The sequence below is a fragment of the Maylandia zebra genome, linkage group LG4, assembly GCF_041146795.1.
Source record: "Maylandia zebra isolate NMK-2024a linkage group LG4, Mzebra_GT3a, whole genome shotgun sequence".
NCBI lineage: Eukaryota > Metazoa > Chordata > Actinopteri > Cichliformes > Cichlidae > Maylandia > Maylandia zebra.
Genome location: NC_135170.1, coordinates 32128839 through 32272176, shown reverse-complemented (window position 1 = coordinate 32272176; position 143338 = coordinate 32128839). Strand labels below are relative to the sequence as shown.

General features: G+C 40.9%; 2 protein-coding genes and 1 long non-coding RNA gene across 3 annotated transcripts; 1 reads left to right on the top strand and 2 right to left on the bottom strand.

The window, feature by feature from the left end:
* Window positions 1-24198: 24198 nt before the first annotated feature.
* On the top strand, window positions 24199-66824 carry mybpc2a (myosin binding protein Ca). The gene is made up of 27 exons (XM_076883410.1): window positions 24199-24297; window positions 27890-27973; window positions 28105-28253; window positions 30103-30220; window positions 30460-30508; window positions 34505-34561; window positions 34665-34831; window positions 35041-35173; window positions 40800-40924; window positions 44648-44753; window positions 46552-46721; window positions 48263-48428; window positions 48962-49068; window positions 49170-49199; window positions 50531-50670; window positions 50913-51072; window positions 51831-51935; window positions 52101-52289; window positions 52429-52563; window positions 54317-54484; window positions 54811-54899; window positions 60623-60818; window positions 61953-62092; window positions 63484-63643; window positions 64892-65028; window positions 65944-66130; window positions 66429-66824. The coding sequence occupies exons 3-27, from the start codon at window positions 28164-28166 to the stop codon at window positions 66461-66463; spliced, it is 3159 nt and encodes a 1052-aa protein (XP_076739525.1). The 5' UTR covers window positions 24199-24297; window positions 27890-27973; window positions 28105-28163; the 3' UTR covers window positions 66464-66824.
* LOC106675513 (uncharacterized) lies at window positions 42066-42965 on the bottom strand. The gene is made up of 2 exons (XR_013098408.1): window positions 42833-42965; window positions 42066-42756 (listed from the first exon to the last, which is right to left on the bottom strand). It is a non-coding gene; the product is annotated as an uncharacterized LOC106675513 (long non-coding RNA).
* A 31765-nt stretch (window positions 66825-98589) lies between the features above and the next one.
* On the bottom strand, window positions 98590-142188 carry lrrc4ba (leucine rich repeat containing 4Ba). Its single transcript, XM_004552485.6, has 3 exons — window positions 142023-142188; window positions 110265-110802; window positions 98590-101510 (listed from the first exon to the last, which is right to left on the bottom strand). Exons 2-3 carry the CDS (start codon window positions 110508-110510, stop codon window positions 99564-99566), a joined length of 2193 nt encoding a protein of 730 aa, XP_004552542.1. The 5' UTR covers window positions 110511-110802; window positions 142023-142188; the 3' UTR covers window positions 98590-99563.
* Window positions 142189-143338: the final 1150 nt, after the last annotated feature.

The following is a 143338-nucleotide window of genomic DNA, read 5'->3' as shown; positions in this document are numbered from 1 at the left end:
CAAAATTAAAGTCTCAAAGAATACGTATTATTATGCAAGGTTAGGGCTGCCTGAGTAATTTCGAAAGCAAAAAAAATGAGCGCAGAAACCAAAGGAAAAAAGAGAACTGCATATGGATGAAGAAATGGAAAGTGAAAGGCTTATTAAATGCATAATTTAACACTGATGTTTGTAATTTGGTCTACAGTAAGAGCTTACTGTCCTTTTTCTGTCATTTAAATCCTGTCTTTTTTTGGTAAATATATTGATTACGTCATATGTCACACATGTGAAGAACAAATCCTAGTGTGAGCATACATAGTTCAGGAACTCATAAGGTGACCTCTCTCTATTCTGACCTTGCTCCGTAAATCCCTGCATGAAGCTTTCCTCTCTCACAAAGTACAGCTAGTTGACAGCTATGCCTACAAAAGAACAAATGGGATTGTCATTGCCTATAGGAACGCACGGCTGCCGCTGTTTTGCTCTCATTTTTGATTTCCTTCCCCCTCTCCCTTTCTTGTCAGCTGGGGACAGTGAAAAAATCACTGGGTGGAAGAGGGGGAGAAGAACCTTAGGGTAGGCTTTTCAGAAGAGCAACACCCTCCGCAGGGTTATTGATATATAGTTTAGACCCCTTTTCATGACACAGAAAAATACTGGAACACCTCTTACAATAATTTTTCAACACAACCTATGTTAATGGAACAACACAGCCCATTAGGAGTAGAAAGAATTGCCAAATACTCCTTATTTTGTAGCTAAGCAATGCTAAATGGGTATTCACTACAGCATAACATATATTTGTGGTAAACATGCATTATATAACAAGTTAATTCTACATGATCAGTCTGTTGTGCTACGGAATAAAGTGAGGCAAGTGCTGGCTAGTGAAAAAGATTAGAGTCACAGAAGCCTTAATTTTAAGACCGTTAGTGAAAGCAAGGCTGATACTTGCATTTGCAGTGATTTATACATGGTGACATAGTTCTCCCACAACCCTTCCATGTGCATACACGGAGAGCTGGAGGCAGGCAGAGCTGCAAGAAGACAGAAAAGAGCAGGCATCACTGAGAGACATGACACTGATTAAGTCTGATACGGGAGGAAGTGAGGAGACGGGTTGCAAAGGAGGTTGCAGATGTGCAGCGACTGTCAGCGAGCTAAAACTTCTTAAAAAGCATGCCCTATTTGTCAATTGGAAGTGTAGAGGGGTTTCCTTTGAGCCATCAGCTGATGTGGCCAGGGACTGAGATCGTCTGATCTTCTGGCACTGCAGCTGAGCTTGACTTTGTGGCCTTCCCAAGCTTAAGCTATGCTTAATTATAGATTTAGGGCATGGAAAAAAGGAAAAGATTCACTCTTCATTTTTTAAACCTCCTAACCCTCATTAAAGTGGCAAAACATATTATCCTCCCCTCTAATAACACAAAACATCTGTGGAGTTTTACCACTGCGGCATCCCTCAGTCAAATTGTCAGTCAGAGCTCATTAGCATCAGTAAGTTTATTAATGTTCTGCCTACAGGGCCTAATGAGTTAATCAGCTGGCAGGTTTTCCCATGGGTTGGAATTCTTTATGGCTCTGAACCACTTTTACCCCTCATGGTGTCTCAGTGCCTCCTCAGGGCTCTGCAGCTACCACTAAGGTTTCAAGTGACAACATCTCTGTCACTCTCTTCCTCCTTCCTTGTTCTGCTTGTTAAGGGGGGGCATGGCAGTGGTACAAAGTAAAAGTGTTGGGTGGGCATGAGGGGGATAAGGCGGTGGTAGTGGTGGTATGGGTGGGGGTGGCGGAGGTCATAAAAAGGGATGGAAGAGTTGGAAATGCAGGCAGAGCCACTGCCAAGCAGGGACGAAGACGCTTTCAGAGGAATCGCTGTAAACAGACACAGTCATGCCTGAGCCCCAGAACCCAGGTAAGCTGGTCCATCCTGTGAGATTAGAACAGAAAAAAACAGACGTGGAAGCTAGTGATTCTGTGCAAGGTGCAGATGTGTGGGAAGAGAAAAATCAAGGCACTTCTAACTAATTTTAACCCTTAGTGTTTATTCTTGATAAAATTATCTTTTCAATCACAATAAATCAGGAGTTTTATAATGTCGTTGGTAATGAATGACCTAATATAGACTACAATTTATTAGTGGGCATGCAAATTAAAGCTGTTTAATAATCTGTGGCATGAGTGTTAGGTTTATAGGTGCATGCCTTCATTTGGTATCACTGTGCTGCTTTCTCTTTCCCAAACAACTGTTCTGAGGTATAGTGCGAAACTGCAACTGAGTTCAATGAAAGCTAAACAAATATTTAAAAATACTTTCAGAGTTAAATGCACTTAGGGGTTTTTTTTTGCCTAAATGTTGGTAATCAAAAATAAAACAATCCAAAGTTATGGATAAAGAAAAATATATTCTCTTTAGCTGCTTGAACTTGTATTTTCTTATAGGAAAAGTGTTTTGTATACATGACGTTTAATTAAGCTGAAGAAAGCAAGACGGTAAAAGTTGGCAAACTTATAGTGACGTCTGATGTGAGTTTCATAGTTATAACTGATGAAAATGCACGTCATATGCAATTATCTTAAGTGACTATGTTTTATTACAGAGACAGAGTGCATGCGCTTTGTTTTTACACTAAATCCAGTGTCATATAATTATGCAAAACTCCATACATTTTATATACACTGAAGTTATTTAATTAAAAGAAAAACAGAGGCTGTAAATGGCAGTAAATGCCTTCTTTTATTACTGATAATAAGCCCTTTCATTGCACCATAAACTGGAAGTATGTGGTTCCAGCGGATAATCTTCCCATGCATGTGGCATAACATTTGGTAATCTCAGTGCTGAAACATCACCACAGCACTGTGATGTAGTGTATGCTGTAATGTTTCTATCAGTCACTGGGTCTGAAATATGCTCCGCCGCCTTTGTCAGCAACAACCTCAAACTGTAAATCATCTTGCAGCTCTAAGCGGGAGAAATGAGAGCATGCATGAGGGAAGGAGTGAAGGAGGGCACGAGGGAAGAAAGAGGTAACAGATAAAAGCGGAGAGATGAGGGGAATGATTTGTTAGAGGGACCTCTGTCAAGTCAGGTGTAACTACCTTGCCGTCGTATCTCTGCACCTCAGACACCTTATCTATCTGACCCTGATTGCCTCCCTCATTCTATTACACTGTCTCCTCTGCTGGCATCAATCTCCCCATTCGCCAATCTGCATGAAGTTCACCATATCACTGCTGTTATGTAAAAGTCAGAACTCCCATTTTCTCAGATATATAATTCCGATATCTGTTTTACTCATTGAGCTCTTTCAAAGTCATGTGGATCAGACCAAAAAAGGCGTTTTGCTGAAAGCGACATGCGTCTGCAAAAGTCCGTATTTAGAAATGCACGTCAGCGTTGATGCATCATAAAATGCATTTGATGCACTGAAATCTGTCCCCTTTAGTGTACCTTATACCCTTTCCCTTTTTATTCTTCCATCAAGCAGTAATTCCATCCCTGCATCCAATGTGTCTCCAGGCCAGCGTCCTGACATCACACATATTATGTTCCTAACACCACATTACAGCCGTCACCCAGTCTCCTCTTGTTCTTGTGTTTCCACCCATCCCAAATTATTGCCCCGCTCATGAACTTCCTCACACATCCTCAGCTTTGGAGCCCCTCTGCCCCTGTCGATCAGCTGGTTACAGCTCATGTGACTCATCCAGTGTTAAGGCTGTTGGGGCTTCAGAAGACTTGGTGATCGGGAAGAAGCACGCATCCCAATAAACAGCCACAAGAATAGTTCTCAAGTGTAAAAGCGATGGCTGTGGTCTTGTGGATCCACAAAAGGAAAGGCGCCTCTAGAGAGCGAGGGGAAACACACTTGGATGGACCTTAGCTGACCCATATAAGACACGTGGAAGGAGCCCAGTAGGATCACAGTTTTCATGTTAATCATGGATTGTTATGTCTCATGAACCAGTGGGAGCTTTGGAATGAGCCAGTCACAGAATAATTAGACCTTGCGCACCAGAGTTGATGGTAATAGTTGCAGGGTGCAGGGTGACAGTTCGCTGGCGCTGCTCCACTGCTGAGCACGCGTAGACATAACAACACAATTTTTAATTACCAGTAACGCTGCCAGAGGCCGCCATCTCTACCCAAACACTCCCTCCCCTGTTAGCATACAAAGGAGCGCGGTTCAGCTTAACAAAAAAGACTCTGAATCTGGCTTAGATTCAGATGAAGGGCAAACGTAGACTGATATCTGCATTCATCCACTGCATCAAGTTCTTGAATATCTTAAGTAGGAGTAACCATACTTTTTTTGAGTGAGCACATCGAACTGCTCGGCTCCTACTCCAGTTGTTTTAGCAGAACTTCTGCAGACTTGTCTGTTAGACAGTATGATGCTGCTCAGACAAATGAAAACAGCTATCACTACTGCGCATTTTCAACGGCTACTTATGAGTGCATGTAAATCGTCTGCTGATGCCAGCTTTTTTTAGTCTCATAGACTGGATATAACAGCTAAGAAGACCAACTGTCAGTTTGAGAACTTTTGTTTTGAAGAATGGTCTTTGCCATCCTGGTCTTTTGGAGCCAGCAGTAGCTAAAGTAAATTCTATTTTTGCATTTAATTCTTGCTAGTGTTTCAGTGAGTGCTTTGCAAAGACATAGATACTTGATAAGTTGAGCATTAGAATGCCACTAATAAAAACCTGCACATCAAGCCAAGTTTTTGTCAAATAATGAATTGAATTAAATTAAATACAGACCAAGAGGCAGAGACACTGCAAATGCTGTTGAGCTGTGCAGTTTAGTGACTGAAAACAGGTGAAAAGTAGCAGAAAGCTAGTGGCTAAAGACATCGATGTCAGCATCAACCTGTTCCAGTCAAAACAGCCATGCCACAATAACTTAATACATTTTAAACTAAAGATCTAGATGGAAATTTGCCTCTGAATTAGAGATCAAGATGTTTTTGTACCAACCTGTAAAAAATGTTTATTTCTGCTGTGAAGTTATGCATACAGAAATCAGGTGAGACAGACTCACTTTTGAGGCCAGCATCAAGTGGTCATGGAGCCACAGTTTCTGCAACTTCTGGCTTCATTTATCAGCCAGGAGGTTGCTGCTTAGTTATCCTGAGAGTGGGCTGGCTGTGTTTTTTTAGGGTCAATTCTTTATTTTTAGGATATCTCATGGGACCAGCCTAAAACCTGTTTGTTTCTGTGACTAAAGAGCGTAGATAGATGACAAAAAAACTCCAAAATCATTAATAAATTTTAGTTTGTTTCATTTTTTTCTTTTTATTTGAGTATCGAGCCACAGCACTGCTGCAGGCCTGTTCTCCATTGAGACTGTGTCACTTTTTTGAACCATTAAATTATTTTTCAGTTTTTATTTTGTTTTAAAGTTAAGAAATTTGATCTGATTTCAGAGAGAGGGAATGTCATTATTATGGTCACATGGCTCTGGCTGGGAGGACAGAAGCCCAAACTACCAGCTGTTCAAATCTTACATTAACAAGTAGTATCCACTCAGAAAAAAGGTGGCTTAAAGAGCAGGATAAAGGAAATAAAATGGCTTTTTTCACACAGGTGGATGAAGTGAGAGGCTACACCAAGGCCAGGTATAAGATAAATAAGCATCAATTTGAGCTCTGAATCATGCTACTCCAGCACAGTCCAAGAATAAAACTGCTTTCTCTAAAGGATGAATTAAGATGTGCAACTGAATTCTTTTGAGCTAAACAAGGATCTGTCTTAGTGATAGTTACAGCTGGACCAATCATGTATCTGTGTGTAAAACTGGTGCCAGAGCCTGTCTTCTTTTTTTCACAGTTGTTTAGCAGAAGGTTAAACTTCCTGTATTCCCATGTCTATTATGTCACATCTCCGCTCTTCAGCTCCCCGAACCACGCGTCTCACAACGGGTCGAGTGTAGCATTACTTCATACCAAGGCGATCATCAAGTTCCCACAGGTATGCGCCTGCTGCTTGATGGATTGCAGACAGATGCAGAGTCAAGCAACTGTGCCACGAGGTCCTACAAAAAGAGTGTGAAAAGTTAACTGATCCCCTGAAATATCATTAACAAAGCCTCTCAGAGCGCAGCCCAAGCAGTGTGATGCGCAGTGGATACACACCCAGAAATGTATCCCTTTTTCTAAAAGCTTCCTCTTTGATCAGAGAGAGGCCTTAGCCTATTTGGAGCACAGGCTGGTGTTGATTTGAGCTGCAAGACAAAAGGAAATAAATGGAAAGCTGAAGTGGATGACAGCTTAATATGGTATTTAAAGCTGCCTTTGTTTACAGATTCCTCATGTCTAAATTAGAATTGCATTTAGTAATTGTTTTCTTATGTTGAGAGCGCTTTGTTCACACAATGTCAATTCATTGAAATTGTCAGGAAAGTTTACAGCACTGCTATAAAATCTAATCTTCAGTTTCACACCCATTTTTCAAACCGATTACCAAATCCTTCCCTTTCTGCGCTCTTGTTCTTCCATAAATCTTCATCCTTTTGTGTGGCAAGGAGCGAAGAGAAAGCAGGGGGAAAGAGACATGACTGGTCCAATTCAAACAAGCCATAATTCTTATCATCATCATTAAAAGTCAGTATTATATACAACCATCCAGTCTCTTGTGTTCCCTCCACAAGCTTGTGCGTCTAATCCCTCGGTCCTTGGCCACGACAGGCTTAATGCAGGATCGTTGCAGAACGCGTACAAACGGAATAACACGGTAATGTCAGCACCGTCGGAGCTTTATCAACTTCTCTCAGTGGGAGAAACATTATTAGTGACCTTTTTCTTTATAGTAAAGTCTCTATAGAGCACAGAGCTTGCTTTTGAGATCAAGATGAAATACTGAAAAGAATGAGAAGAAAGTATATCATTTCATCCTTTCTGCTGTAATAAATCAACACATAAATCACACACAGGTTCTCTAAAGGGATGACAGCACAACAATCTTGGGACCAAATCTCTCATCAAAGCACAGATTGAGGAAGGTTTGCTGTTGTACACAGTGTAAGGCTACAACTAATACCACCGCTTTCCTCGATCCATTGATTAGCTGTCTAAGGTGATGCCTTCAAATTGCTTGTTTTGTCCCACTTGCACTCAGTTTACTGAAGAAGAACATTTGAGAGGCTAGTAGCAGCAAATGTTAAAGTTAATGCAGAGATTATTGCATATATTTTCAGATTGCTCAACCAAGCTTTGTTCAGATTGTAGATTTTATGTAAACTGTGACCTTTTTAAAAAAGGAGGGCAATAATGATTAAAATGGTTCAAACCTAGACACAGTCTGGAGGAGCATACGTTCAACCATTTTCTTCTAAATCTTCTTCAAAGCACCTTTCACATCTTTTAAAGGTTCATATGAAAAAAAAAATCCCTTAAAATATTAAATATAGTTTTTTTTCCCTCCAACAAGCTAAAACTAAGCAGCCGAAAACAAAAAGTAGGTCATCTAGATTTGCAAAGACCGCTCCTGTTTATTTCCTGGTTGTATCAGTGCAGTTAAAACTGCGAGTTCCTATTTACCAGGCAGATTAACTCCCTTCCCGAGGCTTTCATTTTACAGATGAGTGGACATTTGATCAATACAGATTTTTTGAGTTTCAAAGTAATATTTTTTTCTTATATTTGCAGTTATTTTGATCAACAGTTCAGAAAAAAAGAAGAAAAAGATCAATAAAATCTTCATAACTGCATGTTTTTTATTTTAAAACTGTGTCACAAATTGATTTCATGGAAAGCTGCTCTGTGATGTGCAGTTATTATTTTTGATTCTGACAATCACTCGAATTACGGGAACATCTGCTCTTTGATGTTTTACACCATCCATTACTACCTGCATGTCAAGCAACTATTTAATTGCTACTCGAGATTTATCCATTTACCTTCTCCTCCTACATGGAGAGACAGTCTATTCAGTACGTGATGCAGCTGTAAAGATCATCAAGACTGTCAAATTAACTTGGCAAATGATTGAGTGATCGGGAGGGCAGAGGCTTAAGCGTACCCAGATTCTGTTGACAGCTTCGCTCTCCATCCTCATCATAAAATGGTGAAACTACATCAGTCATGCTCTGCTCCCAGTGTGGATGCCAGCCAAGTGCCAATAATACCATTGATACTCATACACAGAGTCTGTTTATAAATAGACTGCTTTAATATTAATCTTCTTTTTATTTCTCCCCTGCTAATACACTGCATTTATATATATATATATATATATATATATATATATATATATATATATATATATATATATATATATATATATATATATATATATATATATATATATATATATATATGTGTGTGTGTGTGTGTGTGTGTGTGTGTGTGTGTATCTGAATATTGTGGAAAATACAAAAAATACAAAAATACTTTTGGTCACACCGTCATGCGATTTAAGGAAAGTGTAGCAACAGCAGCAGCTTGGCCACATGTGATTACTGCATATATTAATAAAAGAGTGAGTTGCTTTTATATTGGGATTAAGGTGCTTTACAGGCATTGAGGGATTCCCTGTTGAATAGCGTTCGAAAAATGCGTAAGAATTGGAGAGGATTGGACTTTCAGTTACTGAAAACATCACTCAGTAAGAAGCAGAGCTGCTCCCAGAGCAGAAGCAGCCTGACTGGTTGAGTTAAATCTGACTAATTCAAAAAGAACAGTCTCTGCTCCGAGGTTCATGATTTAATTACTTCCTGAATCACATTTATTTATTAAAACTGTTAAAAATGTATGGCTAAATTCCACTTTTTGAGGTCAACTTATAAAGAAATGTAAAGTGTTATGAAATGGGGGGTCCTGCACTTCTCTTTTTCCATCCATTGCCAAGTCAAACCCCACATACTCACATCTCTCTTTAAGGAAACGTAGCCCACTGGCGTTACATTGATTCAGTACACCCCTTGATTCAGTAGCTTGTAAAACCAACTTTAGCATCAATAACTTGAAAGAAGCATTTTCGGTATGACTTTATCGGTCTTTCATGTGGAGGAATTTTGGCCTATTCTTCTTTAAAACATTGCTTTAGTTCACAGAAGTTTGCAGGCTTTCATTTATGCACAGCTCTCTTAACGTTCCCCCACCTTAATGACTTTGTGTTTGACGAACGACTGCAAGGTGCCCAGGTCCTGTGGCTGCAAAACAAGCCTCCCACCGCTGTGCTTGACAGTTGGTATGAAGTGTTTGCACTGATATGCTGTGTTGGGGCTGTACATCTAAACTTTGCTCTCATCTGTCCAAAGCAGATTTTTCCAGAAGTATTCTGGTGTGTTCAGATGCAACTTTGCAAACTTAAGCTGTGCTATTATTGTCTTTTTCTTTTTCTTTTTTTTAGGGGAGAGGACATTTCTATTGGCTCCCCTTTTAAACGACCCATACTTGTTCAGACCTGTAATGTCTCAGGTGTAGCTCTTAGGCTTATTGAAGTTTCTCTGACGCTTGAATGGTCTTATTTTGGGGTCAGTTTGATGGGACATTCACTCCTAGGATGATTGTGGTAGCGTATTAACACACACTTCATGTGTCTCCAGACCAACAAAACACCAAAACGTCTCCTTCTGGAGGTGCTCACACTAGCTTCTAATCTGTTGATCATCTGTCTCTGACTAGCAGCACCTGGCTGCTGCTTACTCCTACTTACTTGCTTAATCGTGTGGAAGCAGTAAAGGCGTAATTAGTTTTTTTTTTTTTTTTTACAAGAAAGCATAAAGTCCTGAAAAAAAAGTCCTTTTTTCACTTGACTGTATTTGAGATGCACTGAGTTGCTCGGTCTTTATTTACATACATTTGAAGTCTATGCTGTTCAAATTAGGGGTTTCCAAATTGCCTTGATATGACTGGAAACACCAAAACAAATGTTTTAATGTTGTTGTTTCAGTGTGATATGAATGTAATCCATATTTTCAGAAAAGCAATCATTGGTTTGTTAAAATCTGACATCAGACAGGTTATATGAGAGGCATTTGTCCAGCCGAGAGTTTGCACAGTCAGAGTAGCAGAGCAATTGTCAAAAGTCTGTCACAGTACTGTGTAGTGGCATGCCCATTAAGCACACAATGCTAGTAAGTGGACTGACCTGTATCATTCAAAAGTTCCCTTGTGGACATGTACCAAAGTCCCATCACACCTTTTCCTCTGTTTACCTTAAGCTGTTGATTCTGTGTCTTTGTGGGAAGTAATCCTAATCAATAAGTTATCTTAGATAGAATTATTTTATTCAATATGAGCACAGACACACATATGAGACAGTTTTGATGTTGTGCAGCCCGTTAGGAGGCACAGATGTTATTTTTTTGCATGATTAAGATCTGCACTCTTTGGGGTTTTCTCTTCAGTCTGATTTTTTGAATCACCATCTGCTGACAAATGAACTTTTGGCATCTTAAAGAAATATTATATCCCATGAATGACACAAGTACTACAAATGTGTAACAGGAGAAAGATCCTGTTTTTATGTCCTGGTCTTCGTGCTATTTTGCCTCTGGAGCAAGTCTGACTCCAAAAAGTAAAAGCACAGCAACAGGAGCTTATAGTTTCACCTGACACACTCATCCAGACTGCAGGGCTATGACAGGGATGCTGTGCAGAATGGTGCCAGGATGCATTAACAAAGTATGAGAAGCAGGACTGTGTTACCACCAATTGGCATTATACTCAGCTGGAGAGGAGGCCACACTAGCCCCAGTTTCTGGTTAACATGTCCGCTGGTGCAATAGCTTACGGTTATAGACACGCTTAATGTATTCAGCGGTACTCCAACATGAAGCTTCAGCAGAAACAAAACCGTGTAATGGGTGCCTTTTTTGAGCTGCAGCAGCATCGGATATGTCAGTCACTGAGTTTAAAGGAGACAGCTGTTCAGTATCTAGCATCAAAACACACATTCTTATGAGGAATCTATGCCCTTTTTGGCTTTGTTCAGTGATGAGAAAGATTTCAAGATTCAAATGTTTGTCTTGGCCTGACTCCTTTGGCTTAACTGCCTGAATAAGCAGGAGGCGCACGCAGCAAAGGAAGGCAGGGAAATGTCAAGAGAGATTAACGAAGCACATTCCACAGAGGTTACCCTTCAAAAGCAAAATGGGAGGAGAGAGCGCGAGAGGCGGACGGAGCGAGGGAGAGAGAGTGCGCAAGAGCGAGAGAGACTGTCGAGGATCAGCGCAGAATTAATCTACTTATTGTTTTCAGATTTATGAAGAGAAACTAATATTTTTTAAGGCTAATTGCGATACGGCCCAGAAAACTTATAAGTTGCTGGTTCTTATTGTATTTTCTAATGCGTATGATTTGTAATGATTATAACATTACAGGGGAAATAGTAATATAAGTGATCTCTGGAATATAAATGTTTTTTAAACTGTCTCCAGTGCTGCGTGTTTCACTTGCGCTTCAGAGAACACAAGCACTAAGCCGAGTGTTTTCTTTAGTGCCGAGCAGATCAATACCTAAAGTTTGAACTCGACCATGACAAAGTCTTGTCTTGAGGTCAGTGTCAATAGGATTGATTAAACAAAAAAAGAAGCTCTAGCTTGCAGTAGCTTTATTCTGTATAAATGTATTCTGTATAAATGCTTTTCTGAGGCACGTGCAAGGGCCTCACCTCATTGGGTAAAAGAAGTGGCAGATTTATTATTTTTGTAATTATTTCATCTTGGTTTTACTTTGTGTAGGATCAAAAACACACACCTCCGTGGCTGAATAGGATCACTGCAGTCGAAATAAGATTGATATTTCCTTGTAGCAATTTATATTTGATGGCATGTCTCTGCTCTGGGGGAACTTCTCTGGCCTTAAATGGAAAGGTCGAGACAGGGAAAGCAGCAGCTAGATCCCCATACAGAACAGAGCAGGCATCAAAGACCACAAATATGACAAAGTTAGATACAACATGACAAAAAGAGATGAGCTAGAGTTGAACTCCAGAGCTGCTTGCAAGTATACAGCAGCCATGGGAAAGCCAATTGGATACACAAATGGGCATTGACTAATTCTTCTTGAATTGGGTCATTAGAGCATAGATTTGGTTTGCCAGCCCAAATGGTGCTGATTTGGATCAATCTCATTGTTCTTTCAGGGACTTGTACCTGCATGTAAAAAAAAGTAGAGCTAACAAAGTGATGCTGGGCTTTTATTTGCTGGCAAAAAATGTTATTACCTCTGGTTTAGGGAACTTGTTTTCAGGATGTAAAAATGCTGATGTCAGATTTTGCAGCCATCACAGACACATACACACAATGTCCTTTGGCATTGATGTCTTAGGCATTGGCCACAGCAACACTGCGTGACAAAAGAAAGATTTTTGAAGAACTACAGAGCCTGAGGAAGGAGGCTGGAGGGGTGGCGATGGAGTAAGTCACAAGTTACCTTTAGTTTGTGTGTTGCACCTTAATTTGGTTTGTTTTCTCTCACTCCGTTTCTTCTTTTTCACATGCTTTTTACTTTTGGCTAAGAGTTAAGCACCAGTACCGACTTGAATAGGTTTAGGAAAATATCGTGGTTTGGATTAAAACGCTCCCCTTCATCGCATTAGCTGTGAAAGCTGAAGAATGACGCTCAACCAGTTGTGCTCAAATGTGAGGCAAAAACGATTTTTCTCAGTGTTAATATGTCAGGACATGAAGGCAGCTGTGCCAAAGGACACATTGATCTTACCAAACAGCAATATTTGCAGGCTGGTTGAAGAAAATGTACAACAGCTAAATCTAATTTATAACTGGTTCAAAAACCAAATTAGAACATTAAACTGCTCTAAAGTGCACGAAGATGAGTAAAATATCTAAAGCATAACTTATATGGATTATTACGCACTATGTGGTGAAAGATTATATTCTAAGCACACGGAAAACTCAGGTATGCATACGTCTTTTAGTATCTGTGGTCAGATAGAAAACCCCCTACCCAGGCACTTAGCTTAAAAATCCCCCCTATGTCTTGACTTCAGTTTTATGACTTAATCAGTTTTTAGCCACAGTCATGAGGTGCTAAAATCCTCGAGACGTTAAAATGATATAAGTGATAAGCTTTTGGTCTATAATTATGGATGCACTGTGCATCAAGCGATGAGTGTATTTAAAGAAAGTATTGGCAGTGGCAGGGTCAGCGAAAACTGAGTAAATCCTCTTTCAACACGCATCTCACTTGGTATTTGTTAAATATAAACCATGTAGCCTATATCTCATCTCCTCCACCGAAGAACCCAATCCTTGAGCTGCTTGACCCCAGTTGGTCTGGCTCATTGTTCTTCTCTCTCCCAGTTCTAGTTTCTGCCTCTCTGCTCAGCCATTTACTTCAGAGGAGAGTGGAATCAGATTAAAGTAGGACAAAGAATTGGTGGGACCGAAAAGTGCTGAGAGTGACGATTTGCATTAAGTGAAAAGTAAGATGGAATGGAGACCGCAAGAGACATTATCCATTTAACAGATACCTGGAAGACAGGGAAGCAGACGGCTGTTGAGTGAAATTATCTAGGCCAGAGAGGACTGTCGATGAAGCGTGGATGGTAATGAGAGCGCAGATGGATCCTCGCAGACAGAGCCTTCATCAGCTGTGCATTACCTTCAGCATTAGCAGGGAGGGTTCAAGGGTTACAGTGATCCTGGTTGTGACTTTGCGGCTTGCTCACAGCTTTCTCAGAGCTGGACAGAGAGACCTGCAGTAGAGGAAGTGCTACAGGCGTGGGCTGAAGGAGAAACGGGTCACTTATGGATAATTAGAAAAGGATAAAATCGTTCTTTAAAAGCTGCACTAGGCAAGATTTTTTTTTAAAATAAAATATACCCATCTTATCAGCTTTGATCACAAAGTGGAGCTACAAAAGAGAACTACGTCACTAACCTTGACTAACTGAGATGCCGTAGATTTCCTCTTTCTGCACATTTCAAATATGAGTGTTTTGTGGGAAAGTAAAGCTTTTTTTAAGAGTACATTTCACATAAAATTTTGTTTCAGGGACAGATTGTAGGTGTGTCATAGGATTTACCTCTTGGACCTCTTGAACCTAATGAAAAACATCTAGATTATCACTGATATGCCTTGAATGTCCTGGATCTGAATGAGCCATGTTATATCACTTGAATTTGCAATAATGCTACAGAAATCTAGAGAATGTTCCTCCTGCTGAATTCTGCTCTTCCAGCCTATCACACCACTATTTACTCCCTTTACTCAACTGATATGGTCTGAAAAGTCTTGCCAATGGCCAGAGTTCTCCATTGTGGGCTAGATTTTCTAAGGCCTGAAAAAAAAAACATACTCAGAGGTTATTATAGATATTTGTGTCCAGTGATGCCAAAAATATGTTGCCTGGCTCAGCTTTAACGGGTAATCAAATAATGTTGCAGCTGGTAAATGTGGTGCCAATTTCAACTGAGTTACACAGTTATGGGTAGCTTAATCTGTAGGCCTAATAATATGTCATCTGAAAGGTCATTACAGCAAAGCCTTAAACACCAGAGCTTTCATGTGTTTCCCAGCTTGATTTTGGATGTCGTGTTCGCTATTCCCTGTTGTCAGCAGACCTGATTTCTTTTTGAGCTTGGCATCAGAAAAAAACCCCCAAAAAACAAAAATAAAATGAAATAAAAACAGTAAATGGATGCTGGGTAGTTTTGTAGAAAGTGAGCATCATCTCTTCCAGACTGGAAATGTTTTATTTGCTTGAGAGTTATTTTAAAAGGTATTTTTACATTCTATTTTTAGCTTCTGACATTCAAAGCCAGACTAAGTTCTTATATTTGTTTTTATTTGTATTGTTTTAATATAATTTTTTCTGTACAGCACTTTGGTCATCTGTTTTTCTTTTAAAGCTGCTCATAAATAAATTCACTTGACTCGGGGCATCAAATCATTTCCACAGTATGTTATAATGTTTCATATATAAAAACCCAGCAAAGTGAAAATTAGTTAACTTTCATAAAAATCTACTGGAGAGATAATATTTACCTGCTCAGGGTTGCATTTTATTATGATGTGTATGTAAATGGGTTTAGTTATCTTTCACTCCTTGAAACATGTCAAGAAATGTCAGATAACCATGAAAGACTCTGCTGAATTTCCCACTTTTTAATCATTATATAAAAAAGTATTTTGTCTTTTATTTTGACTTATGGCAGAAAAGAAAAGAAGATACAAGACAAGAAAAAAAAAGCTCTAAGGTGATTTAATGTTAGCTAATGCTCTATCTTGGTTTTCCAACACACTGAAGTAAGATGGTGTACATTGCAAACCTGCTCAGTATCAGCTCTTTGGCATCAGTGTGAGTATTTTATGCCTCAGGGGGTGTGCCAAAAATAATTCACTTACTTATCCAAAGGATTGCCGAGGTACGCACGCGAATTACTTGGCTCTCTGAATGAATAGATCGGCTTGTCGAGTGGGAGACCCGTCTGGTAGCGCGACAAGAAAGATATCCTACTGGCCTCTTAGCACTCAAAGCTTCTCATTTTCAACATATTAACAAATGAGCACAAATGCGGCCGGCCTCATAAACAGCAGAGAAGGAGTATTGTGTTGAAAGAAAGATTGTCTCGCCGCTGTTTGACATTTCACTTCTTGGAAACAGAAGCAATCTGTGTGTCTTTTACACTTCACGTGCTGTCTGTTTTTTCACGTTTATTGCCACTTGCAGCTGCCAGTGTAAAACGTCCCTTGTACATCTTTAAATATTTTCTCCGTGCTGCATTTTGGATGCTGGGTAATAATTTGCATTTTTTCACCCCTCTATCATCATCTGCATAAAATGTTTCACCTGGGATACACAGAAAAAATCTAAACCGCTTGCTGATACTACCCTCATGATGCAAACTACCTAAATGGGAAAAAAATAACCAATCCAGAGCAGTGAAAAGCTTATAAATTAGATGTGAAAGGGTGATCCTGATAATGTATAAAATCCCTGCGTAATCATGCAGAGAGGAGGTGGCAGTGACCTTGAAGGCTAAAAATTCTTTTGTGAAACCTAATTTACTGCACAATGAACGTTGCTGGGTGCAGTGGAGGAAACTGCGCAGAGACTGGTGAGTGTGTCACTATCTTGCTTGTTTGCGGTGAGACAGCACGCAGCTACAGGGTAAAGAGATCTTATACCGTACGTTTGTTTTAAAAAGCCTGTGCTGTTTTGTCATCGTATTTTCAAGTTATGATGTAAGGGGGGAAGAAAAGGTTGTCAGTTGGGATGCAAATTAGCAAATCTAATCTCCTCTCTAATGTGTCTCCAGTTTATCACGTGACCAAAATGTTTGTTTTATTCATCTGTTGTTTAGGACGCCTCCCATTAATGCCTGCAACTGCAGATTTAGCTTTAACCGCAGTGACAGTTCTAAGATGTCACACCACATATAACATTTCAAGACAGTCAAACCAGAGTCTCTGAGCGTCAATATCTTTCTCTCATATCTTGACACCAGTGAACCAAAACTCTCATTCACTCTCATATTGCTGTGCTGCTGCTCCGCTGACACTGAATGAAGCTCCGACTGAGATTTCATACGATGACAGCTGAAACTTTTACATCTAAGAAAGCTGTACAGAAAAAATAGAAAGCTATAGAACTGCTTTTAGTCAGGAAACGCTCTTTCACCATCAAACAATGTGAGGAAAATGTACTCACACTCGGCTTTCCTTCCTGGGTTTTATTAATGTGCAATTACAGGTGTACAATATAGTTTTTTATTACAATTCTATTCATCCAACTCAGGGTTGCATGGGGGCTGGAGAGGCAGGGTACAACCTGGACACACCATGCATGCTTACACTTACACCTACTGCTAGTTTGGAAACATCAATTCATCTAACACTCATGCCATTGGACTGCTGGAGAAAGGCAAAGTACCCACAGGGAACGCGATGAAAATGTGCAAACACCACACAGAAAGGCACCAGCTGGCCTGTGGAGTCAAACCCAGGACATTCTTACTGTGAGAAGGAAGTGTTAACCATGACACTATTGTAGAAAACTGTGGGAGAACTGTAGAAATTCTTTTTTGAAAGGCTTAGTAAGAGGTAGTTGCACATTTGAGACCCCAGACATGATCTTTGAGCAGGTACTGTGTGTTGTACCTTGCAATAAACTGCTATAAAAATTTGCTGTCTATTCATTTAGTTTTACATTTTCTATAGACTGTTGGGTTATGATTGCTTCAGTAACGCCTGCCTCGCGCTTTGCTACAATCAAAACCCTGTAAAACATATCAAAATGGAGCTACATCATTGCTCAGTCCTTTCTATCAAAAAGACAATAAAATAATCATAAAAATGCTTCACTCCGCTTCATTTTCTGTTGCAAATTTGGGGTCCACTTCATTCTTGTTAACGCTGCCTATGAAACTGGAAGTTTGCGACTGAGAGTTCCCCTTTATTGATTATTTCTTTTAAAATTCTCTGATGGCAATAGTTGCACAACTGCTGTGCAAGTTATGATGGAGTTACAACGAATATGCATAGATGGTAACGTGTCCTAATCGAGTAAACAGTGTAATAAATTGTTTACTGAGGTGATAATGGAAACAGTAAAAGAACAGCTGAACAGTGTAAAGATTATATTCAATGCAGATTTCTTGACAATAAAGAATGTTATTGTAGATTACAGTAGTCCGATTGTAAAATAACAGTTTACTGCTGGCAAATCAGCTGCTGGTATTTCACTATAATTTAACAGGGAAATTTCTCTCACTTTACTTTCATGTTATTCTGTGGGGTTTAAAACCATTTATGAACAGTCTTTCATATGAAATTTTCCTCTGAGAGGCTGTGATATTTCCTTCAGTAAAGTGAGACACCAGCGGGACTCCTGTGCATAGCGCACACTTTCTGAGTTCCAGCCGTCTTTGGCAAAACGGTTATATTATTAAGCACACATATCTGAAATCAGCACGGGGCTGTTTCCATGGTGATTTTGTGACATTTATTTAACGCCCCAGTTGTCTCTCAGGGTGAGAATTGTTTCTCAAAAACAAAACCTCCTCCCGTCTTCGGTTACATCATGTTGAGTCAAAGATTAAATCCTGCCAGCAAACACACTGACATCAAGGTAACATCCCTGAAAAACAGAGGACCAGACGAGCACCTAATAAAGCAAAATTCAGTGACCGACTTTCCCTCTGATTTCGAGGGGGAGAGAGGTGGGAAAGATGGTTCAGCAGGAGCCTAAAGAAAGTTTTAACTGCCTGCTGTGCCACAGATCCTCTCAAGGATTGAAGTGCTGAGAGAGGCATTAATAGATTGCTACATGAAAAACAAACCTTATCCAAAATAGAAGTGTTGCCTCCCCTTCAGTTTGCCACACATGGTATGCCAGCCTTGATCACAACCAGAGTGCCAAGGCTGAGCCTTGATATCTTAGACCCACTGTTAAGTAGGCTCATGGGACGCTCTGCCGTTCCAGTTGTGGCTTCTCGTTGGTCGTTCGGAGAGATGATAGCTGTCAAGATGATGTCCTTATTCATTTCCGTGGCTCAGCCCTTTAATAAACTTTGCCGTCTCAACTGTACCTCCCTGCCACAGTGAAACCTTCTTAACATTTAAACAGGGGCCCTAATGAGGGCGCAGACCTGCAGAATTATTTAAATGGATGGTTAAGATGCGAATGCTGCCAGAGCTGAATTATTACTGTGCTACTGTGTGCTTTAGTTTGTCTGGCAGACAGAAATTCATACCTAATCTGCCATCTCATTAAACACCCTAGAGCTTCTAAAGTAACCTAGATCTGCGATCCTGGAACTTTGATGTACTTATCCTATCAAAAGCATTTTTGTCTTGCGGCTGCCCCTTTCAGACTTTTTTAAAGCCCAATTATTCCTCATGATCGCTGACAAAATTGCTTATATTTATCTCAAGCTCACTGTTTCTGTAAACTGTGGCTCATTTGAATCATGCACTATTCCCTCGCTGAAATCCAATATTCTGTCTTTTGCCAGCGGCAAACCCTACAGAAACCAAGAAGAGGTTCACAAAGCAGGGTTGCCGTTTCCCTGTGCGGGTACATGTGAATGTGTGTTTATGTTGTTAAAATGAAACTGTTTATTTTAAAGTGTATTTCATGTGCAGTGTGGTGTATTTATGAAGGTGTCTGATCACTGCTAGTAAAAAAAAGAGTGTGTCCCTGCAGAGTGGTTCCCAAAACCTATCTGAAAGCATCTGTGTTGACGGTGTACAGCTGAATGTAAGAAACAGAATGATGTTTTGCATTTTAGATAAATATAGCGATAAACAAGCAGCCCTCGGTTATATTAGTTATTGTCTCGTGAGGATTCAGATTACAGGATGTGACTCTTTAAACATTTTACCGAGTCTCAGCTCTGAAAGACTATCCAAGCGCTGTGCTCCTAGTGTTGTATGATATGAAATAATGAGGACGTGCAAATTAATTTACATAATTGTTGTTTAATTGCAGCAGCCGAGGGTGTTAAGGATGCAGCAGCCCCTGCTGGTAAGAGCCTTCATGACATCTAAACTGGGCCCACTAGCTGTGCTCCAGATATCCAATTTATTTTTTGAGTAATGCATACAGTGGCCACCCACTCTAAGCAGAACATGCACTGGAAACAAATATTTAAAGAAATGCTTCTAATATAAATTTTTTTCTCTCATTTACAGATAACAAGGGTAAGAAACCGGCGTTCAGTGTTGGTTAGTCTCTGTGTCACGCAGACTGTCTGTAGATCATCCTCATCCTCATCTTTCTCATCCTTTTCATCATCGCTGTCAGCTTCATCGCCTTCATCCTCATCATCAAAATAATGTCTTTCCTTCCACTGATTCAGAGATGTCAGGAGAGGAGGAGGGTAAGGTTTAAAGATGAACCCGAACAAACACAGAAGCAGTGAACTTCTGTGGTGATGGGGTTGAGTGTGGAGATGCATGATCACACACTTACACACATGCACTTGAGCAGTTCAGAATTCCTCAGTAATCACTTGTTAAAATCTCGAGCAGTGAAGAAGGTGTTTAATTCACGGGTAAGTGTCACACCGTGTATACACGAGCCCGTCTATATGATATTTTTGGCTTTATTTAAATCTGTGATTACATGCAATGGATACAGATGAATATTTGCCTTTTAGCTACATTTATTTACTGGAGCAATATAGCATTCCTAAATTTAATCTTATTCGTGTAGGGAACAGCTGAGGACTTCAACCAATTTTAAATCAGTTAGAAAAAGATAAGCTGGCACCTTATCAGCACAATATTTATCCTGATATTAGTTTATTTATTTAATTAAAAAGTAGGTTTTGTGTCTGATTTTTTGTTTGCAGCTTCTACATGTGTATCTATGTTTAGCTGATATACAAAAAAGTGTTTGTGATTAGACAAAATCCAACATGGAAGACAAATCGCCCCTTTTGGTTTTTCCAGAGGGGACATATCCAGAGAGGAAAACATTAAATTTAGTATTAATTGCTGCAGGTAAATTGTAATACAATTAAAGGCATTGAAATTAAAATCTCTAGGTTGCCATGGCTACAGAAATTCTTGCCTATTTCCTCATGTTTTAAATAGCATCAGTACTACTACTACTGTACTACCAATGCCGATAATAAAGATATGAATAATTTAGAAAGTAAATGTGTTGGGCAGAGCCACTGCAGAAGTCTGAACTGATGCTATCTGTGCTGCTAAATAAAACTATGGCAGTGAGTAGGACTAAACAATTTACACTGGTGTCATGAAAATAGAAATGATTTTAATCAACTTCCACATTAACATCAGTTGTTAATCCAAATGTCAGATAACCTGTTGAGGTTTTACTGTTTTCGTGAAGATAAAGGTTCACTAAAATAACCACTATAAAATAGACATAATACATGTTTTACTAATGGTTAAGAATGTTAGAAAACAGAATGGAGATTCTCAACCTGTTAACCTCCATCTTTTATGTGGAAGGAAGCTTTTATATTTACATTTTAACATTTTCTTGTTCAATATGACTTTTAACTGGAATATTGAACCGTAAACTGTTTAAGTGTCAGTTAACAGTTAATTATTACATGTAATAATGAATTATTCTGAAAATCGGCAAAAGCTCATTTTCCTGTGAATTTTCCTTTTTCGAAACTACAAACTGAAATAGTTAATATTTATTTTTAATTCAGGAGTAGTAAACCTGGGATATACCCAGCACCTCTAGCGCTTTCTGAAATGCCCGATGATGGGTTCAAATCAATAATATAAATTATTATTACTAATTATTGTTGTTGTTATTGTTCTGGTTGTGTCATCACCCTTTAGTGTTTTCCAGCCTTCTCTATAATATAAGATGCTACTTTGTATTTGTGAGAAAGAAAACTGAGTTTTATTTTCTTTTTTTTGCTGATTTTTCCTCTTATTTCCATCAGGGACATCTGTAAGAAACATAATTATTTCTCTCTGCAAAAAAAATGTATGTTCAGCAATATATAGCTTTGTTCTGGGACCTCCCCACCCTTCTATGTGCATATGTAATCAGCTCAAACTGAGAGTTAGAGCAATTTCACTGGAAGTCGGGGGGCCTGGGAGGCACTTAACATATAGTAAACTATAATTAACTGTTGTTTACATATATAATATGTTCATAGATTGTGGCTGGTGTGTTACCTGTAAATAAAAGACATAGCCACTCATTGATTTATGAACTACTGTTATGAAACCTCAAGCCTCAATCAAAAGTGATGAGAGATGTGTGTGACTGAAAAACAAGGCTTTATCTGCCTTTTTGATAGAATTAAATATAATGTACAAAACAGGCACTGTGTTGTATTCACGAAGATGTGAAAGCAGCTTTAAGACCGTAAAGTTATCAGGAAAGGGTTTACTGAAGTCACAGAATACAAAGCTCTTCTCTTTTCAGACCCAGAAAGTATAAAAAGCAATCTTTTATACAGTCTATGTTTTTGATTCTGTTGCACGATGGTCTTTATTTATGTTTATGCGAATTTCCTTTAATTGCAGCTCATAAAAAGTCTTAAATAACAGGTTCCCAGAGAGTGAAGTACACTTTGTTGCACATTTATGTGAACAGTCTATTTGTGTAATATGTTCACCCTTTGAGTTCACCTCTCTGGATTGAATGTCAGTTCTTATTATGGGCCAACCGTAATAGAGGGCATGAGCAAGAAAGTTGGACACGTGGTTCTCTGCCCGTGTATGTGTGAGTGTGTGCAGTCAAGATGAATTATTACATAAACCTTCTGCAGCTCACCGGGAGTGATTAAATGTGTGTGCGCGCAGGTGCAATGATGAGGTAGAGCAGCGATTTCTACTCATACTCCAGCTCATTTATGCTTAGTCACAGTCTTTGAAGGGGTACATTGGCCAATATACAGTTAGAACCCAAATCAGACAATTCCAAGCAAACATGATTGAAAAAGCCAAAGCAACACTCAAAGCAAATGGCTGGCACAGCTTTAGTCTGTTCTTAACTCCATGACCTTTTGCTTAATATGCCATATGCCAGTGAACTTAGCTAATTTGTTTCTCAAATCCTTTCTGTTGTGCCCACCATGTTAGCGTTGGCTGCAGTTGGCAGAGCTAAAACGTTGGCTGTGATTTGAGAGTCCCGCTTTGGGGGAGAACATAAACACTGAGGGAGGCGTGATGTTTTGCAATCTAAAGGGAAACTCTACTGATCTGATCTCGCTCCAGGTGTAGGAACGTATGAATTTATATGTGAAAAAACAAAACAAATCTGATAAGCCTCTGTTGTTGGTTTTTTTTGTGTGTTTTTTTTCGCTATTCTAAAAAACATAAAACACAAAAGTGCTGCAGAAAGTTCACCAGACCTTGTGACTGTAAGCTTGATGTTATTTCTGTGATTTTAACAACATGTGCATAGTGCATGTTAACAACTTCACCCTTACATGTCATGTATGGAGATATTTTGCATTTCTGGGGGAATTAGACACCACAACTAAACTGGGAAACACAATTTTTACCATTCTGTGATTACAATGGACAACATGATTATAGCATCTAAAGAGTCTAAGATGCACAACGACAAACTAACACCCAGACCGACATCCAGTCCAGAGTACAATAGCAAAACAGAATCGAGAAGTCCTTCAGACAATCTAAGGTTACCAAAGTCAGAAATATGCTACCATCTTGGGTGGTAAAAGCCACCCAAGACAGCTGGCACCAACAGCTTGTATTTGTTTGTGAGAACTCACGTTTTTCCCCCCATTATTTTAGCATGGCAGAGAAGTTTAAATATGGCAGTACCCATCATCCAATGAGAAGACGCCAGTCAGTCTGTTGAGGTATTGCAAATTTAAATCATATTTTCTACTACTACAGGAAAAATTGCCTTTCCTTCTCGGCCCAGGGGCATCTGAAACAGCACCCCCAACTTTTCAAGTCAATTTTGTGTCCAGCCTGACTTGGGTCTCACAGATCCACCATAACAGAAACTTCCTAATTTATCTATCAAAAACCTCTTAGCCGTCCTTGGATTGCTGCCTTTTGTTTGTTTTTAACTTATATCTGTAATCTGGCACACTGTTTACATCTGGAAGTCTCAGTCGACATCTGTACAACATCTGGATCTTGCCACCAACAACCTACATGCCTCATGGCCTGCAACATCACAGCTTGAGTCAGCGCAGGGATTATTATGTTTTGGGGCCTGATAATTAAAATTTTCAGATTGTTTCCTTTTACACTATTATGTCACTTTCTGTGGCAGAAATGCAGCCGGCTGTAGACGGTAAGCACTGTCCTGCAGCTAAATAGCGTTATAGGTGTGCTGACATATGTGTGCGCTCATTTTGTCCTTACTCATCTGTAAAATTAAACACATTGATTTATCTCTACAATTATCACTGTAACTCACAGAGGCACGGGCAGTTTATGACGCCAAGCACTTTTCTGTCATGCTGTGTTTATTTACAGCATGCATTTGCATGGAAAGCTTACAGTACATTATATCTGCATTACCACTTATTTAGTCCTGTTTATTTACAAAACCTGTGCTTATTCTTCATTAACAGATTTAGGTAAGTGCTTTGCTTTGTTGTTATATCTGTGTGTTTGTGTGTTTGTCTGAAGATACTGTGGTTGTCTGAGTGAATAGGCTTATGCATTGTCTTTAATCCGATCTTTGTTGAAGCATTTTCATTCTTTATACACACACACACACACACACACACACACACACACACACACACACACACACACACACACACACACACACACACACACACACACACACACACACACACACAGCCCTCTGCAGTCTGATGAGACCTGTGCTGTGCTGTGAAGACTAATTTCCATGTACCAACTGTTTCTTTTCATTTAGCCAACAATGAGCCTAGGGATGGTAAGCAAAAGACTCGACACAATACATGCCAGCTTGCTTGTGCTTTCCGTGTTTGTGCTTGCTTTGTGTCAGTCACTTTTTGCGTTAGTGGACATGGGTATCAGATGAAAAACGCTTCCTCACTGAAGCCTGGGATTGCTCTGGTGTTGCTTAAAGCTTCAGTATTTTCACTCAGCAGACGGAGACATTATGAAGATGCAGTTTTGTTGCAGACATATAGCCGCGGTGATTTCTGGACATTGAACATAACAACGACACTAATCATGACGAGAATAACTTTATTTATGGAGTAAACAAAAGTGACAAAATGCCCCACAGCAGACAGATAAAGGAACCTAAATCAAAAGGAAGAAATCAATGCAAAGGCGCAGCTTAAAAGCAATTCAAGGCACGGCAAATTCAACTGATAGACTGTCAGATGAAACATGTTGATGGTAAAATGAGTAAATAAATACAAATATAGCAGATAACAAAAAAGCTTCTGACAATGTCTTGTGAAAAAAAGTCTTTCAAAAGGATTCAGAGAACAGTGGTTAGATTGCTTCCACCAAAGCATCCAAGCAAACGTCTGTTTTAAAAGTGAAATGATGAGATCTGATTGGTAAAAAGCGATATATCCCGCCTGTGTTTCTGCTGGATATATGCCATCTGTGTGTGTGACATGGCCTAATTATTACTAGTGCTGAAGAGTGTTACACTGCACTGATTACTGTTTACAGCCATAATGATTTTTCTGTTGTTCATGTCTTTACACAATGAGGTCCTCTAGTTTCATTATGTTTTCATACACTTAATAAGTAATAATAATAATATGTACTGTACAATTAGGATTATAGTAGTATACCATGTGTAGTACTTGACTTTATAGAACTAGAGAAATCCCGACTACTCTCTTATCTTTTCCTCCAAGTGTGAAATGTGGAAACCAAGTATCTGTTGATTCTTTAGTCAGTGTCAGTGCTCACCTGAAAATACACTACAAACTGCATGCTAGGCATTTCAGTAATTAAATTAACACAGTGAATGAAGTTTTCAATAACCAGTGAATTAAGTTGGTCAGAATATTCATTTTAATGGGTTTCACTAAATCATCTTTTATGATCTGACACAAAACTATTATTAAATGGAATCTAGTACTATATCTTTTTTACACTCTTTAATATATGTATATATTGTTACAATAACAATATTGTTACAATAATGCTTAGTTTAACACAAGTTTAACATGCACATTAGATATACCTAATGTGGGTATCTCAGACACATGGTGCTCACTATGTCAAAAGAAGCCCCACCCACCTGCCGTATATACCTCTAATTTATGAGGCCAATCAGAAATAAGATAGCTTAAGGGCATACAGTAAATGAACTGTGGGGAAAGACCAAGGCCCAGTATAAGACACTGGGAGGGAATAATTATTTCCTGCTGAATTTTTACATTTGCTCACTTCCAAAGAAATTAAAGTGAAATAAGTATTTTGATCCCCCCAAAAACATCACTTAGTACCTTGTCTTGTCTTGTCACAGGGTTTCATCTCAGGAGGGATTTGGACGTACTCCTCTTTACAGTAACTGCTTCCTTTAGGTTTCTTGACTGCCACTTGGAAACTAAAAACCTCAGCTCCCTCTGCAGATTTTCTAAAGGACTGTGGGCTGGAGAGCTAATGTGCTTTGTCTTTAGCCACTCCTTTGTTACCTTGGTTTTGGCTCACTGCCATGCTATAAAAACCATACATGATGCATTTTCAGTGTTCTGGGAGGAAAGAAAGTTTTCATCCAAAATTCATCCATCTAGTTGTCTTTTAGCCTTAGCAAAAACACCCCCCCAAAGCATAATGTTTCCACCTCTGTGCTTGACTATGGGGATGATGTTCTAATCGCGGCGCTTCCTCTCATACCTTCTCTGAATCATTTACTGTAAATGTTCACTGGCAAACTTAAGACAATTAATGTTAAAATAATATCCACGAATGCTAAGACCAAGGTTTTAACAGGAGAATGTTGCAGTTGTAGTTTATTAAACTCTATAGAAAAGATTAGGAAATTATGAGGGAATAAGAACCCCATACAATCCATATTATTTATACTGTGTAATCCTTTACAAACAGTTAAAAAAATCTATAAGTTGTATTTTAGAGTCTAAAAGTAATGCATGGTTAAATAGTGTTGCTTGGCATAATTTAAAACTCCCAGTGCCAAAGTACCACAGTGTCTAGAGTCAATTTCATTTAGAAGCCCCATCCCAAACACAGCCAGCATCCAGTGCAACAGCATAAGAGTGTAAACATTCAAAAGTGTCCCCTGGGCCCTATCCCAGAATCAGTTTTACCCACTTAGCATTCCAATGGAAACCTTTTAAATCACGCTGAACATCTGAACTTGGATCTGTCCTCAGGGGTACTTTTTGATTAAAAGATCAAATTAACTGAGCCCATAAAAGCAGAGAGAGGAAGAGGCGCCAACAGTATGGCTCTCTGAATTTATGGAAGCGCATGACCTTATCTGACTTGTGACCCTGGATCCATTCTCTCAGCAACTGGTCTCGTCCAATGGATGTCCAGTCAGGGTCCTACTCACTCTATCTGATTGGTGATTCGATGTACCTTTGGCTTATTGCTTGTGTATGAACCTTTTTTCTTGTTAAATCTGCAGGATGTCTGACTCAGACAGTTTATGTAGATTGTGTACTGTACCTCAGAACAGTTGAAGTGATTTTAGGACAGTTGTTGAAGAAATAACTCATTAACAGTTGTACTTTTCTTTAAAAAAAAAGAGAAAAAAATGTTAATTAGACTCTGAGAAAGAAATCTGTGTTCTTTTGAAGTGTGAGAGCACAATGATTTAATGTGTGAGTGTTCATCACTTGAAGTCAAGGTGATCACTGGGCCAATTAACACTTGTGTTTAATGGGACAACACAAATACTGTACAGACTGACGTGTTCCTCACTTTCTCTTTTTTCCCCTTCCGATGCAGAGTTGCCTCCTGATGGTAAAAGAAGTGAATATGTTAGCATTTCTATAAAGCATATCAACTGACAAGCAAACACCTTACAAAGGTTACATCAATTTACTTGCAAAAGAAACAAGCGAGTAGATAAAAGAGCAGCTCATTTTTTATTGCCATGATAAGACTGTACGGCTTCAGCTTATGTTCTGTCGGGGTGGCAGATGATTGCAGAGAGTCAATAGTAATATGATGTCTTCAGGGGTGATCTGAGGAGTTTCTATATTCCCTGTGGGCCAGCCTGCTCCTTGGTCGCTTGTCATTTGTCAGAGGGTCCCAAATGGCTTATGCAGTGTAACAACAAAGGCATAATGCAAACAAGCTGCCTTGTGGAAAGACTGTTGCTCAGTTTCAGCACTAAATAACCGTGCAAAGACAGAATTTAGTGGGTTGAGGCTTTGTGTCCTTGAACTAAATTTCAGAATTTTCCCAAATGACTTTCAAATAGGCACTTAGAAGATGATTTGGGGGTTTGCTTGGTCGCCTGGTTGCCTTTATTTATCTAAAATCTATATGCTGTGCCCAGATAACATTTTCTTGTTTAAATTCATACTTTAGTTACTCTCTTCATTCCACTCCCGTCACAGATCATCTTCCAGGGGAGGGTCCTCAGCTGTCTGAGCCGACCGGCCTGTTTGTGCTGAAGCCGGAGAGTGTTACAGCAACAAAAGGTCTGGCAAAAATCATTGGCCATAAAAACTGAGTTATATCTGAAATGAGAGGAATGGCCACTTAGTGCTAAATTCCAGTTGTTACACACACAGTTTAATTAATTACTGCATTTAATCTTCGTGCTTGGCAGGCAAGGACATCACGTTTGTGGCTAAAGTGGACTCCTCAAACCTGATAAAGAAACCGGTGATGAAATGGCTGAAGGGGAAGTGGCTTGACCTGGGTAGCAAAGCTGGAAAGCATCTTCAGTTTAAAGAGTCCTATGACAGAAACACCAAGGTACGCATTTATACTCTCTGTTTTAAATATAACTTTTGTGAATGTATTAATAAAGAGACAGTAATATCAACGGGACCATAGCCTCATGAATATTATAGCAAATCTTTCAGTTGATTGACTGACCACTTTATTGTAGACCAAAATATCTGAGTATGTTATGGTATTTCGTACAGCACTATGGACAGAAATATTGGGCTACATAAACGTTACACCATGAAAACTCATGGCATGAGACTTCCATCGCACAGTTTTGGTACTGATATTAATGCCAGAGGAGATTTGGAACTTGGCTATTATTGAGTCAGCAGAGCCGTGTTGACTATGTGACTCATCATTTGGTGACCCTGCTCAGTAACTTTACACAGTCTGCCATTTAATGGCTGAGTTGCTGTGGTTCCTAAATGCTTCCGCTTTGTAATAATACCACTTACAGCTCTCAGGGAATATGTAGGAGGGAAGAAATGTCTGGACCCAACTTCTTGCAATGGTTGCAGTTCAGTAAGCTATACAGAAGACGCATACTTTCACAAATGTTTATAATGACATACTGCATGGCTGTGTGTTTCATTTCATGCACAAGTGGGATTGAAAACATGTATATTAAAAAAATTAATACGAGGAGGTCGGGGAGAAAGGGGGGGAATAAAATGATAGACTACAAATAGAAATGCAGAATGTATCTCCAACTGCTGCACCTACCAACTATTCACTAAGTGGTTGTGAAACTGAAGAGTCAGATGCAAAATGGAAACAGAGAAGTCAAAGTTGCACTTTTTGAAACATGTTGGTTTCAGTGGTAAGGAGCAACTTTTACTTTGACAGTCAAAGGTTTCCTTTTACAGTATGTACTGCATTTTTGCAAAATTCACTATCACTCAGTGGTTAGTTTGCAGTCGTTTACAGAGCAGTCACTGTTCTGTGAAATCTGCTACAAACCAAAACAATCACAAGGAGATTTTTGGTGAAATTACAGCCAACAAACCTTCAGCAACCAGTTGGCAACAGGTTGGTGAATACATGTTTTTCCTTAGTGACCTGCAATGTAAGTTTCAGGCATAAAATGTGAAAGTGCTAATGGCTAAATATCAGTTTTTAAATATCCTGACTGCATGCAAGTCAGCCTGCTCATTGCTTTGTCTCAGATTCTTGGTGGTTTTTAAAAAAATGGGATAAAACTTTGTGTAAAACTGACGGTTTTAACGAAAGATCCAAACTTTGTAACTGAACTCAGCTCAGCTGTTTATACTGATCAACCAAGTGGTAGCAAATAGTAATGTGCTTCAATATTTATTCACTTTTTGAATCCTGTGAAATCACATTTATTCCACCACGGCACAAAAAGCTTCTCGTGTAAAACATATTGAATCTTTTGGATTATACTACTGCAAACAAAGGCACGAAGGCATGCCTGTGCAAAATCCTGCCAACATTAATAGCAAATTGCAGTAATGAACAACTGAAAATAAAACTTGCAATTAATAGATTTTATGCTTTCCAGATCACACCCACAAAGTTTTGTTTATTTCAGTCAATATTTGTAAAACTCACAAAAATCAACAGCATAAAAGCTGGTAGAAATAATCTGTTTACTTACCATTTAATGACATTTCTTCCCCGACATCTTTGTGTAGAAAACGGAGGACATGATGAACACGTAATCAAAGTCTAGTGAGTGACTAGCTAACCGAGCAACATTTCAAGGCATCAGTGTCACCCTGCTCGCTTTATCCATACTTCGAGCATGTGTTGGTCAGCACGTACGTGCGTGTACGTTTGAGCTTTTGCGTTTGGGTGTTCATTGAATTGTGTGTGTTCCTAGCATATCATCCCCCCTCTCTCTCTCTGTCAGATCTACACTTACGAGATGAGCATCATCAAAGTAGTGGATGGAGACGCAGGTGGCTACCGCTGCGAGGTCACCTCCAAAGACAAGTGCGACAGCTGCACATTCGAAGTCTCTGTGCAGGGTAGGTCTGGAGACAGACACTTAATCACATTATTGTCATCTTCCATTTGGCGTATCCACCATTACTATGTAACTAGCTTTGTCAGGCAATAACTCAGTGAGTGCGATATACATTAGGTCCTATCATTTAGTGGCCTAGTGAGGTCATCAGTCCATTATTCCTTTGCTGCTCAAGCCTGCTGAGTAATGAATTAACCTAGCTGAGCTCTCACCAGCCTTTCTCCTTCTGTCTGGTTTCAGCTGCACAAGAGGACCAGCAGGACAACATCTTGGAGGCATTTAAGCGATCGTGAGTGTCAGTGTCGGCGTGGGTCTACTCTACATGTCACCCATCACACTGTCTCGCATATGCTCCTCTGTAGATCGCTGCCTCTGGGCATCTGTCAGTCTCAACCAGCGTCTCTGCCCGTGTGCCTGTCTATCCCTCGGTTGTAGTCGACTTTGTACGAGTCACTCAGTCTGCCATCTATCTCTTTCTGTCACGTCTCAGTGCATCTGCTGCCTTGGTGTTTTGCTTCACCTGGACTCCCTCGTGGTTTAGGATCTTATGTATTTCGTCACATGTCTCAGTAACAGTCTCCGAAGGGAGTATTTCTTTTTGTGTGTATGTGTAACTGTTTCTCTCACTGTCTATTTCCGTCTCTGCTTCTGGCCTGTGTGAAGTTGGTCTATGCTAATGTATCCTGCGAATGTGTAGTCTTCTTTATTTTTTGAAAAATGAGATTTCAGCTGTTCTCAGCCTGTAAATTGTACATATGTACACGTGCCTTGTGCTGGTAAATCAGCTGACACCTTTGCACCGATACCTTGAGTCGCCCTTTTTTGTAATCTGTGATCAAAAATATAATTTCCCTCCCTCATTAGAGCATGAGTAAAAACGGGCAGGTAAGATGAAAAAGGCAACATGCAAAAAGACAGCATCATATTGTGGTTTAGACAGGATGTCGGTGCGTTTATTTGCAGAGTGCTGATAGGAGGGAACAAGAGGGTGAAGGAGAGAGAAGGTTAGTGAGATAAATGAAAAGTGAAAAGTTGGTTAAAACTCAAATATGTTGCTGGAAGAAAACAGCGTATGAGTGCGTTAAACAACTTGTTATGTGGAAGTCTTGCAGCTTAGCTTCTGTAAAATAAGAATAGAGGATCCTGTTTCCCATAGGAGGATCATTTGTGCTTCTCTCATTAACACAAGGTCTGCATGCATTAAGATACACAATCCTCTTCTCTTAATTTCTGGAGTTTTATTAACACCAGATTTTCGTGTCTGCCTGAATTAGCACAAGCTCCTCATTGTGTGCCCCAGGCATATCAGGCTATTTTCTTCTTTGTGTTGCGTCTTCACTGACTGGTCGGCCAGCTGAGAGGGCTTCAAAGGGAAACAGAAAATACACACTGTATGTTTACACAGCAGTGTTTCACCAGCATTTAAAAGCATTTCTAGGTAGAATTCTCATTATACCACTATGTTTATTCTTATCAGTGAAATGCGTACGGGCATATCTGCATTTGTTAGATAGTATGCCATGGCACTACTGCACAGAGATGAAGGTCAAAATAACAGATTCAGATGCACCACACATCTAAATTCAAAGAATTCCTCTGACACCGGATTTTATTTTGATTTATTTCTTAGTGGGCCGCGATAGGTGGTGATAACGAATCTCATTACTGCACGCTAAATCAAGGAAAAATAAAATACTGTTGTTACTAGCTGTGGAGGTCAAATACACATAATGTGTTTTTTTTAAATATACTGTGAATAAAAGATGGTTCTAGCGACCATCGCTCTGGTTTGTGGACTACAGTTTTAGAGCTTAGCGGTAGCACGTAGCCACGTTGGTTGTTACAGTGCATCTGTTATCTTTCTTTATTTTAGAACAAGTTTAAAACAAAATCTACTTATCAGAAAAACTGAGCAAGCATCGTCTCAGAATATATTTTAGTACAAATTAACCAAACAAGCTAATGGTCCATTTAAAACCAAACACACTAAATGCATAGAATAGCACCACTATATCTTTTTGACTATAAATTATGTCCTTTTTACAAAATGAGCTTCACCCTTTAATAGAAAATACTTAAACCAGCAATTGAGATGAACTAAACAGGAAAATGTTCACTGAACTACATCTGAATAGGTTCATTTTCTCATCGGTTTTTCTACATTACAAGTTATGAAACCAGAGAAGTTCCCTTCAGCTGCCATCAAAAAGGATGCATAATAATGACGCTTTGCTGTGGCTTCAGTCTTTTATCTTTTTTATACAGTCTATTAGTGTTTAGCACTGCTTTTTCATTCATAATATGAATTTATAGTGTGAATCACTGTTTGCCATACCACACAATAATATTATTATACATTAACAGGTATCATTAATCGTTCTTTGCACTCATTCCACATGCTCAAATACTGAAGCAGAGCTCTTCACCTCTGTTTTCATCTAAACTTTCAGTCTAGTTTTTCACATAACTTGACTTTTGTGCAGAGAGAAGCTCTCTGAAGTGCTCAAGCAGATTGAGATTCTGCATTTGCTGTGACCACAGCACCGCAGACATCGCTTTCACTCTCATCGTTTTTATCATTTGGTGGTCATGTGTGCCTGGTGATCGACGACAATACCACCCAGTGAGAATTTACCTCCATTAGGATGGCAAGGATAACACGGATGGATGTTATCCTTGGATGAACTGTTCATCCATAGGACGAGCATTATCACTCAGAATGGCTCTGAATTTACTGGCATTTATCTCTGAGGGGTTCAATGAGCCTCAACAATGCCAGGAAAACACACTCCACGCTGTAAAGGAGCTGCCAAAACCATTCACGGTGGAAAACAAGCAGCACTCGATCCTGTAGACATTTATTGGTGTGTGCCACACACAGTGCTTGTCACCTTGTTGAGCACGAGACAGCGACTGATTATGCCACAGCACATGACATATTCACCATCACTTTATACTTGCAAATGTGCATCTGAAGGGTAATAAAGGGTTTTATGCATGGTTACAGATGCTTAATTCCCCCTACTTGTATCAACAAAATATTTTGCATGTGACTGTCGCTTTTTGAGTATCTTCTTCCTTTCACTATGCTTATGTCTCATTCTTACATAAAGTTCCTTTAATCACATCATGACCAAAGATAATCTGATTACTTTTGTCAAGTAACGAGTAAAGTACTGACATTAGCGTCCACTGTACACTCTGTGTGGGAAGAAAACTTCTTTCTACAGGGAAAAATTAAATGTGGCTCCTAGCACGCTGCCACAGGAATGTGAAATTCACAGAGAAACCCCCGGATCCGCCCACTGACATGACCTGCTAAACAGATGAAAATAGACTTACTACACACCGAACGCGATAGAAGCGACCAAATAGTCAGGTTTACATGTAAAGTCATCATACATAGAATAAGGGAGCCAAGAGCTACACGGAGTTCTGTACAATCTGCCTTCCTTTTGCAACCAGAGATGTTGCCCCCTGCTGGCCATGTGAAAGAATGCAGATTTAACAGACTGGTTTCACTTTACATTTCCGATTTCCTCCGGAGGCTTTGCATTTAGTCAAGCTGCTTCTGTAAATAACAATTTTAATGACATGTCTGACTGATTCACTCCACTGTCTTGTGGTACAAATTGGTACTACACAAAGTACAGCCTAGTCATACTATAAAGATTGTGCTTTTAAAAAACACTTAGGTGGGTTGCACAATTATAGCTCTTTTTTCCATGGTCAAATTGTATTGATAGCTAAATAACTTTTTAAAATGTGGAATTTTGAAACACAGAATTTGCAATAAGTAATGTTAATGTTGGTTCAAATCTGCTGGACATCTGTGATATGTCACATGGTCCTCTGTTTGTGGCTTTTGTGTACTTCAGAGACCTAACAGATCAAGAGTCTTATATAAACAGACTTTTATTTTATTACATGCTGCTTGTCTGTTATGATTCTTCTGTCAGTCAAGTTTAGGGCATGATCAGAGCTTATGATTCACTCTATGTTCTCACTGCCCCCATTTTCTTTTTTGCATCATTCTGAATGCAGGATGGTAAAAGGGTAAGTGTTAACCACAGGCACAAATTTGTTAGAAGTTTACTGTTCGACCATCTTCAGTATTATTGCGTATTAGAATTTCCTATGTGTAATATGGAATAAAAAAGGGTATATTATTGAATGTAAATACATTATTAATGTCTTTTTGCCACCTAATTTACAAATAAAGTAAAAAGCACAGGATAAAAAGAAATAAATAATAATCCCAGAATTGAATTTCTTTTAATTCCAGTGGAGATGCAGATGAGGATGCTGGAGAGCTAGACTTCAGTGCACTGCTCAAGAAAAGGCAAGATAATTTACATTTTCAGAGAAGCATCTTCCATCTATATGTGTCTTAAACTTGGTTTGCACTCATTAACTCATTCACAATCAATCTTAAACACCACCAGGCAGAAGAAGGAGAGGAAGGAGGAACCAGAAGTGGATGTATGGGAAATCCTAAAGAAAGCTAAGCCCTGCGACTATGAGAAGATTGCCTTTCAATACGGCATCACAGACCTGAGGGGTATGCTGACGAGGCTGAAGAAGATGAAGGCTGAGTCCAAAAAGAGTGATGGTACGGGACGGAGTTATGAGGCAAAAGCAGAGTTTGTGCTTTGAATGAGATAACAGGCAGCAGGCTGTAAATACCAGCAGCATATAAAGGCCAGCGTTTTAAGGAGGAGCAGTTTTGCTACTGGGACGACAGGTGGAATATGTGTTAGCATATGCCTGCTGTTGGTTGGCACAGGTATTATTTGGCCCTTAGAGTCTTTGTCTTTACAGCTTTCCTGAAGAAGCTGGATCCAGCATACACAGTGGACAAGGGCGAGAAGATCCATCTCACAGTGGAAGTGGCTGACCCCAACGTTCCAGTCAAATGGTTCAAAAATGGACAGGAAATCAAACCATCAGCTAAGTGAGCAACTATCCTGCATTTGTGCCAGTTTTTGTATTTAGATTCACATTTCTGTCATCTATGATTATGTGAAGAAGAAAGTTTTCATAGGAGTCTATGTAATGAAAAACTAAGTACACCCTTTCTGCAGCATATCAGGACAAACTCTTCATATCAACTGTCAACATGGTGATGATTTGGGCTTGTTTTGCAGCCACAGGACCTGACCACCTTTTAGTTTTTGAGTCAACAATGAAGTTTTCCGTATACCAAAGCATTTCAGAATCGAGTGTGAAGCCATCTGTCTGACAGCTAAAGCTGGGTCATTCAGCAGGACAAGGACTGCACCAAACTGAAGCAACACTGTAAAGAACAGTGGACCAAAATAATGATGTGAGAGGAAGATGAAGTGATATAGAACATGCATACTTCAGGTTTTTGCTGTTTAATACATGTCTACAAGCTAATTATGGGGTGTACTTAGTTTTTACGGACTACACAGAGTCCTGTGAAAACACATAACTGTGGCAACTGTAAGTCTAACTCTAACTCACATCTAACTCAGAAAAGTGCTGTGTGCAATTCAACACCATGTCTTAGGATAGACCTGTTATCATTCTGTCTTCATCCTACAGGTCTTGTGTTGTATCTGATGTAGCTCCTTGTTCTCTTGACGCTGGTTTCACTAATATGGCTGAGCATCTAGAATGACTTACTGCTCCCGTAGCAGGATAACTGGTTTTAGGGCAATCCACCATTTTGGTGATGACTTTCCCAAGAAGACAAACTTTTGACAGTATGACGCCAGTTAAGGTCAGCCCCATGCACATAAACAAACTCGTGGGCAGATGAATATGCTAGTGATTAGATCAGCTGGCAGGATGTCCCAGATTTGTCAGAGTTCTCATTTCCCTGCATCTCAACAGAGGTTAAGAGTGCAAAGTTTGCATTGCAGCCACAATAGTCACTTTAAGGGGAGATACAACATCTATAAATAAAACATAATTGTCCTTTAAATAGTTTAGCTTAGCTTGATTGCTCTCATTATGTCACTAACATTATAGCAATAACAACTTGATCAACTGGAGCAACTGCAAGAGTTGCAGAGTACATTTCAAGCAGTTCAGCAAGCACATCCTTCCTCAAGCAAAGCACGGTGCAGGGAGTGTAAACGGTTAATTCAAAATCCTTTAGCTCTGACTGGGATGTCTGACAGAATACATATGTTACTTTTTGAGCCTCTTTAGCCTGCTGAGCTTTATCCAGTGTCTGCGTCGCTCTCCTCTGTGCTCTTTTCCCTCCTTCTTCAAAGGCTACTTGTGGTCTTTCATTGAAGAGGCTACAGCTGTTTCAAGTGCTATGTTTTCAATAGCTCCACCATCTGCTATTTCATGAATCTTCATGCTGTTATTGGAAAGTAAGGCGGCCCTCTTCCTGTTATGATTAAGACAGTTACATCGGGAGAAGCGACTTTTATTTTGGCCTGAGCAGAGTCTCCCTGGAGGTCTCTCCAGGCTGTGGGCTGTGACCATTCAGCTCTAACAAATCAAATGTTTTAGGTTAGTGACTAAAAGCCATTGGGATCAGGGTATTACAGCCCTGCTCTTTTTTGTTGTTGCTTTATTTCACTCCTACTACTGCTGTGGATAAAGCATAAAACCAAAACCAATCCAAAAACTCTTTTGACATAATACATATAAAAAGAGATTATCTTATTATGGTCAGCTGAGATTCACTATTTTACCGCTCAGTGTTACACCATAGAAAATAAATTTAATTTTGTTTTGTGTTTTCCTTCACTGATAGCAGCTTAAAACATTGTTTATTAGGTAAAGTGATTTTTCTTGAAGGCTGAGTTGTCTTTTTGTTTCATTTAATTTACCAAAGCCTCAGAGATGAGGAAAAAATGCCATACTGATTAAATTTAGTCTATCTGCACTTCTTTAATTTACTCTTCTATTAAAAAATACCATAATTTAAGATTGCAGGATGCTGTACATGACATAATGATACCTTCAAGAACTAATGTCGTGGAATAACAGACATTTACTGAAAGTTGGTTCGCAGGTGTTGGGGAAAAAAGTATGAAAAGACGTCTGTAGCTACAGAGGGAGTGTTGTGAAGTATGGATAAATAACACATCACCCATATGGAAAAGATATATATAAATCTTATAAAGTTTGTATCTGTCTTGTGTGAAACTTGTATGAAAAGCATACAAGAGTGAAAACAGATAAAAGATTCCTTGAAAAATTATATAAATGAAACTTGTATGTTTTGGATACTTCCTAAAACAATATATGAAAGTATTGAGAAAGTGGCCACTTTCATGAGTAAATCATATAAGCCTTATATGATTCATTATATGAAGCAAGCCAAATCTGATGCGAGTCTTTTATAAGTTTTTTCTGTTTCTTTTCCATATGGGCAATGAAAGACCACCCGTGATGCTAGTTGAGTCAGCTGGAGCTGCAGAGTTAAACAGAGTTAGGTGCATTGTGGGTAACATGGGCATAGGAAGTTCTGCAAACAGACTGTATTTTAAAGATGGCTGTACCTACAATTATGTGGCTTGTTAGATTGTATACTTGCAATTTAAAGTTTCATCTGTCATCAGTTGAGGACAATATCTGGACAGTGCATCGGTGCAAAGTGCATCTATTGTATGTATGCATGCATTGTACAGTCGTATATACCTGCTAGTTATTAGAATAACATACAAATACTAGAATTTTACTCAAAATAACTAAAACACAGACTTCTTGGGCTGTAGAATTAATTACACTATAAGTCATGCTAGTTGTCTGATGTTTTCTTTAAAAAATGGTCCTCTTAACCAGCATTGAGTGGTCCAATTCAGATGACCCCATATGTGTAGGATTTTGCAGTAACAAAAAGAAAGAACTGTCTTTTAAGAGAAGAAAGCCTCAGATTGGGACAACCACCTGCTTTGACTGTTTGGATGAAGGGAAAGAGAAGAGAGCATAAAGAGATTATGCTAAAACATTCATTATGGGAGAGAGAAGGCAAATGCTCGAGCCTACAGCGCCATAACTGAATGATAGTTCAGAGTCACCTGATCCAGCCCTAACTATAAGCTTTATCAAAAAAGGAAGTTTTAAACTCAATCCTAAAGGATTTATGTTTCCCAAATCAAAATGGAGAGCTAGCTCCACAGGAGAGGTGCCTGATAGCTGAAGGCTCCGCCTCCCATTATATGAGACAGTATTGGTGTCCACCTATGAGTCAAAGTGGACTCTTCCCTAATAACGAAAACTTCAAGTGTTTAAGAGTTTAATTGAGCGAGTCATACAAAATCACCCCCTGAAATAGCCATACAGATGCAAATATTTTATTTTATTTTGTTATTTGATTTAATTTATTTTATTATCATAAGCATATTAGTTTGATTCCTGAAATCGGGTTATTCAAAAGGGAGTCTGTGGAGAATGACTGAGCAGCAAGGGCTGAAAAATTAAATCACAGCAAAACTGCTACAAGCTGCAATTCCACTTGAGGTTGGCTTTAAAAACCAGTGTTAAAATGCCAAACTCAACACCAATAAAAACCACCCTCACAGCTCGGTAAATAAACAATTGTTGGCATTATGGAAAGTTTGTCCCTTTATAACAATACTACGGTAGTGAACTTTCATCTTCTTAGATACTGGTAAGCTTTAAGGTTTAGGAGCATTTGATCGAGGGTAGCTGTTTTATAGCTATCATCTATCATCTGAAAATTCAGTTCACTCCATGTTTAAGCGGTTGGTTCCTTCTGGAGGAGGTGTATTGAGGTTATGAGACAAATTGTGGTGTGGTACAGATCATCCAAGCCATTTGAGCTCAAGTTTGGATGAGTGACTAACTTATAAAAGCTTGCTAACATTAGTATTAGCTGAGTTAGCACTCATATATTAATCTGCCATAGCCAGTGTATGCTGTAGAGACTAAAATTATTCTAAATACGAGGCTGTAACCATGGTTATTTTTGCTGTGAAGTAAGGTATTATAGCTTTGGATTCTATGAGGATTTACTCAAGTTTTTGGCATGGTCACATTTGCTTTAGTTTTTAGGTTGCGTGGTTGCCTGTTAGTTTTGCCAATGAGTGCAACAGCATTAGAAGGTACAAAAAGAAGCAATGGGGAGTTTATTACAACCTTTACTACTGATTATAATAATCACATTATACGCTGCTCAAAAAACAAGCAGAGGGGCTTATTAATCAGTTTCAGCTACTTTGGCAATAATGAAATTAACAACAGTTGTAGTAGAGGGGCAACAATGAGACAACCCTCAAAACAGGCAATGTTTTACATGTGGAGGCCACTGACATTTTTTCCTCACTGTTTTTTCACTATTTTTGCATTTGACTAGGGTCAGTGTCACTGCTAGTGGTAGTACTATTCCTCGGCATGACAAGTTTGGTGGTGGATCAGTGATGGTGTAGGGAGGCATATCCATGGAGGATCCTGGAGGATGAAGGACTTTATACCACTGACTGCCCCCCTCACAAAACACCCCTGGGACATTGTGTTTTAATCCATCAGACAACACCAGGTTGCGCCTCAGACTGTCCAGGAGCTCGGTGATGCCCTGGTCCAGATTTGGGAGGAGATCCCCCAGGACACCATCTGTTGTCTCATTAGGAGCATTCCCCAACATTGTCAGGCATGCATACAAGCAAGGGGGGGCATACAGACTACTGAGTTACATTTGGTATTGCTTCATAAAAGTCTGATGGGATATTGTCGTCACCTTGCCGAGTGGCGGGCTGGCGGTGCAGACATGCAAGCTTGTGAATGCGAGAATTCAAGAATGAAGTGACGTAGTGGTTTGAAATGAATAATGCAGTTGTAGCTACTAAAAATCTCAGATGAGTTTGGGTCTCAGTGACCTCCACCTCAAGGTCAAGGTCAGAGGTCAGGTTTTCTGAAACTGCTGTGAGGGGTAGAAATCGCAGCCGACAGTATTTTTCACTTTGATTTTTGGGGTACTTTTCAATTCAGCCCTCTGCCGTGTGATCATTTTTATTTCCATCAAATGATGTGGCATCATTTTATTCCTAACGCGTCACTGAGTGTTCCTAAGTGTTCCTTTATTTGTCTCGAGCAGTATACGAGAATAATAAAGAAATCCAGGGACCATGACATGTTTACATCAATGAAATCAAAATGTAATACATTTTAATCCTGAACACTCTGTTTCTAACATTTCTGCTTAACTGTTAGCCTTACAATAAGTACTTATTCAGTATTCAAATTACACCTACTGTTAATGGACCTTGAGTGGTCTGATGATGTGAATGCTTGCAGCTTGTAACCATGGGAATCTTTCTCATCACTGCCTCATCACTGCGTGTGATGACACTGTGGCATTACTGTAGCTCTCTGATGTTTGGCACCATATTTTCACAGCAAGCTCAACGCATGTGTGTGGGAGCATATATTAAATGTGTGCATTCTTTGTCTCGATCTGTAACTTTGAGTCACTCTGTTGTCTTTAGGCCCCGTTCGCCTGACTGTGGTTGGATTTGCTGAAAGCACTTAATCATTATTCTCTCTCGCTCTCTCTCCCTTTCTTTGTCTCTCACTTCATTTCTTCTTTATCCGACTCGTATAATCTTCCCCCGCCATCCCTCTGCGTCCAGGTATGTGTTTGAGAGCGTGGGCAACAAGCGGACACTCACTATCAATAAGTGCAACCTGTCGGATGACGCAGCATACGAGTGCGTGGTCGGGGAGGAGAAGTGCTTCACGGAGCTTTTTGTCAAAGGTATATGAGTCACTGTCTTTGGAGGAATCCTTTCAGGAGGGAGCGGTTTTTCTGCTTGGTTTAGCAAATGCTGTCATTTGAGTGTTGAGAGGCCTGACAGCTCTGTTCCCTTCATGTCATCTGTGTATTTCAATGCTTTTATGCCACGCAGTAACATGCTGTTGTCTGCTCACTCATTTTTAATGGGTACGTGGCGAGTGAAATTTTCATGCTTTGTTTATTGTCATGTATCATTGTCGCCGTGCTGTTTGTATTAATGTGCTGACATATTTATCCGAGTTTGACTGATATGTGTGTTTTTGAAGGACAATTTGAATACGGATCAATGGTAATAGTAAAATTGCTAGGCAGATTTGGTGTATGATAGCTCTGTATTCAGGGTTTTTGAAAGAAGCACTTGTATTTTGCGTATTCTTGTAACACATGTCATTTTCGGTATTAATTGGGCCTATTTGATCGACTAAATGCATGCCACTTTACTGTACATTTTAATGGATGTAACTCAGTCTACTGCTTTTATATTAATCCCATACTTTACTCTCTTACATCATCAGAACCATAAAAATAAGCTCTGTAACCACTCCCAGGCAGCTACAATGTGTCTATGTGTCTTGATCGAAAATGACTCATAAAGGTGTGCTCAGACAGGAAGCATTTTCAGCTCCAGCAAACCAGGTCAAAATCTGACTGTAGAGGTGATTTCTGTAAGCTGGCTAGCAGACATCAGTTTGAGATGTGCTCAGAAACCCATTTTTTTCTGTTGATTTGCTTTAGTTTCATATATTTTTCCTCTGAGCTCTTTATGAAATAACACTAGATTCTTAAAGCGAAATCTCATGCTTATTTCCATCTTCAAATTCATATTCTGAATACTATACTACACTACAATATACAATTTTAAAGTAGATTTGCTTGGCCTTTATAGTACCATTATTGTAAAGATGCATCAATTTAGATTGTCTTGGACGATTCCAATTTCCAGTTTTTCCAATATTTTTCTTTTCTCTCTTTCCTTCTAAGAACATGTAGCGCCTCTACTCAGGACCAGTACACTCTCACTTCAAATAGAGACCCTAGACATCTTACTAGGTTCAGGAGGAGGTTTTGTTTTGGGGACTCACAAAAGGAGTTGGCTTGGAAGTGAATAACTGGGACCTTTATTGCCTCAGTACCATTTATATACATATACAACACAATAACCCAAATTGCACACTAATAGTGCATTTTAAAGGTGAATACATGTAAAACAAAACAAAATAAAGACATTTAAATGGAAGATTTATACTGAACAGTATCAGAGCTCTTGGGAATGAATGAAACAGATTAAAGTGTTCCTGTTGTGAAGTTTGAATTGTCCAGTCTGAATTGTCCTTTAAAGTCGTTGAAAACCCAAACAGGTGTACTGTAGGGGAATTGTCAGTGTGCAAACCCTATTAAACTTGAAATATGCTCATATCTATTAAGACATAACCATTCTAATATAAACAGAGCTATTGCTTCTACTTGAATACCTCCCCGATCGGAATATGGCTTCAGCGGGGTGGGGTGGCTAACAGCTATTAGCAGCTAGCATCGCATCTAGCATCGACATCGTTTAGCTCAAAGCATTCAACACTTATAACACACTGTAAAGAACAACAGGAGAAGTAAAACAACACGCCAGATTCTCATAGCTCCCGATTGGTTTTTGTTCAAAGGTTTCTGAGCTGAATCAGCTAGTGAAATACATTATCTAACTTAACAGGTAGCTAACGAAAGCACGTGACTCACCGGGATTTTCAGACACAAATAACTTGACAGACGTTATTCCCTTTGTGGTCAGAGTTCGGGGCCTAATAAAAGAGTACCTTATTAGCATTTATACGTAAAACAATCTGGTCTCATTAACCGGGTTGCAGTATTGCACACCAAGATACTTTTTCCATGCGCTCCGACACGTACTTGACCGCCATCAGAGGGAAAATCTCACAGGAAGAGAGAGGTAATACTTCCTGCGCACTAGACGCAAGGTCATCAGAACACAAGACTGCATCACAGCGCCCCCTTGTGACAATAACAGGCTATAGCCTTAGATTACAAAAAGGGATTTTGAAGCCCTGTATTTCACATGGGTTACAAACAGAATATACAAGCAAAAATAAACTTTTCAGATATCACCCAATCAAAGAAAAGTAGCCAATCAGGGACCAGCTGGAACAGTTTAGATAAAACAAGTTATTAGATTAAGTTAATAAATATCTTTTAGTTTATATTTTATTTATCCCATATTTGTTTGTTATAGCATAATAATGATAATAAATAATAATAACACAGGCTTACATAAATACATAGACTAACAAAATGATAATATATAAATGGTAAATGGTAAATGGTCTGTATTTATATAGTGCTTTACTAGTCCCTAAGGACCCCAAAGCGCTTTACATATCCAGTCATCCACCCATTCACACACTGGTGATGGCAAGCTACAATGTAGCCACAGCCACCCTGGGGCGCACTGACAGAGGCAAGGCTGCCGGACACTGGCGCCACCGGGCCCTCTGACCACCACCAGTAGGCAACGGGTGAAGGGATACGAGATAAACAGACATAAAAAAACAGTTGGAAATGAAGCTTGTGATTATTTATTAAACACTAAACAGATTATGTAACTGAAAAAACCCTTAAAGCTAGATTAAATATTGTTTTTCTTGTCCTAACTGAAACCTGTATAGCTCACTCACTCAGTTGCCTTTTCAGCTACTTCATTGAAGGGACAAATTCATGATAAACTATTGATTACATGACTTTGTATCTACATCTACATTTCTATTGCATTCAGTGTCTCACTTTTAGAGTTTCTGGGAGCCTCCAAACATGTCACGGTGATTCCATATCAGAATACAAATCACATATTGCTTTTTCCAGACTTGAAGGTACGGCCGCTATTACAAACCTACTGGGCTATTTCAGTGTCATACTCTTCTAGCTGTGTCTGTGTATTCCAGAGAGAATATATTCCTCAGCTTTTATGTGGACAACATCAAATTCATTTCACAAAACTTTTGTGATGCCAGTCAGATTTTTACATATTTCTGTGGTGTTGTGAGTGTAGTTCAGAGAGTTTGCGGGCACACCAGCTAAGGGGAGAAAGAATTGAAACGTCCGGAGGGGGACTGGAGGCCGACTGTGACAAATAGCTGAGGCTAGTAGAGCATCAAGCATCACACCATGTGGTTACACAATGTGACTCCCACCACCTCAGGAGACTTGAGGTGCCTTCCACCTCCACAAGATGGGTGTGTTTGGTGGCTTTGGATAAGAAATTCAGGAATATACTATGCTGTTATTCAAATACGAAGGAGCGTTTACATGTTTTGTGTGCTATCCTATTTTTCTGCTAACAGGTACTAAAGTAGGGTATCGACCATTCAAAAAGAAGAAAATAATGCTAAAAAACCTGACCTACAGGTACATGTATACTGTATTATGACATAATTAATATCTTTTAATGATAGATTCTTATTGCTGTTAATATCGTAGAAAAGCATTAGTCACTCTCCTCAAGTCCTGCTTCCTTGCAGATGTGTTTATTCGCCACACTTATTTTACTCTCCATTCGTATTTGTGTACTCCGGTGATTTAGATATGTCCAGTTTCCCGTTGGTGATTTACATAAAATAGCGTATCTCTTTAATGACTCACTTCCCATCTGTTGTTTGACTCAAAGCTATTTGTTTTCAGAACCTCCAGTCACCATCACCAAGCTGCTGGATGATGTTCATACAGTGGTGGGTGAGAGGGTGGAGTTTGAAGTGGAAGTGTCTGAGGAAGGCGCTAACGTCATATGGTGAGCTAATTTACCCTTCGGTTCATTTTGAGTTTGAAATTCATCAATGTGCTACTCAGCTAATAAAACTCTCTGTATAACGGAATAAACAGTCCAATGAGACAATACGTTTCAGGCCTCATAAAGCAATGCTGACGCAGCTCAATTTTTTTAATTTTTACAAGCTAACATAAAAGATACTGGCTAATAGTGTGTAACTGAGGTTTCTGCATAAGGACACTCCAACAGAGTCATGGCAAAAGGACAGATGTCAGTTCCTAAGGCTTTACATTTTAAAATTAAATACTGTAAATACAGCGAGATATGAACAACAGCACATGACATATTACAACATATTATGATCTATTTCTTAAAAACTAAAATGCAAAATCCAAAATGCATTGTGTGAAAAGCAAAGTACCCAGTGATTCAATTCCTCTTAGGGCGAATGTTTGCAGCAGTAACTTGAAGTAGCTGTTTTCTATACGACTTTATCAGGCTTTCACATCACAGAGTTTTGGCTCACTTTTCAATGTTACTTGAGCTCATTGAGGTTCATTGAGGTTATTGACGGCACAGCGTTTCAATCAGGTTTTCTGTCTTCTGTCCTGTCTTAGTTTTTCAAGTATTGTTTCTGCAGGTCTGCTTAAGTTTGATTAAATAAATGATGACAAAGTGTAATATGTCATGTTTTGCTGTTGTACTGAGGTTGTATTTATATAGTTATATCATTTATATAGTTTATTTATTTATATAGCACATTTAATTACAACAGGAATGTTGACCAAAGTGCTGTACAAGAATACAAAATACCTATTAAAATATCTTATAATATTGATAGCAAACATCAAATATGAATTGTCAAATAACTCTCATATTGTATTAAAAGCCAGTAAATACAAATGTGTTTTAAGATAAGATTTAAAAAGATTGGCAGTACGAGCCAGTCTGATGTGTATTTATCTAATTTTACAACCTACTAAGTAATAGGTGGACTTTATTTCTACTGTGACTATACTTTGGCTAACTGCCCTCAGCAAATAAGACAGTATTTACCAAAAGCAATGGTGGAGATTTATCTGTTTTGTCACTTCAGTACTGTAATGGTTTATTATTCCAAGATGGTGTGATGAAAAGCTTTAAAATAAAGATTTATCGGTGCAAAAGGTGTAATGAATAACAAACCCCCCCCAAAACCAAAACCATTATTAGTAAGCATCTATCAATAAGCTCAACCAAATTGTTATATGAAACATTGCTATTAGCTAAACATTTTGCAATTGACTCTAATATCATTGTCTAATAATCTTCTCCACAAAAGAAGAATCTTTGTGGCTTTTATTTTATTTTATTTTAAGTTTCTTTGTTGTACAAAGCCAGACAGTTTCTAGGCAAAATCTACAAAGATGTCTTTTGGGTTTTTGTTTTTTTGTTGAAATAATACACAGCAATCAAAGCTGTCTGAGCAATTAGGGGAAGCCTAGATGGGCTGTTAACTGGGACACTGTCTTCCTTGCTTCCTTCTTGTCTGCACTTTTTTGGACGTGGTTATTCCACTCAGAGATTTTTAGAGAGCCAAACTAAAAGATATGAGTATGAATGCATGCATTTTTTTTCTTTGCTATACACAGCTTTTTTTGGTACAGATATTGTACACAAAAAATCCTCACCTACTGCACAACTTTTTCCCAAAGCCTTTTGACTCCTGAAGGATCTCACTATCTACAACACTGCCAACATCTCAAGTATCAGTCCCTTTTCTCGCGTTCCTGTGCTAAAGTATTTCAGATGTATATATGTGTGTGTGTTTTCTTCACAGGATGAAAGATGGAGTGGAGTTGAATAGAGACACTGCAGGTTCAAAGTACAGGTTAAAGAAAGATGGGAAGAGACATATTTTGATCATAAATGAAGCCACTAAAGAGGATATTGGAACGTACTACGTCTATACCAACGGTGGGGAGTCAAAGGCAGAGCTGGAGGTTGAAGGTATTTGTCCTCCAGTCCACCAGTGCTTGAAAACTTGCTATCCAGGCTAACCGGGCTTATTGACAACAAACGGGGATCATGAAAAGCAAATAACAACATGATCATATATTATTGGAGCAATTAAAAATTAAACATTACATAATTATTAATTAAAATAAAAATTAATAATTAAAATATTAATGTTCTTAAATTGCAAAGGCCATGAAATCTGTGGTGCTGTTTAAAGTTTACAGACATGTATTTCCAGTATGACTCCTCAGTTAGAAACAAACTTCAGCACATGTTGATGTTTTCCGTCCTGACAAGCATGAAAAGCAACAAATTAGTCATTACTCATGTCATCATTAATTTTATTTCATTAATCTCTTGTATCAGTTGTATCACACTATTCGTCATACTAATTTGGTTTTACACCTCCAAAATTGATATCAGGCTTCAGATATCAGGCACTTACACGCTGTGAGTCAAACGAGTCCCATAAATTGATTATAGTGTGAAAAAATCTGTGTCCTTCCCCCTCAGATGAAGGATAGAAATACAGAGAAAAAATAGTATAGTTATAGTAACTGCGAATTAGGTAGCTGATATAAACAAAGTACTACAGTCAAAGTGGCTAAAACCAGCATGGCTAAAGCCTATGAGGTAACGAAGGAATGCTGGATAATAGTTTTCCTCTCAGAGGCAACACTCCCCGTTTGTTGTCAGTGTTGCCTGTGTCACCGTCCAGTAATGTGACTACTGCTCAGATCTACTGTGAAGAAAGAGATGAGCGTGAAAGCAAAGGTGTTGATTTACCAGCTGATCTACATTCCTACCGTTCACTTGTGGCTGCAAGCAAATTGCAGATATAAGAAAATTAGTTTCTTCTGTACTGATTCTGGGATCTTCTAGGTCATCCAGAACTCAGAACTGCTACTCCATAGTGGTGGTTAGGGAATCTGAGTAGGATGGGTTCTTTCAGATAAAAGATGACCAGAAAAGCGGGTTTGGGGTGTCTCTGAAATGGTTTACAAAATGTATGTATGGATTAGTTGTACTAAAACGAATGCATAAAAGGGGGAAAATGGCTAAAGACACGTTTTTGCGATCATGTTTATTGCTGCGGTGCAAGAGGCAGCCTAACATAGGAGTCTGTGGAGACTGACTCAGTTTTAGCCTCAAGTGCTCATTCACAGAACTGCAGTTTTGACGTTTGTGCAATGGTTTCATTTGGGTGTGGAGGTCGCTGTTAGTTTGTAGCAATGCCAGCATAGGTATATAGTAGAGTTTTTTTCTTTTAAAGAAAAAAAGGGGGAGGAAGCGATTCCTCCAAATCCAACGTTACTTTATAAATACTTGGTAATAATTAGGTTTCTAATGGGTAGTTAATGTAACTCAACACTAAAGATTGGAAATGGGAACACACAAATAAAATCCAGGAAGTTGTAATACTCAAGCGCAAAACTGTAACATTGTATTTGCACTAATTTTGCATGGATACACTTAATTAATTAGGCTTTTTTTTTAATTAATTAAACTTTTGATTGATCTTTGTGGTGCAGATAAGGAGCTGGAGGTTCTACAGAGCATAGCCGACCTGACAGTGAAGGCATCTGAGCAAGCTGTATTCAAGTGTGAGGTGTCTGATGAAAACGTGACCGGAAAATGGTTCAAGGATGGTATCGAAGTCGAGGCCAGCGATCGCATCAAAATTTCACACATTGGAAGGTATCGCTATCAGACTCCAGTGGGTTGATGTTCTGTTGTGATAAAACTGTTGTTTCCAGCTTGGCTACCTATCATGTACAGCTGCACGCATTATGACAACAGCAAACACACACACCCAGGCTCACAAAATCATATAGCTATGACAATAAACAGTTTGCTACATGGCTTGGAAAACTATTACCAGAGGGCTTTCTTAGTTGTTTGACCCATTTTTTGGGGATAGGCTGCAATCTGTAAAGCTCTAACCTCTAAACACATAGACACGCTCCCTCAAACACTCACACATGGTCACACACAAACAACAAACAGACCCCAAGGGTCTGGGTTTTCTCTCAGTAAGCCCTCCATCAGAGCTGCCTATGGAAGGAGATATGCCAAGGTGACAGCGGTCACACAAGGTGAAAGCCATTTAGTAGCTTTCTCACTCTGCGATATTGTCTCTTGAAGTATGTTGCTAGGGCAACTGTCCTTTGCATAAATGCGGGTCATAACAACTGCTGTCTCCTTGGTAACATCTGGCGACATGTCCCCAGGATCCACAAGCTGACGATCAATGATGTGAAGGCTTCAGACGCTGGAGATTATACCTTTGTCCCTGATGGCTACGCACTTTCTCTCTCAGCAAAACTGAACTTCCTGGGTGAGAGCGACGTAAAAATCAAAATACCAAGCGGTTCTTCTGAATTCAACCTATAAGTTGCAAATTTGAATCTTCCTGATCTGTTTCATTTTTCCCCACAGAGATAAAAATTGAATATGTTCCACGACAAGGTAGGTGCTTTTTTAAAAGACAAAATTCATACTTTATACTGTCGTGTATGACATTATTGAGCTAATCAGCTGTTGAGAAAATATAGCAAATATCATATAAGATGCCACTGAGTGACCCTCTGAACAGGGAAATGGTTAAAATGTCCTTGTGCCCTTTTAAAAAAATCAAATAGTTGATCATTTATTGTTAGTGTAACACTCTTATTGATTGATGCCTAACCGTACGTTATAGTTAGTGGGACAGATTCTGTCTATGTCAGGTTTTCATCTATCCCAGAAGCACATCAAGGATTTCATTTCAGTTTTTTAGCGCAGACATTATTATATGCTTTGGTAATACAAATAGACTGGGTGACAGTTATCTGGGCTATCTCTAATCTTCATATGTGCAGGTTTTGTTTGGAGCTTAGCTCTGGTTGCTGCACTTATAATGTCCCTGAGCCATAAGAGGATTGGAGGGACTGAAAACCTATCACTGAACTTAACTGTATTTACAGTTTTTCCTACTGATAAGGGAACTCTGCTATTGTTACTCATACTATGCCAAATAATAAAGTAATAGGTAAACAAAAACAATTAAAACACAGAAGCATTTTACTATAGCAACTTATGTTTTTTTATAATGGGTCCATGAGGTGGAGCATTTTCTGTAATTTTAGACATAGTGACAGATGTCTTATTGGCAGATTTGCTTACATTTCTTAATCATAAAACTGAACAATACTGGTGAAATTGCACTTCCTTTTTTATTTAACCACACTCAGACTGATGCTTAGGTATGTCTGTAGTGCACTTTGTTCCACCTGCAACAACACCCTAGAGTTTACAGACGTACCCTGGAGTTCATTTATACATCCCTGCAGAAAGGTGTGAAGTTAAATCACAACAAACTGCTTTTTAGCTGCTGTTAAGTTGCTCTTTGCTCTCTGTTTTGTTCTCAAAATTGTGTGATCTTTTCATAAAATGCAACACAAAAGGCTCTTCTATGAAACAATTTAAAAATATATAATGAACTGAAGAATGTGAAAGTTGAAAATGCTCACAGCTCTGGAAAGCCATCGAGTAGACAAAAGCTCCAACTTGCTTGTTTGGCTTTAGGCAGTATAGTATGATGCTGCTCCAAATGTAAAACCCCCAAATCCCTCTAGTGGTTTTTTTTTTTGCCAGAGTCCAAAAAGACCATATATAGAATAAAAAAACAGTAAATTTAGTCTTTGTGCCACCTTTGAGACACCTTGAATCTCAAATATAAAAAACAAAAAAAGAACCAACATCATTGTTCTAAACTAAATGGTCTCTTTCTTCCTGTCTTCATCTGGTCACAATGAAAGATCCTCCCAAGATCTTCCTGGACACCGGTAGCTCCGGCGGCAAGAACAACATTACGGTGGTGGCTGGAAACAAACTTCGCCTGGACGTTCAGTTCACAGGAGAGCCGGCCCCCACTGTGTGCTGGATGAAAGGAGACCAAGTGAGAAAGAAATGGCTCTTATCCTTCACCTCGCATCACAAACGCGTCAGATATTTTATATGTTCTGCGTCAATCAGAGTACCTCGCCGTTAGTCATTAAACAGCACAAAAGAAGAATGAAACAACACTAGAGTGGGACGGTTGAATCACCTGTCTTTGTGGTGGCTGTCGTCATGCGACACAGTCCTCTTCAGCAATCTCCTTTTGTTCTGTCTCTCACTCTGTGCTGCCCTGTGTGGTAGGTGTTGTCCGAGGCTGAGGGACGGGTCCACGTGGAGTCAGAGCAGAATGTGTGCAGCTTTGTAATAGAGGGGGCGGAGAAAGCGGACGAGGGCCAATACTCCATCACGGTGGCTAACCCTGTCGGCGAGGACAAGGCGGATCTCTTTGTTAGAGTTGTGGGTCAGTGGCTGTTTCTTACTTTTGCCTTTTTCTTTCCTTGATCCCTTTCTATTACTTCTGTCTGACTGAGGGCAATAGTTCCTCAGAGTTTGAGACTGGGTCATGGTAAAAAAAAAAAAGGAAATCCATAATTTTCAATAGTGGTGCCATCTTTTAAAAACTCACATCATCTGAATTTTAGGTCCAGTGTCTTTGCAGCTTCTACCCAGAACAATTAACATATTAAAAAAAAACATATGTTTTTAGACTTTCACCTCAGATATTGTTTTTCATTAAAATACATACTGTAAGGAATTTGTCTGTCTCTTAATAGAACTAAGAATGACCAAGACATAATTTATATAATAAATAATAATTATCTAGTCTCTAGTCCAAGATGGATTTTAGGGTAAGCAATGAATAGAGAGCAGTGGATGAAATTACTTAAATAAGGGACATAGAAACATTTGATTAATAGTTTTTAAGAGTCATAAAACACACAGAATAGCTTGCTCTAACATGATTTGTAATCACCACTGATGTAATTTATTCTACAAAGTGGCAGTGTCTATATAGAGGTAATAAAAAATGTAACGTTTTTCATTTGTGATCAGTGAAACATATGATGGCTTTACCAGTGCATTTGGTGTTGACTCCCTAAATCACATCTGCATGTTGTCTTACGTACTGTACTACATCAAAAACCTCAAACGCTCCCATTTCTCTCTGTGTTTCATCTCTCCATGCTTTCAATTTCTAACTGTAACCTGCCTCTCCAGATGTGCCAAAATCTCCTGAGAACGTCAAGTGCGCATCAGTTGGCGAGGACTCTGCCATCATCACATGGGACCCTCCCGCCTTTGACGGTGGAGTTGCCGTTAAAGGTACCCCTGAAACATGCAGCGTGTAATATTCACATCTGATGTCTTCCTCCCAGGAGAAAAGAGGAGTTTAAATTCCATTTTGTTTATTACATTGCAATATTTTTTTCTAACTGACTTGGAGCTGTTTTTAACGACTTCACCGTATGTTGATCCTGCTTCCTCGAGGGTACCTGATGGAGAGGAAGAAGATAGGCTCGCCCAGATGGACGAAGCTCAACTTTGATGTTTACGAGTCCACCACATACGAGGCTAAGAAGATGATTGAAGGTGTACTCTACGAGATGAGGGTGTTTGCAGTCAACGACATTGGCATCTCTCAGCCCAGTGCAAGCTCAAAGCCCTTCATGCCCATTGGTGCGTTGCCATTTGTCATTAGCAGAATGGTTAATTAACAGAGGCTTTTCACACAATGCTCATTTTGAAGCAGCTTAACCTACCTTCCCATCCCATTATACCCCGTATTAATGTATTAATTAGCTCTTGTCTCTCTCAGCCCCCACCAGTGAGCCCACTCGTCTCACAGTAGATGATGTGACAGATTCTACCTGTGCACTCAAGTGGCGTCCTCCAGAGAAAATCGGAGCAGGTGGCATCGATGGCTACATCATTGAATACTGCAAAGAAGGAAGTAAGAATAACCAAAATGGATATCACTTTATACTAAGGATTTATTTTGGATTTGTAAGCTATAACTAACGACATTAGATAAATGTCAGAACTTTACAAATTGGGGATATTAACAGTAAATTGTGGGCTAATATATATTTATGCACCTTTGAGTTAGCTAGCAAGAGGAATTCATACTTACACCTGCTATTCTGAGTGTATGATTGTTTTCCGGCTCTCAATCAAGGCTGCATGAAATGCTCTACACGTGTGAAACACTTGTCACGCTCAGTGGTTGCCATCTTGGGTATGCAGCAGAAAGGAAGGGGCCACTAAACAATTTTAAGCAAGTTAGATAATCATTACAATATAAATGCTAACAGTGATATTTGCATCTGTTGTGTTTTGTGTATATACATGAATTATGTATAGCCAGAGGCATGACAGGCAGAAGATAGTGGGATGATCACAGTCAAACATTAGAAATGTTATTTCCTGAAACTGAAAAGTTTAACATGTTGGATTTAACACAACATTACCCTGTTGAAATTCATTTCCTTTACAAGTCAACTCATAATGTACTACATGGCACTGGGATTTTGCTGTAGAAACACAAACAGAGAGAAATGGAGGCTACAAGCCTGACTACTTGCTGCTTTTGTTACCTGTCTGCTGAGCTTTATCGTCACTCTTGGCTAGCTTTATGTTAGCATGCTGTTTGAGTAGATGCCTGCAAAGAGCCAAAGTTTTGGAGTATAATATAATTGTTTATGTCCTGGAATTTCTTTCCGATGGAAAAAAAAAATCCATATCACTGCTCCTCAAAAGCTCTAAACCGCTCCAGCATTTTTCTGTTGTCATGCACGAAAAAAAATCAGCTGAACGCAGCACAAGTGTAGGAAGAAGTCTAAGGAGCTTGGAAAGAAAAGCGTTGGGACTTCTTTAAGTTGCTTGAAGACGTTTCACCTCTCATCTTAGAAGCTTCTTCAGTTCGCACTGCATTACTGAAAAATGTAATGTGATTACAGTAACACTGAACACTGGAATTTAGACACATTAGAAATCAGTCGTGCAAATGAGATTCTTCAAATCCTGGCAACCCAAAAATTATTCATACAAAGAGAACGATTGATCATTTGCTAAACCTCTCTGCCTAAAAGTTATTTATTATAGGAACTGTAATGGTCATGATTATTCCTTCGGTTAAAGTAATAAATGAGTGATATGACAAATCCTTCTTAAAACAAACAAACAAAAAAACATGACCAAAGGCAAAAGAAATCATGTGTTTGGTGTAATGTGAGAGGTACTTATAGATGCTCCCTTATTTCCCAAAGCATTGCCACAGCACACACATCCGCATGTTTGATTTGGCTCAGATTTTGCACCAGATGCCCTTCCTAATGCAACCTTCTCATTTATCCAGGCTGTAGGAGTACACTAGCTTGTGACCCCCTGAGAAAAGGCCACCTGAGGCTGGATTAATGTGCGCTATAGAAAACTGTCCAACTTTCTGCCTACTGTAATAGCAATCATCATTCAGCTATTTACAAACTGTATGTGAGTTTTTAAGATTAGTAGGTATAAGAAAAAAGTTTGAGTGAAGACGTATTTGCCAATGTGCCTGTGTGTGTGTTTTAGTGTTATTTGTATATCTGCCTGTTCACTGGTAAGCAATATTTATACGTGATTAATTTCTCAGCATTAATCTCAAAGTTACACACTAATCCTGGTTTTCTGATCTGTTTCTTCACTATTCCTACTATTGCTTTTAGGTGACCAGTGGGTGCGGGTTAATGAGGAACCGGTGGGAAATATCCATTACAGGGTGAAGGGACTCCCAGTGGGGGAGAAAATGCTATTCAGAGTGATCGCAGTCAACATTGCCGGCCACAGTCCTCCTGCCGTTCTCTCCCAAGCCGTCACTATCCGAGAGATTGTGGGTCAGAAACAAGCTTTAATCAAACACAGCATTTAATGAACACATTTGTTTAACAGCAAATATTTAGTGTATTCAGGGATAGAGATCATGTTCAGCAACCATTTAGGATAAATCAGAGGGGAAAAAAATAATTTAGCTACTATAAATTTACTGCAAATATCGGAGATTTTTAACCAATAAGAGTCATTCATTTCTACTGTAACCACGCAAAGGAACATACAGAAAACCTAAAAGCTCTACATGTTTTACATTTTACATATCTATACACCCCCACATCACCCACTCTTTCACAAAGTTAACTTTTGCTTCTCTGTGTCCACCAACCAGAAAATCCAAAGATACGCCTGCCTCGGCGTCTGAGAACCAAATTCATCACACAAGTGGGCGAGAAGGTGAACTTGGTCATCCCCTTCCAGGTGAGTCTGGTTTTAGAGTTTTAGCTTTTACACTTCATTTGCAATATCGGGAAAAAAAGAGTGGACAATACAAGGTGCTCTTATGTGGTTTTTGTTTGTTTGTTTATTGTTTAACTGCATAAAATGCAAATGAACAAGGTGCAGTCACAGGCAGTAAACAACTGTAAACAGAACACCAGTCTCACTCCTCATGCAAACGGCACATATTTCCTCTTCAAAATACAAAAACAAACAAAAAACAGAAATGAGATGTAAACAATCCTAGCAAATATTAAGAAATATACAAATGTTAGAACAGTGGTTCTCTAAATGTGGAGTGGGTTCTCTGGGTGGTTCCAGCATTTTGAGTTTTTGGAAATATGAATTTTTTTGTATGTTTTTATTTCTGTTTATTATTTAGGTTTTGATTCTAGTTCTAGTTTGTTTTTATGGTCCCCTCAGTGCTTCCTCTGTCTCATTCTGCGTCTTCTCCCATCTGTTACCTTCACTCATGTCTCTGTGTTTTCTTTGTTGCAATTATTGTTACTCATTTGGAATTTTTTCGTCTCTTTGGTTTTACATTTAGTTTTACTAAGAACCTTCTGTCTCATTGTATAGATTTGGTTCAGTTGTGTCTTGTTACCCTCCTGTTTCCACTTTCCCCTCTTGTGTAGAAGTAGTCGTGTCCTTCGCCTCAGTCTTTGTTTATCTTCCCTTGTGCGCTCTTTGTTCTTTCCCTTAAAGTTTATGGATTCGTTTAAGTTTTATGTTGCAATTTGCTGTGCTTTTGGATTTCTTTGTTAAATACATAAATATAAATAAAAGGTTTGCTTTTGCTACCTTCTGCCTGCTTATTGGAGTCCTACATTTGGCATGTGCTCAGAGTCCCCAAAGGTGAGGGACAGATGACCATGAAAAAATATGGAGTGAAAGCAAATACGGCTTGTTTTCTCATAAAGTTTAATGATTGATTTTTGGTTTTGAATCAGAGTAAGTGCGGGGATATATGAGTAGACAGTGAGGGTTGAGGAGAATGAGATTATGTTAAAGGAATAACAGCCAAAATACAGCTCTTATGTCTCGAGGCTAAAATTCTGGTTTTGAGGTATTTTTTGAGTTCATTTAATAGAAAAACAGGATATTGTACTCATAAATATACATTAATTAATGTGATGTATGATTATGCCTTTCAACAAATTGATGCAATCTAATAAACTTGTATATAATAAACTTAAATAATCCATTAAAAATACATAGGAGCAGGCACTGCTTTGTGAAAGCTATCACGTTGCCCTGCCATCTTGACTATAGCACCCGAGATGGACACTGCTGTTCTGCTTAATTGTGTTTTATATGTGTGGCTTGAGACCAGCTGCATATGTGGTACATCAAAGGCGGTGGAGAAGAGAACTCATAGGTGTTCTTTTGCTGTCAGGGCAACTTTTATTCACGCCAGACTCAAGATATGAAGGATCGTACCTACAGTATGTTTTATCACATAAGACGGGGTTCTCATCACCAAAGATGCAAAACGTGAAGGAAAGAGACAACACAATCAGCATCTGGTTAAAATATCATGCTTTTTCTCTTTACCTCAAACCTCATCTCCCAAACTGAAGTCAGGGTTTGTGCAAAACCATCTTATTTATTCCAAATATGTTTGCAATTACTTATTGTCATTAAATGTGACCCTCGAACGGCTGATAATGACCTGTCTAATCAACAACAACAGTTTGTTAAAATAAGCTAACATCATGCAAGTGTTCTAGAATTCACTTTCCCTCTTATAATCAGTCTTAGTCCCCACTAAGTCCAGCAATTGTAGATCCACTTTAAAGAAATTTTTACTAACACACTAACAGTAGCTAACAGTGGCAAAAAACAGCAGCACTTACCAAAAGAAAAGTTCAGGATTTCCTCAACAACTCTCCCCAGTATCGCTGTCATCACACAGAAGTGAGCTTCACTTCTGGAGGAGTTTTAAAGCCTCCAGAATAAATAGACACGGACACACATAGACAGCTGAGGTAAACAGCTTACTGTTTTTACCCCTCAAACACTAACATTTTTTGAGGGGTAAAAACTCTACTGAAGCCTAGTGGTGATATTTTATACACTTTAACTTTGAACAAAGTGTCAGTACCCCATGTCTAATATTTAATTAAAGGAGAGTAAAGGCAGAATATCCACATGACACCTAAAAATATTTTTTATCTAGCTTTGGTAAAGTGGTCAGAGAGTGGATTAAAGAAATGTTTTGCACCCATTGTAAATCAGGCTTTCACATCACACATACCTCCACTCGACTGCCTATGGAATATTTATAGAATCTAAAAATACAGAAGGAGTCAAAATCAGTCATGAGCTTTGAAATATGAGCTGTGAGCAAAACCGTGAGGTTGGACAGAAAACATAATGACTAACTGTTGAAAATGATTTAAAAAGACATACATTCAAATCTTTACTAATTGCTATTCTAAATTTATTTCCACTAGAAAATGCAATTTCACCTAAAGATGGCAGAAAAACATGATTAGCTAGTCAAGCAATCCCCAGCCAAAGGTTATTGGTTCACATTTCTGGTGTTTGGGGCCATCTGTAAATACCACATTACCTTAACTTTAAACTTGCTATTTTTAGTTATCTTTAACAAATGGCTATATCATGCACCGGGGCATCTAAAAATCTAAAAATGGGGTAACATTTGTATCAAAGCCTACCCAAGCTCAATCCCACTGCACATTGTAGATATTTTAAGTGAATCCTTGAGTGGTCATTTGAAGAAAAAACAGCCAAGCCCTTATTTCCCCATGGCTGCTACTTGAAAACATATCGTCCTCTTCTGGAATCTAATGTGCTAATGTTGGTAGTAACAGGGGAACAAGAGTTCTAAAGGCACAGGGAGCGTTACAGCTTTTGACAGCAACTTGCAAATTATGGCAGTGGTAAAAAAGAATCTAACCATAAGCTGTAAAGGGTAAACCATTGTTCTAAATAAAAATAGACAAGAAGAAAGCGAGCCATAGCTCGGTCTCCTTTTGAAGAAGCAGATGAAAAGCCTTCTCTGAGACAGAGAACATGGCTACATAGTGTTCTCCTGGGAAAAAAGAGCACCGACTGTTCTGTCATCTCATCCACGAGCTGGACTGAGTGTGTTCCCGCGGCTGTTTTTACACTGATGTAATATCAGGCCATAACTAAAGTTATCGGTGACATGTTTAATAAAATATTTTATGTGCAAAAGTTTAAATTTTTTTTAAAAAATATTCTATAAGATCAATTTATTGTTAATCAAAAGATCAATTTACTAGTAAGGACATTATTAGTGAGTAATCAAGTCAGTTGTTTCATTTTCAACAGATTAACCAAAGCATTAGTTTAGGTGGGCCCCCAGATCGAGGTCAGATGAAATAATGGCATATCAGCTGAAGACTCAGCTACTGAGTTAGTTATTCTGATACGCTGCCAGTCAAACGCTTGGACACCTTCTCATTTAATGTTTTTTTTTCTTTTACTATTTTTTACATTGTAGGTATAAAAAGAAAACATCAAATGTATGAAGCAAGATATATGGAATTATGCACCAAAGAAAAAATTGATAAATAACTCTAAATATGTTTTATATTTTAGATTCCTGAAAGTAGCCCCCCTTTGCTTTGTTGACAGCGCTGCAAACCCTTGGCCTTCTCTCAGTGACCTTCATGATGCAGTCACCTGAAATGGTTTTCACTTCACAGATGGGCTTTGTCAGGGTTTATTTGTGGAATTTGTTGTTTTCTTAATGGGGTTGAGATCATCAGTTGTGTTGTGCATAAGTCAGGTTGGTACACAGCTGACAGCTCTATTTGACAAGTGCTAGAATTCATATTATGGCAAGAACCAATCAGCTAAGTAAAGAGAAATGACAGTCCATCGTTACTTTAAGAACTGAAGGTCAGTCTGTCTGGGAAATTTGACTCTGAATGTGTCCCCAAGTGCAGTCACAGAAACCATCAGGAGCTACGACGAAACTGGCGTACATGAGGACAACCCCAAGAAAGGAAGACCAAAAGTCACCTCTGCTGCTGAGGATAAATTCATCCGAGTCATCAGCCTCAGAAATCGCAAGTTAACAGCACCTCAGTTTACAGACCAGATAAATGCTACACAGAGTTCCAGTAGCAGACACATCTCTACGTCAACTGTTCAGTGGAGACTGTGAATCAGGCCTTTATGGTCAAATAGCTGCTAAGAAACACTACTAAGGAAAAGCAACAACCCAAAGAGATTTGTTTGGACCAAGAAACACAAGGAATTGCCATTAGACCAGTGGAAATCTGTGCTGGGAGGAGGTGTGATGGTGTGGGGGTGCTTTGCTGGTGACATGGTTGGGGAATTATTCAAAATTGAAGCCACACTGAACCAGCGTGGTTACCACAGCATCCTGCAGCGACATGCCATCCCATCCGGTTTGCGTTTCGTTGGACCATCATTTATTTTTCAGCAGAACTATGACTCCAAACACACCTCCAGGCTGTGTAAGGGCTATTTGACCAAGAAGGAGAGTGATGGAGTGCTGCGCCAGATGGCCTGGACTCCTTGGTCACCTAAACCCAGTCGAGATGGTTTGGGATGAGATATCAGATGTACGGCAGGAGCAAAGAGCAGGTTCAAATCAGGATCAGAATATTTATATTACAGAGATGCTGAGCACTTGTTGGCCCTTTTGCCTTCACTCTGCAGTCCATCTGATATTGTTGCGATTCTTTGCCAACAAATCTTTATTCAGATTTACTTCAGTGGCATATCTCTATCTTTGGGCAGGCTGTGTATCTCTGTATCTGCAAGCTGCTTTGTAACCCACCTCTACCCCAGCTACCCACATAGCAAGCAGGTCTGGCCCGGATCTGGTATCAAGCCGGTACTGCTGGCTGACTTCTGGCATGGTAAAACATATGACATCAAGATATGGGCCAGGCCTGGCATAGATGGCACTATGTGATGGCATGCCATATCTGGCTCAATTGTGGTTTGGTTTGGGAGGTGAAGCAGTTCACCTATTGATCACAAGGTTAGTGGTTCGATCCCTGCCTCTTCCAGTCTGTATGTCAAGTGTGAATATGTATAAATGTAGTTCGGAAGCACTCAGTTTAGAGAAAGTGAGTGTGGTGTGTTTGAGTAATCTGACAGAGTAGACAAGTGCTATATAAGAATCAGTCCATTCACTGTCTGAACAGAGTTTTGTCATGTTACTTTGCACTATTATGCACATTGTTATTACATGGCTTGATTAAGGTACACATTAGGCTGACATCTGGGGCCAGAGCTGAAACTGTTCTGGGCCAGCACAGGGCCAGCAAAAGGCCACTTGTGGACACATTGCTGGCCATGCGTGGGCCACATCTGGCAAACCTGATCTAGGCCACCAAAGGGCCGTCATTCTTTGCGGTATGTGGGCCATGTGTAAGCACATTGTGTGGGCCAGATCTGGGCCATACCAATTTTGCTATGTGGGTACCATCAGGTTTGTTGACAGTGATGATTCCTCTGTTCTGTGCTGAAGTCTTCCTGCTTCTTTTGCTGCCTCAGTATTTTAAAATAAATGCTTAGCGGGGCAGAATGGTCTCATGGGACAATAGAGACATACTGTCTGACATGATGGAAATTATGATCTTCTTTTGCTATAAGGGTTGTGCCCGATTTTTGGAAAGACTGTATTCCTTGAAATATTTGGAATCATTTCCTTTCCTTTCCTTTAATTACAGGGAAAGCCTCGTCCTGTTGTGACCTGGTATAAAGATGGTGTTCCCATGGAGGACCGCACAGTGGGAACTCGTACCAGTGAAGTTGACACCATCCTCTTTATTCGCTCTGCCGAGAGGGTCCACTCTGGAAAGTACACACTGTCTGTTCAGATTGAAAACATGTCAGACAGCGCTGACATACACATCCAGGTTGTAGGTCAGTCCCTTCACCATGGCAACACCTTCTAAGCTTCACCTAAAGAATGTAAACTCGCACCTCATGTTCTCTCATTAAGATTAGAACATAGCACGTAATTCACAAAGTGCATGATTAATAACCTTTTTGAAATGGGATGAATCTTCGAGCTTGAATCTGTGACATGTCAAGAGTCTTTTTTTGTCAAATTTGATGATAATTCCTTATTTCATACTCTGAAGGATCTGTGACTCAAAGTAGCAAATCATCAAAGTGCTCAGTCCTCTCTCTCACTCTGTTATAATCCTGGCTCCTGCCTCTGTGGCCGCCAGCTCATTCACCAGCTTACTGCTCGTCTCCGCGGGTCAGGGTTCTGGGTGGATTATTTGGTGGGGCTCTGCTGAGATTATTTGCTTATAGACTTGGATTAGGTTTGGATTTTGAGGGCTATTCTGTCACTTCCTCTGCTGAGAAGGTTGAGCTAATAATGAGAGGCTCTGATCCCCCCCCTCCTCAGTTGATCTGTCACTGTACTCGTTTAGCAGGAGACAGTACAGGAGGGATTAAAGGGGAAAAACAGAAGCAGTGCTCACAGTTTGTACTGTACTCCAAAAGAAAAGAGTGTTCACAGCAAGATTAATGAGACACACACTACTATGTTGCACTGTTTTCTTTACTGCACTGTGTTTGGTGAAGGCCACAGAGAAGGATCAGTGATAAATACACTGCATTTCTCTGCTTTGTTATCGAGGCATACTTCTTCTTTGTTACGTCTATGCTAACAGTTTTTCTAGTAATGTATGCAGCTATCACCGCCTTCCCTTGATCCTATTGTCTTTTGCTCTGCTAATCTGTCAATCTTTCTAATCTGTCTAATCTGTCAAATCTCTACGGCTGCAAGTGTTGATTTCTTTGTCTCACTGGGACTTCCCTGCTCCATATCTGTTTGTACATTTCTCCCTCTCTCAGCCTCTAAAAGCCTTGCCAACATCTATGTCTAGGCAAAGAAGAGAGTTATCTCAGCCAGCTATGCATGTGTGGAACATTTTTTCACCACCCTTGAGCTGTGCAGTTTAATGAACCTGTCTTGTTCATAGTTTCACACAAAATCCTCCACCTGTATCTCGACTCTGCCACTTCTCACAATCCCACCAGAAAAGCCTGGTCCTCCCATCGCCGTGCATGTCACAGATATCTGGGGCTTCAATGCTGCGCTGGAGTGGAAGCCGCCTAAAGATGACGGCAACTGTGAGATTATTGGCTACACCATTCAGAAAGCTGACAAGAAGACTAAGGTATGCATGACAGAGTGTACAGGTGGTACTGAGAGGGTTTGTCAAGCAAGGTAATTCGCTAATAATAGTGCTGGAGGCATGCAACTCCGGAGCAACAGTGTCTTTTAAATTATGCATCCAAGTACAAGTTGAACCAAATTCTTCTGTGTTTTGTTTTTAATGTCACTGGGATTAGATTTAATTGTTTTTGCCTGACATTTTCTATATTGTGGTTTGCTAAATGTTAAACAGCCAGGCACGCTCCATGAAGATCAGTCCTGCTTTGGGATCTTTTGCTGACATTAGCTGCTGCAGAATAAATTTGGAACGATCACACTGTGTCTGATCATCAGAAAAGAAACAGAATGTAAAAAACCCCCAAAAAATGCAAGCTTAAACTTTCTGTAACTACAGAAACAAAAACTGAACCTGATTTGTCCCATTTTGCCCATCAGGGTCGCCTCCTTGTGCACCTATGGATCACTTCCAGAGCTCACTTTTCAGCTTCTATGTTGAACTAACCCAAGTTTCATGTTAAAAAAAAGCATCAATTTAATGTTTATATATATATATATATATATATATATATAAAATTATTCTGCTCATTGTTGTTACTCTCCCCCCTACAATTTTATGAACAATTTCTTGAAAGCAGTAAACCTCTAAAAGCCCACTTTACACTACAGTCATGGTAAAAAAGAAATCAACTGTCAGTTCTAAGTTTTTCAATCAGTTTGTCAATCAGCACATAATAAAGATCCTTGGAAGGTGTTAAAATTGGGTAAAATTACATATGAAATATTACACCCTGCCATTATTTATTTAATAAAAACTAAGTCAAAATGCAGAAGCAGTGTGCAAAAAAAGTAAGTACACCCTTACTGTGTCAACAGGAAATATAAGGGAAAGCGAAAGACAAGTGCATATAATCAAATGCATTTAATTAACTGATAGTTGATAAGTGAGAGCACTCCTGTAAAAGCTAGTCTGGAGCGTTCAGGTGTGTAGATACATTGCCAAGATGCAAAGACATCAGCTATCATGTTAAAGAAACAATATTTGCTGCCCATCAATCTGGGAAGGTGTTTTGAGGCTTTGAAGTCCATTATTCCAAGTGAGAAAGATTTTTCACAAGTGAAAAACATGTCATCTCCACACGGCATTCCCACTCTGGCTTCCTAGAAAATTTACTCCAAAGTCAGAATGTGCAATGCTCAGCGAATGTGCAAAAAACCCAACGTCGTACGTCGTACGCAAAGCCGTCGTACGCTACCATGGTCGTTATGTTGAATGAATCGACAGGAAGGCGGCCTAGAAGAACATAGATGTTGGGCACTGGAGATTCTTCAGCATATAGAGCTCCACCTCAGCTATAAGCCTCTTTGAACCTCTCCTTCTCTCTCATACATCAGGAGTGGTTCACGGTCTATGAGCACAACCGCAGGCCCAGCTGCACTGTGTCTGACCTGGTCATGGGGAACGAGTATTCCTTTCGAGTGTTCAGCGAAAACATCTGTGGCCTCAGCGATGAGCCTGGCATCAGCAAGAACACCGCTGTCATTACCAAAACAGGTAATGAAATCCCCGCAGAGCTCTGCTCTCTGTAACATGATAGTATTGCTTTTGATGCTGAGCAACATCTAACGCATGCTGAGCGGTAGACCACATTGTATTCAATTGAAAGATAAAGTGAGCATTGTGGTTTGTAAAGGGTACAGTAGTGAAAAACAGAAGCTACACTAAATAAAACGCAGCTTTGTATTATTTTCGCTGTAGAACACAGTAACAACATTAGAACTACCTATAATTAATTATCGGCTGTGATTAATTGCTTGAACATGGTTTAAAACTAAATTAATTCACACTGATTACGCTTAACAGAAATATTCTTTGACAGAGTGTTAAATACCATTTAATATTGGCCGCATATTATGAAAGCAACCAGGCTGGGAAATTAACACCTGCCACCAGCCAAATGCTGCTACTGTTTTTGTGTTGTTGCATTTGCTTACTCTCCCAGAAGACTTGGCAGCCCACCAGCCAATCTCTTTTGTGTTCCAAGCATCAGTCTGGCCTATAAAATTTGGAGGGTTGTTGATCGCGGTGCCCACCTGACCTGAGCATAAAACAAAAAGTCAGCTTCCTGCCTCGATAACTCAAAAGCCAGTTGAGAACAGTTGCTTGTGTGAGAGGATGCGGCGTGGATATTACAGACAAAACATTCCCAAAATAGTGGACAGTGACAACTGAAGGTTAATAATTATGCATTTCAGTCTATGTGTTACACATTTCCTGGACAGAATCGACTTTTACAGCGTGGTACAAACTAGCTTGGCGTCTTTTAAACTGAGGCATGCCCCACCGAAATGAAAACATCTTTCATCCACTACACTATGTAAGCCTTTTCAGCTACATGGCCTTCATCTGTATTTTCATCATATTCTTCAGAAAATTCTCAGAATTATTTGAATTTCCTCTTAACCCATCAATGGGTAAATTTGTTGAATATCCATTATTGATACAAGGAAGCAAATTCGGTATTATTTCAGTCTCACATTCATCATAGAAAGAGCTGGAAAGCACAGGACAAAAACCTTTGGGGAGTCAGCGTTAGCTTTTATGCTCCAGTCTGCTGGAGGACGTGTTGAAATCTTTAATCTTAAACTTGAAGCTTACCTCTTTACCCTGCCTTTTGATTTATTTATGGATATATGTACTTTATTTTCATATATGTTGACTTTGATTATGTTTCATTATATCTGTGTTGGCATCAAGCAGTGTGAGTGTATGTGTGTCTCAACGTCTTCACCCCATGTCCAGGTTTGCTCTACAACACTTCACCCTACAAAGAGATAGACGTGAGCAGCTGTCCTAAATTCACAGCTCCCCTGGTGGACAGAAGTGTCATTGCAGGATACAGTGCCGCCATCTCCTGTGCCGTTCGTGGCAACCCCAAGGTATCTGAACTTTACTTTTTACAGGTGTGTGTCAGTGATGTCGTTTTTTGGGCATTTGATTGGAGTTCATTTACAACCCAAGGTATTTATCCTTCTGCTCTTAATTATTTGTCTTTTTATATTTTTAAGATATAAAATAATTTTTAAAAATCGGTTTAAAAATTGGTCTGTAAAACCAAGCAACAAGGTATTTAGACTGTTAGGTATTTAGACACCAATCAGTATGTGGATTTTGATGGTAGTTTGTGTGCGGCTCACAGATTCAAACATATCTAGAAAACCTAAAGATAAAATATAGAGAAGTGTGCTTCCTAGTTTATGCATGACGAGTAAAATAAATGTGAAATAAAGTGAGTACAATGTGTCCTAGTGTGGTTGTGTTAAGACAAAAAAAAAAAGTCATGGCTGTCAATAAAGCAGTGCTGAATGCACAAAAGGTAACCCCCAGCTGTTTGTTGCAAATGACTATACTACACACTACAGCACCATCGTGTGTGGACTTTACCTGGATTGGCCTGTGATAGCTGCACTGCAAGGGTTTGCCACAGATTTCCTGCTTTGTGTTTTTTTTACAGGTTTTGAGTGTCAAGCAGTGAGTGTGTGAACAGTCAGAAAGGATTTTGATGCCTTTGCTGCAGGAATGTATTTTTATGTAGGAAGCTAGAACAAGAGGTGGAGCAGCTAGATCTTTTAGCGCATGTACTTTTTTTAATCACACAAAATCGGCAAAGATTTGTCAAGGCGAAACGTTGACCTAATTTCACCTCCTACCCTCCTCCCTCTGCTCTCTCCTACCCTCCTGACGTCCCTCGCTGTGTTATCCCCCCCCCACGCGTACACTCACACACCCTTCTCCTCTCCTTTCCTGCATCCCACCAATTTTGCTTGCTCCTCCAACATCCTACTGTGCCTTAGCCAAAGATCATTTGGATGAAGAACAGAATGATCATCGGTGAAGACCCCAAGTTTCTGATGCAAAACAACCAGGGAGTGTTGACTCTGAATATCCGCAAGCCAAGCCTGTTTGATGGGGGCAGATACTCCTGCAGGGCCATCAATGACCTCGGGGAAGACGAGGTGGAGTGCACTCTGGAGGTTCGAGGTATGTCGATGTAGTTTTCACTTCCCACAACAATGTAGTTTCAAAGCTAAAGCATGACCTGAAGTCAGGGCAAGTCTCTCCCTGGCAGGCTTCAATAAAGCTCACCATGACAAATCTCCATCCCCTCAACCCCTTTTGCCTGAGCTGTTGTTCAGGCGAAAGCAGAATTCCTTTTCCTGTGCTAAATATAAATCACCTTATTGTATTTGTCAGAGAAAGTTTCAGAGCCACAGATGACTTTAAACAGGATGATCTGCTGGCCCCTCGTGCTGATTTAAATTTCTCTTTTTCTCCACAGTTTTACAAGAGAAAGGGGAGGAGGCGAAGAAATAAGCGGCACTGCGAAACAGCAGAGGATACAGTTGAACAGGAATAGTAATGGATTATGTATAACGGGATAGTCATGAATAAATATGATTAAAATAGATCACTTGTGAGGCTCTAAAGCCACCCCGTGCACCCCCCACCCCCCTAAACGCATATGCTTGCCTTTCACCGCTGCTATGATGAATGCCATATCAGTAATATGCCATAAATTCTTTCAGCACGCTGCCACCTTGTCACTCCCTGACTGAGAGAACCCACAGTGTAGAGTAGTAGAGCTGCCCTGCTGTGACCACACACACAGATGGATCCTTCTTATCTGTGAAGTGGACCTGTCACTGAACACACTTATAAAACAGCCTTTCATCCATTACGGCTCCCTGTGTTGTCTGTTTTGTGTCCTGGACGTTTTTATAGGTTGGTATGAATTTATGATTGGGATGCAGCTGCAGCACTGAAAGCACCGCAGTGTGACTGACCGGCTGTACGCACGCCCCTGTTTCCTCGCTGTGGTGTGTGAGCAGGGGCCTGTAATGGTTCAATGGAGGGATCAATATTCAGTCAGGCATAGCCGACATCATGGCGTAACCAGGATTAAAGAGGTTCTCATACACAGATATAGCCCTGCTGCTCCACCACACGCACACACAAAGTACCAGTGTTGACTCACAATGCACTCTCTTGCAGTATTTACCCATTCCCTCATGCTCTCATACTACATTCCTCATGGCATGACCTATACTGGTGGGCGTTTACAGAAACATGGTTTACACTCATGCACATGCGAACACAAACATACACACTCCAAATCAGGGTCTCATTAGCATCACACACTAGAGACTAATTAATGCACCCATCAACACTGCCCTAATTAGCTCTCCCACGTCATTACTGAGCAAACGAATTACCGCTAATTTACACACCCGCAAAACAAACACAGCACCGTCTCTGCTGGGAGAGTCCGCGGCGGCTCGCCTCGCACACCAAATTAAAGCCTCACCGATGTGCTGCAACTCCAACCCAAGTGTGCCTGCCCTCCCTCACACGCACACACACCCTAACTTCACCTGACTGAAGGAAAAGCTCAAGTTGGAGAGTGAAAGTGTGAGGTGTGACATTTGTGAACTAGGGCAAATACATCACCCTCCCTTGGAGATGTGAAGGTACTTTTTACTCTCGAGACCTGCCCCACCGCTGAGTACATCAGGTCCCGGTCTCTTGTCTCTCCAGCAGAGGGGGTAAGAGCACAGTGACAAAGAACACAACTGACCACCATTAGGGTCTGTGCTGTAATTGTGAGTGGCAGGTTATTAAGCATCATTACATTACTGATGCACCGCTTATCGAAATGCCAAACCTGGCTCCCAAACTGTGCCAATCTTCCCGTAACTCTTGGCACTCATCCTGAAACACTTCCAAGTACAAGAAATTGAATTTCCTCCTTTACATCGCAGCATAAAGATGAGTTGAAATAGGATGAGGCCATATGTGGCCAGATAAAGCGGGGAAATCCTCCAGATACCTGAAAGTAGGCCATGATTGGTTACACAGTAGACCTGCAGTGCGGTACAAAGCTTATATTTTGAACCCTGTCGAGCAGTAAATGACTCTGCGAGTATGTGTGTGTGGATTATGTGTGGTGTTGATATAATCGTATTGTCAGTTAACCCGAGACACAGCGTGGTGTGTTACTCTGCTGATTGACACATTAAAGCGGCACTGAAGATACACCGCGTGCTACTTTGCATGGAAGTTTTGGGAAAAACAGATTCTTTGGGAAAAAAAACAGCATGTAACCTCGATACTCCACCTGAATCTTACCCTGTCTCAAAAGTGATGTTCTGTTGCTAAGCAATCAAACTAATTGTATCTACTGGCATCATCCACAAGCCGTAGGAAACGTTAAAAACATTAGAAGGTGCTGGTTTACAATGCCACGATCAGTGTTTATGTGTGTGTGCGCGTGTGCGCCTCTTGTCTTCTCACACAGTTCGGGAAGCTTTAAGTTGTAAGCAAGAACAAAAAAAATTATAGAGCATTTTGTTTCCCCTCATTCCCTGTGACACACCTTAAGGCTCTTTAAGTTTGCGATGTCTGGATGAATAATTAATGAGGAAGCATGGCAGCTCAGGAGTAAAGCACCAGCTTCTTCATGCACACTGTATCTGCTCTGCTGTCTTTCCAATATTAGAACAGGCCTGCCTCAGACGACGACTAAACAAAGAAAAGTGACAAGACAAGTCTTACCACCAGGCAAAGGGAAAGGGTGGGAGAATCAGTAGGGTGCAAGCACTGTTGTGTCTGTGTGCGCGGGATGTGTGAGTGCTCGAGAAAGACAAGCGATACCAGAGAGACAGAAACAGACCTCCTGAAACAGTAGAATGGAGGGAACTATAATTATGCAAGTAATTATACATGAAATCACAGACTTGGATTGAGAGAGGGAGAGAGAAAGAGCACTGGAGGGAAAAAGCCTTGCAGTGAGTCTCATCCGTGTAATTGCAGTATAGGAACTAAATGAAACAGAAGGGGAACACACACATTACATTGGACCATCCACCTGTTTTCTCTCAACGTCACACCAGGTCCAGCCAGCTACTTTTAATCTACATCCAGGCTATTGCACAGTAATTCTGTACATTTCACCACATGGACTTTATGTCTTCATCTTCTGGTTACTGTAGTGTGCTTTATTGAAGATCACTGTGACTTATACCCTGTGTCATTCTGTTCATTGATTAAAGAGCCCGAACCCTCCCGCAGCTCATGATCCAAATAATGAGCACACTGTATCTGCAGGGGGGTGGGGGGCATAAAGTAGAGAGCTGCCCTCACATTTCACAATAATGACAACTTCATGACTGCATGCGGCTGACAGAAACAGCTCTGTTTCTGCTAACGGTGGCACAGCGCTGTCATACCTCTGCAAAGGAAGATTCCCATTTTTAGAGCTCAGGTGAGCGCTTAGAGTTTGCAACGTTGGCATTTTGCCAGCCGGATCAACTTCAGGTTCGACTCGCTTATGCACTAAAAAGCAAACAAACGTAAAGCTTGGAAATGTTTGCATACACAAGTTATACATGAGTAAATGAGAGATACAGCTTTCTGGGCTGAAAAGTGAAGCCAGTTCAGAAGCTATAGACTGTATATAAAAGATGGGTAGCGGTTAAAGATGTTAACTTCATTATGGTCTCTTATAGGCATGGACACAGACAACTGGAGACTCAGTGTCCATAGTTTGCACACTGTGTTGTAAATTATCCACAAAAAACAAGCAGACATTGGGATGTTTGCACTGACCCGCGTGCATGCCATCTGATGATGAAGTTCACGCCACTCAAACGTGAGGAGATCCTAGCAGACTCATAGATGTTGAAAGCATAATAAGTTCTTTAAACTAAGCATTTTTGCCTTTAGTGTCTTTGCCTGTGGAAAATGGACTGTCACATTACGAAAGGGTTTACTGCGGTCACAGAGACAAAGCTTCCATACAACCAGGAAGATTTCTGAAACTGCAGATTTAGCCCCCTGCTGGCTATTAGAAAGAGCCACTTCATTTCTCAAACTTTTCTGGGGCTATATCTATCTTTTATACACAGTCTATGGCAGAAAGTCTTTTGCACTTTAAACCTGCTGTCTTTTTAATGCAGAGCAGGGACTTCTCTGGTTGAATGGGTAATTCAAATTGGATAGAAGTCTATGTCTCTATAATATTACAATTTTGTGAAATCCTCTGGCATGCCTCATTCCTCAAAAGGTGCCATTTGGTAGCTGCATGCCTCACCAGGTTATGACATAAGAGCCATGGGAATCTAACTCCTGCAGTTTCTTTCTAATCCTAACCAAGTAGTTTTTATTGCCAAAACCTAAGTAGTGGGTGAAAGTGAGTGAAAATAAAATAAATTGGAAAAAGGGAAACCAAATGCTAAACAGAAAGGTATAAATGACATGAACTGATATAACTCTCATGTGGTCTTTGCATATCTGCAAAACATTATTTTTCTGAGAATAGGCAGCCTTTGCATCAAGACACCAGTGCCCAAAGACACCTTATGTGCAATGTGGAAAGGAAGAGGCATGTGATAAACTGTTATTATTTAATGCAGAATCACAACAGCAGCTGCCTGAAGGAGCTTTCCATTGTAAGGTAAAGACCTTATAATAACAGAAAATCCCAACCCCCTTAGAGCAAGGAGGTGGCAAAAGTGGGAAGGAAAAACTCCCTTTTAACAGGAAGAAATCTCCAGCAGAAAAAAGGAGCAGCCATCTTTAAATAGCTTACACTTATGACATAGTGTTTAAAAACCAACATCACTATTTGAACCACTATGTCCATCTTTTATATACAGTCTATGGCTCCATGCAGCCAACAGAAACAGGTACGCCCTCTTATCACAAGGTTGCTGTGGTATTGTTAGCGTCTTTAAATAGTTTATACTATTAGAAATGTGCCTTTGTGTTTTGGTTCAGTATAGGCTGATGAAACAGCAGAAACAGAGTTTTTCGTTAGCCCCTATGATGTACTCTGTACTGTGTAATTAATTAAATATTGTAATTTTAAACGGAACTTTCAATAGTTTAATGCAGGGGTCGGCAACATGCGGCTCCCCGTGGTTTGGGAAAATAAATTAGAAGTATTTAGCTAAAGTGTATTTTATTTATGTTAGTTCTTTTTTAACTTGTTGTTCTAAATTGGAAGATTATTGTGATATTGAAATATAAAAATACAATTATATTCTTTCATTTTTTCATCGCTCAAAACAAGCGTCACACTCGCAGAAGCCGGTGTACCCGCCGAAACGCCGTGCATTTATCGAGACTTTCAACCCCAGGTGGGCCAATTATGGATCTTCGGATTCACATTATGTCAGCAGCTATTCTCCACCGTGAACCATGTTAAAAACTAAAACCGCTCACGCCTCACAGATGACAGCTTACAGTCCTGTGTAAAGATGAAAGTGACTTCGTACAGCTCCGATTTGCAGACGCTGTACGCAGAGGTTCGGGAGCAGAAGTCCCACTGTAAACATACCACGGCAGACCCGACGATGTTTGCATGAATGCGCTTTTCAGCATCTCTTTATTGACCACTTTTCACACACGGTTGCTGTACGCATACAGGCGGCTGTAGCTTTTCAGCTCACAGCCCGACACACACCAACAACAGCATAGACGGCACAGACGTTAAGGCGGCGAGGCGTGATTGCGGGTGCCGCTCAGGTGCGTCCGCCTCTCCTGCAGCGACACTGCAGACCACGCCCCGCCACACACATTAACCAGGTAAAATACATATTTAGGCAGAATTATGCAAATATCTATTTTTCATTTTTTTCAGCAGCATAGTGCTTTTTTTTCAATTATTTTTTAAAAGTCAGGTCAAGGCTCCAAAAGCCCAAAGGCGATATAAGGGTGGCGGCTCACAACAGTTTTTGTTTGCTACATGGATCATTTTAGTTCAGCTGGGTGTCTTTCCTTATGTTATATTTCTTTAAGAGCTCAAAATGTGTTAATTACATAAATAAAATGTAATTTTCTCTGTAGCACTTCATGGATTGCATAAGAAACACACCTTAGTTGGTCACACAAAGCATAAAAGTAAAAAACAATATATACAGAGTTATCTGCATTTTAGATGTCAAAAAGTATTTGCGGCTCCCAGTGTTTTCTTTTGCATGGAAACCGGCTCCAAATGGCTCTTTGGGTGTTAAAGTTTGCTGACCCCTGGTTTAATGTAACAGAGTTTGGCAATATACTTCATTTTAAAACATCATACCCCCTCCCGTTTTTCCTACACTACATGGTCCAGGGGACACAAACTAGCCCTGACACACATTTCCTCAACCACAACTCATCCTCCAACTCTTCCTGGTGTTCTTTCAGCAATCTCGGGTCCAAAGGGATGTCTATATAATCCCTGCATTGTGCTCTGCGTCTCCTCCTTAATGCCCAGAAAACCTCCATACACAGCGAGGGCTCCGGATGAGATGCCAAAACCACAGTTGGTGTCTTTGAAAAAAAAAAGAAAAAAAAGAAGCAGATGGCCTTCTGGATACAGAAGTCCTTATCCAGTTCGAATACGGTTGAGCCCAGACTGTCATAAAGAAGGCTAATAGTTCAGGTCAGCCGTAGTAATAATCTTATTACTTTAAAGTTAATGAACACAAATTAAGAGTAGACTTTATATCTACAGCTTTAGCTTCTGGCTTAGTTGACTCTCTTCTTAACCCTGGCTAATATCTAATTCTGCATCTTATGTACGCTCACTAATCAGCAAAACCATGAGAGCGCCTTTACTTGCACAAATCTACTCCCAGCCAGAAGGAAGCTGGCCATCTTAGATGCAGCGATACATCTTAAAGAAATGGCTTTAAAGATTTTAAGTCTGCTTTAAAAAATAATTCACATGCCTGTGTATAAGCTGAAAGGGTTGTTGAGATTTAAATATTTCACCTTTGGTGTACTGGCCTTCTCAGCACCAATTTCAGACTGAGTGGAATTGAAAATGATTTGAGGATTCACAAGTCTTAGTTATAAAAAATCAGGCAGACAACTTTCCAAAAAAGAGTCTTTAACCAGAAAACAGTATCCACAGCAACACAGAATTACCTCTAAATTTAAAATATTGTAGCTTTGAAATAGCACTGCCTGACTTTTAGCTTCTGCTGCTATGGTTGTATATAATCTTTACCTTTGGAAGCACCTTTGGCCTGGAAGAAGACTGCTGTAGACCATTGCTCAAAATAAAAAACAAAAGAAGGGCTAACAAATACCCTGAGATAAGCCAACTAAAAATTCAAATTGTAACAAAGCTTTTTGTGTCCAACACCTACTGCTAATAGGCCTGACTATTCCTATCAAAGTTTTACCTCCTGATTTGTCATTGAGCTTCTTATTCCTCATGTACGGTTCCCAGTACAGTCCTAACATGCTGCTCTGTCTTCAGCGGTACACTGATTGCTCTCACTGTAATGGACATGTCTGCTGAATTATAAATTGTGTGCAGAATTCATTAATATCATAGAATAGAGTAGGTTAAAGGGTTTAGGATTTAAATGCTTGAATGTTAGGTTGAAATGTGGCTGTTACAATATGTGCTTAGGTGATAAATACAGTCAGCGAAAGGTTCTCGTAAATAAAAGTGTGTGGGTACACACATACATGTTTATGTGTGTAGGTGTTTAATATGTTGCCACACACAGGTGAATCACATGCTGTGCACGTAAATCCACCTGCATAGTGTGAGAAAAATAACAGTCTGCAAAATCGTGGAAACATATGCAGACAAAGATCGGTCAAAAAGCTTAAAACGGTACAGACTGCATCGTGGAGTGAAGAAAAATATTTCAGGTGGTTGACATTTCCCTTTCTTTTCTTTTTTGGAGCAAACCTAGGAAAGCCTTCAGCCCAGTATGGGTTGGCAGCTCTGAGACGCGATGGTGGATCTCTAACAGTAGCTGCTGTCAGTCATGCACAGGCTTTAGGTCTGATCATAGATCTGCATGGTCATGCAACAGACAAGACGTCTGAGGCCATTTGAAATGGCAGAGGCACCCAGGGGTGCAAACGCTGCTCCACCGTAATGTCTACACTACACAAGACATGCTCGATATTATTTATTTATTTTTGACATGTATCATAGTTGAGTCTTTGTGGTCTGCATTCGATGCACTGATGTAAGGTAACTGCTCACAGACTAGTAATCCTGGTGCTTTTCCAGAATCAGTTTTAGTACCTTACCAGTGTTGGCACTGAGAGAGTAAAAAATGCGCTAGTTAGCAAGTGAGCAGAATGCCAAGTCTTTCTTTAATCACTAAATTAGTTGTAATAGTTTGCTTAAAGTGATAGCTAAATTGTTGTAAGTGTTGTAAGCAATAACCGGCTGAAATAGATGGCTATAAGTAATGCTTAAATGGGGTAAAATGCCCAGCTTCCTCCACTGTAAGTGGAAAAAGTATGACAGGCCAAACTTACATTGACAGTTCAATGTAGAAAATTATTGTAATTATAACGGTCCCATTTTGAAAGCTCAAGTTAAGTTTTTTTGAGCCAGAAGTGACCATACAAGGAAGACAGTGTGCTGTGCTAAGTTCTAGCTTTCTTAGATAGATGTATCTATAGACTGTATGTGTTATGTTCTGCCATATTTATAGTTTTTCTTGTACTTTTGTTTCTCATATGCTTCTCTATCTGTGTTCCTGTGTTTGTTTTAGTTTCGTTTTTTTGCTTTTTTTTGCTTTTTTTTTGTGTCATTTCCTTGTTGATTTCACCTGTGTTCAGTTGTTTTCACCTGTGCCCAGTCAGTCTTGTGTATGTATGTAGTCTTGTTTCTAACTATGTTGTTTAATCAGTCTGTTTGTCAGCTTGTGGTCTCCTTGTGATAATGTCTGATGTTCTCGTGCTCCTCACACCTGCTTCTTCTGGATTTCTTTGCTTGAATTGTTGTTACTGGGTTTGGTTTGCTTTCATTAAAGTTATTGGTTTTTTTTATTTGTAAAGTTCATTTTGACATGGGAGTCAATGCTGATTGGCTTACTTCAGGTGTCAGCCTCGAGTGGCCATTCAAGGAACTGCAGCTTTTGACACTTCCTCATTTTGTCAGCTCTGGGTTTTATTGCTTTGTATTAACATTTATAACCACAGTCACAGCTCAGTCACACTAGAGGAAAAATAGGATGGCAAGTTCAGAAACTTACTGCTAGTACATGGCGACTAGCTGGTCACGCCTTCAGCCCCACGGTGACCACGTTTGACGAGCATGGGTTGCATGCTGGGAAGTAACCTGTCTCCAAACAATTGTGGTCTGACTCAGAGGTGGGAAGCAACGAAGTATAAATACTTCATTACAGTACTTAAGTAGGATTTTCAGGTATCTGTGTTTTACTTGAATAGTTATTGATTTTACGTTTCAGAGCCTATACTTTTTCACTTTTACTTGAGTAAAGCAGTTGAATCAGTACTTCAGTTTTTACTGGAGTATTTTATTTTATTTTATATTGCAATCAGTCTGTAACAGTCTGTGCTGATAAGCACAATTTATCTCCGATGCATCTTTTTGCTGTAAGGGACATGACTCAACTGTTTGCCGACTGGTTATTTTTCCTTTATAAAAGAAAGTTTGTAGAGCATCAGTCAAATTTTGCAGTGAAATCAGCTTCCCACAGAAACTACATCACTCAGGGAATTTCTGCTTAAATCTATGAGGTTCTAGCTGCACTCTGAATATAAACTGTTAACATGAAGTTCTGTGTATGTAGATAGCAACAGATTTGGAATTGTCCCCAATTATCACAGTTAATTGCCATATTATCACAAACAATTTTAATTGCCAACTTGACCCCACTCAGCTGCAGACTAGCAGACTGATGGCAGATCGTCTCTGTCTTATTGGCATGTTATTGCTGTCTTGATATACCAAAGTTCCTTCGAAGACGACTGGAAGTGGTTGCAGACTTGCTCTCCATCTTTGAAGCAACCGTTTCAAAGGCATGAAGGTATGAAGCATAATTAACAAATGCCACATAATTCCCTATGCAGGACACACACATTTAAAGAAAAATTTAATTTTTCAAGGCAAATCGAGCACTTTTTTAACATTCTGAAAAAAACAGCAGTGTTGTTTCTGCCAGCCGATCTAAACAACGCTGGGTGTTTCGCTTCTGTTGTCTCTCATAACTCACAGCTTCCCACTTAAAAGAAGTTCCAAGATCCGACCACATGCAGTCCACGAAGCAGCATGAAAGCGTCACGGGGAGGCCTGCAGCCGTTATGAAGAGAGCGAAGGGTGGTGGTCCTCCTTATTAGCTGCTTGATATTCACATTGTTAGGGTGCGCCTGTTATTTTGCCCGCCCCCCCTCGAACGGGTTCATTTAGTTCTCTCTGTGTGCATTTGATCATAATGTCCTCACCTCTGCTGGCTCCTCATCATTAACTCCCAGGAATCCTGCAACAGTGGAAGTTTGTCTCTTCAGACTGTCACCGACCAGATTGGACTATTACAGTGCCACCACACACACGCACACGCATGCACAAACACACACAACCAGAAATGAGAGCGTGCGAGAGAGCAACAACACACACTCACCCAGTGAAGAAGAAACTGCAGTACTGCTTACTAATCTCTGCACTTTGGGAGTTTTTTTCTCATAGGCTCTTCTGCAAAGGAAAACCCTCGCTGTTGAATTAGATTTGCTTACTCGTCCTCACCCATCTTCAAAGGACTCAGATAACTGAATATACCTTTTATTCATTTCATGGCACTGTAATTGTTTTTTTTAACCACTGAGCAAATCCTGAGCAGGTCTTTGGGGAATAGATTTGTGTATATGACTGTTCTTTCATCTGCATTGTGTTTAGTAATAGTATTATTATTTTAGGGTATTGTTTTTTTTCCTCTTTTTTTAAACATTGCACTATTTATTATAGTTTTCTGCTGCTACGAGCTTTCTTTTCTTTGCTCCCTCAATGATTTTGAGGACAGCCTTGTGCTTTAGGTGAAAAGGACTCATCTGCTATCACAGGGTGAAGAAAAAAGAAAATGCCTTCAGGTCTTTTCATTAAAACAATTACGCTAATTTTACTTTACTTGTTAAAGAAAAAAAAAGGAAATGCTTTATTTTAAGAAATCCAGGGCTGGTAAAAAAAAAAAACTGCAAGCAATGGGAAAGTGCGCACAAGCTGAAACATGGAAGAGGGATACAAGACAGGATGAGCACAAGACTGAGACTGTCATGATTAAAGCGGGATAATAATTAATGCGTGTTATGTTTTATGGCTTTCTCTGATGAAAACAATAAGAGCAGCTCAACATTAAAAGATGAAGACATGTCTCCCCACTCATCTGCACATCTTCCCTCATCATTAAGGTTGGGAATTATTTTATCTGCGCAGTTTTCATGTTGAGAGTGATGTTATTAGTTTCTTTGTGCTTGTATGACCACAGCCTTACAATTAGATCCTTCAGATAAAAATCAAAGCCCACTGATGCATCAGAGCTGTGGTACGATATAAATTATTACCAACCGACCTAAAATAGGACAGATTAAATTTCACAGTTATGGCACTTTTTCCTCCCTCGTTCCTTTTTGGCACATGACAGAAGTCACACAAAAGCGTTGTTGGTTGCATTTGTGTATAAATGTTTTCTTCACATCTTCTCGTCTCACTCAGCACTGTCACATCCAAAGCCCCAGTGTTAAAGAACTGACTCTGAGATGTACCTGAAAAAGTAAAAATAAACAACTTTTAATAGCTCTTAGATGATAAGTCAGATGCTGCTCGCTGTAGTCATGGGGTCCAGTCAAGCTGTGCTTTTGGTAAATAAAGGCAAACTTTAACATTTTTGGATCAAAGCGGCACAATGACACTCGAGACCGTGATTTTTGAAGCTTTGTGGTGTCTATAGTCTCGGCTCTTCTCTCATGTGAGAAATCTTTTAGACTAAAACAGGACATTGTTCAGTGTAAGTTTAATTAAAGTCTTTTTAGTATTCACTTCTTTTACCTTGCACCAAATTTAGCCTTTACTTTTCCTCCATGAAGACGACCTATTATGACCTCCCCTGCAACTTTAAGGACTAGTTATAAAACCGACAATAAATATGTGGTTCAATGATAATTAGAATAGGCTCTGTGTTTTTCCAAAGGTGGCCCTAGTAAACTGTATAGGCAGAGATCACCCTCACTAACCTCTGATGCACACACAGTCATATTGTTCTGGAAGCAGGGCTGAAACATGACAGTAACTGCTCCGTTTCGGGGGTAGACATTAAAAGGGACACTTTTAAAAGGCCATGAATGGCTAATCATTTAGCCTAGAAACAATGTCCATGGATGTCTGGTGCAGAGTGACACATACCCAGCGGTGGGAAGGCGTTTCAGCTAAGGCTTTAGTCACCCAGAGACTGGTCGACGACCCTCAGGGAACCACTGGGAAAAATATGAATTCCCTGACTGTCAGTCGAGTTCCTGGATCATAAGCAAAGAAAGTGCTGCACTAAAAGCCTCTTTGGCACAGGTGTCGAACTCCAGGCCTCGAGGGCCGGTGTCCTGCAGGTTTTAGATGTGTCCTTGATCCAACACAGCTGATTTAAATGGCTAAATTACCTCCTCAAAATGTCTTGAAGTTCTCCAGAGGCCTGGTAATGAACTGATCACTTGATTCAGGTGTGTTGACCCCGGGTGAGATCTAAAACCTGCAGGACACCGGCCCTTGAGGCCTGGAGTTCGACACCCCTGCTCTATGGGATTGCTTTGGTTGTGAGCCAATTGCCACAGTCACCCAGTGATTGCATGACTGGAAAAACATACTCTTTACTCTTAACCCCTGACTGTACTCATTTCTGTTTAGTTTTTTTTTTAAGTTTTTTTTTTTTAAAAAGAAGTTGATGTTCCCTTAGAGTAACATTATTTATTATCGTATTAATATAACACAAGGTTCCTTTAGCATTGCACAGAAATAGCTGGCTTCACTTTTTATATTTTTTACTTTTACACTGAAAAAGTACAGCCTAACTCAGCTTTTCAGTTTTTATTAGAGTATTTTTTTTTAAACCAAAGCATCTGTACTTCCACTTCTACCAACAAAACCTCGTGATCCAGCGTGTTTGCATGTAAACAGTTTGTGTACATCTCAAAACTATTGGCAACAGAAGAGGAAGTGCTGAATATTCACTGGCTACTCTGGAAGGTTTAAATATTTGCTGATATCCCTAGAAATCAACTTATGAGCTGAGGAAGTCCCAGAATGCAGTTAAGTGAATATCACTGGAATAATGTATTTAGCTTCAAATTACACATTTACAAGTTTAAAGGGCAGTTTTGAGGAAAAAAATGCCCCCCTGAATATGATTATAGTATTCAGCTGAGAATGATTGCTGTACACGTAAATGAAAACCTCTGGGACATTGATATTCAGTGATTATTTTTCTTTCTTTAGTCAAGTCAAGGAAAACAGATGTTGGCCAAAGTGCTGTGCAGCTGTGCAGGAAAAACAGCTAAAAACAAAACATGGCACTTAAATGAATAGTCAGCATAAAAAGTACAGTAATTCAATGCTGAAAAGCTCCTGCCATTAAACATATTTCCTACAATTGTGCATTTACACGTGTCTCTTATTTGAATCAAGAGTGATAAACTCGTTTTAGCTCCTGACCACAATTTCATCTAAATAACCCCAAAAGCCCAGTGTATGTGTATATTTTTACACAGCTCAAAATGTTATCTTTCTTTTAAGCAAATTATAAACACAACCTCAAACATGCTATTGTACTCAACAATTCATGTACAAAAACAGCTGATTTACAGCAGGAGCGCTCTTAGGAAAAATATGTATTTTTTTAGAGAGTGTGCTTTTTTGCAAGTCAGTCTGCAATCATTACACGTGTGTTACTATTTACATATCAAGTGGATCTTTAAGAGCATGAAGGCTTCACATAGAGATGATTTTAGAACCAAACACATCATTGAGATTTAGACGTAATTTCTCCTGGGTCACAGGCCACATTTTTGGTGCTTCCCTTTGGTGTATCACACGTAATATATTCTTTGTTATATTTATAGCTATACATAAATATATATATTGTATTATGTCACTTCTAAATACTTAAAAAAAGGTTTTCCTATTTGTTGTACTTTAAAATTGGTGTTGATAGGAAAAACCTTTCAGTGCTTCTTTGATTTAGGCTCTGGCTTTACCCACTGCTGCTTTAAAATCAAACTAAAATTTAAATTTTCAGTCCATGCTTGGCTGAATGTTTGTGGAGTCTGTCACAGAAGCTTGCGGCAGTGCCAGGGCCAGTCAGGAGTGGGCTGATTCTGTGACTGGACTCCAGTCAACTCAGTCTTACTCCAGTTCACATCATCAGGCTGTATCCCAGAGGAGGAGTCAGAAGTTTGACAGACAGCCATGCTGCTAAACACTTGAGAGGACAAGCTCAAGGTAAGTAGCGAAGGAGGCGGAGAAGAGGCTTAGGCAATAGGCACACATACATAATCATGTTAGGGGAGTGCATGGGGGACAGGATACACTAATGCACAGACACACAAACATCCATGCATTGGAGACACTCTGCTTAGCCACACAGCCAAAAGCTGAAGTCTGAAATCCATGCATGAAGTACACTTTGACACAAGAAGGGCCTGCTGCTACTATATATATATATATATATATATATATATATATATATATATATATATATATGTATGCATATATAGGACCTGTAAATTTCCGCAGGTATAGTGTAGTGAAGAGAAAAGAGAGTAAAGATAGCATGAGGGAGAGAAAAGGCATAGCAAGGGGATGAGTGCAGCAGTTTTGAAAGCGTTTGGCTCCGTTCAAATAGTTGCCATGGTTTCGAGATGTTTCCATGGAAATGCTAGCTGCCAATAAAATGAATTTGAGGAGGATCCTTGCAGCAGGTTGGCAGGAAGGTGAGAACGATGTGGGAGAAGGGGACGACAGGAGAGGCAGCAGAGTGGGGGTGGAAGAAAGGAGAGGAACGGGAACACAGAGGCCACTTCGCCAGCTTTTCTAATGCGACAGTAACATGCATGGGTGGACAACCGGGAAGAATTTGGGGTAAACAAGGTGATGGAAACATGCTGCGCAATGAAAAGTGAATGGCAGTGAGACTATTTCAGGCTGGATGGGTTGTCATAGTAACCATAGCCTCACAAAGCAGAGTGCAGGTAAATACCCAGTAGTCTGGCTGGTCACTGATTAACATGTGTGCAACTGCAAGAGTGTGTTTGTGTGTGTCTGTGTGTTTCAGTGTGTGTTGGAGATATAGACAGTAAATAAAAGATGGTCTTAAAAAGTCTTAAACATGCATTCTTTCAAATGTCCAGCAGGTGGCACCTCCTGTGGATGCAAAAGAAGATCTAATTGTATAAATGTCAGTAACAAAAAGAACATATTTTTCACCTGATCAAGGACCTCATGGTTTCACTCACTTGTTTTAGTTTTTTATACAACTGATTTTGCAAATTATGATCCACTTTAGTGATAAAAACTTGGGGAAAAAAAAGTTTGGAACAGTTTTAATTTACAAAATTTGGTATATATAAGATGTACATAGGCTCTGGGTCTAAGAAACACGTAAGAATCCAAAATGTTCAGCAGGGGGAAACTCCAAAAAAAGGTCAGATTGTACAGAGGACTATGGGAAAAAAGCTCACTTTAACTGTAAGCTCAGTAAATAATCATTTACTTTCATTGTAAATGGAAAAGTATTGGTACTTAAATACTCATATAGTGCTTTTCTACTCTAATTGAGCACTCATCCACCCAATCACACACATTGATATAAGCACTTTTTTCTGTACCTAAGCAGCTTGTATAACCTTTGCAGACACACTTTTACACACTTCAGTGTGTTTGCCCAAAGGTCCTTCAACATGCAGTCTGGAGAACCAGAGGAGCAAACTAACCTTCCAATTCCATGTAGCATTTGAGATGCATGAAAACTTGCTGTCTTTATGTTATCTGTTGATTTTGCTTGTCTTGGTATTGTAAGGTCGACTTTAACATTAAGTCAGACATAATGACAGGGAGAAACAAAAAGTTGTAAGGAGGAGAGAAGAGACAAATTGAAATAGCATAAAGCCGAATGAGATAAGCTAGATGCACCAGGAAGAAGGATGGAGATGCTGCACATGCCCCCGAGTCAGAGCAGCAGGTAGGCAACCTCAAAGCGTGAAAGTTGGGAATGACTGCATATCTGTCCTATGAACGAATAAAAGTGCTGAGGTGTGTGGGAGATGAGAGGTCTTTTAAGCCTGAGCTGGAGTTCAGTGGGGGTCGGGGGCTAAGAAATCACCTTGTCTCGAGTATGAGCAACGCGATGAGACTGGTCATCATGATGAGCCACCTTTCATATCTCATTTTCACTCTAAAAATGTCAAGTTGGAGGCACCCAAAATGCTGGAGTTGAGGAAAAAACACAACTTCCTAAATTGTTCGGTGGCTTCAGAGTGGCTCCCTCTGTCTTTTCTATGAAGTGATTAAAAAATATGATTTGGAACAGAGCACATGCAGGAGAAGGTGTGCTTTTGTGTTAGTGTACACAAACTCTCTGAAAACACTTTTCTCTAACTTCCTTCTTGGAATCAACAGAGTGAGCTGAATGCTTTTGCAGGGTGCCGACTCTGACGCACATTTGTATATGTGTGTACACGAGTGTGTAAGAGCACCGTGTTTCATACTTTGGCTGCTCCTTCAAGGGCTAAACAAGCTTTAAATGTGCGTTCAGCCACTGATCTTCTGCCCACCCCCCTTCCTTTCCTTTCTTCCATCCTTCTCTTCCTCCTCACACCCTGAGTCTCCTCCTTCACTCTCTTTTACTCTCTTTCTCTGAAGGACAGCGGTATTCCCACATTTCTTGGTCGCCATGGCAACGCTGCAGCAAGGAAGAAAGAGAGGCCGCAAGAGGAAGGGGGGTGGGTTGTGGTGGTGGTGGGGGGGGACTCAGGGAGTTGGGGGGGTTTGGATGAGAAGGTGGTAAGGGGGATGAGGCTAGAGATGTGTGAACAATGTGAATGTTACCCCAGTGATCATCAATTGCCCCCCCCCCCCAACAAAAAACAAACAAACAAACAAAAATAGCAAAAACAAAAATGCACTCCTCCCTCTCATCCTCTATTTTTTGTAACGCTATCCTTCCATACTGTCCCCAGGGTTTTAAAACTCAACCTCCACATAGCGCTGTCATTGTTATCATTATTATTATTGGGTCATTTAGCAGGCAACGTTGGTATCCACGGCAACCCGGAGAAGTGGCACTGGTTCCTTGGTGAATACCAATATAGACAAGCATCCATCAATATCCCAGTGACTCATTATCAGTCTAATGGTGAGGCCACTGCTATCACACCAGACTATAAATAATGTTGTCTCATTAGGCACCACTGCCTCCGCCACCAGTCCATACAGAAACAGGTCCGGTGGAGGAGCAGAGGTGGCGTGCCCCTGCATGGTCAACAATCCTTACGCTGCAGACATGTGTGCTTTTGCGGTTGCGTTAAGCTGCAGGATGCTGGTAAAGTACAGCGAGTTAGCGCGCAGCTGTGGCGAAGGCAGCCAAGGCGAGGGGGCAGGCAGGCAGCTGCAGCACACTGAGGGGGTTGACTCAATAAGCCAGGTAGTGGAGTAAATAAGGCTTGTGCACTCCGTTATGTAGGTGTGCACGACTGCAGGCTCTGCCCCCGTGTCTGCTGTCTGTATCCCTGTCTGTTGTTCACACTCTCTGGCCAACGCGCACACACACAGACACACACAGGCAATCCTGCAGGACCGCAGTGGCTGCTGCCCGTCAGTACTCCTCTGTGGCTAATCGATGGATTGAAGACACTGATGAGACCGGGAGAGAAAGCGCGAGAGAGAGACATTCACCTCAGCCGTTGCCTTCTTGCCTCAAATCATTACCAAACTACTTGAATCGCTTAGCGCTGCAGCAAAAGGATGGAAGGGAGTGGTGACAGAAGTGCCCGCATGCTCCAGCTAAGGTTGCACACCGCACAGTACATGGATTGTTAAAACGTACAACAAGTGCACACTCACGTCTCATTGTGCACCATTAAGCCAGTCAGTTCACCTTGGGGAAACAAACACGGCACCTTTATGTAACCAGGAGGCTCAGAGCGAAGAGGAAGAGCAAGTTGAGGCTGGGGGTGGGAGGGGTGAGGCGAGGCTGACTCTTCTCTCTACAAGAGACTGCTGTTTGCATGTCAATCATCTCCAATGTGTAAGAAACCTGAGAGGACTGTTAATTCTGCAGGTTTGCACGACAAGTCATTGCGTGTTGATTGCCTGTCTGCTGGGTGGTAATGCATTCATAATTGCATCATGTTTGTTTGTACAGATTGTCTTCCGGTTGTTCTGCTCTAGTCTGGAATGCTGAATATTGGAGATAATTATCTGCAATATAAGCCTGCACTCCGGCCAGCTGAAACACTCTCGTCTCTTTTGTTGGAATCCTGTTGGATGTCAGGATTGGAGGAGCTCTATGGAAACTGATGTGTGGACAAGAGCCCACTGTTGGGGCCCAGACTGGAACTCTGATAGTGTCTATCGCAAATCAATATGCTGCAGACGCTGCACACCACAGACCAGACTCCACCACCTCCTTAAAAGCTGTTTTTAATGCACACTCAGTCACACATGTTGGCTGGTGGATTGGTGTTACGTTGACGCTTCCACCGGTGTCTGACAGAACATATGCTTGCTCTCGGGAAAAAAAATAGACATCTCTTCATGGATAACTGTGCATGAAATATTATCCCTTGGCAAATCCTTGTTATAAATTACATCTTGTGTTGTTTGCGGGATTTTTTTGACCTTCTCCTGGGATGACATATTCTCTGCTCTGTCTAACTGCAATCTGCTTTTGTCATACCTGCTCTTAAAGTGTGTAGGCTTTTCATTATCTTACGCTAGGTTTAACAGTCCATTTAGGATGTGTCACAGTAAGATGGAAAATGGTATCGCCTGGGTGCTGCCTTTCAAGAATGGAAATAAATAGCCTCATTTTCAGGTTAACCAGCATTTACAACCTCACAGAGCCACCCTGAAACTGAGACTTCAGTTTGTGTACGAATCAGATGAGTCTGGCAAATAAAAAGACCAGATAAATCTGCAAATTATTTCAAGGTCACCTGTTCCCTTCTTCCTTATTTTCTGCAATATGTGCAATGTTACCATGGTGGGGAGTCATAGTAAACAAAGACAAAGGCACAAGTAATTCCCGTTACCCAAATGGTCAGGCTCAGGCACCAGACTGCTCTAAATGCTGGATTTCTGTACAGGCATTTTTAAAACAATTTGGGTATGTCTGGTCAGACATGGTCATCAATAAGCACAGCAGCCACACCCACCTACTCTTCAAACTTTCTGTTTGCATGGTTCAGCCAATCAGGATGTTTTGAACAGCTGATATATGTAAGGGTTGCAAAAAAATATATATATTTTGAAATATGAGTCAAGCAAAGTTACCCTTTGAGGTCTGTCATCACATATGATAACTCTAACCCTAATCCTACAACACACTTTGGGAAAGAAGCAATTATTCAAATCAACTTTATTTATAAAGCGCCAAATTACAACATTCACTTCAAGGCGAATATAAGGTAAAGACCCTATGAGAATACAGAGAACAAGAAACTTCTGGCCGAACCAGGCTTAGGGATGGGGGGCTATCTGCTGCCACTGACTGGGTGTGAGGGGGAGGAACACAGGACAAAGACACGCTGTGGAAGAGAGCCAAAGTTTAATATAGTAACATTAAGATTAAAGATTGATGTGTAAACACATAGTGAGTGAAACACTCTATAACACTATATGTACTATATTTTTTAACAAAAAGGAAAGTTTCCAGCCTCATTTTAAAAGTAGATGCTCTGTCTCCTGAATAAGCACCAAATATTTTAAATCCCCACTGATAGCAAATGGTGCTTTGGTATATCAGTCTAAAGCAAATATCTGCATAGTGCAACATAGTCAATGTATGCATGGTTATTTTGTTGGCTTCAGTCCTTTTTTGTGGTATAAAACTTGTATGCATCAAATTGTCGATAAAATCATCATAACTGTAGGGTCCATGAGTTGAAACAGAGATTCAGTGAGCCTGCATCTTGCTGTCATCTTAAATCGGTCATGTGATTTGGACATGCCGGCACATCCATGGACTCCAGAGGGTTAGAGTCCAAGGATAAAAATATGAAGTTGGAAATGAGCATACAGCTACACATTAAAGTTGTAGAAATCATGATGACAGTTAGCAGAACTAGATGTATTCATTACCTATCTCAGCTCCATTGGAGCAGTTGAGCATGCTACTACCATGGATCTGTTAAAGCCAAATTAATATCTGTATGTTACAGACTAAGTGTCTTGGACGCTTGTGACGACAATGCTAAAATGCTAGCTAGCTTGGTTAGCTAACGTTCAAAAACAGACACTTCCTCATTTGTAAGAAACGTAAAAAAATATAAAACACTATTTAATACTACAACTCTATCCTTCAGCAAGAAGGTTCTGAGAATTAATTTGTGGGCCAGCTGGGACCCTTCTGTGGGTTCTTTAGTACTCTGGCCTCCTCACAGTCAAAACACGTGCTTGTTAAGTTAATTGGTGCTTCTAAATTGGCCTTAGGTGTGAATGTGAGTACGAATGGTTGTCTCTTGTCTCTCTGTGTTAGCTCTGATGGACAGGTGAACTGTCCAGGATGTTTTCTGCCTCTTGTCCAGTGACAGCTGGGATAGGTTCCAGCCGGGAGACCCAGATTTCAATTAGCAGTTAAGAAAATGGATGGATAGCCTTCTTGAGAAGACCTTTGGTGCACAGCTGTTATTTGTGAGAGAACCTTGATTTTCATTTTGACAAAGTAGCAATAAATAAAGTTCAAAATGAATAAGCATTATGTTCACCGAGGCTCAAAAAAGGGCTAATTTTGAGGTCCCAGTGAATGTCAATAATGGGATTGAGATTAACAGTGAATTACCACTTCCAGTGACGTAAAATCTCTATTCGAATGCCTGCCAGGTTGCTGAATCCACCCACGGGCACCCACGTGTCTGATAATCTGATAAACATTAATTTTTACACAACAAACACAGTTTGTGTCACCATTAATCATGTCTGCATGTTACAGCGGGTACATAGCACACTGCACATATGTCACACCGAGATGCGGCGCCTCGATACAGTATGCAGGATGTGTCATAGGTTGCACGTGTCATCCTGTCTTCATTCTCTCTCCCTCCATCTCTCTCCCGCTCTCTCGAAACCTGCTTTCTAATCAATAACTCATCTCTCGATGTCGATTCCCCTCTACCCCCACAGGAAAACAAATGTCCTTCCACAGGACAAACAAAGAGAGGGGAGGATGATGGTGGCAGGGGGTGAGGAGGGATGGCAGTGAAGTAAAGAGGTAAGTAGATAATTGAGAAAATACTGTAAACCCAGTGAAATGGCAAAAAAGCCTGTTGCAGTGAAGAGGAGGGGAAAGGTGGAGAGGACATGGGAGGGAAAGATGGGGAGTAGAGTTACAGAGGGAGGTGGAGGGAGAAGGATTAAACGGGCAGCCATGGGATGGATGATTAGCCCCTGTCTCCAAGGTTACACTTTACAACTGTATCACTGCAGAGCGGGACAGTGGTGATGTGAAGGAAGAGCGAGTGTGGGGCAGTGGAAGGGTGACACGGACCGTTCATCACACCAGAATGAATTAAAGAAGACAGAGACACCTCTTTCTGGCTGTGACCTTCACATCCAGAACTAACTCCAGCCTTGACCTCCAGACGAAGCTCACCTCCCAGAGTAACCATGCAGACGACGCCAACGTAGCATAAGCACCAGAGCAGAAAGAGAGACAAATGGCAGTGAGGAGCAGAGTGACATCCGACGGGCCCCAGAAGGGAAGAGGCAGGAGGGAGAAATCACTTAGATTCCAGCCAACTGCAAGAATTGGCCTTTAAAAAGGGAAGGAGAGACAACCCCCCCCCCCCCCCCCCCCCAAAAAAAAAACCCCAAAAACTCATTTGGTCCTCCCTTTTCCTTTTTTTCTCCGCCTCTTTCTCAAATCACTATTCCAATCCCCCCGTCACTTTGTTCCCCACTGCCTTTAATCACAACTATTTTAACATAAGTAAAGCTGAGAGAGAAATAGACTCTTGTGATTGAGTTGCATGCTTTTGCCTCAGTGTTTTGTCACATATAAATTGCCCTGGATTTCATGCAGTTCTAATCTTATACATACTGCTGCTCTACCCTTGAGTCATGTAGATACTCGTGTCGGTGAGGTGAAAATGAGAATTGTTAGGTGGTTTTGCATAATCTATTCAGTGCGGTCGTGGACTGCACTCTTGATAGCATGTATGCAAAAGGAGGTGGCGTTGTATCAGCATTTTGAAGTTCCACCACATGACTCCACTGGAAAGAGCTAGCATTCGCCTTACTGATATCCTTCCACCATGAACTTAAACTAATCCATCCATGCAGAGGACGTGTCACTTTTTTTTTTCATATGGTAATACAAGTTACATGATGTTCATGCAATTCAAACCTGTTTTATTTAACACTGATTGTGCACAGACTTCATGCAAAAGAGGACAGTGCTTGTTTGCATTCCCCCCCTTCATGCACACACCCACACAAAGGCTGGAGGAGTAATACATAATGTGTAACTGGATTACAATAATCTGATTACAGAATTTACAGAATTTTGGAGGGGGGGAAAGGAAAAGCTAAGATTACATGCTAGATTACAGCTTTGAAAAAAGAATAAATACGTCCTGGTTTACATGTCAAAGCTGCTTGAAAGAAAATGGAAAAGTTCATGTATTAGATTTGAACAATTGGAGTAATCTGAAACAAGTAAAGCCAGATTGCAGTACCTACATATAAAACACCTTGGCGAACAAATTCACACAGTGCTGAATATTTTTAGTATTTCTACACTGTTGCTTTGAGGTAAAGTTATATTTCTCTTTATTTTCATGTACGTCATAAGCCCACGTCAACAGTGCCAGAAGGGGGAGACAAAAGTTGTGCACTGCAGATATAAAGGCAAACAAAGTAAGAATGATACATTGGGTCTTGAATGCTTCTAAAAAATAAATGAGGCATTTTAGGCCAATTTATTAGACTTGATTTTTCCACAAGGGAAACACCAAGTCAAGTTTTCACACTGGATGCTGTCTTGCATGTTCGAATGATACAATATTTAAAGGTTTTCCCTTCAAAGCTGTGTTAACGGATTTACTTTACTGACTCTAAGGAATGTTGGTCTTTTGATTTTGCTGGTCAGTGCACCACTTTGATTCCAAAAACGATTTGATGGCTTGTTGCGAAGTTTTTTTATAAGGTTCTATGGTCCCAGTGATGGATAGGAATATGTTTTTTTATCCCTTGGCAACACCATGAAGTGCACATCGTAGTGCACATCGTAGTTTAAGGTAAAATGTCTTAAACAAAAAGTGCCAGCATAACATTTCATTTTTGCAGCTATGCTATGCAGGCAGTCTTCAATGCACGTGCAAATTTTAGTTTAAATTTGGCGAACGCTAACCACAACTGTGCACTTTGCCTGCACGTTGCTTGCTGCAAACCACTGAAAATAATGAGTGTCAGATCAGAGCGCAGGCAGGTGCTAGATCCTGTCCGAAAGCACCTTAACAGATCTGCTACCTTGGCTCAAAATTATCATGTTTTTTTAAATATACATGTTGCTGTGCAAGCACGATTTTAGCACTGCAACTTGCAAGACCCAAGACCCATCAAGTCTTTGATCTATTAGCCATCTCCAGCAGAGAATCATTGATTATGTTTCATTCCTGATTACATTATTGAACACGTTTTAAACCTGGACATTTAGAGAACTGTTCAATGCCCCAGCTAGAACACTGAACATTCTTTTTGAGGAAAGAGACATATATGCATGTTATCTGTTTTCTCGGATTAATTGTGCTCAGATCTCGACAGATTTGTGGCAATATTTAGTGAAAAATATCTTTTCAGAACTTTCATCCATAGTTTTTCTCAAATAATTATCTGGTCCAGGGCTGCAAAGCTGTTTTAGTCATAGGACAAGAGGCAGTATGCCCGTCTGTCACATACAATCACATCTTCACCCAGTTTAAAATCACTAATTAAACTAACATCAGTGTCGTGGGGCGATCGTGGCTCAAGGGTGTTCGTCTTGTAATCGGAAGGTTGCCGGTTCGAGCCCTGGCTCGGACAGTCTCGGTCATTGTGTCCTTGGGCAAGACACTTCACCTACCGCCTACTGGTGATGGCCAGAGGGGCCGTTGGCGCGATATGGCAGGCTCGCCTCTGTCAGTCTGCCCCAGGGCAGCTGTAGCTACAATTGTAGCTGCCATCACCAGTGTGTGAATATGAGAGTGAATGAATAGTGGTATTGTAAAGCGCTTTGAGGGGTCCCAAAAAGCGCTATATAAATGCAATCCATTATTATTATTATTATTATTCTTGGAACGCAGCTGGAGTATCTAGAGAGAACCCACGCAGGAGGGACATATGCAAACTCAGAGTACTTTGGAGTTTTGAGTCCCCAGTTTGGACCTTCTTGCGGTGCTTCATCATTGCACCACTGTGGATGGATGGATAGCACCAGACCTTGGTGCTTTTCTTGTCCACTGTCAGGCAGATAGCCACAAGAATTATGATATTAAAATTGTTTATGATAGACTTTATTTCACAAACATGACAGGAGAATCAGTATCACAGTAAAGCGGATTAAACCTAACACACCCCTACACCCATAATCTGCACCCATACACGCAAACGCACATATAAACGCACACAAATATTGTAAGCCAATAATTGTAACCCTGAGTCAGTACTATTCAGAAGCTGACCTCTTGGCAATCCCCCAGCCAGCACGAGCTAAGTGTTCACCGCAGGCTAAACAACATCCCACAGAACAACACACGCAGACATGCACCCACGTGAACACAAAGACACACAGGCATACAAGCAGACGTAGGGCGCAGGCGTAGGTCAGCAGCTCGGGTCACAATACACACCCTGCAGCCAGCCGGTCCACAGCCTCAGTGTCAAATCAGGTTTAACACAGTGACACAATCTCTTGGAAACACACTGCTGCAGCACGCTGAGGGGAAAAAAATGATGCTGACTGAAGGAAAATAACAGCGACATGGAAGAACACACACATTAAGAATTCACATGAATTCATTCACACATATGCGAGGCAAAATAACCTGCGGAAACAACATTTGTTACTCTAATGATGTGGCACACATGGTCTTCCACTTTTTTTTTTCTGTCTCACTGATTTTCATTAATAGACCTACAGTCATAAATAAGCAACACGATCTCACATTGCAATTTGTGAAAAAACGTTATTTTTATTTCATAAATTTCTCAGTATGGCACATGAACAGAGATCGAATGTTCTGAAAAAGATTTGGCACGGAACCTTGAAGCAGAACAAATCCACCGTTCTCCACACACACCATCTCTCTCTCACACACACACACGCACGCGCACACACCCCTGTGACATGTTCCTTCAGTGTTAATATGCACATCTGTGGTTATAACAGGTTAAAACACAGTCTTAAAAACAATCACAAGAACAACCATAGTCAATATTGCAGAAGAAAAGCTGAAGAGAAACAAAGAAGCAGATGGAGGCCATGTTTAATTGAACAGAGGGAAGGAAATATCAGAAGCCTTGGTTTGTTGTGGGTTTGTTTTCCATTTTCCTGAGAGAGGATCGGAGTGGTGCAGGGGGCTAACCTGGAGCACGACTGCACGTGTACTTGTTTATGTATGGGAGGATTAAGGGGTTAATGCAGAATCACAACATCTAGCTGCAGGGGGGGTGGAAAATGGCAGTAGGAGAAGGTGGGTGGGGTGAAACACCAAATATGAGGTAGATAGAGAAGAGCGGAGGAGGAGAACAGAAGGGTTAAGGGGATGAGAAGCATGAGGGGAAGAAAGGGGGATAATGTAAGACGTACTCCTGTGAGCAAGCAAGCATACGAGTGTGTGTGTGTGTGTGACTCAGAGGGAGAGAGAGGGGGGAGAGGCTGTGACTGAGGCTTTAGCTACATTTCTTAAGGAGAGGGTGAGAAAAGGCAGAGAAGCAGGAGAAGTCAGCCATGCTCCTCCTCTGCCTCCCTTGGGTCGGGGACAGAAAGGAGTCATTTCCCCTCTGGCGCTGGGTGACATATAAGCACCACAGCGGCCCTTCCTCCTTCATGTCTTTATCTCTGCCGCACACAATTACACAAACACGGATACCGTGCGCACTCGAGTGCACACAAGCACGCACGCAGCCCACTCGGACGTATGCATAAATATGCATACTTATGCCACTCATGCGGCTATTACACAAGCGCACACTGAGCTGGAGCCTTACACTGGTGCACACGCATGCAAACACACTCGCACATGTAGAGTAAAAAAACTGTACAGATATGGAGTGACAGGATGTCTCTCATTGTCAGCTTTCATTCCTCCTGTCATCCTCGTCCCTTTGCAGTCTATCTCTCCTTTCGCTTTCTCTATTTCTGTCTACTCTGTCCTCCCTCGTCACTCTGTTTCCTTTGGGCTCAGAGGGTGGGGAAGCCAGAGGCGACAGAAGCTGTTGCGTGGTAAGCAGGCTCTAGCGAATGTGGCACTGGCATGACGGGATGCACAGAAAACGCCGCAGCTTGAGCACAATCGAGGCCACTGCGGTGCCCGTCGAACGTCGCTCGTAGCCGTTCTCGAGCATCAGGGTTAAAAATATAATAATAATAATAATAATAATAATAATAATATAACTTGAAAGGTTGGTGTCACATAGACTGCGAGCAGAAATGAGAGCAGACATGAAATGAGGGTACTAAGGGCCAGACCGGATAAATAAATCAGCACCAATGAGAGAAGCAGCATGCCTCACTGGCTGACATGAGGGGGTGGAGACAAAAAAGGGTAAAGAAAAATCAATATCTCCAGTAAAAGTTTATTTCATATTGATGACTGTTTACAACTGCTTCATCTTTTTCTAAACTTGAGAGGATGAACCAGGTCTGATTCAAAGCTCAGCTGGGGAAGCCTTAACTGGGTCAGTGCTGATTTCTACTCTAGTTTCACCTCTCCGAGACCAGACACCGTCTGACTTGACACTGAGTTGACATCCAGTGAGGGTTTGACCTCATGTCCTCTGGGGGCTCTGTTGCCTCAGTAGACAGATAAGCGGTTAGACAACTCCATTATCAAACCACCAGCCTACATACATATGGCTGTCGCTATCTCCTCCCTGCCCCCCATAAGGTGCTCCAACCAGACCTGAATTTACACTTCAAAGCGTTGAAATGTACTCCGTGGCCCCTGCCCAGCTTCAAACAAACATCACACACACACACACCAGAGTGCGAATATGATGCCGAGCCAAGGCTCCCAGAAACAGTAAATCTGGAAGCTAGACTGCTGTGGATAGCAGGGAATATGCGTTTGGAAACTTAACTGTAAGCATGTCCGCTGAGAGGAGCACAGCTGCTAGGTCAGCACATCCTTTAATAGTTACGAGCTTGTTCAGGCCACAACACAAGTCCCCGAGTCGGCGCTCATCACAAAACAGGAGGGGAGTTTTCCACAGCGCTCGAGGGCATGAAGTCTCTCCAGAAGTTTCCAAATCCCAACACGAGCCACAACATCCCAGATTGTTCTCAAAACACAAATCTGCATTTGAAAGTGCAATATGGTCGCTGTCAGATGAAAACCTTCCACAGCCCCAAATGTCAGCTTTTCAGGATCTAAGAAAGAACGGGCCTCTTTTGTGGAGTTCTGAAAAGGTTTCACTTCCAAAACGGCCTGTAGCGTCTAAGAACAAATACTAAAATATAATCACTCCACTGATGTTCAAAACTGCAGTTGGAAGGTTTTCACACGACAACACTGATATTCTCCTTTATGAAGCATTCATGAGAAGCTCTGTGTTAAGCAGTGCTCCAGCTTTATGATTCCCATTAATCGGTACTTTACAATTACATGGGCTGTGAGCGTGTCCCATTTTGCTATTCACAGCAACTCTGTGGATTTTTCTCAGTTTTCCTCTGAGCTGCAGCTCAGCGGCCCTCTGACCCACAGCTGAGTGACACAGAGGAGATAGTCATCCGGGATGAAACACCACTCATCACTCTCACGTCACGGCCCACACACTCTGACAGCCCTCTCTGACTCCACACAGCTCAAAGCTCACAAGACGGCCAAAATGGACATCTTGCACCCGGCGCCATTGTTTCCAAGGCAACAAGGAAATAAGCCATGCGCTAATGTCCCAGTCGCTCTCAAATTACGGACACCTTCACAGGATGTAAAACACACACGTGTGGACTGAAGCATGATGGCAGCAGTTCAGAGGTTTGCATTAACCTTCGCTGCACTCAGCTGCAAATTGTTTAAGAAAGCTGCACCTCAATCAATAAATCACTCCTTCAGTCAGTGTCAAGAGGGCATGCGTGCCCTGGTGTGTGTGTGTGTGTGTGTGTGCACGTGGTTCTTAAATGTATAAGTACCCAAGTGCACGGTCAGGTTTGAAAAGTGGCTGCAGAGCAGGGTTTTCACAGTGATGACACAGAAAAAATGTCTTTGCACATCTCATCTCAAGCTCTGGCAGGAAAAAGAGCATCGCAGTGACAAAAAAAGTTCCTCAGTTCTCTCATAATGTGACTGAACACAGTGACCCGGGCATCTGAAAACTGGTGCCATCAAATCGGCCTTAGACCAGTGTGACGGCAATAAAGCCAGCATAGCGAGACAGGGCTGCTGCTGTTGGGATGGTGGAGTGGAACGGTGTGGGGGGGCTGGCTCGGTGACACAGTGGCACACAAAACACTGCTGCACTTATTAGAATCGCAGCACTCATCATGTGAGGAGACAAGCTGCAACATTTGGCTCCCGTGGACCGTCTTGATGACCGTGTGAAAAATAATAGCTATAACGATGCATATAAATTACAACCCGTTTGATGCTTCTGGCCTCTGCAATGTGGAGAAAATTAGCACTGGTGACTGCACATGCATCATTGACACCCTGTGTATCAATAATGCATTGAGTTCGGCTGTCACTTCTCTGCTATTTTTAAAGGGGGGGGGGGGGGGGGGGTGATAAAAAGAAATGAGGCAGCGTGGTGCTCACACGGGGCTTGTAGTGCTGAGGTTAACATGTGTGCGGGGCTGCCCTCGGGGACAGGCCCTGTTTTCAAACAGTGCTGGTCGCAACAAGCGGCAGATTGAACCAGTGTCCTCCCATCTGCAACTACGCAAACCTCACCCACCGCAAGCGAGCTGCCCAAAAATCACTTCATGTGCAGCATTACTGTTATGACTAGTCACATCACCGTCAAGGTGATTAACCACAAAACAGCCACTGAAAATGCACATTAAAAATCACTTAAGCTTCGCCAACAGGCGTTTCCCTGAGCCAGGGCGAAACAATAAAAATAAATGGCACAATCCAAAACGCTAACCTTCATTAGCTGGCTAAAAGTGTGAGGTAAACATAAATTGCTGCTCATCTTGACCCTTGACCCCGAACTTGACAGGGAGCTAAAAAGACGATGAGGATTTGGTGAAAGAGGAGGTCGCCTCGATCGAGAGGACGTTTCATCACTCTTAGTATGCAGAGAAAGAGAGACAGAGAAGGGGGGGCTGCTTACGCAAAAAATAAATAAAAAAATGTATTTTTACTTTAAGTGTCAGTGAGAGGATCACAAAAGTTGCCTGAAGCAGAGGGAGACAGACAGAGCTGGTTTAAACTGGGGATTTAAAATGGAGGTCTGACCGCCCCTCCTCCCTCTTCCCCTCTTTACACAACCGAGCTAGCAAAAGCCCACCTGAGCACGCACGCACCTGTGCAGGAGCGCACACACCGAGCAGCGCTGCATCAACAATGGTGTAACATCTCTTGCCATAAACAGCGTACCGCTTCAAATGTCCTGATTTCCTTGCCTTACACAACAGTACAACGGGCATTTTATAATCCAGAGCTGCACATGCACTAAACGCACTCAAGCTTGGACTCACACGCGCACATATTCTGGTGATTTTCACCTATTCCCCGAATGGGTGAATGAGCGGGTCCCTTCCTGCACAGTAAACACAGCATTTCCATTAGATTGTTGGGAGTGTGTTCAGTGCTCTGTGACTCAGACACTGCAGCACTGTGACTGTGTGTCTCCAGCTCAACCGCTGCTCTCTCTCTAACACCGAGCCTCAATAACATGGCCTCTGGTTTGTGCCACTTCACAGGAGCTATAGGGGCTACACAGCGCTTTCCAAAGTGGCGAGCTACCACAGGCGATAGGCAGGGCACGCAGTATTTGAAGAATTAGGGGGGAAATAGCTTTTGTAACAGTCCTTGCTTTCAGCCACAAACCTGGCGCGCGCACACACACACCACACTCTTACCCACCAGCATGCCCACATGATAATTTCACTGTTATTTGCACACACAGAGGCAGATGAATATGTAAATAACTTGTGAGCAGAATATGGATCCCTTGTGCTTGGGAAGGAATATGTTAATGAGAGATGCAGGGTATGAGTGTTAATCACAAGTGCTGGGTGCATAAATGTGTGGTGGCCTATGCAAATTAAACACATAGGGGAGAGTGGCATGTAAATCGTATGATTCACTAAGAGAAAGTCAGCGGCGTGAGAAGTATAGTTGCTGGTGTAAACAAATCAAACACATTAACGAGGAACATTACCGGGGTGAATTACTTGGCATGGAAAAAAAGAAGAGGAGTTCTATACCCTCTGCTCTCGTCTGTTTAGCATTCGAAACCCAAATCAAGACGCTGTGATAAGGGCTGTCGCAGCAGCAACAGTTGCCAGGGAAACCTGATGGCAAGATGCTGAGGGTTGGAGGGTGGAGGGAGTTTTATGTGAGGACATGGGCACAATGCTCAGGTTGATTTGCTACCACTGAAGGAACACTGGCCGGCTCGTCGAGATATGGCACCTCAAAAGGAACGAGACGGACAGGAGAGGGGGAGGGCGACCGGCTGCCTTACGAGGAGCCGATGCTGACGGCGTTTGGCGCATTAGTCTGAGGGTGTAGTCATGGCAACGAGGTGTTGACATAGCGCAATCGCACTCTGAGCACTGTGATGGTGATGACATTCACGAAAAGTACAGAGCGAGTGTGATTGAGCTTGTAAACCGGAGCAGGGCCTTTCCTGTCCCCCTGTGCAGAAAATAAAAGGACCCAGTGCTGACCATTTCACATTCGCTATGTCTCATCTCAAGAAGAGCCAAAGGGACACAAACAGTGATACTACAAATAAAGTTGATTGTAACATAAAGGAGAAAAAAAATATATAGCCACCAAATTTCACAGACTTCCACTGCCATTTTATGTGCCAGTTTTTTTTTTAATTTTAAAAGTGACCTCTGCTAACAGAACATCTCTCATAATTATAACCAGTGTAATTAGCTAATTATAATAACAATAACAATATTACAATAAAGATAACACTTGATTTAAAAATAAAACAAAAAAAATCAAACTAGATAAAAACCCAAAATGAAAAACACTTATCATAATAGTTTTGTTTCCTTTTTTTTTTAAAAGAGATCTATAAGGTTCTATATTTTTTTTCATTTAATTGTACTTTTTCTTTAGAAAAAAAGTTCCCCCCATCTCTGTTTCCTGTACTGCACGTCACTTCCTTCCTCTTCACTGAACGAGCATCGCTTACCTTTAGAAATGCTTGGCAATGCCTGTCGTCCATTTAGTAGTTCCCTGCTGCCATGAAATCCACGCACACACGATAACACTGAGATACAGTTGCGAGATAATCCTCTGCAAAGATGCAGTCTTCGTCAAAGGTTCGTGTCCTGTCTTTAACGTGTGACAAACATGAGGGTTCCTGACTGCTTGAGACAGTTGGAGGAGTTGGTGAGAACTGGACTGAGGAAGCCATTTAGAGGGGGCCAAGTTATTTCCTGCTGATGCATGTGGAGTAGTGGCACGCCGTCCCGCTGCTGTTCATTAGCCGAAGTCCAACAGGATCAGTCATAAACAACTTCAGCGTCATATACAAATGAAAAAAAGTACTTTTCAGTTATTTGTAGGCACAAGTAGTAATAATAATAGTCGCATGAATGCTAATAATGATAACATAATCCCTTGGATAAATCTCAAATGATCGGCTGAAATCAAATCTGGAGACGTCTGTAGAGCATGCTAAATCAGCATGTGCAACATTTTGTGTCATTTCATGTGCTAATCATTAAACGTTCATTATGACAAATAAAGCTAAACCTTGTTATCATTATTACCGTTCCGATTATTATTATTAACACTCCCGCTAGGCTGTAGCTGTACCAAACGATGGAGAGCTGTTGTCGTATTTCGTATTTTCGCAGTAGAGCATAAACACGTCCCTTCTCCGGTGACCCTGTTTATGTGAATGCGACAGGAGAGGGGAAAACACGCTCTGTGGCTACAAAAAAGTCAAGACCAAAATAAATTCACTCAAACATTTTGTCTGTTTTGCTTTTTTTTGTTGTTTTTTTTTCCCCCACTCTCCCACGTGTCCTTATGCGGCACAGTCAGTGGCCATTTTGTTCCAAGTTGAGGGAAGTAGTAAGGGGGAGGGGGGGGGGGGGGGGAGGGCAGTGGGGTGGGGGGCACTAAAACAACTGTGTGTGTTTTTCTTTTTAATATATTCTTCAGACGTCGTAGTTTTTAGTCAGAAGCTTGATAAAGATTCTTTATAATTTACTTCTTTGAATGAAAATATATTTACGGTATATATAATATGTACTTTAGTCCTTTTTTTTAATACATCGCTCTTTGTCCTTCATGCCACGGGGTTTCTCTCCTCCCATGATAGCCCACTCTGTTGCTTTCTTCCCTCAAAGAAGACAGTAGCCAGTAAAGTGTGAAAGGGAAAAAAGTGAGAAAGTGAGAGAGAAGTGAAACCACTCGGAAAAAACAATTGCTGTTGTTTTCTCTCCCTGCAAAGTACTAGTCTGTGTTCTGAACAGTATCGCTGCTCTGCTCTGTATTTTAGTGCTTCCTGGAAACCTGGGACAGCACTGCTCACCCAAATCATTGTTTGTTATTCGGAGTCTCTGCCAAACACTAATCTGAAAACATGTTCAGTAGCCAATATTATGTCTCCCTCTAAATATATACACTGAGTGTGTCTGGAAATATACGAAGCTATCTGTAAAAAACATACAGGCTGTTGTTCATAGCTGTCCACTGGGTGAAAAGAGTTGGCTTGATCTTGGACTTTGGCAAAGACTATAGCGGGTTGCGCACATGATTGTGATTTTTGTGGTGATCGTTCCATGTGTTGGTGTCTGACTTAGTGTAAAATTATGTTCAGATGCTATTTGTGGGACTGATCAGATGCAGTACTGTCTCCTTCAGTCTTCCTATCTGCTTCTACCTGCCAAGATTGACAATACAAAGCAGCAACTACGAGAAATTTCATCTTTTTTTTCTGAAACCCGTCCACGAGGACGGTATAGGCTACAGTCAGTTCAAATATTCGCGTACTTTCTATATCACTGTCACTATCCAGCATCCCTTTCCTCTTACCTCATACTTCTACCCTCACTTTCACTCAGATTTGAGTCTCTTGCACATTTTCCTTGGAGCCACTCTTAAAAAGTAGTGGCTCGTTCTGGCCTTTCCCCATCAGGCCTTTCAGAGAATTGTGGAGACCCAGTTGAGGAAGGGGCACTGGGGAGGGCAGAGTGCCACCTGTCGGTGTTCCCCCACCAGTGGAGGTTGGAATCTGGGAACAGGATATGTTCTGTGACTGAGAGCATGGTGAGGGGTTGTTATTGTTGTTGAGGCCCACAGATCCTGTGCCCAGGCCCAGGCCCATCATGTTGTTGTTGAAGTGATGAGTTTTGTAGTAGTGGTTGAGGTGCTCCGATCGAGCCAGGTTGGGCAAGTTGACTATCTCTGGGTGGTGCAGCCTGAGGCTCTGGGTACCTCCAATTCCACTGCTTCCGCTCTGTGTCACGGTGGCTCCGCCTGAGATGCCGCTGCCCCGACCACTGGCCCCAGCGCCGAGCTCATCCTCCACATTGATGATCTCGATGGCACGTGCAGGGCCGTGATGTTTGTGCAGCTGGTGCTGCTTCCTAAGCTTGTAGAACACCACCAGCATCACGGCTGCCATGAAGGTTATGGCTACGAAGCAGCCAATGATGATCTTGGTGGTCTTCATCACATCATCCATTAAGGTAGCGTCTGTGATGGGCTCAGTGAAGGTGGGTCGAGTGGCGCGGGGAGAGGAGGAGGACCAGCTGATAGGCAGAGAGGAGTCTGTGGTAGCAACACCGTCTGGCCACAAATCAGAGGGAGTGGGGCCAGGTGGAACACGGATGAAGGTCTCATTGATGGCAACCAACGCATAATCATTACCTCCAACAGTATCCACAGTTTCCACAGTAACTGTTGTAAAATAGGTGTAATTGACACTAACATCAGCAGCAGTAACGTTGAGGACAGCGGTTGCAGTGGTATTTCCAGCAGCGTTAGTCACCATGCAGGTGTACTGGCCCGTGTCTCGCAGGGTTACATTGGTGAAGTTGAGCGTGCCATCGTGCAGGACCGATATCCGCACGCGGTAGGAGCCGTGGGTCATGAGAGTGCCATTAGGGGTGATCCAGTTGACGGATGTTGTGGATGTGCTCGTTCGACACTTCAGCTCGGCAGCCATACCCTCGGTGACATTGAGGTCTGTAGGTGGCTCCACAATGACGGGCGCATAGCAGGTGAAGTGGCTTTGGTCAAGCTCTCCAATGTATTTGCCTTTTAAGAATGGTGGAGCATGGCAACGAGCGCAGCAGGTGGTGTTGCTCGGCACCGTCTCTTTTAACCACCAACTAAGCCAAAGCACATCGCAGTTGCACACCCAGGGGTTGTGGTTAAGGTGTACCCTCTCTAGCTGGTGAAGGGGTGTGAAGAGATCGTGGGGCAAGGAGTGGAGGGAATTATGGGATAAGTTGAGCTCTTCCAGGTTTTTCAGGTCATCAAAGGCATTGCGCTCAATGACGGAAACCTGTGAGTGCATTAGCCACAGCTTGCGAAGAGAGACCAAGCCTTGGAAGGAGCCGGGACGGATGATCTCCAGCCTATTTCCTGACAGCTCCAGCTCTTCCAAGCGCACAAGAGCTGTTAGTTTGGGAATGTCTTTCAGCCCACACATGCCCAAGTTTAGGTACCGCAGATTGATGAGGCCAACAAAAGCTGCGTCTGAGATGAAATCCAACTTCTTGAGCTCACCCAGGTCCAGGCGACGTAGCGAGGGCACACGGTGGAAGGCATAGCCTGGCAGAGTCTCGATGGGGTTGTTGCGCAGCCACAGCTCCCGCAGCTTGCTGAGGTACTCAAAGGCATGTGATGGCACCAGCGTGAGGCGGTTGTCAAAAAGCTCCAGCGTGTTGAGGTTGGGCAGGCCATTGAATGCTCCAACTTCAATCTGACGTATCTGATTCTTGGACAGCTGGAGGATTTCAAGGTGCCTCAAGTGCTTGAATGTGTCCGACTTGATAACCTGGAAGGACAAGTAATGATAAAGTTACTGCAAAACATGTAGGATTATTAATGGAGCTTACTGAAAGAAAGGTATCGGAACAAAATGAAAAAAAGGAAGCTGTGTTTTACAGCAGCTATTTAAAACAAACTCGATTACACCTTTCATAATAACAAACCAAATACACTTATAAAATGTTAATTTGGCTGTCATGCATTAGTTCTCAATGAGAATGAAGATCAATAACAGCTTCCCTAAATGTTTAATTTGCTTTTTTATTTATTAAAGAATACCAAATGATATAAAACCTTTAGCAGACATGCAGCACTAATACTGACATTGTTTATTGTTTGTTTTTTTCCTTTTAGGGACAATGCACATTAATCAAGATTACTGTAATGTGTCAGTGTTTTCATTTTACAACTATTAAATTAATCTTTTAAAATATTTTAACTTATACAGAGAAGATTTTAAATGATTGTCAAACAATACCAAACAGCCATTTAACCAAAAAATGTCTCATTATATTACACATGACAATGGCAGAAAGGACACAGTGAGACAAAATAGAAAAAAACAAAACCAAAACAAAACACAAGCACGCAGCAACTAAGTGTGATAGCAGCTCTGGTTTCTTCTCTTGTGGTTATTTTAAGGTCTAAGATTACTTGCAGACTGTTATGCTCATTCCCACCTGCACATTTTTATCCTTGGCTTTTGTCAGAATGCACTGATAGTTAAAAGTTAAAAGTTCATTTTAGCGCTCTCCCTTTAAGCTAAATCTCTTCCGATTTGCTTGTTCTCAAAAACAGGTGGGCTGGACCTCTGTTCCCATGGTCAGAGGGATGAGTCCGAGATGGCTGTATTACACATCGGAAGTGACTGGTTTATATAGTTGCATTAATACATTTAAAGTTGGATGTCTAGGCTTGTTCCTGCAAATATGATACACAGAGAATCAGGTGAGCAGTGAATAAACCTCTCCCCCTGAGCCTACAGGTAGAATCAGAGAAGGTGGAGGGGTTAAAAGAGCCTGCAGCAATGCAGGGGAGCAATGGCACTGACAAGTCAGAGGGAGAGATGCAGAATTTTTCAGATTAAATAGACAGATAAATTCCCGTGACAGATTGGTGATCTGTCCCCCATTGTAGCTTGAATAGTCTCTGGTCACCCCACGATCCTGAATTGGATAAGCTGAAAAGGATGGATGGATGGATGGCAAAACTGGAACAATGTGTTTGATTTCACAAGAGGAAAGTGAGTGGTTGATGGTAAGTATGTATCCATCAGTGATATCCACTCTCAGTGACATCATGCAGAGCCTAGAGTAGAAAAAAACTGCCTGAGCCTGAACATTGAGAGCAGCTTGAATCCTGATCTTTGGGGTCACGGGAATTACTTATTACTTAGTACTTATTTTGACCTCATTACTTGAAATTTTTCTCCGTATAACATGAGGATCCACCAACAGTATGTGACAGTATATATTTTCCAGACAACAATAAAAAGCGTAATCGGCCCCTTTGCTGGATGTTCCAAAAAAGGAGAAAATCCTATTGCGACGGCTGAGTGGCCAAAGAATATTTTCTTCCCTGAAAGACAAATGTCTTCTTTAATTCTGCATTCTGTTATTCTTATGTGTTAATCTGTTTCCAACATGTAATTAAATTATGTTAATCTGTTCTTAGCAAATAATCTTTGGAATTTGGAGATGGTCTAGTTTTTGTAATGTTACAAATCAGTGCGAAAACAAACACACAAAGCAAAGCAAAACAAAAAGAAAAAACATTGCTAATGAATGACTTACGGGCTAAATGTATGTTTAAGTAAAGAAGCCATACATTTAAATAAAAATGTATTTTTCTCCTAATACTGATAACTGCTGACCCTCAGTGATTCCTGCTGCTGTCTGCATTTGAGAATGACTCCCTCTGACTATGGAGATAAACATGATCAAATTAAGGGTTTCCCTGGCCTCCACGTTAGACTTTCTCTTAAAACAATATGCATTTGAGTAGTGGAGTTACACTGAGTGCTCTGATTTACAATCAGAGGTTGTAAATAGCAGGGATACAATAAAGCTTAAGTCAACAACTTTGGCTAACACCCACTGAGAATACAAATCTTTAGGACAATTCTGGACTGAAAAGATGGTGGATGTCCCACCCACGTCCTCAAAAACTCAATCAACAGCCAACACCAACGAACATATGAGCCAAATGTGTTCACATACTAGAGGTTCATGATAGGGCAAGCTGTGAGGCTGCACCTGCTGTCTTTGTAAAGGCGTCATTGTGAAGCCATAATTCAGTAGACTCACCCAAAGTATGTGACAATGAGTGAATCTGCACAAGAGGTAGTTTATTGAAACTAAAGCAACAAACATCAAATGTACTTCATGCCCAGCGAACCAGCTTTTAAAGCCTGAAATGCCCAGATGAGCTGCATTACCTGACGACCCTCCCATGTCAGACTATTGTCAGTAAAAGGAGGCAGGGACTCCCATGGAGATAGTTGGAGGTATATCACATTGCATGGAGGCAGTATAAGCTTTTAAAGCTTTATCCTGGGCAAAAATATCAGACTTTTTAAGCTTCAAAAGATCTGATTTAACTAGTGACTCTATATTAGCCAAGAAATTTCTCTCCCTATTCACCAACAATTTAAGGAAGATACTGAGGCGTTCCAAAACCAGCTGAGAGACATAATCTCCCCAGCTTGCCATGGGTTTCCCCCAGGATCTTCTCCCACTAGGAAATGCCCCCAAACTCTCAACTAGGAAGCATCCAGGAGCTTAGACTGCTGCCCGCAGGACCCGGACCTGGTTGAGCTGTAGAAAAGATGGATTGATGGAACGGTGGATGGATGGATTCTGCACATGTAGTTTCACAATTGCTCTGTTTCCCATTCATTTAGAAAATAATTGCCAATTGGACGGCTATGGAATTGCAAGACTTGCTTCTAAAAGGACTGTTTTTGCCATTTAAGTTGGGGTCAAATACACCCAGTGACCAAAATAAAGTTTTAGGAATTTGATCAGTAGCCCACATTATGACTACAGCACAGCTCAACTTGTACTGATGAAAAATGGCAAAAAAAAAATGGTCACTTTTAATTAGTAGTTTCATGCTTCATTCGACAATATATCACATGACAAAAAGCAGTTAAACTCTTGACTTTTCATTAAATCTGAAAGCACTGTGGTAAATTTACTGTAAACCCAACCCTGTCTTAACCCTGACCATATTTCAGCGCTTGCTGCAGACACAAAAGTGCTTTTCACACCGTTGTTACCGTGAGACTCAGGGGGCTTGCTACTGACACATTATAATCCCTTGCTAATAAGCTGATTATCAGTGTTGGACTACAGTATTCGCATAAAGTGTCACGACAAACCACAAAGGAACTATGAAATTAAATTAATACATTTTTACTAAATTTGGTGTGACAAACAAAAAGAGATGATTTTGTCTGCAGGAAGACATGAATCTGAACTCTATGGGTGCCACGGGCCCTGGACAGAGCACAGTAGCATTGGTGTGGTCCAACTGGAGCTCATTTGGCGTGAAGTCAAAGACACACAGTTTAGTGAGCGCGACTAAAAGCCCCTTAAATCTCTGACTGTTTGAGATATGTGCAGCCAAAGCCCTCAGTGAGGCACACAGAGGCTCCTGGAGTCAGGCCATTGCTTCTTCTGTATGTAGAGCAGGAGCGGGGGGAGAGGAAGAGGGGAGTTGATAGGCAAAAGGAGGGAGGGGGCGAAAAGGGAGGGGTGAGGATGTTAAGAGGGGGTGGGAGCTGTCAAGGCTTTACTCTGAGGGTACTCAGTGAAGGAAAAAATAAGCCAGAGAATCTAGGATGCCTTCAGGTGTTAAAACATTTTTAGATTTTTAATCATTTCAAGTGGGGCTGCAGGATACAACAAGCCGAATCCAAATTTTGTAGGCTAAAAACAAAACGCAACAAATACTCTTCTTATTTCCTTATTTTTTTCTCCCCTTTCATGTTAACAGCATCTCTTAAAGCCTCACGTACCAAATCAAGTGGCGTGATGTCCCATTTCTGCTCCGTTAATGTCACATAAAGTTTAATAAGATGTTTTCTCCGAGGAATAGAGAATATCAGGCTGCTCGGTCCAATGTACAGAGCAATTTGACAGTATAAGAGATGCACTGGACAATTTTAACAACGTTTAGGATACTCGTTGCTTTTCATTAGAGGAGATAAAATGTTGTGGAAATGAATTTAAAACCACAAAAGAACAAGGCACTGTCAGGAACATGAGGATGGATCCAGCTACATCAAATGCTGCAGCAAAGACTAAAATCAACCCACTCGGTTTATAAATTTAGAGATTCATGTGCTTTGTATCGATGGTCTGTGGTTAAATGATCTTCCCCTGCAGCTGTAAAGCCACAAATGCTGTCTAGGGACTCGAGATAAATTGGTAATGCATACAAAAGGCAGCTCAGTGTCATGGAAATCTGCCTTGCTTTCAATTCATAAAATATTCCCTCAGTTCACTAGAGGCTTAAGTGTATTTTTCTACCATTATAGCCGCTTACTTTCTTGTCTTTTCTTAGAAATAAAGTTTCCAAGAGAGAACCTGTATCAACAAGTTAATCCTAACATCCACAACTGCAAACGCAAATGTTCGCTCTGATAGCGGGCAAAAAATGCAAACACAAGTGTTAAAGACACATAAGTGTGCTGGTGTCTGTGTATGTGTTGATTTTTAGATGTGTGCATTATGATGTGAAAATCCTCAATCTGCTATACAAGATGCGACTGTGCTATATCACTGACTATGCAAATATCTCCTTTCATAATAAAAGAAATAAATGAGTTTGTAGAGAAGTGTCAATAGGTTATTTGCTGAAAAGAAATGCTGAAAATGTGGCGTATTTCAAATGCCAGAATGAGTGTTTTCTCTGTGCATTGATTGTAAAAAAGAGAATGAACCATGACCTCCAATCAATTAGTGTTATAGGAAAAATGACTGGCAGTCAGCACCTTCAGAAATTACATCATGCATCATGATGCAGCTTATGATGCTTACAGAAATAAACTGCATGTATTGTATGCTTTTCTTTTTAGCAGTTTATGTGTGAATATTTGTGTCATATTCCAGAGTTTCCCACACACAGACTTTACTTCGGCGAGTCGGTTAGTATATTTTGGTGAATCATTTTAGCATCTTTTTTTTTTATTAATCTCAGAGAACAACATCATCTGCAGTATATTATTATTAGTATATGTTATTGGACATCCCTTCACTCTTGTTTGGAAAATCCAGTCATTATTAGCCAGCTAGCTCCAGCCCTCCCCCTTTTGTGTTTCCCCATTAGCTTAATGGCTAGGTGACTGGATCACTATTGTGAAGATCTACTATATAGTTTAGCTGCGTGAATCCTTCCTCTCTCACTCTGGTAGACTCCAATGGCTCGTTCTTGGACTGCAGATTGCCGTGGTAGTCCTTGTTCTTGAGCTGAACTGTATTCAATCTACAACCTGTAACAGATAGTGAACCGCTTCCTCTGCTGCCACCCAAAGGTAACCGAAGCAGAACAATCAGTATCAGTTGGGGGATGTGAGAGTCCTTTGAGAAGCAGCTGATTACTAATACATGATACCTTTTGGTAACTGAGATTCATAACAACAACAAAAGAAAGACTTTTTTTATTGTTGCCATTTTTTATAGCACTATAACTACTATAGGTAGCATATTAGTTCCTTGTTGTAGTGGTTAACACATTCCCCTTTACATCTGAAGGATACTGGGTTCCAGACTGGCCGGAGACAGAAACCCAGCCTCAGGGAATTAAAAGCTGGTGCTCTTTTTATGCCAATCCCAACCATTTCTCGATTCCCTGGCACAGCCCTCCCAAGACAAGTAAAATTTGGAAAATCTGGAGTAAAATCCAGAAAATCCAGAAAAAATCCAGATCAAAAATTTGAATCTATCTGCTGTGTCTCCCATGAGCAAGTACTTTTCTAGGTACTGCAATTCTTTTGAGAAGTGAAAGGGGAGGCATGTAGCTACAAGTGTTCTAGTCTACCTATATACTGTATGCTAAAGAAGGAGGCCCATTAAAAAACCATGTGAAACACAGAAGAATTCCCATAGCACCTCAAAATCCCTATGTGGGAGAGGGCGACCAGTGTAGCTGTTGCAATTGCTCTGTCATAACTCATTGATAAGAAAGTGATGATTTATCCTGATTTATCCTTATCTATCCTGCTTTGCAGTCCAAGGAGGAAATCTTCCAATTTTGCAAGAAATTTGGAACTAGTACAAACAAGCCACTGGTACAAACTACTAAATATCCAGTATTGTTAAATCCTACTGTTCATCCGTCATAACATACTTAGCAATTAAAATATTTGCAAAGGAACAACTTATAAACTGTTGTTTAGCTCACACGCCTGCTTTTGAGTGCACATGTACAGGGCTGTGGAAACGTGTTTGCCCCTTTTCTTATTTCTTATTTTCCTTCCATATTTGCTACTGTTTCAGGTCACCAAACAAATTTTATTATTGGACAAAAGCAATATAGAAAATGCAGGTTTTTAATTATTATTTCATTTATTTCATTTGACTAGAAAAGCTACCCAACCCTAGCTGGCTCAGGTTAACACATTTTTCTGGAGTTCAGTTTCCTTAGACACATCCAGGCCTGATTACTTCCACACCTGCTCTTAAACACTTAAAAAGGACTTGTCCGACAAAATGAAGCAGGCTAAAAGATCTGAAAAAGCAGCGATCTAAAGAAACTCAGGGACAGGTGAGAAACAAAGCCATTGACATCTATCAGCCTGGAAAGGGTTGCAAACTATTTCTTAGGCCTTGGTACTCCAGTGAACCAGAGTGAGAGCCATTATCCACAACTGGAGAAAACCTGGAACAGTGGGGAACCCTCTCAGGAGTGAGTGACCTACTAAAATTACTTCAGGAGACAGAAGAACTCAGAGCAACATCTAAAGAAATGCAGGCCTTACTAGTTGGTTATTTAAGGTTAAGGTTATTTATTAAACAAGAAGAAAGAGGCTGGGCAAAAATGACATCAATAGGAGACTATCCGATTGTTCAGTCTGACGTCACTAGCCGTGTCTGGGTCTAAACTCCGCTGCAGGTCCATATATCAAACGATCACTGTGGCATTACTGAGAGTTGAAAAACTGTCTAAAGTCTTTCATCTTTAATAAAATGATCAGCGTTCTGCTCTACCAGGTGTAACAATTGAGTTTAACATTCCAGGCATCCATGAAAACGGAATTTATGACATTTAACGGAGTTAGAAGTTAGCAGGGAGTTAGCTCGCTAGCTTCTATCTAACTACAATATAGCATGTCCTGACTGCGGAGTTTTGGAAACAAATTCAAACGTACAGCTCTGTTATCACTTCCAACATAAATGAAGACAGAAAACTAAACAGCAGTGACGTTTGTAGGGTTACTGAAGTTTGGCTAGCTGGTATATAATGATGTGCTACGTGACCGCTAGCGACACAGCTATGTTAGCATAATATAAACAAGCTAACTTTTTTTCCACTCGATAAAAGTTAACGTGAGTGTTCTCGGTGGTCAGGAACAAATGTAATCGCATGGCAGGATGCTGTAAAAGGACCAAACTTCAGCCAGGAGAACAACTGAGATAATCCATCCACAATACGAGGTTAGTCATTCATATACTGCTGCATGGGCTGGGCTGTAGTTACATCCTAAGGTTTTAAAAACTGAGCTTAAATAAATGATTAGTGGTAATAAAAGCCGAGGGAGGTCAACAGTGATCACTGACTGTTTTAGGAGCTTTTTGAGATCAAATAGAAGAAAATACATAACATTAAACATGTTAACAACACAAAAGCCATATTAAACGCAGACTACTTTAGACCCGGAAGTAGGATTCGTCGCGTCATCACTGAACAACCGGATAGGAGAGTTCCAAGCTGAAAACCACTGCTCACCAAACAGAACACAAAGGCTCATCTTCATTCTGCAGACAAATGAGACAAAAGTTAAACTTTTTGGAAGGTTTGAGTCCTGTTTCATCTGGGATTAAACTAACACAGCATCACATGAAAAGAGCGTCATAGCAACATTCAAACACGGTGATGGTAATGTGATGGTCTGAGGCTGCTTAGCTGCTTCAGGACCTGAAAAACTTGTTGCAATTGATGGAACCATGAATTCTAGCCTCTACCAAAAATCCACTTGTGTTATGTAGGACAATAAAACGCACCGAAACACACCGACAAGCATCTCTGAATAGCTCAAAATAAAAATGTAGTTTTTGGAGTGGATTAGTCAGAGTCTGGACTTAAATCTGACTGAGATACTTTGGCTTGACCTTAAACAGGCCTTTCATGCTCTACAACTCTCCAATGTAGCAGAAATGAAACAATTCTGCAAAGAAGAGCGAGTCAAAATTCTTCTACAATGATGAAAGAAACACTTGACTGCAGTTCTTGCTGCCAAAAGGACACAACCAGTTATTAATTTTAGGGAGCAATTGCTTTTTCATATAAGCCCAGTTGGGGTTGAATAGTTTTTTCTCTTAGTAAATGAAATCATAATTTTAAAAATGCGTCTTGTATTTACTCTTTGTCTAATTTCAAAATTGGTTTAATGATCTGAAAAATGTAAGTGTGACAAATATAAAGGAAAAAAAACTTCACAACACTAACATCATCATCTCAGTGAATAAAAACATTAGTCATGCTTAGCTCTGCAATGCAGACTGAAATGATTTGACCTCCGTCCACCATTATTTACCTGTATTGAGTTCTCCTGCAGGTTGAGGTATCGCGTGTTGACTGATATGCTTTCTGGCACCTCCTCCAGGTTTTGCCTGGTGCAGATGACTCGGCTGGCCTGGTTGGAGCAGGTGCAGAGGGAGGGGCAGGTGGAGGCGGCTCCCACTAACTCCGGCCCAGGGAGGAGGAGCCGCAGCAGCAGCTGGGCCAATAGAAAGAGGAAGGGGGAGGGGCCGGGAAGGCAGGTCAGCGTGGCGATGCGCATGGCAACTGGGACATGACCCTGCTCTTTAATCCGAAGGTACAGGTGAGGTGACTCCACACTGGTGGATCTGTTAGAAAAGGTTTGCTTTCCCTTTGGTCCTCCAGTGGCAATTTGTTCTTTCTAATTCCGCATGCTCTGAGATGTTTCGTGTCCTCTGTCGAGCTCTGTGTTTTTCCCTCTTGTTTTTTGAACATAGAAATATGCAGATAAACAGATGTTATTCCCTTTTTTTCTGGTGCTGTCGGGGGATTCGAGTGAGGCTTTTTGTGAAGTGAGAAGAACCCAGGAGTTACTGTGAAGAACAAAAGAGAGAGAGACAGAGAGAAGAAGAGAGAGAGCAGATATTAAAGACAGTAGACAGACTACACTTTGTGTTTTTACCAATAGACAACGAACAGAACAAATAATGGGTAGGCAGCTACGATATAGCTTATCATGGGAGGGATTGTCAAAAAATCTTTCAGAAGCATTAGAACTTCTGTGTCACTGCTCATATCAAATCCCACATAATCCCTGAGCAGACATTTTGTCAGAAATCAAATCCTTACACACAGGGCAGATGGAAGCTGATTCTGTAATTAATGTTACGAGGTGGAGGTGTGGAGATACGGAAACAAACAATGTGAAGTGGGACAATCAGGTATTTTGGTTTTTAAAGGATTGCATTTTGTAAATCAATAAATCAGAAAGAAATTAGTTCTTGAAACATTGGCATAACCGCTGTAAACAGATAAGCAGTGTCACACAAAATCGTACTGAAACAGCATGGAAACGGTGCAGTTTTGCTTTTGAGGTTTTCCTGTGCAGATTTCAACTGCTCAAAAGTTTAGTTAGAAGAACACTCAGAGAAGAAGTGATCTTTGTACACTTGTTTCATGTTTAAAAGAATAAGATCTGTCGCCAAATAAACACGACAACTGTTGAATGCTGTGTTTGGGTGACAAATGTCACTTGCCTGAAATGTAATTCAGGAAAATGAGTTTTGTTGATTTGATGCAATACAGTGCTGAAAATATTAAAGCCTTGAAAGACAATGACATGGATCATTTTGTGCAACTTAAAGTTACACTTGTGAAGAAATGCATATGAATTCTGCACACGTGTTGTCAGCTTGACATGGGTCAGAACTCTTCACTGTGTAAAACTAAGCTCACCTGTATTTACACATCTGAAAAGGAGTAGTTGAACCAAAATCATTTTTATTTAAGGAAAAAGAAAGAAAACCTCAAAGACGTGGCAATGGTGGTGAAGAAGAACTCCCTTTTAACAGGATGAAATCTCTAGCAGTATGTGGGTCAGAGAAGGACACCCATATGTACTGACTAGTTTGGGTTGAGTGGAAAAAGACCCTCAAACAATTTACAGGACAAAACATAAACTACATGATAGTATATTTAGAAGTATATTATGGCTTTTACATTGCTTCAGAAATGGTAGTTTCAGTGGGTAGGAAAATTGTCAGTTTGGTAGGTCGAAGATAAACACAGCGCCATTAACAAATGGTTTGTAAAGTCACGTTCAGACGCCTCAATTTCTTTCTTTTTTTAGTTAAAACAGGTGCATGTTTTCTAAAATGGTCATCTCCATCCATCTTTTATATACAGTCTTTGGTTTGTAGACTTTTTTGACTGTTCAGGGGATTACCTGAATTATTAAAAGTAAGTTATTTAAAATCCATCTAAATTAAACCCAATTAAACCTGCAGTTATATCAATACTTCCAACATAAGGAACAAATTAGTAAACAAAATAGTTTCCATATCAGAAAGGAATTACATATGCAAGAATGTATGCATGGTTAGTCAGATTGAAGAATTTCCACTTAAAATCTCAAAGCTGTGATATTAACTACAATAATCTAATTATTAAAACGCTGTGGAACATACACAATACACCATTCTCTGCATCAACTGCAATATTTCTGCTGTCTACAGAGTGAATAACAATGTTGGGTTTTACAGGAAATGTGTGATTTGTAGGAGCAAAAGAGACAAAAAGCACAACATTTTGCAAAGGTAAACGTCAGAAAGAATGAAAAACAAGATCTAGGGAGCGGTGGGGTTTCTGGGACATTTGGTCTTAATTCTGAGAAGCATTAATAACACCACTAGTGTGAGATAGAGCCTTCCAGTCATCTCTGCTGTGGTCTCATTTGTTAGCACTAATTATTCCAAGGTATAACAAATAATACGACAATGATATATTGATGTTTGAACATGAACACTTACCACCTTTAATTAAAGTTATCCAGACCTTGAAAACAAACTGAAATCAGTAAGCGCTTTTTTTTGTTTTGTTGCAGTAGCACAGACACAGAGGTGGGACTAAAATGCGGCCGTTCAAGTCCGAGATGCAGAGCGCCTCTGTATCCCTCCCTGCAAGCTGTTTAGAACCTGAATAACCTTAAATAAGGGCATCCAGCAATCTTAGATATTAATGATGATAGTTGTAATGATGGGACTTTGACACGCAAACTCATTTGACACGCTGAGCATCCTCACTTGGCACAGTAAGAAAGGAGATGTTGGGGGGAGCAGAGAATGAGAAGGAGAGGAGGATTATTAATCTGATAGATGACTGTATGGCTGCAGGCAGAGAAGGGAATTATCAACACTACAGTAATAGATGAATACTGAACAGCTGCAGAGAGAGGGCCGGAGAAAGAGAGACAGAAAGGAAGAAAGAGATCGAGACGGAGACAGATGGAGGGAAGGGTGAGTGAAAGGGATGATGAGGGATAAAGACCCAGAGAGAGGTATAAATAGTGGGAAGAGCAGAAAAGAGATGAGTTGTTAAAAAAAAGAGAAGATAAAAAAGTGGAAGAGGGAAAATAGGGAAGAAGAAAAGAAGAGACATTAATATTAATCATCTCTCACTCACCAAGAGAGGGAGAAAGAGAGAGAGAGAGGAGAGAAGGGAGGAAGGCTCAATAGAGAGATGAATATAAAGCAGACAGAGATGGAGGGAGGGGAATGACAACACAGAGACGCATATAAAACAGAGTGAAGGAGAGATGGAGGCAAAAGACAATACAGAGGGATGAATTTGAAACAGGTGGAGATGTAGAGGAAGAGATGGAGGGACAGAGCGGGAGGTTTCTCCTGAGTGCCAGGGGAGTGGGAGGAGAGGCAGGCTTGGACTGGCTGGGCCAAGATTGATCAATAATGCGTGTGCTCAAGTTCAATGACATTAAAACACACACAAGGACACGATGACAAATCATATCAGCAGCAGTGGCGGCGGTGTCTCTGGTCAGAAAGAACAGGGCACCAGCGGTGGCAGCGAAAGCAACAGTCCCACTCGTCTGCAGCTGCTCGTCATCAGCCGATGGATGAAGAGGAACTCGCAGTGCTATTTCTGGACCAGCTCTCACCTTTCTACGTATTTTAATTTCCAGCTACCTTTTTTTCCCCTCTCCTTTTGGCGAGATTTAAGTGCCAGAGCTATTTCAGGTAGACGGCATCAGAGCAGGGTGGAAAGGTGCAAAAGGGGGGGGAGAAAGAAAGAGCGCAAGGGGGAGAGCCGGGGGTGACTGGGGCTGAGGTTAAGATGTTAGCTCAGATGTTGGGTCCATCGAGGAGAATGAGGCTGCTTGAAGCTGACAGCTGGTTAGAGGCTGGTTGATTGTATTCTGCCTCACCGCTGTCACTTTCCACATGTTACAATAGTCTCTAACTGTAACCTTCTTCCTCCTATCTCCCATCTCATTCTCTAAAAGTGGGAACACTCTCTTCCTCTTTGCAAACTCTTTCACATTCATCCCCCCTCCCTTCCCAGCTGCCTCACACCTCCCCTCCACCCTCTCCTTCTCCTCCTCTACCCTACTACTACATATTTCCTGGACCTCCACCCCTCTCCCCCCTCTTCCCCCCCCGTGTGGCACACTGTAGTGTCCAGTGGCGGGGGTAAACGCTGCACTGACCCCACAGTTTGATGAAAGATTAACCTGCTACAATGATGCATATTAACCCTTAACCCCCACTCTTTCTCTTTCCAAACACAAACACACTGCAGCTTCCTCCCCCCACTCCCCCACTCCTTTTGCTCTCTCATTCCTCTCGCTGCATTCAAATCTTAGCCAACAGAGTTACCATGGTTACCTATTCACCACAGTCTCCCACTCCGTCCAGCTGTATCCCACCGATTCCACATCCACCCCGCTCCACCTCCCCGTCCTCCCTCATTAGCACCCTATACACACGTATACAAATGGCATGGACCAAGCGTGAGCGCAAATGACATCAACGCTGCACAAACCACGAGGTAGGGTAACGGCAGGCCGCGGTTACCGTTTGTAGCAGCGATGTCGATACAGTTTCCTTCGTCCAGCGAGTCGCCACAAATGTCAAGCAACCACAAATCACAAGAACAAAGGTCAGGGCCGTTTTTCCCTGAGAGCGATGACGTAGTGGCACATTAACAGGTGCATAAATCGCATTCATACGCAAAGAAAACAACTTTTTGGAATTTTTAAGGCACATACAGCCTGTTTTCCCAAGCAGCTTCTCACATGCACACATTACTGTAGTTACACAGATCTTTTTTTTTCTTCTTATAAGATTTTTTAAATGTTCTTAGAATAATACTAAATAAAGCTACTACAATTAACATGTTTTAAATCATTGCTGATCACATGACAACTTGAATCTATTTGTTCATAATGAAGAACCTGCAGAAATCTATCATGCAGCTCCCCACTCCCCCTGAGCTCAGAGACATTTTAGATTTACTTTATTTAGGTTTGCTGTCACTCCTCTGATAGCTTGTTATTTGTCCACAAAGGGCAGCTTACATTAAAAAATACTTTAACATGCCCACTGTAAATCATCTGCTCAGCACAGTCAGTTAATGCAGTTTTAAGATTTGAACCCTAGTTTTAGGGACTTTAACCATCCATCCATTTCCTTAACTGCTTATCCAGCTGAGGTCACAGTCAGCTGGAGCCTATCCTAACTGACATCGGGCACACCCTGGACATTATGCGTGTCCATCACAGGGCTAACGCAGACAGACAGACGATCATTCACGCTCACATTTATATCTTCGGACCAAGTCTGAATCACCAATTAATCTAACATGCATGTCTTTGGACTGTGGGAGGAAGCTGGAGAATCCAGAGGAAACCCACGCGGGCAAAGGGAGAAAGAAATCTAGCAAAACTGCCAAATAATTCTGGTGGACGTTTAAAAAAATGATCATAAGTTATAGCTCTGTGTTTTCAGTATGGTTTTTATTTTTATTTAGTTTTTCACTCCTTTAAATTCCAGTTCAGCTTCCAGAATGGTTTTGCTCATTTCAGTCTAGTTTTTATTATTTAAAAAATGCCAAGTTTTAGTTTCTGTTTCAGTTTTTTATCTTTTCAGTTATTATGAAGGGAGTATTTGACAGAAGCTAACAGTTTAATTTTCAATTTTCACATAATATTGAAATGGATGGAAGTGGATCACTGGAACGTCAGGTAAAATAATTTCACTTTTTTGGGTCATAATACATCACAGGTATTCCTTCAGTATTCTCTTTAAATTCCCCCCGAGCTACAAAGAGCTGATATATTTGATTTTATTGGTATATTCTGTTCGCACAAAACTTTGATTTTATCAAATAAACCCTGACACCATTCTACACTTAAAGGATTTCCCACATTTCATTTCTCAGTAATTTAAAGTAAAGTTGTGTGCATCTGCACACTCTATGCTTGCCCACTATGAATTTTTAATGCCCGACTTGCTAGAGGCTCTGTAGAGTTGAAAAGGTCAAAAGACCCCCATCTTGATGCTTTTGATCCTCGCTGCAATCATGTATCCTGTGAACCTTATTTCATAAAGACTTGTGACAGCTTCTAAATTTTGGGTAATTGAGTTTGAATAATTTTACTCTCCACTTCATCTCCGTCTGGTTCTTTCCCCCATCAGATCGAATCCTCGAGGAAAGAAGCAGAAAAGGGAGTGAAGCGTTCCCCTTTTTTCACCACGAGAAACGTGTGATCTTTAGTAGTGTATACTGACCAATAATGGACTGTTGCTCTAAGTGATATAAGAAGAAAGAGACAGGATGAAAGACAACCAGAAAGATGCGCTGACAGTCGAACAAGCAGCAAGTCGGACAGACAGGAGCACACTCCTTCTCTGCAGAACCCTGTCTGCACATCAGCATGGAGGCCCATCAATAATGACTCGGCACACACCAAGATGGCAGCTCATGCAGCCACGAGGAAAAAAAAAGAAAAGAGGAAAGCTCATCATGTTGGTTGTGTGCTGTGGGAATAGAGCTATGACCTTTCCTGATCGCTGTGACATCTTGCCAAACGGGGTTGTGCCTGTGAGGCTTTAAGACAGTGGAAAATCTGCTCTCACACACCCCAATTTCTGAGGCAAGGAAGTAATTTTAAATAATAACCTGAATCTGATTTTATTCCAAGCTGCAGAGAGCAAATTTATTTACCTTAAACCTGCAATGCTGTTATCATTTCAGGGACGGTATGCTTCATGGCTGCCGCCGATTCAGTCAATTTAATGAATCAATCTAATCAATTTACCTTTTATTAAAATTCAGTTAGCCGTCTAAGATGTCTGAGATGATGAATATGACAAAGCTTTTCTAATCAATGCACATATTGATCAGCTACACTGCCTGAATCTTTTAATCTGAACTGAATTCATTGACCGGATTCCCCAGAAAGCAGTTTCGTTTTTGTCGTTATTTTGTGTCCAGGGCTCTCCTGTAACTCAGTTCATAGGCTTTATCACCCTGAGAAAAACACAACTGTAAGAAAAATTGGCTTCTTCTATCTGAATTACATCAATATCACCCTCGTAACCTACAACAGAACACAATGATTTCAGTAAAAATTTGTAGATTTTGCAGCACACAAGACTGTCTGCAAACAGGAAAAATGCTTGTAGTCTAATTGCTAACAACTGGCTCTGAGTTAGTGATCTGGGGTGATGAGGGCAAGAGTAGACATCCAAATGCACCTCTTGTCTCATTTACTCCTTCTTTCTCCTCTAACTTTTAGTTTCTGCCAACAGGGCAGAGTGGATGTCCCCTCACAAAAGGACACAAGTCTTGGCACCCCGAGGCATCGCTAGGGGGCGAAGTCTCTGGGGGGGAAAGCAAAGTCTTTGTGCAACAGAGGATCATCCCCTCTCGCCCTCATCTTTTCGAAGAGTCTTTTGAGCTCCGTTTTTAAGACATGCTGGTCAACTCACTGGGTTTCTTCTTTTCTCCCATGACAATACAGCTTCAAAGAGAATGTGACTGATAACAGTGTTTTGTTTAACACCCAAGACTAAATACTTTTGCAATGTAATAAATACATATTTAAATTACAATGAGCTAAGATTTAGGAACAAATATAATTAAATTGGTTTATCATAAAGCAGGCCATCACTGCTGACACCTTAAACAGTACAGTGGCCTGGATTACAGTTTGGGAATCACTAAGATATTTCTTGGAACTTGATGTTCTCAAGATCTGGTTTAAAATATTCTTTAAACTCACGCATCCTTTCTTTAAAGTGTAATAAGTTGTGGAAGTTATTATTCCAAAATAGCACTCCGACACATTGCATTTTTTCAGCTTGTTTCCTAGGTTTCCAAAGCTGCAACCTTTGAGATTAAAAAATGAAGACAAAGCAGAAGCTGACAATGGCTCCAAAAGCGACTCAGTCCTCACAGACTCTCACGTTAAAATGTTCTCAGCATGTTTGTTTACAGCAGAAACAAACATGTTGCGAGCGTAGTATGAAAAAATATTTGTGTTCACTATTTCCAATTTCCCATGTCTTGTTATCTGTAGGATTATCAATTTTCAATGTATTAAGGCTTTAAGGTATGTTTAATTAAGGGCTTCAGCTACTATCTGTCTGCTAGGCTTGAACTTAGCTAATTTCTGTCACTAATCTCGACTATCTCACTGCATTCGTGGTGTCAGTGCTGTTTTGCTATTTGACAAATTATCCAGCTTGCTGTGCAACAGTCTATCCAAAATGTGTGAATGTTTTCAAGTCTTATTTTTTTCAACCATTCTCTTCCACTTATCTGAGAGGCGGGGTACACCCTGGATGGATCGCCAGTCTATCACAGGGCTACACAGACAGACAGACAACCATAAATTAACCTAATCCCACTAACTGCATGTCTTTGGACTGAGGAAGCCAGAGCACCCGGAGAGAACTCACACAAACACGGGGAGAACATGCAAACGCCTCACAGACAGGACCCAGCCATATGGTGAAGTCTCAGGCCATTCATGCTGTGAGGCAACAGTGCTAACCATACTATCATATCATATTTGCATTAATTAGAAGGTTTCTGTGTCTTTCTGAGGTACCTTTCAAGCTACATATGCTAATTAGGGTTAGCCGCTAGCTTGGCACCGCCCAAAATGCCACACGCCAGGCTTCACAATGAAGGCACCATCTTATACTATAAACTTAATGGAGGTTTTTTCCTGTTGAAAAGGAGGTTTTTCTTCCCACTGTCCCCAAGTGCTTCCTCATACGGGGATGTTTGATGGTTGTTGTTTTTTTTATCTTGTTTGCTTTTCGTGTTTGTTTAATATTGTTTAGGGATAAAACTGACATTTCACTAGCTGGGACTGCATCCTCGTTTTAGGTTTGAAAGCATTTCTAGTAGATAATGGCATGGCTTGAATGTGAATTGAGGCTGCGGTTTGGGGAAGGCCTCAGAGGGGACTAGCAGCGGCTCACGGGCCAGGCAGGCCCCCATTTGCTAAAGAGAAGTGAATGAATAGAAAAAGGGGAGGGCGGATAGGCCACGAAAATGAGAACGAACAGCTAGTAGAACCGGTCGGGGTCATATATACGTAGAGAACCAGAAGGGGCGTGTGTGAAGGTGTTTTCTCGCTCCTTATTGGAGATGCTACATAAATACAATTGCACTGAATTAAAATGAATTGCCTCACCAACTAGTATTATATGGAGGGTTGATATTAGCTTGGCTTTCTTTTTTTTGACAGATTGGTTCAGAGTTGGCGACTCTGATGTTGGAAAACTGCAATACTGTAGTCATCAAAGTTTAGATAGCTGTTGCTGCAGAGTCAGTAAATCCTTCCAGTCTGTGGGGCTGTCTGCTTCTTATGCCACAGTGTCTTTCTTGTTATTTCTAAACATTTAATACAAGCTGCCTATGACTATTTGGAAGGTTCGGAGGTCTTAAAATGCAACTGCCAGGTTCTGCTGACTAACAAAAGCAGCTAAATGAAACTGTCTTTCAATAAATAATACATACTGTGCAGATTAATCAGTTACTGCTTTCAAATTACTGTCTGTAATTAATATAAAGTCACTTATTGAAGCTGTTTGAATTTAAAAATGTGTGAATTAGCGTGTAAAGTAGTCAAAATCCAGTCTTTCACAAGTGAGTGCATGCAGCATCCAGCTCTCTGGCAGTTTTCTCATCATATAGATGTGATTTGACCAGGAGACAAATGTCTAAATACCAGATCAGCTCAATCATAATTTCTTAAAGTGACTCAGATATCCAAAACAGGCCGGCCCCTCCAGTGAACTGCATTTGAACACACAGCGCCAAACCAAATCAGTCTCATCTCACTGCGTCTTATTAGAAGGGAATATGACAGATTGCAATACAATCAAGTAGGAGGCTGGAGCGAGGTCTTCACTTTCCTAGACGATCGTTTCTTCAGGCCTAGGCGGGTCGAGGCCGTGCTGGTCTATCGCAAGTGTGATCTCTGTGCTGCACAGCTCATAAGAAGCAGACAAATTTAGGATGTGATAAATCAGCGCTAATATGATTACCCCCAGTGTCTGCTGGTTAACATAAAACAACCACTAAATTTTCACTTAGCAGGCACTTCTCACTCAGCCTGCATTGTCTTGTTTATCCCGACCAAGGAAAGCAATTCGTGCAGAAAAGCATCCGAGTATACAGAGGTCAATCTAAATATAAACCGTACCGCCAAAGTAAAACGACAACAAAAAAAGAGTTACAATATTAAAAATCTGAATGCGGGGAAACACATTTCACTTGTTTCAGCAGCCAGCCATAATGTCAAATGGTAATCCCGCCACAGAGACAGTTTCACCATAATCAGCCCATTATAATCCCATCCAGACCTTCCACAGTCTGCTACCAACCAGCATTAATTTTTAGCCCAGTCTGTTCATGTTCATCTAGCCTCATTTTTCCTTCACTCCCAGCCCCGCTTTGGTCCCAGGGTAGTCTATCACACTTAAAGCTTACCCTCTTCACAGGCACTTATACACATTTAAAGCATGTGACTAACTGCCAGGCAAAATTGACTTTGGGATGAAAGACCAGGGGGCTTTTAAAAAAATGAAAGGGGGAATTCTGCATCAGGACACAGGAGCACTGATTTAATGGAAAACAAAAAAAAGAAGGGGGAGCGGGACTGAGAGAGAGAGTTTTATTCCGCAGAAGTAGCCGAGTCACGCACAGGGCTTTCTCTTTTTAATGATGGAGCAGGGGGGTTGGGTATGGGAATATGGGGCTATGACAGAAGGTACTTGTGAATAGTTTTTAAATGGTGGGGGCGCTGAGGGGGTGATGCTGCTGTGTTACATTGTGCTGGATGGGAGAGAGGAAGCCCCATGCTCTCCCACTTCCTTCCTTCTGTCGGCCTCATCCACTGTGTTTACCCTCCCACCCTCTGGCAATGAAAGAAAGCCGGACGAGCACTGGCCTTGCTGGTGAATGAAGCCCTGACGTCACTTGCCCACACACACACACACAAACTGTAAGGAGTGTGACTAATAGCATACTAACGCCCTTTGTGTTGTCTCTGTTATACCTGATTCATGTCTGGCTCCCAGGGGAAGGAGGCCCCCGGGTTATTGAAATATTCAGAGACGTTAGATGTTAGTACGGGTGAATCAATTAAACCAGTCAATAAATCCCCCATCCCCTCAACAGGGACTTAAGGACAGGGGTGTATTACAGCACTATGCTACATTCAAGCAAAAACACCACCATTCTATACTGTATTGAGTTTTTACTCCCTGATATTGCATGTAATGATTTCGGCTTATGGAGCAACATATTCGAATTAGATTGAGTCAATACGTGTTTGATAGCAGATATCATTAAATGGCTGGTATGTTGTAATAGGAGAGAAGGGAGACTGTGAGTGGGAGAGAAGGTGGAGAATTTGGTTTCGAGAGCAAATTCCTATTATCACAGATGAAACAAGCCCAAAGCACGCTGAAGCTGAGATATGCATCTGCAAAGACAAACATGGAAGTACATTCATTGTCATCCCGAGATATCTTATCAGTCCTTATGAGGTAAACGGAATTAATGTCAAAGGACTTCTTTATGCTTTACAGTCAAATTCAAATCATTTCTCGGCTTGCTAGCTAATCATAATGTACTCCTGTTTAATTAACCCCTTAATGAGGAGTGGGCAGTATATAGGGGTCGCTTATCTTATTTGGGATTTCATGTTTTAATTATCACCAAATAGAATCATGGTAGCTAACTGTGTAAGAGAAACAGATAGAAATCAAAGAAAGATCCAAAACTATAAAATATAACCTGACTATATGTATGTCCTCTGCTTAGTTTCACTTAGACTGTCAGATTTTGATTAATAAAAAAACCAAAAAACTAAGAGGTCTAGGAAATTTGTAGTCGAAGGGTGTGGAGGGGGTATATTTGCTGTTTTTGAAATTTGCTTAGTTCCACTGATTTCTCAGGTTTGGATGAGTTGGTAAAAATAACAAAGTGCAGGGAAAAAAGTAATTTTTGGCATTTAAATGTCTCTGTGAATTCTGTCTGAATTCACAGAGACACCCATGGTTAGCACTGTTGTCCACCCATTATACTGAGTCTAAACCCACTTTACCTCAGTTTCGATCCCCTAGGTGGGGTTCGTTACAGCCCAGATACCACAAATGGTTCTGGTATGGACAGGAATCAGGGAAACTAACAGTAAATCCCTTGCCTGCAGGTTGGACTGACAGTAATCGTGGCTCACGAGTTGGCAGTTTGTCTTGTAATCGGAAGGTTGCCGGTTCGAGCCCCAGCTTGGACAGCCTTGGTCGTTGTGTCCTTGGGCAAGACACTTCACCTACCGCCTACTGGTGATGGCCAGAGGGGCCGATGGCGCGATATGGCAGCCTCGCTTCTGTCAGTCTGCCCCAGGGCAGCTGTGGCTACAACTGTAGCTTGCCTCTACCAGTGTGTGAATGAATAGTGGAGTTGTACAGTGCTTTGAGGTTCTCGAAAAGCGCTATATAAATGCAATCCATTATTATTATTAAAAAAAAAGAAGCAACCCTAGACAACTCTTTAGCACAAAAAGTTTAGTTTAGTTTTGTTTAGTGAACCTAAGGGCAGGATAAATAATGTACAAAACACACCCTTATTAACACAAATGATATCACAGTTATTTAAGCAAATCCAATACACCTCTCAAATTTATGTGTTAATTGCAATTAAAAATAGTGCGTTAAAAAATAACACATTTAATCACACTTTGCATTCCAAGCAAAGGGGAACTTTTGTCAATGCACGACTTCCTGGTATACCGATTTTACCGATGCACCCATCAGAGCTACAAAGAATCAGAACAAAGCGTATTGCTAGGACTGATCAGAGGCAAGTTTAATTTCAAAAGACTACCCAACAGAAGCCTTGATAAAAGTGTGATTTTGTGCAAACTGTGCAAAAAAGGAGTTGGCATACCATCGAAGCACTTCAACCTTACGTCACCATCTAAATGCAAAACATGTTGCAGCGAGCACAGAAACTGTGGGAACTGTTAGCGCTAGCAGTGCCAGTTCGGCAGCCCAAATAACTGGCTTCAGGACCAAAATTAGTAAGTCAACATTGGACAAACTTACAAATTCTCTCGCAAAATGGATTGCTCTGGACTGTAGACCACTATCAGTGGTAGAAGATAGAAGCAAGCAAAATTAGATGCATTACAGACAGCCCTGCTAATATGGAGGAACTACACCAGGAGCAAACAAGACTGGGGCAAGAGAAAGAACCAATCATACAGGATGTTTCCACAAAGTAGAATTCAACGCTGGATATGGTTTCTCGTCTACTAAAGAATCAAGAGGCTGTTTTTGCTGCTTTAGACAAACAAAAGCACAAACTCCATCAGAGCTGGTAACACTCCAAAAGCTGGCAACTGTTCTTGAGCAATGCAGGTAAATAAAACTATTTCTAACTTATTGTTACTGTTTCTTCAAAAAGCTATATGGTTGAGTTATTGTGTAGATTAATAATTACTTTCTTGAACTGTCTACTACAGATTTGTGGTTTTACCTGCTTTCTGCCATCTACATCACATCATGGAGATCTCCAATGATGACTCAAACTACATGGTGAAATCCAAGACTGCTTTCACAAAGGACATAGCCCAACATATAGCACCTCCAGTTTTTTCAGCAGTCTGTGCTGCTAGGCGGTAAGCTTGTTGCAATTCAGTTTAATTATGTATCTGTGATCCGTCAAGCATCTTTGTGTCTCATCCTTGAATGTGAAACAGATGTCCATGGGCAACAGGGCCTCTCTACCAAACATACGCAAGTAGGGTGAGTACCCAGTTGCTTCATTCTGTGTGCAATTGTACACGTGTGCTACATGACTGATGGAATGATTACACATGTATTTCTTCTTGGGATCCAAGGTTGCCACAATGGAAAGTAACGTCCGGTTAAATCTCTCCGGCTGTGGATCTCCTTGGGGATGATAAAGGGTTGTCCGGGATTTCAGATTCCTTACACTCTTAGAAGATCTTGAATCAGCTTACTCTCGAAATCATGTCCCTGGTCCAAATGTATTCATGCCAGAAGTCTGTCGAGAACATTGATTAGTCTCTGCTCATGTTCTTCCAAAGTCCTTCCAAACACTGTCAAATCTTCAAGGTACACTATTACCTTAATCATGTGCATGTCTCCCACCGCTTTGTCCATTACCCTTTGAAAGGTTGCAGGAGCTCCTGTTATCCCCTGGGGAATCCTCTCAAACTGAAAGAATTCCAAAGACATTTGAAAGCAATTTTCTCCTTGTCCTCTTCGGCCATGAAAATTTGGTACTATCCACTTTGCAAATCCAAGACTGAGAACCACCTGCTTCCAGATAAACAGTCCAAAACCTCATCAGTACGAGGAACTGTGTATTGAATAGTACAGGAATAGTTCTGCGATTCAAGGCTCGATAGTCCACACACATGTGCAACCGCCCCGTTTTCTTTCGTGCCAGGACAATGGGGGAAGCATAGGGACTCCTTCATTTTTTTTATTATTCCTGCTGCCAGAAGTCCTTGAAGGTGGTTGTGTAAGTCATCTAAATCAGCTGGGGCGACACGATGGGACCGCTCTCAAAAGCAGGTATGGTCAGCCAGACGGATGTGGTGTTGCACTCCTTTAGCCAAACCCACATCCCATTCATCCGTCGAGAAAACTTTACCTCTCTCTGCAAGTTTCTGCCTAAGCCTCTGTTTCTATTCAGCTAGAATCAATATTTACTTAAAAACTTTGTTCACACATCATTTGAGATATAAAAAAAAATTAAATTAGATTACATTACAAAAAGATTAAAAGCTCATTAATATTTCTGTAGTGGCGAATTTCTGTCCCAAGCTTTGAAAAAATAATTCTTCCCCTTCTTAATGTGAGCTGTCCAGGTTTATTTCTGACTCATACATACAAACAAAGCTATCATATCACAATGTCATAGTCAAAAAACTGTTTGCTGCAACAGCGCACATTTCCAATGCTGTGCTGGCTCATTCTTTTCCACTACCACACGTACGGCATACAGTGCTCATCTTACCCAACACAAATTAAACACAGTATATATTTTCCTCATAACATCTTATACAAATCAAACATGTAACACAATAAACCAAACAGTACCGAAAATATTCTTCTATGGATTGGCTCTAACAATTTCCATCGTCAAATAATAAAACTGATTTCTGGTTTAACTAAATACACAAGGCAGTATTAATTTTGACCCGTTTTCATTTTCACTCCTGTTATTTGTGTTCCAGTTGAGTTACATTTATTTAACCTTTGTCCTTAGCTGAGCTTTTTAACATGCAATGGGTTAAAAAAAAAATACAGTTTTCATTCTCATATAATACAGAACACACAAAATATAAAAACTACAATAAATACACAAAACAGGGTACACTGTTTTAAATATATCTCTGGAAAGTAATACTTTAATTTATTAATAGATAAAACAGCTACAGTCCTACTTTGCTCTTCGACAACCCCTAACCTTTGCAGGGAAAGAGCTCATATCTGTAATTAATATGATTGCCTTTTATTGTCTAAATTTAGGTGTGTAGAGTGATATTTTATAGTTGTCATGCTTCAAGTCACTCTGTTACTGTCTTTAGCAATATCTAAGATAAACGCCTTGCAGGCAGCCTGTTACATTTAAGGACTAATTTTAAAGACGCACACACACAAATGAATAAGACTCTCAAAGCTAAGTAGGCTGTATTTTTTTAAGATGTGACAATGATGCCACTGAAGAGGCTTTTCAGAGCCTGACTGCATCAGAATAGGAGTTGTAATAAATATGACATTTTTATAATATCAATGGTAGTGAATTCACTTTTTATGTCTTATAATGTCTTGTTTCCACTTGAGCTAAACTGTAATTTTGTGCTCTTTGGCGTAACCTACAGAAGGTCAATAGAGCTTATGGTGGTGTGATAAACTATTAATTAGACAATAATAATCCCCCCACCCCCCCAAACCCATTTTCTCCCTATTCAATAAACTCCTTAATGTGATCTCATGACAGGACATGCAGTCTGAGATGATGTTACGCTCTCGCAATTTGGTGTAGTTTGCTGCAATAAATGATTCCGTTTGGTTATCGGAGTATTATTACAATAAGCGCTTATTTTTAGAAAAGAGCATAAAAGCCTGATTAGGTTATTCTTAAACTGGAGCATTCAGCGTTCCACATTTTAATCACCACTCATCCTTGTCAAATAGGATATACTGCAGCCCCCTCTGCACCACATCCGTCTCCTACCTCGCCCTCCTACTCAAAATGTCCAAAGACACGGTGTTACTCTCATTAGGATGCTGAATGCAGAGAGGAGCCCTGATCTATTCAGAATTGCTCCTACAAGAGCGGGGACCTCCTCCCCTTCAGAGGGGGCATAGAGCTCCAGATTAAAAGTCACTGTGTTCACCACCCTGCTAAAGCACTCCCATTAACAGACATTACATTACCTACCCCACATGTTCAAATCTCTAACTGGGGGCTTCATACCACTTGTCATTACATGCTGGGATAAAAGTCTTTTTAATGTTAACATCGTCACATTCACTACGCCACCTCCCTACTTCAAATGAAATCCACTTATTACTGTCCGTTCTGTGGCGCTGCCTAGTCGGGACGCCGATTTTGTGAACAATTAATCCGTATTTAAGGTTGTTAAGTGTGTTGATACACTGAATTCCTGCGCGCTGAGGGGAGAAGCCAAAGCCAGCAGCTAATCAAAATGTCTCTCAGCGATTTACAGAGCAATGCAAACTGCACTTTTTTTTTTCCTTTGGAGGGGTAGGTGGGGGGGGTTACACTAAAACCTTTTCCCAGTGTTTCTGAGCTGAGCGTAAGTTGCTCCCAGCTGTTTTGGAGAGGAGGACTTGGTTCAGCATTTCTGGGTTTCACGCTGCCCTCGCTTTCCTTTTTTTGTCGTTTTTTTAGCTCAGTGTAGAATTTCTTGCAGGAGGTCACACTAAAGCATGTCAACTCTGGCTCCATGTGGCTGTTTATGTGTGTGACATTTCTGTGATGGGGTCAGACTATGCCGTGTTCAGTGCGTGTATCATCATACTTTTTTGGTCAGTGTACAATGTGCATGAGCAAAGTTGAACTGGTTTCTTTAAAAGAAACAAAGTTGTAGTACATCTGGAACACTGTATCCGTTGCTCACTCTTAACAAATATAATAAACAGAATACTGGCACTTATAATAAATATTGTTTTTTGTATTTTTATTTATGCATGAGTTACTGCCATCATCAGCTCAATCCAAAAAACAATAATGTGCCATTTTGCTGAAACAAACATTAATCATTGCATCTGCGTGCCCTGGATTGAAGTCAATGAAAAAAAGTAATCCTCAAAAAGTAAAAGGTACTATGTCATTTACAATTAAAAGTTAGGTTCAAACAAACACAAAGGGAGGGTTAGAGTTGCATTTTAGCCACATGCTAAACAAAAAAAGATCCAGAAACTATACAATTCTACCTTTTAAATCAGATTTCTAACACAGATTTTTTACAGGTTTTTTTTTTTACATCTACAAGACTGAATATGCTAAACAGATTTTTAAAAACTGAAATAAAGGGGTAGATGTAGAGCTGGGCGATATAAGATTTTTTCATATCACGATATGTTTTTTTCATTTCAGGCGATAACGATATCTATCACGATATAAGCCAAATAACTATATTTGTAAGATTTAAATGTGCCGTTGCTCACAAGTAAAATGTGAAATAATCAGCAGCTTGTTTTTATTTATATATTTATTTCCCATAATAAGTTCAACAGGGTAGATGTACTTAAGGAACATGAGACTTTTTCAGATAAATAAAGGCAAATATTGCAAACTACACAAAAGGCAGCCGCTAAAGCGTTTAAGTTTCAAAATAGAACAAACGAAACAGACTAAATTGTCAATTCCACTTAGAAACAAAATATTAATTCTAAAAATAAATCTTAGTTTGTTTTACAGAAGAACAGACAAAATTGACTAACTTTTGTCAATATCAAGTAAACTGAGAACTAAAAGGAAATTCTCAATCTCTCCTTGTTGTATAGCTGAGCTTTTCAAACAGTTTTAACAGTTACTTTAGTCTGACAAAAGCCGAATGACGAATTAGTGCTTCCAGTCAGAGACTGAGGCTACGTCCACACGTACACGGGTATTTTTGAAAACGGAGATTTTACGTTTTCGTTTTAAAAAATAATCCCGTCCACACATAAAGGCAGAAATGAAGAAAAACGCTGCTAGGAACATGCCAAAGCAGCAGGTGGAGCTAGATTCCTAACCGTGCAGAAATGTTGGCCAATCAGAAGTCTAGAAGCCTCGGTGGGAAAAAGTAAACAAAGCTGGGGCATAGAAGCAGAACCGAGTCGTATGTGTGGAGGGACAGTAACTGTGTGTATATGTAAGCATTTAAACACTGCAGAGAGTAGAATTAACAGTAACAGTATTGTAGAAATTCATTTCACCGAAACAATAACGTGGTGCACAGTGTGACGTCAAAAAATGCGCACACCTTTGACGCTGCGTTTTCTCCGTTTTTCTAGTCCACACGTAAATGCAAAAACTGAGTTTTCAAAAATCTTCGTTTTCAGTGACCAAAAACGCCGTTTACGTGTGGACGAAAGGTGCAAACGCATAGAAAAATCTGCGTTTTCAAAAATACCCGGGTACGTGTGGACGTAGCGCATGCACCAGTTTATTGTATTTCCAGACTTGCTTTCGGCACAATTTACAGTGCACGCTACTCTGTTTTTTGTCAGACTTGAAATAGCCGAAATACCTTCACACTACGGAACTTCTATGGCTCTTCCGTTCGACAATCTCTCCGGCATTGGAACCATCATCTGTTTTCTCTTCAGTAACCTTCGGTCACGCTCGGTTGATTTTTCTAGTCGGCACACTCATTTCCTCCATTACCCAGGCGGTACGGTGGCTGGCCGCTTCCCAAACAAATACACGTGTGCGGCTTGGCACTTGTGCTGTACGTAACAAGTCACGTGACGTGACGCTGCGGCTGTGATTGGTTCGGCTCTGCGCTACGTAATTTGGATTGGCTGCTCTTTTTTTTTTTTTTTTTTTTAAGAGGACAAGAGCGGCGAGGTCTATCGCGATAGTTAAATTTTTCTATCGAGAAAAGGTTATATCGCGATACATATCGTTATCGTTCTATCGCCCAGCTCTAGGTAGATGTAAACCTAACCGTATCACCATCACAAACTCTGGGGTCACTGGTGACCAGGTGGAGGTTAAGAGTTTAAAATGGATAACAGGAAACAATTCAGTGATTTTTTTTTTAACAGAAATGTGTTTGTATCCCATTTTAGGTGGAGGTACCATTGAAATGTAAGGAAATACACTTTATGGACAACTGAATATAGGATTGTCAAATAAATCGATACAATTGATACAAATTACTATTGGATTCGATGCTCATTTGCAACAGTATCAATACCAACAGGCAGGCACACAGCCCCTCCCCTCACTAGCAGCTGAACACATGAGCAGCAGTCACCACACTGACCGACACGTTTTGAGACAATGTGAGAGGTCAGCATAGCTCCAGTTTCAACAATGTTAAACTCATAAGTGTTAAGCTGGCAGGAGCAACATTAGCCATCTGTTATAATTCGTTATCATTAAGGCAGCAGTTAGCAGCTACAGCTAATAACAAAACCATAATGTTAATGTGGGAGCCAGGAAGCAAACATTATCAGTCCAGCCCATAGATTATGTTAATTTAACAGGATAACATAATTATTTGAGTCTAAAAGGTGTAACTTTCCTCTTAAAGTCCCAGATAGATGCTGTCAACCAACAACTAGAAAGAAACAGTGGCAGCCTACCTTGACAACTCCATGTGAGCAGCAAAGAAAATCATCTGACGTCAGTTTGAGTGTTTGAAATTTTGCCTCTTTTTCATATTTTAAATTTTGTTGTTTTTGGTACTGAAAATGGTTTTGAAATTGGGTTTGAAATTCTAGTATCGTGACAACACTATCCTCTTACACACGGAGTTGCTAGCGCAGTTATCTTTCACTCCTCCATAATTACATGTTCAGCTAAAGATGAATTGATGCTGGTTTGTTACAGTTATTACAGGGGTGTAATCTGCCTGTCATAACTTAGATTACCATGTGTAATTCTTGCTCTGTATTATTGTCATTTTCTAAAATAATCCACTGATTTTTCGTAGCCCTCTATTTGCTTTGCTGGTTTATGTAACAGGATGCATCTGTTAGGGAACAAAAATATTTTTATCTGGATACAAATGGAGATGACTATTTGTTTTTCTTCATTGACACTTCTCAATTTATTGCATTAAAGTGGGTGTTCTGCAATCACTTGTGATAATAGTGACGTGCAGCAGTTGGCTGTCACAGTCACATTATGCTTTTATCATTATGATTCTTAGTTTGGACTAAATACAGACGCTGCAGTTTGGCAATAAATTGTAATATCTGACATTTTTTGAGGTTTTAACAAGAACCTGAAGGCATCAAGTTTATCTATGTTTCATAGGAGTCTACATTTAGTACTGCATTACTGCTCATGAAAATTATATAATTTATATATTTTTCACATCACACTGAAGTCGCGTCAAACTAATGTGCATAATGTCTTTCAGCATGAGGCTTGGCAAGTATAAGTACTCCTATAAAACTCTAATATTTGGGATATTTTTTGTTTGGCAGTTTTACAGATTTGTTGCTCTTAATATTTAACTGTTAACACGCCTTTATCCCTAAAAGTCGACCTTTTTCTGCATATGAACATGGTCAAATTTGCAAATAATGAGGTGAGCGTATGTATAAGTAACAGTTGGTGCTGAAATTTCAGACTGCTCCAAACATTTCGTTTGAAACCATTTTTTTCTGCTAGTTGATGTTTTTAATTTCATTGAGCCAAAGGTCCCTAAAATAGTCACATCAGGCACACATCTGGTTGTGAGCACACAACCCCCATCCACCTGATGTTTATGAGGCACAGCCAATCAGAAGAAGGACAAATTAAAGGGAGAGGATGTAGGATAAATAATGATCATTCTGAACTGTGAATCATGCAAAAGTACTCTTAGTACAGTAGTGAAGTCTTTAAAAACAATGGAGCTGGACATGCTTGCAGGCATTATATATGTTAAAGTCTTCTGTTGAACAGAATGTGTAGATTAAAATATATATAGATCTTTGGGGATATTAGCTATAACAGTTCTGCTGATAGGTTTGATCCTTGATCATTTTCTTTTTAAAAAATATATTGCCTTCACACATTTCCAGTATCAGTGCAGCTGCTTATTATTTAGAGTCTGAACACAGTGTAGGAAAAAAAACCAGGCCTGTATATGACTCAGGTGTGTAAAAGCTCGACTATTAGTTTGACGTCATTGTTGTATAACGACAAAAACATGCCAGAATTGATAATAGCGGGTAATAAGCTTGGAGGCGTTCAATTCCGATAGATGGGATAATTTGGAAATGGTTCTCAGCTGCCATTCCCATCAATGACAGAAAAGGTCACACACTACTGTTTTGCTTATTAAAACTACACAGAAGGCAACTTATTTCTGTGATACTGGTAAAGTGGTGTTAATTAATTAATTTGTTTTGTTTTGTTTTGTTTTTGTGGTCATTTCAAATACAGTTTCCCCTGGGCATGTTAAAGCAGTGGTTCTCAAATAGCCAGTTTAGAGCCTGCGTATGATTGAGGACTGCATGGGGAAAATGGACACATCAGTGAAAACACTTTCAGTTAGAGTGTGTACCATGTCTGCTCAGCACAGTGCTTTATGTTGTTAATAATCATTTTCATACTGGTTTAGAGTTTTTCAACCATATCCAAGGTGGCTGTTTTTTAATATTGACAGTATCTGTCACTGTTAGGAAGATTTAACCTGCTTCGATGACTAAAACAGGGGAACTGAAATTACAGACATACTCTGTTAGTTTCCTGCTGGGCTGCAATATCATGGTATGACATGAACTATGTGATAACATGATTGCATTGTTATCCTAGGCCTCAGTCCTAGTAGGCGTAGAGATTACTTTACAACCCCGAGGCAACCACTGTTTGCAGGGAAAACTGGTTAGTCAGTGGTTGTTGGAAGTTGCTGGTAGGTGAAATGAGTTGCTAAAGATTCGGTCATGCAGGCCTAAAGTCTAGTGCAGGGGTGGGCAACTCCAAGCCTCGAGTGCTGGCGTCCTGCAGGTTTTAGATCTCACCCTGGGTCAACACACCTGAATCAAATGATTAGTTCATTACCAGTCCTCTGGAGAATTAGCAGACTACCCCAGTTAAATGGTGGTGAAACTGTGGAAAGTGGAATGCAAATCAGAAATAAAGCTGGTTTGCCTTCAAAGCGAAAATGGGACTTTTTAAAATGTACTGGTTGCAGCAGTAAGTCACAAGTTTTACTTTGACATTTTTCACTTTCCCGTTTGCGTTGCCCTTTCACTACTGCCTGGTGAGTAGTTGGCAAGCGTTTGCAGATAAGTTGGCATCTTTGATACAAACCACAGTGACTTGCTGGCTACCAAAGCCATCACATGGAGGTTTTTGGTTCTGCACTCTCTTTGAAATCTATTTCATCTACTGACAGCGACCAGTCGCCATCCAGTCAGCTGTTATACATTTTTCCCTAGCGACTTGTGGTTGCCAGGTGATCACCGACCAGTATCTAGACCTGTGTGCAGAGGCATTAAGAGGTCAAAACTCCAGCTAGACTTCAATTACTCGACCAACATATTTGACTTTTTGCCTTATCAGAGCACATCATCAAAATCAATCTTATTTAAGATGTTATAGACAACATTTTACATAGGACGGGTACAAAGTCGGAAAAAAAAACAGTCATCTACATTCACAAAGATATCTGAAAGTTAAACATCTACAAGGATGGGCTGATATGGTCAAGTGATTTCAGGCCAATCACAGACAAAGGGGAGTGTCCAAGAAGAAACATGGGTGGAATGATGTTTAAATTTTGCTCCATAATGTCTTTGGACGTCAACACCAAGTGAGCACACAGTTTTGTAGTTTTGGTACCTATACTTATTTTATTTAAAAAGTTGATATGTTTCCATTTTGACCCCGGCAAAAAGCCACAAGCCAAAATATGTCAGTCAAGTGAGTGTTGCTGGAGTTTTTCTCTCTTCTGACTTTATTCTCTCCTCAGTGCATCTTGGAAGTGGGTGAATTTGTGCCAAAGACCTCTATTTATTTATTTTTTTTCATTCTTATGAAAAAATTATGATAGCAAGGGCTGCACTTTGAGAACCATATGCTAAAGGACAAAATACACTTCAGCATTTCCACTGCTAAGGGAGCTTAATGGTTTGCACTATTTAGGTAGTGGCAAAGCCCCAGAGTGTGCACTTTTTGCTGTGTATAAATGTAATGGTTGGAGCCTGGTTTGATGCACATCCATGTATCAGGACAAAGCTCGCTGCATCTCTAATTGGAGTGAGGAGTCACTGCGATTCAACAATGCTGTGCAACAGCCCCACTTTGAAGTTAACAAGAGCGTTTTTTTATATGTAACATTAAGTCGAGTCCCCCACACACTTACATCATTTACACACACGCACTCCAAGCTAGCCGCTCCGACTGAGCACCTTTAATCACAAAAACGTTTGTTTCTAATTAGAACAAGTAATGTCATTACAAGTCTTCCTTTACTACTCAAGGTCAAAGTGAAGGTCATCAATACATGATTTCACAAATGGAGTTGTGGACTCTCTTCCAGCTACATAGTGTAGAGTAAAAATGAGCAAATGCCTGAGAAATAATGAGAACAGCAACAGTTTAAAATAAAAACGATTACGATATTAACTGCCTGTGCAAGTGAAGTGCTATTCTTTAAAGCAAAGGAGAATGCTATGACTGCATATGTTCTATTTGAAAAACATTTTCTGTTACATGACTGCAACACACCACTCAACTGTCTGCTCACTATAAAGAAAAATAAATTAGATTAGTTATAAAATGGGACGTTTTTAGCACTGATGCTGTCATATTGCTGGTGTTTTGCACATTAACAACATACAGAACAAAGTGAATTATTTAACCAAAGGAGTTCTCTGCAACATATGATGCCAGATTTTACACTGGAACAAGGCTCAGCGTTTAACTCGGACAACACGAGTGGAAAAAGGGAGAATAAGTATTTACTAAGTGTCGTGCAACATGTGGAGCAGAGGTGGGTACACTTTTATTTTGTGTGCATCTGTGTGAATGTCTCCGGCGAATCCTCGCGGTTTTACGCATAAACCTTCGTCTTTTTCCCAAACAAACCGACGGCGTGTGCGTTCATGAGTGAGTGATAAGCAACACGCTCTCGGCCCCCATCCATTCAGGCCTCGCCCCAGCCTTCTCTATGAGTGACACACTGACTAATACACAGACAGATAAACACTCACACTGACAAACACGATAAGGCTTTGCCCACAAAACACTGACACGGACTGACTGATGGACGTCTCCATGGAGACTAGTCACCAAGACTGACACAATGTCTCTCGCCGCTGAGCGCCGTGCCAACTGAATCAGAGAGGTGAGGGAGAAGAAATGGAGATAGATAAATAGTGTGCAGCACCAGAAAGATTACAAAACAGCGTTGAAATGTTCCGGCCTGCGTGTGGATGCAGTGCAGATCTGCTCTAAAGCGCCACGTGATCGTCTTCGCTGCCCTCCGATCGGCTCCTCTCACACCCTAGTCTCACCCCACCACTTACACCTCTCCATCACTTTTCCCCCTTCACACTCCTCTTCTCTCTCTCTACCTCCTTTGTGCTCATCTCCTCGCCCCGCTTTCCTCTCTCTACACCTAAGGCATGTTTATTTCCACACCTCACCTCCTCTGCTGATTTCTCCACCCTTCTTCCTCTGCAGGTTCTTCTCTCCAGCCCATCTCTCTCCCTCTCTGTCTCATTCCCCCCTCTCTCCCTCTCTCTTACTCTCTCCCACGCTGTGCGAAATGGAAGCTCTCACAGAGACCTGAGGTTGCCATAGTAACCTGCCATAGTAACCACTCACCATCTTGCGTCTCTCCGTCACATCGGCGGGGGCTCGGGGCGTCCGCGGCCCTGCTCTGCAGCTCCCAAAGCGGGGTGTCAGTTCGCTAAACCCTGCAGTGTGGAACCGTGGAACAGTCCCTGGATCGAATCTGATTTTGGCCAGACAAAAACTCTAAATGACTACGCCTCTAAGAGGAGAAATAACTGCGTGATAACTGAAAAAAAAAACAACAACTATTTTATCTTCGGATTTGTTTGATCGGTCAGGTCACTGTAAACCCACAGCTGAGAGGAAAAATACAACCATTAAAGGAACAGTTCACTCCAAAATCAAAGATACAGGCCCGTCCTCTAGACTGTAGTGTTGTTCATCCATCTAAATTAATCTAGTATGAGTGCCCTGCTTTTAAAGCTATCAGCTGTTCAGATGCCTGCCTTCTCTTGGATGTATTAGAACTAAACGGCACTCGCCTTGTGGTACTCAAAAATCCAAACTCAACAGCAATGCCAGAATTCATGACCCGGGTACTCTAAAAGCCCACAAACTTTGATGTGAGCAGTTTCATTTAGTAACTATTTTTTCACTTTTTTTTTCTCTCGCACTATGCACCACTGCTCTGTCACTCTTAGAAGCTCTACTCATCCAGTGAACACAGCAGAGAGAGGGAGACCTCTGTTCCTGTGCCAGGAGAAGTCGTCGTGATGCTGACCAGAGTTTTTTTTTTTTTTGCAATGCCTTTAAAAGAAATCCTCTACAGGGGTGTGAAAAGTCGCTCAATCTCCCAGCAAAGTCACTAAGTTAGCAGCAGTGAGGTCATCTGAAGTGTGATGCTCACTACTGGGAGTGTGAGGGAGGTCAGTCACACAAGCTGAGTATACAGTCAACATTTTATAAAAAATAACCAAATCTGAAAATTCAGAATTAAATACTCAACAAATGGATATCCAAATGATTTAGTATTTGGCACAGTCTAATTTTTGGTCTTTATCTACCTGCAAAGACAGGTGAATACCCATGACTGCAGCATGGGTATTCATCATATTAGCTAACTGGATGTTTTCTGGATTGGCCGATGTAGACAGTAGAAAGAAAATAGCTCCTAAGGTGAAACTGATCACAGCAAGGTTTGTGGATTTTTAAAAAATTAGTGTTTTTTTTGATAAATGTATCATGACTTCTGGAAAGAGAATTTTACGACTTCAATGGTATTTTGTCATGAGTGTAACAGATCTGTTTTTCCTTCTCCTTGTGGGATGTTTGGTTCGGGTGGTTTAGTGTGTCGATATATGATAACTGAAATGTGCAGGTACTTGGACATGATTGATGTGCCATCTTTTGGCTTGCAGATGATTGGCTCCAGGCTGAGGACAGTCTGGTGCCATCGTGGGCAGAGATTTATTCATCTTCCTCCTATTCCAACCTGCCACACGTGTTTCCACCTGTAGCTTTTGCTATGCGGTTTGCTTGATAGACTGAAGGAGTTTGTAGTGGTGGGATGCTGTTTCTTTTGACATGTTTTCCCCATGCTGGGCAGGTAAGTTTATGTATTTTGGTTTATTCCTATCAGTTAGGTCGCCTTCGGTATATTTCTTTAGATAGAACTCTTGGTTATTTTGGTCTTTGGTCACTTTAAAGATAACTATATCAAGTTCAACAAGTTGTTTCTGTGCCTCATCGGGAAAACTAAGATTCTTCACGTTTCTCAACCACCCCACTTTTGCACTTTGAGCACCACAAGGCAAGTAAGGTCTAGTTTTTTGGTATTCATGAGAGGGCAGACATAATATCTCCAAAAGTACATAGCAGCTCACACCAAAGCAATCTAGATAGATTGGTCTGGGATGTTCTAACTCTTTAAGTCTCTATTCTAACAGAAAAGTTCAAACTAAGCCTCACTGAGGCTTTAGTATGGGAAGTGCCTTACCATATCAACTGTTTTGAGTTTGATAGAGAAACTTGAGCCTGAACACCTCGCCACTGCACCACCCAATCTGAAAGCTACCACAAGAGAAATATGCAAGAGGGGCACAATATATAAATAAACCAGTACAACTGAGTCAACACTCTACATATATCGCGGGGAGTCCAGGGACTTGGAAAACAAACAGTGAAGACGTGCACAGGTTCATGTGATGGCACCGAGAGTAATCGTCCTAACCATACAGCAGAATCTGCGATTTATCACAGCGATGGCGCGTAGCTTTGCTAACTGCCTCCTCTGGGGCCCTTAACGGCCTCCAGGGACGGCTGCTGGCATGTCTTATCGCCCACCCCCACCTCAGGAGCCGCCATCTCACAGTGACATCAGCACAGCCCCCATTGCTGCCCCTGAAAATACGACAACCTCCAACCAGCTACAAAAAGGACGTTTGGATTACGTGTCATCTTGTGCGACAGCATGCCCACGCTTCTCTCCAGGCATCTCATTGTGATCTCTCAGAGCGCCGTGGAAACCAAACCTGTCTGTGTCAGGCTTGAATCACATGTAAAAACAACAGCGGGAGGAAGAAAAAAAAGAGCGAGAGAGAGAGAAAACATTTAGCATCACACTTTGGTCATCAGGATTATAATTTCATGCTTCTGTTTCTTGCCATCTCCATCATCAATATTTATACTGTCATCAGCATCAGTATGCCACAACTGTTGTGCCTCCGGCCGGCACAGCCAGCCAGTGAGGCAGACAGAGGAGGAAAGGCCTCAGCCCGACTCTGCAATGCTGTATTGAACTCTTATGCCACCACTGACCCGAAACAAACTCCCTCAAGACTCTGTTCATAGATGCAGCCAAGCCGGCAGTAGCTGTAAAGCAGGGTGGTCATTGAGGCTTGACCGCCTTCATTACCCAATCACATTTACTAATACTTAATCTAACCAGGAGAAGATAATATCTCTTCTATTTGCCAAACTCAATATCAGACACTCAGAGCTGACCGCTCTCTCTGGTGAGCTCATTTCAGACAGCACAAACCGAAACTGCATCCTGACTGCCACTCACGGTGACACGAGGAAGAAACAGCCGCTTTCAGCCATCTTTACTAGGAGATGATCGGATTTTCGAGCACCTCCAGGCAGCTCTCCCAATGTGCCTTCATGAACTCATGAGGTAGGAGGGGGAAGGAATCGCCTTAGTTCATTTTTTCAGGCGTCGCTCTTCACTTTAGGTCATGATGAGAATATACTCCTCAGGGGAAATCTCACCATTTCTAATTATGTCAATTCAATGGATTATAGCTTTCATTTTGTGTCATTAACCATTGCCAATCTTCCAACTATTATTCAATAATTAATGTCTGGACAATCATCATGTTCCCCAAAGGGCCAACACCCAGGCCTGGACAGAAGACTCAATCAAACCAATCATGGCTAATTATACCCACCGCGCCATCATAGGGAGCTTAGCATTTCTGCTCTGCACGGGTCAGTGCTCATGCACTCCCTGCCCCCTGGTTGCGGGGATTCAAATTGTGCCACATCATGCACAAAAACAGAATCTCAGATATCCAGGTTCTGGCATGGCGTGAGCACGTGGCGACTGTGTGCGATACGATCCCAGCGTCTCAGATGGGTCCCTCGTCTTGCTGCATTTTGAGCTGAACGCCGGAGGTTCCTCCCACAATTCTCTGCCTCTCTTGGCTGATCGGTGACTCTCCCTTCACCCTTCAACCCGTGTACATCAGCAAGTCTTGCAGCCATCAATCAGTGACACCGCCGCTCTATGAAGAGATCAGCGGCCAGCTTGCCCTGATTAGAACAGTTTAAGTGTCATCTATAATCTCTATCTGGCTCTGGCTCTTTGTCACAGAAATGAGTGCGTGTGCATAAACACACAGGTATGCACAAACTCAGGCAGACACCATATTTAGGGCAACAGTTACTCCCTTTGCATTCTAATGTAGCAGCGAATTAATGCAGTCCATTGTCCTTTTACAGTAAGGGGACAAAGAAAGGCAAACTACACTTTAACCAGATTAAAAGCACCCTGGCTTCATTTGGGAGATGCACAAATCATTGGGACAATATTTTAGGGGGCAATCATTTATATGCTGGACTCCTCTCATGCCCTTTGCCACCTAGGGTGTTTGTTTTTGGAGGATTTGCTTCGACTTTTATATATCTCCTCTGGAAATAATCCGCAATGGCTCCACTATTCCGACAACGTTAGAGCAGTGGGGGGCTGAGCATTATCTCAAAGTCACACCTTCCCTCTAGGCCAGGTGTGCAGGTGTAATTTACCATGTCCCTGTTAACCTGCTTGCTTGTTTTCATCAAGCTCATCGGCCATGCATAAGTGGTGTGCCTAGGAAATTAAAGAGCAGCTTGGCCTGATTCCTCAAATGACTGAAATTGCTCAGCCTGTGCTTAATTTGTGACACAGGAAGGAGTCAGTGGGATGTGTGTGTCTGTGTGTTAAATTTATCAGGTGACAGTTGAAATTTGCAAGATGACCCACATGCTATTTCTTTTTTTAAGTGGTCAGACTGTAGAAGAGGTTCAGAAAATCCTTCAGGAAAGTGTTGACTGCTATATTTTATTTTATTTATTTTTCCACCTTTCGCACATTTTAGAATTAAAAAGAAAATCTGCCAAATGTCCTTCCTTTGGTTGCCGACAATTTAGACCTTGGAGCTACCAGTGTCTAAATGTTCCCGTTACATGAACAGAGTCCATGAAGAGGAAATCAGATGAATAAAACATTCCACCTGCATCCCATTTAACTAATCTGTGTTAACCTTTCCTTGTGAATCGTGACATTGTTCAATTTTAATAACATGCATATTAGGTCAAGAGGTGCCATGACTTTGCACCTTCAGGACTTCATAGAGATCTGACCTACTGTAAGTTGTGCATTAGATTCCCCCTATTTCAAGGTCTTTACTCATTCAGTACAGGGTCTTCTTGATTTTATTTAAAATTAAAATCCCAATAATGAGGATCACAAGAAATCACGTCCCCCCATCCATAAAAACCACATCACAGAAACTAAATAGACTGCTGTCTTGTTTGAGTGGTCACAATGTGGCTGTCTTTCAGTAAGTGAGGTAACGCTTCGGTTTGTGGGGTTGGTGGGAGGAGGGTAGCAGCAAAGTTCAAGATGAACAAATTCCGGTGACATTCCGGCCTGGCTTTTGCGGCAGTGAGATGTCTTGATATTTTGAAGCGCTGCCCCGAGCTGGAGCACCTTGGCTTTAAATGCGATATCATGTGACAAGCTTTTCATGAAGCCCGAACCTTGCAGTTACTGGTGATGTTGTAAATACAGTTCACGATCAGCTAAGAAAGAAGCCTCGCTACCTCACTATTGACCATAAACCAATATGATTGGATGAAATACATGCTTTTATGAGCAACATAAAAACTTACCATCCTCTTAAAGTTTTACGTCTCTAGGCTTATTTTGGATCCAGTAGAAAGGATGTGCAGTGGAATGAGGGCCCATAAATGGTATATGTCGTGGTCATTTGCTCGACTGTTTAGCTACAATGGTGTAGAAATTTATAGGTACTGTAAAGAGCTTTGAATTGCGGGGTGTAAAATGCAAGCAGCAAACAGTTCTACTTTAGCAGTATGAGAGCATGGGAGGAAATCCATACTGACACAAGCCATCTTCCAGTTAAAAACACACACACACACTTCTTCTGAACCTCCCTGAAATTCGGCTTCATTTTCTTCCTTCCAGGCATGCAAATCTGCTAAAATGTACACTGTTGGAGGGGCTTCTCGGTGCATCAACACCCCCTTCCCCTTCCCACACATAACTACAGACACACGCAGATCCTTCCAACCTTTTTCTTGTCTAATCCTGCCCCAGTGCCCCAGTTCACCTTCCTACACCCCATTAATAACCTATTCTGTCTGTCATAAAACTCAGGAGATCATCCAGCTGGTCCACAGCACACACATTGCCAGCAATCTCCTCCCGCTAGTCCCAGTCGGTTCGGATTTCTCTCAAACACTGCACATTAGCATTTAAATCCCCTCATAACCATATCATTGTGTTGCAGATAGAGGCAGTAGATCTTCATTCATCAGTCCTAATCTATCTGTTCCTTGTTCTCAGCCGGAGGGGCCCCAGGCTCTGACTCAGAGCTTAACCCACCGCGCGTAAGCCGCAAGGTGCCTGCGCATTTTCCTCCAAATCTGGGGTCATCAACAGGGGCCAGCGAGGGTAGCTGAAGCCCAACACACACACATTAACATTGTAAACTGGTCCGATTAGGGGGGGGTTTAATTGAGTATATTTGAGTGAAAGCTGCGCGTTAAACGGATCATATATTAAGCCCTGTCAACAGCTTGTGCTACAGTGGATGCTCCTCTTATCTCCAAGGTTAGATTAACTTGTGCTGAAAAAGCACACAGAACACAAACAGAAACAAGAAATACATCCCAAGGAGCTGGTGCAAAGTTTGAACTGCGCATACGGACCAAATCCAATCATGCAAATCAATAGAATTGAATCGATTCCCTGTGACACACGTCTGTCTTGTTGTCACGCGTAATTCCTGGATATCAGCCACCTTTAGAGGCCTCTCTCGGATTCCAAACGAGGACAGTTCCCAAATCACATCCGGTCATGATACACGCAGATTTCCAACATATTAGTAGTTTGTAGCGCGTGAAATGCACTTAACTGTCCGCCAGACTCTCTCTCGCGCGCACACACACACAAGCGGACACACCAGACAAACACCAGAATGTCACGAAACTGCACCCGGACTCTGAATGTCATCGAGACACTTACCTTTATTTTATTATGCTTCCATCAAGTCCTGAAACACATCTTCGCTCAAAGCGCGCGTGTCGGTACTCCGAGAGCTCTCACCTTCCCTCAAATAACAGCGTATTCCACTGCAGAGCCGCCGACGCTGTCTTCTCTCCCTCCTCTCGCTCTCCTCTCTCTCTCCTCCGTCTCCCTCACTGTTTCTTCTCTCTCTCTCTCCCTTTCTCTCTTTTTCTCTCTCCCTCTCTGATTGATTCACCCTTTCCAAGTGCTGCGCTTCTACCGCTGGTAATGAGAATTGTCTCAGACATCTTCAGGTGGATGGAACCACTGGTCGATTCAGAGGGGATGGGCTACACTGCCGGGACAGTTTTTCTTTAAAAAAAAAAAAAAAAAAAAAAATTATATATATATATATATATATATATATATATATATATATATATATATATATATATAGTTATTTTAAATTCTTACTTTTGAAGCAAAAAAAAATGTTAAATGAGTGATTTGCGTTGGTCTGCGTTGCACATAAAACCTAAACAGTCAGTTGCAAACGCGCTCGTAGCATTAAACAACCTATTAATAACGCAAAAATGGGATTACATAATAAATAAATGCATCCAATGTAACAGTAATTATCACCTTCCTATGTGTTATGATTATAATTAGTCACAGGAACCCACACTTTCGTTGCATTTCACTATTCAGCTGCGGTGTTTTTTTTTTTTACATTTGATCCCAGAGACAGTCACGCACGTGTCCATATGCTCGCATAATCTCTATAAAATGACGGTGATGGTGCTGTTTACTGCTTGTTACAAGGAACACTGCTGCTTGGTCGGTTCCCTTGGCAACACTCACGCACACGCAGTGCTGAGCCCCACCTGTACAGCGCTACCTCGTTGGATTTGAGTCCTGCTGCCATTGTGGATCCCGTCGTACGTGTGGCATATACAGTATGCGCGCGGGTATATTGATTGGCATCCTAAGATGGAGGAAAGGAGGGGTATTGTGTTGGGCGCGGGGGGTTGAGCGTGTTTATTTCCCAGAAATTAATTTGCCTTTTTAAAGAATGTGAGCACTAATGTGATTGGTTTCAGGTGATGACAGTTTGGGCAAAGCCTCTCTGGGGATAGGTTATTAAATGTGGGAGTGAGGCGAGGTTTAAGGTCAGGTTAAGGTTGGAGGTCTGCTCGGGGTTGAGTTGTCAATCACTTCAGCAAGATATTAGCGGGGAGATGTGCGGTGGGTGGTTGAGCGTGTGTCCATCAGATAACAGAGGGTAAGAGGGAAGAGGGGATGAGTGTGTGAGTGCTGTGGGGGGATTCAGACGG

Coding starts and splice junctions, on each gene's coding strand:
- mybpc2a (XM_076883410.1), top strand. CDS start 28,164: ATGAAATGGCTGAAGGGGAAGTGGCTTGACCTGGGTAGCAAAGCTGGA. Junction 52,564..54,316: donor TGAATACTGCAAAGAAGGAA/GTAAGAATAACC, acceptor TATTGCTTTTAG/GTGACCAGTGGGTGCGGGTT. Junction 66,131..66,428: donor GTGCACTCTGGAGGTTCGAG/GTATGTCGATGT, acceptor TTTTCTCCACAG/TTTTACAAGAGAAAGGGGAG.
- lrrc4ba (XM_004552485.6), bottom strand. CDS start 110,510: ATGCGCATCGCCACGCTGACCTGCCTTCCCGGCCCCTCCCCCTTCCTC. Junction 101,511..110,264: donor TGCAGGAGAACTCAATACAG/GTAAATAATGGT, acceptor TTGTCCTTCCAG/GTTATCAAGTCGGACACATT.